This window comes from Saccopteryx leptura, chromosome 3 (genome assembly GCF_036850995.1).
Source record: "Saccopteryx leptura isolate mSacLep1 chromosome 3, mSacLep1_pri_phased_curated, whole genome shotgun sequence".
In the NCBI taxonomy this organism is placed as follows: Eukaryota; Metazoa; Chordata; class Mammalia; order Chiroptera; family Emballonuridae; genus Saccopteryx; species Saccopteryx leptura.
In genome coordinates, this window is record NC_089505.1 from 224,459,033 (window position 1) to 224,603,211 (window position 144,179).

At 43.2% G+C, this 144,179-nt stretch overlaps 1 protein-coding gene and 1 pseudogene across 2 annotated transcripts; one reads left to right on the forward strand and one right to left on the reverse strand.

Annotated features, from left to right (window-relative positions):
• Positions 1 to 8,601: 8,601 nt before the first annotated feature.
• BUB1 (BUB1 mitotic checkpoint serine/threonine kinase) lies at positions 8,602 to 78,876 on the forward strand. Of its 2 annotated transcripts, XM_066377704.1 has the most exons (26): positions 8,602 to 8,687; positions 12,404 to 12,463; positions 12,542 to 12,680; positions 13,435 to 13,631; positions 15,986 to 16,029; positions 17,288 to 17,388; positions 19,833 to 19,885; positions 19,970 to 20,154; positions 22,986 to 23,137; positions 41,459 to 41,721; positions 43,175 to 43,233; positions 44,004 to 44,132; positions 44,223 to 44,333; positions 45,349 to 45,442; positions 46,343 to 46,424; positions 54,826 to 55,000; positions 58,247 to 58,331; positions 65,887 to 66,125; positions 67,574 to 67,717; positions 74,083 to 74,198; positions 74,479 to 74,640; positions 74,820 to 74,977; positions 75,076 to 75,250; positions 76,116 to 76,222; positions 77,806 to 77,946; positions 78,335 to 78,456. In XM_066377704.1, the coding sequence occupies exons 1-25, from the start codon at positions 8,662 to 8,664 to the stop codon at positions 77,936 to 77,938; spliced, it is 3,189 nt and encodes a 1,062-aa protein (XP_066233801.1). In that variant the 5' UTR covers positions 8,602 to 8,661; the 3' UTR covers positions 77,939 to 77,946; positions 78,335 to 78,456. The 2 variants fall into 2 exon arrangements, with proteins under 2 accessions (XP_066233801.1, XP_066233800.1); XM_066377703.1 differs by lacking the exon at positions 77,806 to 77,946 and having other exon boundaries at positions 78,335 to 78,876.
• Positions 56,344 to 56,832, reverse strand: LOC136397376 (alpha-endosulfine pseudogene; annotated as a pseudogene).
• Positions 78,877 to 144,179: the final 65,303 nt, after the last annotated feature.

The window sequence follows — 144,179 nt, forward strand, 5'->3', positions numbered from 1 at the left end:
AAATGAGACTAAGAGACATGGACAAGATTGTGGTGGTTACCAGGGGTGGGGGGAGGGAGGACGCAGGAGGGAGGGAGGGAGAGGGTTAGGGGGAGGGGAGGGGCACAGAGAAAACTGGATGGAGGGTGATAGAGGACAGTCTGACTCTGGGTGAGGAGTATGAACATAATTTAATGACAAGATAACCTGGACATGTTTTCTTTGAATATATATGTACCCTGATTTATTAATGTCATCCCATTAACATTAATAAAAATTTATTAAAAAAAAAAAAAAAAAGAACTGACTGGTTTGCAAGGAAGGATGGAAGGGAACAAAGACTACAAAATCCTGGGCCTTTTAGAATTGCAAGAGGCAACTGCTTGCCTAGTCCTGTCAGTAAAAGAAAACTGAGAAGTGTTTGGAGCAACAAAGGCCAATTAAAACTTAAGAAACTCAAATTCTAGCTCTTTGCTCCCTCTGACCAGGATAGAATGAAGAGTCAGACTTGAGTTCCTGTTGAGACCCTCTCTGGTGGATCCTGGCTTGTCAGCCCAGTCGATTAAAGCATTATCCCAAAACACCAAGGTTGTAGGTTTGATACCCAATCAGGGCATATATGGAAAGATACAAATGAACACACAACAAAGTAGAACAAAAAATAAATGCTTCTGTCTGTCTGTCTCTCTCCCCTACCCCTCTCTGTCTCTCTAAAAATCAATAATAAAAAAGAAAACAAGAAAAAACCCTTCTGATGAATTTTGGGGATGCCCAGCAAGTTACCTCTTACTTCATCTGAAATATCACTAATGCAGCTTCAGAGGACAAGAGAAGAGTAGTATGTTGATGAAGTGACAAGCACCACTCCATTCACTTGCTACACCTACACCAAGGCACACAGAGTAACACAACCCTCCCAGGTGCCCAGAGTGGGAGGGAGGGAGGAGAAGAAATAAAATATGTCTTCCTTCAACTGTCCATATTAGCCAGAACTTCCTCAGTTATAAGTAATTAAAACCAATTTGAATTCTCTTCAGCAAAATGCAAATATATTGGTTCATAAAATTTAAGGAAGGCTTGGACATCCTAATTGGAAAAAGGCAGGAAATGGCTAGTGTCAGAAGTCTATCAGCACTCCCTGTACTCTCTTTTCCTCCCCCCTTCTTCTCCCCCCCCCCCCACCACAGCAGCCCACTTCTCAGGGCAGACCTAACTCTTCTACCAGTAGTAAAAAGCTGAGGTAAGATCCAGGGTGCCCATAACTGGACCTCAAAGGGAAGAGAGATCCCAGCAGTCACAGGCCTCTGAGAAGTCTTTTGCAATGGACCCAGGATGGCCTCTGGATTTCTGCCTGGAGGCCACCCTGCAGTCCCAGGCCCTCCATACAAGAATGAGGCCATGAGCAGCTGCTGGCTTTACTCTGCATTGTGTCTAGACCCTTGGCCCTGTGCAAGAGACAGGCCCTCAGCTAGAACATTTAGAGAGCAGTCCCACACACTCTGACTCTTTGCATATTGGTATGGCTGTGTGAATCAGGCAGGCAAAGTTCTTCAAGCTCTTTCTGCAAATGTAAAAACAAGTTGAACTAATTTTCCCAGGGGTGCAGGGCTCACTCAGGATAGCAGAGGACCCAGGGCTCACAGAGTTCTCAGTCCTACCTTATATCATGTAGCCCAGACAGGACTGGCCTGGTGGTTGGAAAACTTTATAGACTCTGTTTTTATGAAGACCTGAGGTGCGAACATCATAGTCTAGGGGTCCAGGTTCTGTGGCAAGGCACACACTGTTCACAGAGGACTTCAGAGTGTTTTGTAGAAATCACAGACCCATAAAGTGTCAGAGCCAGGAGTCTTCTGGAGCTTGTCCCATCAGTCCTTTATTTTCAGATGACATAACAGGGCATGGCCTCTAATTAAATAGTGTGGTCACTGGCTAGTGTTTCAGGAGGGAAATGAGTGATTTGGGTAGCTGCTTTATTGTGTCCCCATGTGTCCCACTACACCCCAGTCTGAATCCTTTGGCAGTTTTAGTATTGAAAGTTTCACCTCCCAGGAAGCTCCTCAGTTCTGGGCAAACCAAGATGCTGGTCTCCCTGCTCCTTTTCCTCAGTCGGTTCCATTACTTGGACGATGGTAGAAGAATGCTTTTGGTCTACTACTCAGAGTTTCTGCTGAGGCATTCTACTATGGTCATTTTCTTTTTCTGGTCATCTTTTGCCATTATTATCAAAACTGTTTTTCTATCCCTCCTTGTTTTCCTCTCTTTCTGTTGCCCCCATAATGTGTATGTTGGTGCACTAATGATGCTCTACATTTCTCTGAGGCTTTGTTCATTGTTCTTTGTTTTCTTTTTTAAATTTCTATTCCTCAGCTTCTGTAATCTCTATTGCTCTGTCTTTGAGTTTGCTGATTTCTTCTTCTGTCAATTTAACTGTTGAGCCTCTTTAATGAATCTTTCATTGCAGTTATTATACTTTTCAATTCCAGAATTTTTGTTTGGTCTTCCTTTACAATTTCTACCTCTTCGTTGATAGTATCTATTTGATGAGATCACAACCACACCTTCCTTTAATGGTTTCCTGTAGTTCTTTAAACATATTTGTAATCATTGCTTTGAAATCCTTGTCTGCTAAATCCAACAGCTGAACCCCCTTGAAGCACAATTTGCACAGCAATGGAAGGATTCAACCAATGTCCAGAGCAGAAACTGAAGGAAGACTCTACTGCTGACAAGAGGGGTGATGTCTGAGGAGGTGCACAGAGCTAAGGTAGGAAATTTGGAGAAAATATATTCAGCCATTAATGAGTGCTCAGTTTGCAGGACTAAGCTTATGAAGAACCAAGTTGCCTGCAATAAGGAAGAAGGAAGTAAGATCTCTGGTGTCTAGAACCATGTCCCACATGGAAACAACATCTAGGTATCACTTGGGTCCCTTATACAAATGCCAGGACAGCATGCACAACTGAACATTCTATCAAAGGTTCCTGACAAGGCTGTTGTGGGAAGGCTGTTGGGATTTCCCCACACCCCCATTCTTCTTCCCAGGCTGCAATGATACAGGAATGGAGGCTAGGTTTTGGCCACATTGGCATCTTCTGCAGTCACACCACATTCTCGGATGAACAAGGCGATATAACATGGGGCTTTATACATATTTCCCTTCCTACATATCGGCTTTACTGTTAACATTTTATAGTCCCTTAAATCACTCATCAGCTTTCTGTATTGATTCTGCTAATACATCTTCAATCTTATATGAGGTTTCAGTAACACATCTAATACTGTTATTCTAAATTGCTCTGAATTTCCCAGGGAAAGAAAGATATTAGTCCATCTGCGATTATCTGCTTGTGTCAAATAGGCAGAACCAAGGGAACATAATAATTTTTCTATTCTAAATACAACACTATCTTTGATATCATGTGACAACACAAGAAAGATCAGAAACTGAGTGTACAACCTTGTGAGTTTATAGGACAGTGGAAGTCAGAGAAGCACGATGAAGACAAGGAGAGATACTGCTGTTTTCATTTGAAAGATCAGGAAATTGACACCAAGAGTAAGAGTTAAAATTATTTGCCCAATTGCTGGTGCTTGGGAAAGTCAAGATTGGAGCTCATGTCCCCTGAAGTGGCCTGCTGTTCCTTGTTCAATAAGTTTATAAAATTATGAAGTTGGAATAACAAGTCACTGAAAGGCCAAATACCAATAAAAATATATACTTCACCTACTGGTCTTCCTAATAATTTATAGAATCTATTAATCATTTTAGATAGATAAAAACTTGAAATATTAAAATTAGCAGGTAAATAGAGTTTTAAAGAGAGAGTTGTCACTATACAGTACTTCATTTTTTAATTTTTATTTATTGATTTTAGAGAGGGGGGAAAGAGAGAGAGAGAGAGAAACACTGATTTGTTGTTGCATGCATTTCTTGACTCTTACATGTGCCCTGACCAGAGACCGAACCCTCAACGTTGATATATCAGATGACACTAACCAACTGTGCTACCCAGCCAGGGACACATTTCTTCTTCTGAAGCAGGAAAGGAAAACATCAGACACAGCTGAGTTGGCTGCAGGCACCCAGCTCAAAATAAAAGCCTCCCCTCCCACACTCTGAGGTGGGTTTGGGGAAATAAGGAAACAAAAATACTAAGGCAACAGCAATGTCCAGAACAAAAGGGCAGGATAGATCAACGAAGCAAGGATGAATATTTACCAGATTTTCAAATATTCCATGACAATTACCATGCTGTCAACACTAAGCCTGAGAAAAAAAGGCAGAAAGAGAAGATGAGACAACGTGGGGTTAGAACAAATGGAAGCTGAACTGCTGTAAGGGCACAAGTTTCCTATTAGCAACTTTTAAAAATCGAACAACACTTTTGTCAGCTTTTTGGTATTTTCTACTTATATTGATTTGTGAAAATTGCCAGCATTTTGGAGTCTTCAGATTTTCTTCATCAAAGTATTTGAAAATTCCTCATTTATCCCTGACATGAAGTGAAGCTCTTAGAAAAAACAAATAAACAAACACATGAAACTTCCTTCAATAAGCTCCTTCATCTAGCCTTTGAACCCACCTACCTATCTGTGTTCCTTCCATTATGCTTCGGCTTGCTTTGTACAAGGATAGATGCTTGGTAACCCTCCAACTCTGCACATCTATAAAATAAATAACAGCCTTCTCTGGCTTCAATGGCTTGTTTCTGTCAATTCTTCAATTCTCCAAGGTCTCCAAATTATCTTTCTTTTCTTTTCCCAACATATTGAAGATGTCATTGTGTCCTAAGAACTATGCCTCCATGAGATCTGATTCCTTACTATACCTTCCATTCCCCATCTCCAAATCTAGTTTAAAGTCTGCAAATTGCTGGTGTCTGTCTTTACTGCCCACTCCTCCTTCTCTTCCCAATAAACCCTGACCGCCACCAGGTTCATTAATCTAATAGGGACATTAAGATAAACACATTGTATAAACAGATCATATAATTCTTCCTCAGAACAAGAATAATGGCAGAGAGGGATTTCCATAAGTGATCACAAAGAGAAGTCATTGAGTAAAAGAGAAAATCATTCTTAGAAACATACCAGTTTTTATTCACTGTCGACAACCCTAATACTTATTTCTATGACACCTAGATATGCCCACAGTGATTGGCATCAGAGCTTTATAAGGGATCATTGTGCCTTTTTTAAGGGGCAGTGTGGGAGAGCTACCCAGAATACCTACTCCATAAACAAGCTTGGTGGGAGAGGAACCCTTAGTAGTAGAAGTGAAGGAGGGCTATTTTTTGTAGCTTTTAGAAAACAAGGTAGAACTGAGTGTAATTACCATGAAGTCCTATCACCACAACACTGCTCTAAAATGACCCATTTAAGATCAGGATCAAGTACAAACTCCTTAATCTAGCCTTTAAGATTTGAAATCAAAATATCAAACCAGTCATTCAAAAAAGAATCTCCATTACTCATTAACAAGAGTCAAGGGCAGTGACTATCTCAGTAACCCTGATATACACCAGAAATGCCCTCCCCCAGGCTCTCCCCAACCCACCCACATCCATCCCCCCTTCAGGGCCCTGTCCAACACCTCCCTTCCTCCTGAAACTTCATTTGATCAACAGGCCCCATTTCTCTTCCCTCCTCTGGACTCCTCTAGCAGAGAGTCTGAATACTCATTTAGCACTTAATACACATATATAACACCTTTAAACAATTTTTCTATGACTGTATTCTTATTTCCCAGACAAAACTACTAGTTTTATAAGAACAGGATCTGTTCGAGTTAGACAAGTGTAATGCTGGTGGTTGAGGCCAGGCATGTTCGCATTGAATTCGGGCAGACAGTAGAGGAACTGTGGAGCTGGAAAGCATGGGGCCATACCTGTTTATTGGAGGCTGGCAAAGACAAGTGAGCAAATAAAGGAAAACCTGCTTCTCACAGTGAAAGGCAAGGGATCAGGAAAACTGCACCTCACCGTGGCAGGAGAGCGATCTGGGAGAATTGCTCCCTAGAGAAAGCACCCACAGCCTTATATAGACTATAGACAAGAGGCGCTGCCACGTGCTCACGCACTAATCAGGTGAAGTGCTTGCAGCCAGTAAAACCATGAGCAAGCCTAACACAACCATTTTCCTCACAACAAAGTTGTAATTAGGTATAAATCCCAAAGCACTGACTGCGTGATAGATGTTCAATCAACATTTCCTAATTGATGACTGAACCACTATCAAGCACAAGCTGAAATTTTGAGTTGGTGGGACTAAAAATATGTTAACTCCTGTGATGGTTAGCAGAACCCAACACTTATCTAAACAGTAAGAATCTTCTGAGTAATAAGCCCCACAAATCAGATACTTGTGTAGATCGAATTGATCAACACCCTGGAAGAAATTGTGGACTTTGAGAACATCAGTATTTCTATAAGCTACTAATCATCATAATCATCATTTTTAGGTATTTAACCTAAGAGCCCTAAGAAAGTAAAACATATCCATAGCCTCTAGAAGGACTAATCACATGACTAGCCCTTTATATTTCACTTGCCTTGTCAAGTGGCTCATGAGACAATTTTGAGAGGTTGAATAGGAAAGTATGCGAGACCAAAGGCAAAGAGGGTTAGGCTGACTTTTCCTACTTATTCTTAGATAGGAAGTATCAGCAGATCACATACTTACTGAACATTTGGCCTCCTTTCCAAAGAGGTCTCTTTACTTTTTATTTTATACTTTCTAAGAACTTGTTCTCCAGAGCTACTAGTTTCACAAAAAAATTCTAAAGCTGGCATTCCAGGACACAGCCTTTCAGGTCAGTTCAATAAGATTGGTTAAATCACTTCTAGAAGTCTCCAATGGTACCTATTACCAACCCCAAAGTGCCCACCAACCTGCCCTCGCGCTGTAGTCACTAAGCCAAAAACCATGAGGATCTTTTTCTGAGCCTTTGCCAATGGTGGGATTCAAATAATTTAACCACTGGTTCTCTGCCCTAATGACCATTTTAGGTATAAAAAAAATGATATAATGAATGGTAGTTTATTATTTCATACATTTAATCCTTAAATAAGAACAATAAAAGAGGCACACAAAACTAGATTATAAGGAAGAGTTTTAAAATATTAATGAAAAAATATTAAATACCTGACAACAATAAAAGTATTATTTAAGATATTTCCAGTGACAGCTTGTCACCCCCTGGTTGTTTAGCACTTTTTCTCTTTACGTTATCTTTGTCTACTTAAGTAACAAACACGAGGGAATTAAAATGTAGTATTTCATTAAAGGTGTTTTATGAAATGAATAAATATTGTAAGCATAGTTCCATCAATTTTTTCACCTATGGACAGAATGAACATTACTACAGGTGTTTAGAATATGCTATTTCACAGATGAACACTAAAAAAGAGAAAGGAAAGGCCTGACCAGGGGGTGATGCAGTGGATAAGAGTGTTGGACTGGGATTTGGGGGACCCAGGTTCGCAAACGTGGAGGTCACCGGCTTGAGCGTGGGCTCACCCAGCTTGAGCATGGGGTCGCTGGCTTGAGTGTAGGATCATAGACATGACCCCATGGTCGCTGGCTTGAGCAAGTGGTTGCTTGCTCTGCTATAGTTCCCCAGTAAAGGCACATATGAGAAAGCAATCAATGAACAACTAAGGTACCTCAACGAAGAATTGATGCATCTCATCTTTATTCCTGTCTGTCCCTATCTGTCCCTCTCTCTGACTCTCTCTGTCAAAAAAAAAAAAAAAAAAAAAAAAAAAAGAAGGAAAAGAAAAAAGAATAAGGAACGTAAATTTGTGATTTCTACATTGGGTGGCTGGCTGCCCAGGCGCCCACCTTAGAGAGAACGCTGATCACAAGTGCCATTTTAACAGCCAGTTCGCCAAACTCAACTAAAGAGTAGGTATCAGTTTATCCAAACCCCCAGTGCCAACTGTCTGAATCCCACCACTGAATGAACCACACCCTAAGTCCTTGCCACTGCATTATAGTCTGTGAGACTAAACTTTCCTGGCATTACCATCTGGTTTCTTTTAAGAGCCAAGGACGCTGAACAGAAAGCTGTGGGAACTGAGGCGCATGCTCTTGCGGAGTGCTGGTTTTACCCTCCTCCCCATCTACCCCCCGGGTTCCGGCCTCAACAACGCCAGGGTCTGGACCCACATACGTATTATTTTTCTTTTTTTCCATGAACCAGGCATAGTGATTCTGGTTCATATACTATATTTGAGTGAAGGAATTGAAGAGGCATCACTTTCAGGATCAGAGTCCGAGACCCCATCTTTCCGCCTGGAGCGGGGTCCAGGATAGGTATTTATCTCTCGCAGTGCCTTCCTAGGGGAAGCCAGTTGCAACTTGGACGGCTAAGAAAAAGATCCATTCGCGAGCCTGAACCAGCCTAGAGATCCTCGCCGCAGCAGGAAAGCCAGCCCATCAGCCAGCAGAGAGCTTTGGGTTCAATTGGGGCTACAGGAAGTGGGAGGAGCTGCAGCCGGCGGGGGGCGGGACTTGGCCTCCCTGGCAACGGCTCCGGTGATTGGTCAGCCAGACTGTAGTTGAGGCCAATAGCCAGGTGCCTGGCAAACGCTCGCCGCAACGACTGCGGCTGCGCCGGAGATTCGAATTGGTGGCGGCTCCTCGCTTGCGGCACTTGTGGTGACACGTCCTCTAGCTATGGACGACCCGGAAAACGTTTTCCAGTGAGTGTGGGTCCGATGGGTGGGCGGGCAGGCGCTGGGGCACCTCGGGTTCCAGTTTGGGGTCTGCAGGTCCCAGCCCGCCTGGTCCTGTGTCTTCTGCCCCACCGGCCCGTTTTCTAGGCGTTGTCCCAGCCCACCGTTCCTCAGCCGGACTGTGGACCGCTGAGTCGTGGACCAACTCCCGCATGTGTCCAGCGCTCCCCGCCCAGGTCCCGGCAGGTCGGCGGACCGAGGCCGCAGTGGCAGTTTGGGGGAATTGGGGCAGCTGCGAGGCCTTCAGAGCCCCGCTTGTCCCCTGCGAGGGGCCCGCTCTGGGCATGCGCCGCTGGGGAACAAAAACCTTACCACTCAGAACCTAAACCTGTGTGTAGGCTTACTGAGACACTTCCGGCCACTCTTTAAAAAAGCAAACAAACCAAACTCTACACAGCTGGGAAAGAACATAAAATTGTCCTCACCAGTCATCCCACAGTCAACTTTTAAAAGTCTCTGAATGACTTGTACTTAAAAAAAAAACAAAAAACTACTCTTGTGATTGGTGGCAGCCTCCTAACAGTTTTTTAAATTCCCACGGCTTTGCTCTATCCCGATGGTTTCAGAAGCATTTAAAACAGTTAAACCTGTGTGATACGAAGTCAGGCTGGTGAGTTTTGTCAGCATCAGCGGATCATACTCTTTGGGATCAGAAGACTGAGATGGTTAAGTGCAGTCAAAAAAATCTATTTTCTCTAAGACTTTTTCTTTAGCCTTCACTCGAGCCAGCCAAGGAGTTCACTTTCAGAAGCTTGTTTTTCCTTTTAAGGAGAGATCAGGTATTTCTGACCTTATTTTGGCTTTCTGAAGGCTAATTTGCTCTAATGAACCAGACGTTTTAGAAGGGCGTGTCCTTGGCCCTGTTGCAGGGGAGGTGAGGTTGGTAGTAGCCCAACAGGAAATGTTTACCTTGGGCCTGACATTGTAGGGATTTAGCTGCTATGAAGCATGAGAGGGAGATTCAAAATTTAGAAACAATTTTTTAGGAATAACATATTTGAATAGTTACAAAAAAGATTTAGAAAAGTATTCACAGTCCTTGGTGGGTTGGCTCAGTGGATAGAGCGTTTAGGCAGGCATAGACGTCCCAGTCAGGGCACACAGGAGAAGCTGTTGTATCGGAACAGCAAGAAAGTTCTGCCATGCACACAGTTAAGTAGCCAAATTAAGGAGTCTTTAATTAACGCCATCTGCGCTACCACATTCTGCTGTTCCCGTACCAGAACTAGCAAATTTGCACTTCCTCCCACCCTGTTTGTCTATAGCTAATGTAAATCCTTTCAGAAGGTCTTTGCATCTTACTTCCCCTACTTGGTATATAAAAACATGTGCAAAACTCAAGGAGGAAGGACATGTTGTCTTGCCTACATAGTCAAGCTGCTGGTGGTAGTTTATAGACCACTTGCCTCAAAACCAGTCTTTCTTTTTACTAGCAAAGGCCTAATAAAAAGTCTGAATAAAAAGGCTTTTGGCCTTGGCCAAGTAGCTCAGTTGGTTAGAGAGTTGTTCCAACATGCTGAGGTTGCCAGTTCAATCCCCTATCAGGGCACAAACAAGAGTCAACCAGTGAATGCATGAATAAGTGAAACAACAAATTGATGTTTCTCTCTTTTTTTCTCCTTGTCTCCCTTCTCTCTCTAAAAAAATTAGAAATAAATAAAATAAAGACTTTTAGCCATGGAAGTTAAAATTGTTTAACAGAAATGTAGGTTTTTATTTGTATATAGTTGACTTTAGCTTTTCTTTTGTAGCTTTTGGATTTTGAGTCATAAGAAACATTGATTTATGCCTGACTGGTGGTGCAGTCCAATCAGCAAGTCACATTATTTCTTTTTCAAAAACACCCCAAGTTTCACACTTTCATTTTTCCACCCTGGTCCATTTCATACCCCTCAGAGAGGCAGGCCTTACCTGACCACTAATCTAAAAATAGGAAGTCTTGTCACACTCTAACCCAGGGGTCCCCAAACTTTTTACACAGGGGGCCAGTTCACTGTCCCTCAGACTGTTGGAGGGCCGGAGTATAAAAAAACTATAAACAAATCCCTATGCACACTGCACATATTTTAAAATAAAAAAAACAAAATGGAAACAAATGCAATATTTAAAATAAAGAACAAGTAAATTTAAATCAACAAACTGACCAGTATTTCAATGGGAACTATGGGCCTGCTTTTGGCTAATGAGATGGTTAGTGTCCAGTTCCATATTTGTCACTGCTAGCTGTAACAAGTGATATGATGCACTTCCGGAGCCGTGACGCGTGTGTCCTGCATCACTGGAAGTAGTACTGTACGTGAGCGACGCATAACAGTACTCCAGGAGCACAGGATGCATCTCACTAACCACCAGTGAAAGAGGTGCTCCTTCCAGAAGTGCGGCGGGGGCCAGATAAATGGCCTCAGGGGGCCGCATGCGGCCCGCGGGCCGTAGTTTGGGGACCCCTGCTCTAACCCATTCTCCTGGTTTTTTTCTAAGTACTGAATATCACCTGACATTATCTTACATGTTTCTTTTTGTTTATTTACCCTCATTAGCAGCTGAGCATCCGTGAGGTTCCTTAGTCTGGTTGGTTTTTTGAAGCTGTAGTTGGGTATGTGGAAGTAGGGGCAAACAGTGTTCTTTCTCTAGGTCCTAAAGTCACTGATTCATGACCATTGCCATCCTGTGTTCTTCAAGGACAGTATATTCCATTGAGGCCTGCAAAGCAAACATTCTGGAACCTTGAGCTCTCTTGTACCCACTCACAAGCCCTCTTTATTATTTTAATTTTTCAATTAAAGTTTACATTTAATATTATTTTGTATTAGTTTCAGGTATACAGTGTAATGGTTAGATAATCATGTACTTTCAAGTATCCATGTGGCACTGTACATAGTTATTAACAATATTATTGACTATATTCCCTATGCTGTACTTAAGATTCCTGGGACTGTTTTGTAGTTACCAATTTGTACTTCTTAATACCTTCCCATTTTTCACCTAGTCCCCCCCCAACCTCCTCCCTTCTGGTATCCTTCAGTCTTTTTTTTTGGTATTCATGCGTATTTCCATTTTGTTTGTTTGATATTTTGCTCTTTAGATTCCATATTTCAGTGAAATCATTTGATATTTGTCTTTCTCTGTTGACTTACTTCACTTAACATAATAGTTTCTAGGTCCATTAATACTGTTGGTAGATTTTATTCTTTTTTATGGCCAAGTAATATTCCATTATATATATGTATCAGAACTTTTTTTTCTACTCGACTGTTGATAGGAGAAGCCCTCTTTAAATCTTCATCTACCTGGTCTCAGCCACCCTCCTGAGCAGCAAGGAAGGGAGGGGACTGAGTGCAATGTCTGGCTCCCACCATTAGGAGGGGAAGCAGCAAACCTGTGAGCACTGTCTGAGGTTTGTGGTGGTGACAGTGGGGATTAGTGGAGGAGACTCTTGGTGCTAGAGCTAGGCACACTTTTTCAGTTGTGTCTTCCTAGAGCTAAGCTCAAGGGCCTTGGGTCTTCTGGAAAAAAAGCTGCTTCTAAACACTCTGACTGAATGCTCTTAACTTTTACATAGCATTTGAATTCATATTTAAGATTTCCATTTTAAGGTGTATAAATGATAAGTATAAAGTAAAATATATTTTTTACTTTTAGGAGTTATCTCTAATATCCAATGTGCATATTTTTCTCTTTTCTAGAATGTTTGAAGCCCATATGAAGAACTATAAAGGCAGTGACCCACTTAGTGAATGGGAAAGGTTAGTGTTTAGTTTATTTCTTTCCTTTAAACTCACTATATGTTGCCTTGAAAATTAATGTTATCTATATCTTTCTAGTTATATGCAGTGGGTGGAAGAGAATTTTGCTGAAAATAAAGAATACTTGACAACTCTATTAGAACGTTTAATGAAAGAATTTTTAGATAAGAAGAAATACCACAGTGACCCAAGATTCATCAATTATTGTTTAAAATTTGTGAGTATAATCAAATCCAAAATTATCTTGTACTTTTGCTTTTTTCCCCAGATTTTAAGATCATTTTAGACTATTTTTTAATTCCTTATATTTTCAGTCGTAAATTTTAAAAGTTTTATGGGCAAAAATGTGTAATTAGAACCTTCTGTATTATGATTTAATTTTAAAACCCTCTTTCTCTGTGTATCAGGTCTGTAAATGCTACAACATAAAGGAGAAACCATTCAATTAAAAGAAGGCCTGTTGGAAGTGTGGGGGAGGGGTTCCTGAGAATAAACCAAATTCATTGCAAATTATTAAGAAAATATGAGCTCTCAGGAACTAGTACTAAAAGGAGAAGGCTGCTTCAGGTTAGGCTTTAAAAGGTTGGATCTCTTCAATCTTGAAATAAAGGCTTGGGGGCATGATTCTAATAATAAAATCATTAATGCAGTGGCTAGAATAAACATGGATTGGTTCACTAAATTTCAAAATGCCGGGAGAGAGTCACCCTATGAAACTTAAGCAAGCTCAGATGAAGACAAAAGCAATACTTTATGTAGTGGATTATTATAGAACTCACTGTCTTGGGAAATTGTGTAATTATGGTCAACACTGAATGTTAGGGAAAAGAATGACCTTGACTTTTAGGTTTGTCATCAGAACCATAAGGGCTTTCCTCTATGCAGAACTGCCTGAGCCTCTGGTTGGTGTGGGCCAGACCTAGACCAGAGGTTCCTTTGTTCTCATGTTTCTTTGTTTTGGGTTTCTGCAGGCGGAGTGCAACAGTGACCGTCATCAGTTTTTTGAGTTTCTGTACAATCATGGGATTGGGACACTGTTTTCTCCTCTGTACATAGCCTGGGCTGGCCATCTGGAGGGCCAAGGACAGCTGCAGCATGCCAGCGCCGTCTTTCGGAGAGGAATTCAGAACCAGGCACAGCCTGACGTTCTGCTTCAGCAACAGTACAGGTAGTTTAAAGATGAAGCTCTACGTCTTGTTTTCTGCTTTGAAATGTAATATTTGCTCTGAAGACAATGTTACTATCATCTCTTTGTTGTGAAAACTGGATAATACATAAAGTAGAGTAGAAAGGAAAGAAACTGCCCAGAAATAATACTGTCAACATGCATTTCTTTCCAGTATCTTTCCCTCTTCCTTTGGGTGTGCCTTTGTGTTTGTTTATTTTAACAGTAAATCATTCTGTATGTCTGGTTGTATATACTGAGCTGTATACTGCTCTTAAGAAATTATGAATATTTATATACTTAGGAAGTGGTACATGACTCTCTCCCAATGTCATATAACAATTTAACTATTCTACAATTGAACATTGTGATTTTTTTTTTATAAAGAACAACATAATATCTTAATGAATAATTTTGGTTTGCAAATTTTTTCTTTTTTTAAATTTTTAAATTCATTTTAGAGAGGAGAGATAGAGAGAGAGAGAGAGAGAGAGAGAGAGAGAAAGGGGGGAGGAGCAGGAAGCATCACCTCCCATATGTGCCTTGACCAGGCAAGTGCAGAGTTTTAAACTGGTGACCTCAGCGTTTCAGGTCGACTTTTTATCCACTGCGCCACCACAGGTCAGGCCCTATTTTTTCTTTGATTAAATATACTCCATTTATGGAATTTGAATGATACAGAAAACTAAAGCAAAGGAAACTTTCTGGCATTTTAGTTGGCACTTTTTTCTGCTAGTTGTAGAATTACACAGCCATGCTTTGTGTACATATGCAGCTTTATGTCAAGATCTTTTTCCCTCACCATTAAAGTATTTTTTTAGTATATTTCTTATTTTTAGCTAGTTCCTTCTGATAGATCCTCAGACTTTGACTCAAAGGGTGTAGGAATAGTTCTAAGGCTTCTGATACATCTCACCAAATTACCTACTGGAAGTCACAGCAGAACTCCGCTGGCTCATTACCTACTGCGGGTCACAGCAGAACTCCGCTGGCTCATTGCCTACTGGAGGTCACAGCAGAGTTCTGCTGGCCCCTTACCTACTGTAAGTTACAGCAGGGTTCTGCTGGCCCCTCTGTAGCAGCATGTGAGAGCACTCATCTCACTGCAGCTCTTCCAGCATTTAATATACTCATTTTTTTTCAACTTTACTACAGTCCTCATGCTTTTTTAACTAACAATTTTGATAGTTGAAGCTGTTTTTTCTGTGCAGAATTTAAAGCAGATCTAAGCAGCAAACTATTTTACTCCAGATACTTCCTAAATATTTCTAAAAGTTGATTTCTTAAGGAACCTTACACTATTTTCATTAACAAAGTTTTCAAAAAATAATTCTTTGTTACATAATATTCAGTCATTCCCCATTGTAATTATTTTTTAATCATTGGTTTGTTTGAATTAAGAGTCAAATCAGCCTGACCAGGCGGTGGCACAGCGAATAGAGCGTAGGACTGGGATGTGGAGGGCCCGGGTTCGAAACTCCGAGGTTGCCAGCTTGAGCGTGGGCTCATCTGGCTTGAGAGTAGGGTGGCTGGCTTGAGCGTGGGATCATAGACATGACCTCATGGTTGCAAGCTTGAAGCCCCAGGTCACTGGCTTGAAGCTACAGGTTGCTGGTTTGAAGTCCAAGTTCGCTGGTTTGAGCAAGGGGTCACTCGCTCTCTGCTATAACCCCCCCTCCCCCTGCAAGGCACATATGAGAAAGCAATCAATGAACAACTAAGATGCCGCAATGAAGAATTGATGCTTCTTATCTCTCTCCCTTCCTGTCTATCTGACCCTCTCTCTGTCTCGGTCAAAAAAAAAAGTCAGATTTGGCATCTGGTTGCCTTTGGCTGTATATCTCTTAGTCTCTTCATACTGTACACTCTTGCTCCCATCATCCAAAAGTGTCAAGTATAGATGATGTTGCCTGTGACTTGACTGAGTTGATATACAAAGGTGCCACAAAATAACAGTTAAGTTCTTCTCACAGCATGAACAATTCTATATCTGCCTTTGTAAGTAGTAGTCTCTTCCAGACATTCTATTTATTATGTTCCAGGGGCATAGAACACATAAAGAGAGGGTTTAAACACCCATGTTGGAATATCGACATACTCAGTATACAGAGAAGACAAGCATGTTTGCTGGATGGTTTTGAGAAATACTGATGCATTTTAAAATATGAATATATTGGATATGAAGATAATACTAGATTTATTTTTAATTTTGAAGCAACTCTAAAGTTCAAATTTATGTTCTCTCTTGACCTCAGTCTTTACTAGCCTAGAATAAGCTATTTATTGTTTTGCAAGTATATATTAAACTGAAGTTTATAATCTGTATTGATTATTGATACCTCTCTACTGTCATTTAGGTTATTTCAGACACGTGTCACCAAAACCCATTTGCCAGCTCAAGGTAAAATAATGGTTTCTAAAATGTCTAAATTGTTGATAATTTAGTCTCTGATTTGCACTGCTTTTTTTCCCCCTTAAACAAATTTATCCAGGCCCTGGCCAGCTGGCTCAGCGATAGAGCGTTGGCCCAGCGTGAGGAAATCCTGGGTTTGATTCCTGGTGAAGGCACACAGGAGAAGCGCCCATCTGTTTATCCACTCCTCCTCCTTTTGCTTCTCTTTTTCTCTCTTCCTCTTCTCCTCCCCTTCTGCAGCAGTGGCTCGGTTGGGGCAAGTTGATTCCAGGCACTGAGGATGGCTCCATGGCCTCCTCTCCAAGACCTAAAAAATGACTCTGGTTGTAGCAGAGTAAGGGCCCCAGATGGGCAGAGCATCATCCCCTAGTGGGTTTGCCGGATGAATCCTGGTTGGGGTTCCTGCGGGAGTCTGTTTCTGCCTCCTCATCCTCTCACTAAAACAAAACAAAACAACAACAAAAAAACTATCCAGTTTTATTGATTGTATTGTCTGAGGCAAAGGGAAAAGTACTCTGCTCATAATAAGGCCCACTAAAGAGCTATGGAGATCAGAGCTCTATCTTAGCACTTTAAAAGACCAAGCCCACAAGGAAAACTTGGTGATTTTACTGTATTTTTAGCATTATAAATAGATAAATAAATAAATAAAATTGTCCCAAATTAAGGACAGACTTACTCTAGAGTCTGTTTAAATTTATTTTTATTTTTTTTAAATGTATTGATTTTAGAGAGAGAGGAAGGGCAAAAGGAACACTGATTTGTTCTTCCACTTATTTATACATTTATTGGTTTACTTTTTTCTGTGCCCTGACTGGAGATGAAACCTGCAACCTTGCCGTATCATTGAGCTACCTGGCCAGGGCTGAGAGTCTTGTCTGTTTTGACTTGAATCAAAATGTGTTTAATACAACTTTAAAATAAATATAGACATTTTCTTCCTTAGAAAGAAAGTTTACTTTTTAGCAGTAACTGTTGACTGTCCTATTCTGTTGTTTAAAATAACTAGTTAGAATTTATATTTCTTTTGCGTATTTCCCTTGGGCATTTTGAATTGATCAGAAAATTGTCTCTACAATAGTTCTCTTACCTAAAAAGTTTTTTAATTCCATTTTGTGAGTGTTGAATGAGCTGATTTATTTCATAATGCTACTTATTGAAAGACCGAGGAATGTTTTTGTAATAATTTTTAATATGGGTTTTACCCTTATTTCTCTTTATTTCATTCTATTTCCCTGCCCCATAGCTAGAAGCTCAGAACCTCTGCATAATGCTCAGATTTTAGACCAAGTGGTGACATCAAAATCAAATCTAAGAAATAAGTCATCCTGTGTTTCTAAGAATCAGGTAATAATAACATTTGTATAAACTGGAATGGTATTGAACAGTTATCCTCTGCCTTCCACATCCTGGGACTTCGACCTCCATGTCATCCACCTGCACCAGTGGACAGGCGACTCTCTGGCCTGTTGTCATCTACCACTGTTCACCTCTAGTATTAAATTTAACTTACTGCCACAATGTTCTACATTTATCTGACCGAGGCTCCTCCACTATACAACCTCCTGTATTGATACACTGAGAAGCTCCCCAGCAGCTTTTCTCTTTTTTCTGGTCTCTTCCTCAGAGACCCAGAACCCCGACTGTGGACCACACCCACCTGGAGGCTCCTGAGCCCTGCTTTAAAAATTCATCTTCCAACATTGATGTCTGGAACCTCAACCCAGGCTCTACTACTACTATTATAAAACAGGCAATTATATTTCCATTTTCTCAGCCACTATGTTGTGTGTATCCCTTGTTTCGTGTTTCACTTTTTAATGCCAAGTTTTATATATATGTGTGTGTGTGTGTGTGTATATATATAAAACTTATATATATGAACTGATTTTCACACTTTTCAAATTTGGGACTTGGGACGTGACTCTGAACTCTTCCTCAGGGACTGGCAAAAGCTATTTTAGTGAGAACAGCATAAGCCATCAGATGACATCAGTCAATTTTCTGCTACCAACCCATAGTACTGCAAACTTCCCTGCCATCTCAGGAGAAAGGCAGCTTCCCATCTGAGCTTATCTTTTAATCCTTCTCAGGATATTTGCCCTATGAATATCTCTTATGTCCTAATGGCTCATCAATGTGTAAAAATACTCATCTTCTCTTTGCTCAGCCTTGTGTCTCAGCATCCTCCTTGGTACACTTGCTTTTTCAAAGTTGCCTGGGACCTCCTTAACTAAATCCAGTGAAAATGTCTCTGCTCTTAGTCCACATGGGCAAGTTTTATTAATATAACATTCCTTGCCTGGCCTGTGGTGGCGTAGTGAATAAAGTGACGATCTGCAGTGTTGCCAGTTTGAAACCCTAGGCTTGCGCAGTCAAGACACATATGACAAACAATGAACAACTAAAGGCGAAGCAACTATAAGTTGATACTTCTCTTTCCTCCTCCCCATCACTCATAAAACTAATAAATAAAATATTTTTATTTTTTTGTATTTTTCCAAAGTGAGAAGCGGGGGTGGGAGGTTCAGGGGTCAGGCAGACAGACTCCCGCATGTGCCTGACCGGGATGCACCCAGCATCCCGGTGCTTGGCCTCTCTGGGGCATTGCTCCATTGCAATCAGAGCCATTCTATCATCTGAAGCGGAGGCCATGGAACCATCCTCAGTGCCTGGGCCAACTTTGCTCCAATAGAACCTTGGCTGCAGATGGGAAGAGAGAGGGAGAGAGGAGAAAGGAGAGGGGGAAGGGTGGAGAAGCAGATGGGCACTTCTCCTGTGGCTGGGAATCGAACCCGGCACTTCCACATGCCTGGCTGATGCTCTACCACTGAGCCAACTGGCCAGGGCTATTTTTATTTTTAATTTTTTTGGGAGAGAGGAAGAGAGATGAGAAGCATCAACTCATTGTTGCAGCACTTTTGTTGTTCATAGATTGCTTCTCATATGTGACCTGACCAGGTTGCTCTAGCTGAGCCAGTAGCCCCTTGTTCAAGCCAGTGACCATGGGATCATGATGATCCCATACTCAACTTGGTGAGCCTGCACTCAGGCTGGTGGCCTTGGGGTTTCAAACCTGGGACTTCAGCATCCCAGGTTTACACTCTATCCATTGTGCTGCTACCAGTCAGGCTCCATAAATAAAACCTTAAAAAATGTGTGTGTGTGTGTGTGTGTGTGTGTGTGTGTGTGTGTGTGTGTGTAACACATTCCTAGAATTAGAATATGAATTTTTAATTTTGCTAGATACTCAAACTATTCCAGTTACATTGTGCCAACCTCATTGCTTCCTATTGCCCTGGTTGAGTATCTGGATAGCAGTGGTGGATCTTAACAGTCACATTCCCAGGACATGTATGAGGTATTCAGTGAATATTTATGTAGTGAACAAATGCTGGCATAGGGAACTCTTAAGGAAAAAATACAGTAGTACCCAAAGAAAATCTAAATAATTATTTTTTAAATGTGATATTCTGCAGTGTTAACCCCATAACACTTAGCACTGTGGTTCAGCTCCTAAACTATGGATTGAAGGGAAATAAGTGCCTGTCCTTTTCTATTAACAAGTAGAAAATTTTAAAATCACTTTCTGTTGAACTTTTTGGATGCAAACATTATCATAAGATTAATAATGCAAACTAAAACTTCAGGTAGTAATTTTAATTTAAAAGAACATAAATCTGTTCAATGATAGAGAGGTCCTTTGAGCATTTTCATATTATTTTGTGAAGTAATTTTGTGATGGTTTCTTTTCAGATAAGTGACTGCTTATGTTTCTTGTTTTCTCTTAGGGTTCAGAAGCTTCTAAAGTAACATCTTCAGTTTATGATAAAGAGTTGAATATGCAAGTATATTAAACTATTCCTTAATTTCCATCAAGAACTGCTTTTGTACAGTGTTGTAAATATTGTATTTTTCCTCATTATAGGGAACAAAGGGTGGTCATGATTTCTAAGTCAGAATACTGTGCCCAATCCTCTCTGGCAGCCAGAGCTGATGTTCAGCAGGTGGTTATGTACTGCAAGGAGAAACTTATTCGTGAAGACTCCGAGTTCTCCTTTGAAGAGCTGAGAGCCCAGAAGTATAATCAGCGGAGAAAGCATGAGCAGTGGGGTACTGCATTGTTCAGTTATTCTTATGTCACTAAAATAATCCTCATTTCTAAGTAACATTTTTAAGCAGATAATTGACTGCTAAATGTGCAAAAGTGTCTCCAGCTTATCCTGTGAGAGCCTAGACCTCTTTGTTCAGTGCTTTGTGGCAGTGTTGTTGAAGCGCTTGGAGATGAAGCAGCACTAAAGTCAGTATCCACACCTGTGTTGCTTTAGCTTTCAGCAAAATAGGCATTTTAAAACTTATAAACATTACCTCTATGGATTTGAATTTTCATATATTGCAACTCTAAATTGTTGTGTCAGCTTTTCATACATGAAAGGATTAAGTTAGGAATTGGGGTTGAGAAGAGATTTTTCAAGATCTGCAATTACTACAAATAAGACATTTAGAAGGAGGCCTCTGATAAAGCACCATGATATTTATGGCTATGGGTGGACCAAGGTTTCCTCACCAGGAAAACTGTGAACGTTAACACAAACATTTGCACTTTTTATTTGTTTAAATAATGTGGACCTCACAGAAAAATGAGCCTGTGTTCCCCTTAGGACTTACGCCATCTCAGTTATTTTTACTTTAGTCACTCTGTCAGCCTGTCTTTTTGTACCTTATGTCTTACTCGGTTGCCACCTGTGGGAACAGTCAGCACTCAGAGAAGGCCCATTTTGTGCCATGCACAGGTGTATTTTTCGTACATATGCTATGACCTGAAGTCTTAGCCAGGTAATTTGATTTGTATATGAGGTTATGTGACCCATCATTGGAAGTTGGACTGAGTGGGGAGGATAGCTGTGTCGGGCTTGCCTGCTGGTTTACTGGCTGCGAGCTCTTTGCACAAGTAATGCATGAGCACGTGGCCACGCCACAGGTGTATAACTTGACGTGTATAGTCTATGTAAGGCTACGGGTGCTGGCCCTCAGGGCAGATTGAGGATTGCCTGCCCACCACTGTGAGGGGCCATTTTGCTGTTCATTTGTCTGAGAAGAGGTTTCCCCTGCCTGTGTGCTCCTCTTCCATTGGCAGACTATTAAACGGGAATGGCCCAATGCTTTCTGGCTTTGTAGTTTCTCTACCATCTGCCCGAATCCAGTGTGAACCTGCCTGGCCTTGGCCACCGGCATTGCAGCCTGCCTGCAACATGCTTGGCAGACTGACCCTTCAGAGAACTTTAGTTTTCTTCTTAGAAGCACCTAAAGATTTATTTAAAATTATTACATTTTAAAATGATTTCCACAGTAGTGTTTTGTTTTAGAAGTGTTTAGTGTCATACTGTGCTATTACCAAATATTGTTGACGAACATGTAAATTTTTTGTAATTTATACGCCCTGAACTTAAAAGTAACCATGCCAAGGGCGGATAAAAATTATAATTAAAAGGTGAATTCTACCAAACATTCACAGAACAATTAATACCTAATTTTCTCGAGCTCTTCCAAAAAATAGGAGAGGAGGGAACACTTCAACATTTTCAGACTCTTTATTATGAAGCCAGCATGACTCTGATGATAGAACCAGACAAGGCCATGTCAAGAAAAGAATCACAGGCCAATACTGATGAACATGGATAAAAAATTCTCAACAAAATATTAGCAAACTGAATTTAACAATACCTTAAAAGGTTTGGGATCAGGTGGGACTTATTCTAGCAATGCAGGATGGTCAGCATCTGCAAATCAGTCAACATGACATATCACTTAAAATGAAGGATAAAAATCACATGATCATCTCAGTAGATTTAGAAAAATCACTTGACAAAATTCAACATCCATTTATGATTAAAACTTTCAACAAAGTGGCTATAGAGGGAATGTACCTCACTGTAATAGAGCTCACAGCTAACATACTCAGTGGTAAAAAGCTGAAAGTTTTTCTTCTAAGATTAGGAATAAGAGTAGGATACCCACTCTCACTACTCTTATTTAACATAGTGTTGGAAGTCCTAGACAGATCTATTGAAGAGGAAAAACAAAAGACATACAAGTTGGAAAGGAAAAAGTAAAACTGTCACTATTGCAGATGACATATATTAATAAAATCAGTAGTTGCAGGTTACAAAATCAGTATACAAAACTGTGCAAAATGAATACACTAACTCAAAAAGATATATGCACCCCCATGTTTATTGCACCATTACTTTTAACACCCAATATACAGAAACATTCTAAGTGTCCATCAATATTTGAATGGATAAATTGTGATTGATACATCTAAATACATGTACACACACATATCCACACCCTAAAATATTCATCCAGGAAAAAGAAGGTAATCTTGCTATTTGTAAAAACATGGTTGGACCTTTAGGACATTATGCTAAGTGAAATAAGTCAGAGAAAAATGAAACTACGATATCACTTCTATGCGGAATTTAAAAAAAACCTCGTAAATACAACAGATTGGTGGTTGCCAGGGTTTAGGGTTGGGTGAAATGGGTAAGGAGAGGGAAGAGGTACAAACTTAGAGTTATAAAATAAGTCATGCAGATATAATGTACAGCATGTGACTGACTTGCATGTTTGCAAGTTGCTATGCGAGTAGAACCTTTTTTTTTTAAATTTTGTTTTTGAGAGATCTTAAAAGTCTTCATCACAAGGAAAAAAATTTTTTGTAACCATATATGGTAACAGTTGTTAACTACACTAGTGTTCATTTCATAATATATATAAATATAGAATCATATTGAACACCTGAAACTAAGTTACATGTCAATTATATGTTAATTTAAATAACTAACAAAATAAAGGTAATACATATTCAGCATATTCAGTTCTGATAAACTAATACATATGAAAACAAACTAGTAAAAAAATGTTCTTTGTTTTTCCTGAAGTAAATGAAGACAGGTATTATGTGAAAATGAAACAAGCAAATGCTTTTAAAGAACAAGTATTGAAAGAAAAAATGGATGAACTTTTTAAGAAGTTGCATCAGGTGGTGGAGACGTCCCAGAGGAGCCTGCCCACTCTTCCAGGAAGTGCTGAGGTTTGTGTGCTCTTCACTGACACTTCACTTCCCATGCCATTGATTTCTTTTTTATTTGTTCTTTTCTAGGCCCTATTTTTAGTTAATGCTGATGTTAAATGTGTATGTGCATATTTATATATTTAGGTACAGAGTGGGGCTAAAGTAGGTTCCTATGGAAAATAATGCAATAATTAATAAATAAATAATATAAGAATAAATTTTTTTGTGTACTCACAGCTGTAAACCTGCTTTTGCCATACCCTGCATTTATTTATATTTTTTAGGTTTTGTTTTATCTTATTTATTTGGATTTTTTGCATTATTTGTTTTTCCTGGATAGTGCCAAGAAATTGTTTAAAAAGTTGTCTCGTTTTCTTTTGGTATATTTTCTTGGTCCTTAACAAGTTATGTTTTACCACACTCTGAAGAAACTGTTCAGTTAATGCTCTTACGTTCATTATGTTCAAATGCATCAGTTACAGTCTTAGTTTCACTTTTCCTGGCCACATTCCCCCAGAGCCTTCTGTCTTTTCCTTCAGGCTGGCACAGCTGTTTACTTCTATGATAGATCCTTGTTTGTTTTTTGGTTCCTCAACATCTCGATTTTGGTGGCACACAGTCTCCAAGAGCTTTTTGTAGAAAAGCATACCTGAAGGTTAATTTTTTGAGATCTCTTGTATACATGGAAGCATCTTTATAATGCCCTCACAGTTGGGTGATAATCTGGCTGAGCATGGTGCACTGGAAGGTGAGTCAGCATGTTCTCACAGATTCCTTGAAGGCACTACTCCCCTGCCTTTGGACTCCTTGTCAGTGTTGAGAAGCTTGGAGTCATTCTGTGTGTGTTTGTGCGCGCTGATCTTTTTTCTTAATTGAATTTATTGTGGGTGACACTAATTATACAGCTAGTGGTCAACTTACGACCACGATTGGTTCCAACAGACCGATCATAACACGATTTGGTCGTAAGTTGAGTAGGCTATATGTACAGTACTGTGAAATGATGTTATAAAAATCTTGAAGTCATTTTATCATAATTTTCCTTCATTATTGTTATATATCATAATTTTCTTTGTTCATTTTATGCTGTTTGTATCATCTCTACACTATTTTGTTTCTTATTTTTACATTCGTCAGGTTTAAGTAAAAACTGCATTACCAGTATAACTGGTTTAATATTTGCAAAGACAATTTCTTCTTGGTATACATCTTGGGAGGGGTTTGATGAAAAATATCCAAGACACAAAACACAGATTGCTGTACCGAGTCTGGGATAACAGTTGAAATGGTGCACGCGGAGATGGTAGTGCTGCCGGAAGCTGGTCTGCACTGTCGTACGCTCAGCTGGGCAATGCTTGCGGTGCCAGATGCAGAGCAGTCGTGGCTAGCGATTGTGGTCATCAAGTCGAATGATCGTAAGTTGTATAGGTCGTAAGTCGATCAATATTTGTATAGGTTTCAGGCACCCAATTCTACAGTACATCTGTTCACCATATTGTGTGTTCACTACCCCAGTTCAAGTCTTTGCCTATCACCATTTATCCCCACATATACCCTCTACCACCTCCTCTCCCACACCACCCACCCTAAGAGCCTTTCTGATTCCTGTTTCTGGGACAGTGGCTGGGTTGTCTTTCCACAGTGTTGTGACGTGATGGTGGTGTGCCTTCCATCCATTACACTTTTCATCCATTACCTTCAAAGCTTGAATGTTTTGTTCCTGTACTTCTGCAGAATTTTCTTCTTCCTTTTTTAATACTTCTTCCCCATACATATTCACTGTTTTAGTTTTCTATAATCATATTTGACAGAATGCTTACAAACAACATACATTTACTTTGCATAGTTTGGGAGGCTGGCAGATTGGGGTGCCAGTATGGTTCTGGGGAAAGCCGTCTTCTGAGTTAAAGGCTGTCATTTTTTTTTTTTTTTTTTTTTTTTTTTTTGCTATGTTGTCGTGTGGGAGAAGGGAGGAGAGGACTCTCTGGGGTCTCTCCTATAAGGGCACTGTTGGGCAAAAAAGTGTGTTTAGGTTTGCTCACTTATATTTTGCATTGGCTCAGGTCATCACCATGTGTGTGTGATTTGTGGAAGGCTGTGGGTGCTTGTTTTCAGGGCAGCAGATTACAAATTGTGGATTGCCTGCCTCCATGGGGAGGGGCGATTGTTTGCTATTGTTTTCCAGAGAAGGGGTATTTCCTCCCTGCCTGCTTGCTCTTCAGCTGTGAGTCACCTGATGGGATCAAGGGTAGGGGCTTGGGAGCCCTAAGTGAGAGGAAGGCAGTCTTCCCTGCCTGTTTGCTCGTCCACTGTTACGAGGCTTTAATAAATGGAATGACCCAGCATTTTCTGGCTCCACAGTTTCTTTACCGTCTGCCTGAATCCAGTGTGAACCTACATGGCCATGACGGCAGCCACTGGCCCTACATGCCCCTAGCTCATTTATAGACTAGCTCTGTCTTTCCCCATTGATTTAAGATATCTTAATGCCTGACCTGTAGTGGCACAGTGGATAAAGCATTGACCTGGAACCTGAGGTCAACCTGTGACTCTTTTGTATCTCCAATTTGTACTTCTTAATCCCTTTACCTTTTTCACTTAGCCACCCAAATCCCCTCTATCTGGCAACTATCAGTTTGTTCTCTGTATCTAAGTCTTTTTCTATTGTATTTGCTTGCTTTGTGTTTTAGATTCTGCATATAAGTGAAATCATAGGGTATTTGTCTTTCTCTGACTTATTTCACTTAGCTTAGTACCCTATAGGTCCATCTGTGTTATTGCAGATGGTAAGATTTTATTTTATTTATTTTTTACTAATACCCTGTTGTATGTGAGTACTCTTTCTTATTTATCCATTCCTGTTTTGACTGGAGCTTTAATCTGTTTATATTTAAAGTGATTATTGATAGGTATGTAGTTATTCCCATTTTATTGTTTTCTGATTGTTTTTATAGTTCTGTTTCTTATTCTCTTGCTTTCTTTTCTTGTATGTTGATGACTTTCTGTAGTGTTTGATAGAATCAATCGGAGTCCAAAAGACCAGTGTAACAGGCTTTAATAAAAGGAAACCTGCCGGGCTGTCACGTAAAGAAGAGCAGCAGCGGCTACAGTCTTTAGGCCACTTTTTAAGGGTAAGGATAGGGAAGTAAGAAGGGTAGCGGGGCATTTGCTGATTGGCTGTCGCTATCGCTGGGTAGGGTTGCTTTTCACCAGTTATGGATGTTGGTACATTTTCTTTCTTTTTTTTTTTTTTTTATAATAAATTTTTATTAATGGTAATGGGATGACATTAATAAATCAGGGTACATATATTCAAAGAAAACATGTCTAGGTTATTTTGTCATTAAATTATGTTGCAAACCCCTCGCCCAAAGTCAGACTGTCCTCCGCCACCCTCTATCTAGTTCTCTGTGCCCCTCCCCCTCCCCCTAACTCTCTCCCTCCCTCCCTCCCATGTCCTCCCTCCCCCCACCCTTGGTAACCACCACACTCTTGTCCATGTCTCTTAGTCTCATTTTTATGTTCCACCAATGTATGGAATCATGTAGTTCTTGTTTTTTTCTGATTTACTTATTTCATTCCTTATAATGTTATCAAGATCCCACCATTTTGCTGTAAATGATCTGATGTCATCATTTCTTATGGCTGAGTAGTATTCCATAGTGTATATGTGCCACATCTTCTTTATCCAGTCTTCTATTGAAGGGCTTTTTGGTTGTTTCCATGTCTTGGCCACTGTGAACAGTGCTGCAATGAACATGGGGCTACATGTGTCTTCACGTATCAATGTTTCTGAGGTTTTGGGGTATATACCCAGTAGAGGGATTGCTGGGTCATAAGGTAGTTCTATTTGCAGTTTATTGAGGAACCACCATACTTTCCTCCATAATGGTTGTACTACTTTACAGTCCCACCAACAGTGAATGAGGGTTCCTTTTTCTCCACAGCCTCTCCAACATTTGCTATTACCCGTCTTGTTGATAATAGCTAATCTAACAGGAGTGAGGTGGTATCTCATTGTAGTTTTGATTTGCATTTCTCTAATAACTAATGAAGCTGAGCATCTTTTCATATATCTGTTGGCCATTTGTATCTCTTCCTGGGAGAAGTGTCTATTCATGTCCTCTTCCCATTTTTTTATTGGATTGTTTGTTTGTTTGTTGTTGAGTTTTATGAGTTCTTTGTAAATTTTGGATATTAGGCCCTTATCTGAGCTGTTGTTTGAAAATATCATTTCCCATTTAGTTGGCTGTCTGTTTATTTTTATATCAGTTTCTCTTGCTGAGCAAAAACTTTTTATTCTGATGTAGTCCCATTCATTTATCTTTGCCTTCACTTCTCTTGCCATTGGAGTCAAGTTCATAAAATGTTCTTTAAAACCCAGGTCCATGATTTTAGTACCTATGTCTTCTTCTATGTACTTTATTGTTTCAGGTCTTATATTTAGGTCTTTGATCCATTTTGAATTAATTTTAGTACACGGGGACAGGCTGTAGTCGAGTTTCATTCTTTTGCATGTGGCTTTCCAGTTTTCCCAACACCATTTGTTGAAGAGGCTTTCTTTTCTCCATTGTGTGTTGTTGGCCCCTTTATCAAAGATTATTTGACCATATATATGTGGTTTTATTTCTGGGCTTTCTATTCTGTTCCATTGGTCTGAGTGTCTATTTTTCTGCCAATACCATGCTGTTTTGATTATCGTGGCCCTATAATATAGTTTAAAGTCAGGTATTGTAATGCCCCCAGCTTCATTCTTTTTCCTTAGGATTGTTTTGGCTATTCGGGGTTTTTTATAGTTCCATATAAATCTGATGATTTTTTGTTCCATTTCTTTAAAAAATCTCATAGGGATTTTGATGGGAATTGCATTAAATTTGTATATTGCTTTGGGTAATATGGCCATTTTGATTATATTTATTCTTCCTATCCAAGAACAAGGAATATTTTTCCATCTCATTGTATCTTTTTCGATTTCTCTTAACAATGCTTTGTAATTTTCATTATATAGGTCCTTTACGTTCTTTGTTATGTTTATTCCTAGGTATTTTATTTTTTTTGTTGCAATCGTGAAGGGGATTATTTTTTTGAGTTCGTTTTCTAATATTTCATTGTTGGCATATAGAAAGGCTATGGACTTCTGTATGTTAATTTTGTATCCTGCGACCTTACTGTATTGGCTTATTGTTTCTAATAATCTTTTTGTGGAGTCCTTCGGGTTTTCGATGTATAGGATCATATCATCAGCAAAAAGTGATACCTTTACTTCTTCTTTTCCGATATGGATGCCTTTTATTTCTTTGTCTTGTCTGATTGCTCTGGCCAGAACTTCTAGCACCACGTTAAATAAGAGTGGAGAGAGTGGACAACCCTGTCTTGTTCCTGATTTAAGGTAGAAAGTCCTCAGTTTTATGCCGTTTAATAGGATGTTGGCTGATGGTTTATCATATATGGCCTTTATCATGTTGAGATATTTTCCTTCTATACCCATTTTGTTGAGAGTCTTAAACATAAAATTGTGTTGTTTTGTTTGTTGATCAAAAGCCTTTTCTGCATCTATTGATAAGATCATGTGGTTTTTGTTCTTTGTTTTGTTGATATGGTGTATTACGTTAACCGTTTTGCGTATGTTGAACCATCCTTGAGATTCTGGGATGAATCCCACTTGATCATGATGTATTATTTTTTTAATATGTTCTTGTATTCGGTTTGCCAGTATTTTGTTTAGAATTTTAGCATCTGTATTCATTAGAGATATTGGTCTGTAGTTTTCTTTCTTTGTGCCATCCTTGCCAGGTTTTGGTATGAGGGTTATGTTGGCCTCATAAAATGTGTTTGGAAGTATTGCTTCTTCTTCAATTTTTTGGAAGACTTTGAGTAGAATAGGAACCAAGTCTTCTTTGAATGTTTGATAGAATTCACTAGTATAACCGTCTGGGCCTGGACTTTTATTTTTGGGGAGGTTTTTAATAGTTTTTTCTATTTCCTCCCTGCTGATTGGTCTGTTTGGGCTTTCTGCTTCTTCATGACTCAGTCTAGGAAGGTTGTATTGTTCTAGGAATTTATCCATTTCTTCTAGATTGTTGTATTTGGTGGCATATAGTTTTTCATAGTATTCTACAATAATTCTTTGTATATCTATGATGTCTGTGGTGATCTCTCCTCTTTCATTTTGGATTTTATTTATTTGAGTCTTGTGCCTTTTTTCCTTGGTGAGTCTTGCCAAGGGTTTGTCAATTTTGTTGATCTTTTCAAAGAACCAGCTCCTTGTTTTATTGATTTTTTCTATAGTTTTTCTGTTCTCGATTTCATTTATTTCTGCTCTGATTTTTATTATCTCCTTTCTTTGGCTGGTTTTGGGTTGTCTTTGTTCTTCTTTTTCTAGTTCCTTAAGGTGTGAAGTTAAGTGGTTTACTTCGGCTCTCTCTTGTTTGTTCATATAGGCCTGAAGTGATATGAACTTTCCTTTTATTACTGCTTTTGCTGCATCCCAGAGATTCTGATATGTCGTATTTTCATTTTCATTTGTCTGTATATATCTTTTGATCTCTGCGCTTATTTCTTCTTTGACCCATTCATTTTTTAGAAGTATGTTGTTTAGTTTCCACATTTTTGTGGGTTTTTCCCCCTCTTTTTTGCAGTTGAATTGTAGTTTCAAGGCTTTATGATCAGAAAATATGCTTGGTACAATTTCAATTTTTCTAAATTTGCTGATATTGTCTTTGTGGCCCAACATATGGTCAATTCTTGAGAATGTTCCATGTACACTAGAGAAAAATGTATACTCTGTTGCTTTGGGATGAAGTGTCCTGTAGATGTCTATCATATCCAGGTGTTCTAGTATTTCGTTTAAGGCCACTATGTCTTTGTTGATTCTTTGTTTGGATGACCGATCTAGAGCCGTCAGCGGTGTATTGAGGTCTCCAAGTATGATTGTATTTTTGTTAGTTTTTTTTTAAGGTCAATAAGTAGCTGTCTTATATATTTTGGTGCTCCTTGATTTGGTGCATATATATTAAGGATTGTTATGTCTTCTTGATTCAGTGTCCCCTTAATCATTATGAAATGACCATTTTTGTCTCTGAGTACTTTTTCTGTCTTGTAGTCAGCATTATTAGATATGAGTATTGCTACACCTGCTTTTTTTTGGGTATTGTTTGCTTGGAGTATTGTTTTCCAGCCTTTCACTTTGAATTTGTTTTTATCCTTGTTCCTTAAATGTGTTTCTTGTAGGCAGCATATAGTTGGATTTTCTTTTTTAATCCATTCTGCTACTCTGTGTCTTTTTATTGGTAAGTTTAATCCATTTACATTTAGTGTAATTATTGACACTTGTGGGTTCCCTACTGCCATTTTATAAATTGCTTTCTGTTAGTTTTGTATCTAGTTTGATTCTTCTCTTTTGTTTTTCTATCATTTGTTTTTGTTTGTTTGTGTTCCATACTTCTTTCCTCTGTTGCTACCTTTTTTAAGTCAAGTGTTTTTGTGGTGGTTTTTTCAAGGGTGGTTACCATTAAGTAATGAAAAGGGTACCTACCATATTCATTGTAGTACCCTATCTTATAAGTATTTCTGCACTTCATCGTCCTTTGCTACTGTTAATCTCCATCCTCTCCCCCCTTTTTTTCCTTTGTTGTCACAGTTTAAGTTTGGTTTTATTGTGTTCTTGGTGGAGCTGTTACTTGTGGTGTTGTTTTCTTTTGTTCTTTGAATCTGGTTGGAAAACCCCCTTTAGTATTTCCCGGAGTGGGGGCTTTCTGTTGATAAATTCTCTCATCTTTTCTGTATTTGTGAATGTTTTTATATCTCCTTCATACTTGAAGGATAGCTTTGATGGGTATAGTATTCTTGGCTGAAAGTTCCTCTCTTTCAGGGCTTTAAATATTGGGGTCCACTCTCTTCTAGCTTGTAGAGTTTCTGCTGAGAAATCTGATGATAATCTAATAGGCCTTCCTTTATATGATTGTACTCTTCTTTTCCCTGGCTGCCTTGAGAATTTTTTCTTTGTCATTGGTTTGTGTCATCTTTATTATGATGTGCCTTGGAGTGGGTTTGTTGGGGTTAAGAAAACTTGGTGTTCTGTTTGCTTCTTGAATTTGAGGCTTTAGTTCTTTCCACAGGCTTGGGAAGTTCTCGTCTATTATTTGTTTGAGTATATTCTCCATTCCATTTTCTTTCTCTTCTCCCTCTGATATACCTATTATTCTTATGTTATTCTTTCTGATGGAGTCAGACAATTCCTGTAGGGCTTTCTCGTTTTTTATTATTTTTGAGTCTCTTTCTTCTTCTCTCTGTTGTGCCTCAAGTTGTTTGTCTTCTATTTCACTAATCCTATCTTCAATCTGGGCTGTTCTGTTAGCTAAGCTTGTTACCTCGTTTTTCAGCTCGTGAATTTAGTTTTTCATTTCTGTTTGATTTGTTTTTATAGTTTCAATTTCCTTGGTAATATATTCTTTGTGTTCATTGAGTTGTTTTCTGATCTCCCTATATTGCCTTTCTGTGTTTTCTTGTATATCTCTGAGTATTTTTAAGATTTCTATTCTAAATTCTCTGTCATTTAGCTCCAAGGCTTCCAATATGTTAAGTCTTTTCTCCATAGATTTTTCCACATCTATTTGTGTTACCCCTCTTTCTTTTGTATCCATAATATTCGATTTCCTCTTTCTTATCGGCATCTGAGGGTGGTCCTGTTGATAGCACTAATTAGAATTAATAAAGAGTAAAAAGTAAAAAAAAAAAAAAAAAAGGTAAAACACCCCACAAAAAAAAACAGTAATAATTTATTATTTCCCCCTTTTTTCTTTCTTCTCTTTTCCTCCTCTCCCCTCCTCAGGGAAATATCGTGCCTATAATGGAGGGCCTGATTTGGGGTGAAGAGTTCAAGGGGCAAAAAAAGGGAGTAGGGACCTACTAAATGCAAAAAAAAAAAAAAAAAGAAAGAAAATCTTAGACAAGCATAAGATGATTTGCTTGTAAGTGATGGTCAACTAAGAGATATAATGAGAGGGATAAGAGGGAACCAGAAAAAAGGACCAAAAAAGAATAATAAAGAAGAAAAAAAAATAAAAATAATAAGTAAAAATCTGTTGTATTAAGTGGAGCGAAGACTAAATACAATGGAGACCTTGGGTTGGGAGGACCCAAAATGCCACAAAAATAAACAAACAAGAAAAAAAATAAAAACAAAAGCAAAAAAGAAAAATAAAGCCCAAAAAAAGCCTTGAGTCCCAAATTAACTAATTTGTTCGTGATTGAGGATTAAATGGGAGGAAAGTAAAATGAGAAAAGAAAAAACGAATAGAAAGGAAAAAATAAGAAAAAGAGAAAAACGAAGGAAGAAATAAAATAGGAAGAGAAAAAAGACAAAATAAAGCAAGACAAAAAAAAAAAACAAAAGAGGAGAGAGTGAGAGTTAAGTGTTTTGGAGTATAACCTTAAAGGAGGGTGAGGATGAAGAAGAGAAATGAAATGTAACACTCATGGGTAGTGTAGTTCAAGAAAAGGGAAGCATAAGATGGGCAGAGAATAGAAGGACCGAGGTGGAGGAAATAAAGGCAATAAGATAGAAGAAACAAACAACAACAAAAAAAAAATTAGTGGAACAAGTTGTGAAGTCTGTGGATTTTTCTTGATTTTGAGAGGTTAACTTCTTCCTTTTTCTTTTCTCTCCCTCTTCCTGGTCGGTGACTCTGTACCCCAGGCTCTGCCCCTGTGTCACACTTAGGTAGGGATTTGCAGTTGATGGGATTCTATGGCAATGTCATATAATTGGCTTTAGTCTTGCTGGTAGTCAAAGCTTGTTGGCGTTTGCAGGGTCCAACGATGAGAGAGTTTGCTTTCCTGGATTCTCTCTCCTAGTCCCCCCTTTCTGAATTAGCAGCCTGGTGATCCAGCTATTAGGCTGCAACTGCTTCTGCCTGGGGAGTAAGAGGCTCAAAGAGCTGGGAAATCCCCACTCTATCCCCACTCAGTGCAAGGCTTTGGGAAAGGCTCTGGCTGTCAGGGCCTCCAGTGTAATCAGGCGGGGGTGGGAGTCAATTGTTGTCAAGGTGACTGTTCAGCGCCTATCATTCAGTTGGACCTCTCAGCCCAGGCTTTCCACACTTTGTAGCCTGTTTTTGCTGGGAAGAAGAGGCACTAGTCTCTGCTTGCGACTAGTGTAGTATAGATCTTATTATCTGCCAAGTCCTTCTTGTTAGCGTTTATCCCTGAATATGGAGGCTCTATCAATCAGAAGTTGCCCCCGCCCCTTTAGCGAGAGGCACTAAAAAATATCACGCCTCTTGTCTTGGATCGCTGAACTGAGAGAGATCTTATCAATTAGAACCGAGGGTGCGCAGATTTCATGGGTTAAGCTAATTTCAGTGATTGGGTCGCAGCTGTGCTCCCCAAGGTATTTTAGGCTGCCTGTGCGCGCCCCTCCCCCAACGCTTGATTGTTAGCTTGAATGGCTGGGTGAGGTGCCCCGCCCACGGAGAGAATCTCCCAAGCCTCTCCCGCTTGCCCTGCCGCTGGCGGCTGGATCGCACCAGGCGCAGGATAATGGGGCACCCTGGGTGTGCGGGCCAGTAGGGCGCTCTGGACGCGTGGAATGCCCAGGGCACGTGCGCGAATGGGGTGCTCCGGGCACCGGTGGCTGGCAACTCTCACTCGCAGTGTGCGGGCTGCTGGGAACGTAAGCGGTGCTCGCTCTGCAACCGGACCGGGCGCGCGCCTGCGGCTGCTCGCGGCTGCTCGCGGCTCCCGAGTTTGGGCTGACTCACCACAGGCGCACTTCCTCGCGGCTTGAATGAACGTCCCTGCGGTAGCTTCCTCCACACCCTCGTCTCTCAGATTCAAGTGATAACAGTCCTTTCGCTATCAGTTTGTGTGGAATTCCGGAATGCTCCGAGGATAAATTTTTCTGTTTCTAGTTGATAAATTTGTTGTGATTTAGGGGAGAGCTGTCGGACGCACTGCTCACTGCGCCATTTCCGTGACGTCACTATGTTGGTACATTTTCAATCGTCAGCAGTTTCAACCGTCCATGACTCCATCGGACATTCCTTTGTGGTTGGTCACCTGCCGCAAGCCCTGAAACGAAACTCGTGCCGGCAGGTTAAAGAAATGCAGCCTAAGATTCCCGACTATTTGATATATTTATATAAAAAGGAAAGAGAATGATTCCTAGAGAGGCTCAAGGGAAAGGGGACGGAGGTCATCATCTTCTGTAACTTCTTCCTGCTGAGGGGCGGGGAAGGGTTATGGCCTCTCTAGGGATCACTCTCAGTGGGGAGTAGAGAGGTGCAGTGATGGCTTCCTGTATTTACAGGGGTCCAGATTTTTCTGTTTCGCGAGGGCAGGTTTCAGGGTTGGTGTGTAGGGCTAGGTAGATTTCTCCAATTTTCTGATTGGCGAAGGCCTGCATGCAGTTCTGTAAGAAACTAATGAACAGACAGACGTAAGAGGCAGGGTCCAAAAGCTAGAATAATAAATAGGAGAGTGAGTGGACCAATGAAAGGCAATAGTCAAGATACCCAGTTTGTGCGAAACCACTGGTTCCATGACTCGGTTTGTTTTTCATGGATTCACTGGGCTCGTTCCTTTTATTTGATTGCCACGTCTCTAACTAGTCCTGACTGATTAAGGTAAAAGCAACACTCTTCTTCTAGAAAGACACAAATACTTCCTTTTTCTGCTGTTAAGAGATCAAGTCCTCGGCGGTTTTGTAGCACGACGGCCGTTAAGGAATCAATTTGATCCTGAAGTTTTACTGGGGTGGAGGCAGTTTCTTTTAGGGAGCTTTGGAGGTCTTCAGAGAGAGTGTGGTAATAGGACATGGCAGTGGCCAGTTCCCCTGCCCCTAGACCTACTCCTGTAGAGATTCCTAAAGCAACAAGCAGAGGGATTACCTGTACAGCTCGTTTAGTCCTTATATTGACGGTTAGTATGCTAGGAATTGAAAGAGGCTCATGGGGTAGGATTAGGTTGATATTTGGGGTGAGATAGACTAGGGTACAGGTTCCTGTCCAATTAGTAGGGAGACACATATAGGTGTTGGTCCCACACAAGTAGAAAGCCCCTGATTGGGTGAGGCAGGCTGAGAGGTGAATAGAGAATAGATGGACAAAGGGTCGGTTTCGTCCGTCCGGCTCTGAACTCCAGACAGTCAAGGTGGAGGAAAGTGCAGCCCCAACTAGAGGGGAGACATGGTCAGAGGCCTGCGTTGAGCATTGCAACCGTGTGGTAGGGGTAGTGAGCCAGGGATATAGCCGTGTGGTGGGACAGGAGCATTTATGTTGTGAAGCTGTAAGAGTAGGGGATCCTGTGAATTGAACGGAATTAGAAAATAATCCGTTTACATTTGGAGAAACTTGATAGTTAACTCGATGATTCTGATGGTCTTTGGGAAATTGGATAGTTAACTGTGCTGTTGCAGAGGTTAGAAGGGAGGTGACTCACTGGGACAGTACCTTGAGCAGTAAAGCATAAAGGGGCAGGTGAAAGCAGGGGGGTGTTCAGGGTGACTGGTCCCCGAGCAGGGGGAATTTGGGGCTTTAATTTTTCGAGCTGGGAATAATAGGTCTGATATAGCTTATTTGCTCGGTTGGCAGCTGATGTGGGATAATTCCCTATAAGGGTGTCGGCTCTCTCAAAGAAGGAAGCCCCTTTTGGGGTTTGGTATATGAGAACTGTCCGTAGAAGGTAGATGTTGTTGTTTGGGATGGGGGGGCAGAGTAAGCTGAGGAGGACATAGACATACACATCCAGCAATTAACTGCATAGGAAGAATTAGCTTCAATTAAAAGTCTTTGAGTGAGGTTAAGGGAGCGTTCTATATATGTGGCCTCTAGGAGAGAGGAGATGGGGGTGGCATATGTGGCGCCCAGTAAGAGAGAAAGTAGAACTGGTGTTAGGAGGTCAAGAACTGGGGGCATGGTGGTTGGGCTTAGGAGTGATTAAGAGGAAGAGAAGAAGAAATTGAAAAGCCACTGTTTCTTTTGGAGAAACTTCAAGTAGAGAACCTTGCCAGGCCTAGTCCTGCATCCAATTGAGGAGTCTGTCAATTTCACTGGAGTGAGGCCTTAACCAGGAGAGGTCCTTGGAGGCCTGAAGAAGGAAGTAGAAGAATCTGGCAAGGTGGTCATTGGTAGTTGCCTGTTGTGAGTGCCTGCTGGACTGGGCGGTATGGCGGGATATGGCCTCTTGGAGGAGCATTATGAGATGGACTGGTCTGGTTCTTGTATAGGGGAACATGTGGAGATCAGAGCGTTGGAGGAGGACAGGGGAGAAGAGGTTTTTGCTAAAAGTATTTGATAGGTCGAGAAAGAGGAATAGACGGAGAGTCGAGATTGGAGAAAGAAGAAAGCCTGTCCGTAGGGAATTTCTGAGGCCTTCCCTGTCCGGTGGCAAAATTTTCTAGGTCCCAAAGAATGTTTATGTCAAATATGCTGTTTTGGGGCCAGTGGGAATCATTATCGAGTTTATATTGGGCCAGGCTGTATTGCAGAAGAAGAGGTCCAAGAGACCGAGTTTAACGAGATTTTTAAGAGACAGCCTGGGGGTGTAGCCTCAGAGGGTCTTGATTGGGAGGAGCCCATACTGGGCGAGCAACAAGGGAGGGAACAGGCGTCCCTGTCCTGATCCCTTATTGTGAGAGAGAATGAGAGACAAGAGACTGTTGATCGTCACCGAAGGTCTTGAGTCCAGAAGGTCCAAAGTCCGAGAGTGACCTGACTAGGTGCCTAGATTTCTGAGAAAATGAGAAATGGGACAGGCCACTTAAATGAGAGTCCTCCCAAAGCACAACCCTGGGCCAGAGATGGATGGGAGGCACAAGGACCTACCGGGGATAGGAAGACCTCAAAGAAATCACCTACCTCTGGTCCTGCAGGGGTTTGGGACAGGGTCAGACCGCCGGCCAATCAACCTACAATTACACGTCCAAACAGAATCAGGGAGTAAGCCTTGGACGAGATGCCTCTGCCCACTGCTTCCCTGGTGGTAAGTTTGGACGGCAAAGAGGGATTGTCCAGGCAGTTAGTACCCTGTCCTGGGTTTCGGCACCAAATGATAGAATTAGTTGGAGTCCGAAAGACCAAGTGTAACAGGCTTTAATGAAAGGAAATCTGCCAGGCTGTCTCAGAAGGAAGAGCAGCAGCGGCTACAGTCTTGAGGCCACTTTTAAGGGTATGGATAGGGAAGTAAGAAGGGTAGCGGGGCATTTGCTGATTGGCTGTCGCTATTGCTGGGTACAGGGGTGCTTTTCACCAATTATGGATGTTTGTGCATTTTCAATCGTCAGCAGTTTCAACCGTCCATGACTTCATTGGACTCCTTTGTGGTTGGTCACCTGCCGCAAGCCCTGAAATGAAACTCATGCTGGCAGGGTTAAAGAAATGAAACCTAAGAGTGTTGTATTTAAATTCTTTTGTCCTTATTTCTTAATGTATCTCGTGTAGATTTTTGGTTTGTGGTTATGATGTGCTTCATATGTACCAAGCTATATTTATAGCAGTCTATTTTAAGTTGATGATCACTTAAGTTAGAACACATTCTAGAATCACTATCATTCTTACACACCTCCTCCATATTTATGTTTTTGTAAGTATATTTTACTTTTGCTGATGTGTGTTTATGTGTATTCCTTATTTTACTATTGTAATTACACACAATCTTCCTACTTTTAATCTTTGTTCTAGCTTTAGTGTTGCTTGGCTTATCCACTGACTTTATTATATATTTGCCTTTGTTAGTGAGAATTTTTTTCTTTGTGATATTTTCTTATTCACAGTTTTTTTTCTTTCTTAAGGAAGTCTCCTTAACATTTTTTATAATACTGGTTTGGTGGTAATAAACTCTTGTCAGTTCATTCTCATCTGAGAAACACTTTATATGTCTTTTGATTCTAAATGATAGCTTTGCTGGGTAGAGTAGTCTTGATTGTAGGTCCTTTTTTTTTTTTTTTTTTTTTTTTTTTGGTATTTTTCCAAAGTTAGAGGTGGGGAGGCAGTCAGACAGACTCCTGCATGTGCCACCTGGATCCATCTGGCATGGCCATCAGGGGGCGATGCTCTACCCATCTGGGGTGTTGCTCCATTGTGGCTAGAGCCATTCTAGTGGCCAACGAACCGTCCTCAGCACCTGGGCCAACCCTGCTCCAATGAAGCCTTGGCTGTGGGAGGGGAAGAGAGAGACAGAGAGAAAGGAGAGGCAGAAGGGTGGAGAAGCAGATGGGCACTTCTCTCGTGTGCCCTGACTGGGAATCAAACCCGAGACTTCCACGTGGCAGGCCAACACTGTACCGCTGAGCCAACTGGCCAGGGCTGTAGGTCCTTGCTTTTTTATCACTTTGAATATTTTGTGCCACTCTCTCTGGGCTGCAAAGTTTCTATTGAGAAATCAGCTGACAGTCATATCAGAGTTCCCTTGTAGGTAACTAATTGCTTTTCTCTAGTTGCTTTTAAGATTCTCTCCTTTGTCTTTAACCATTTGCATTTTGACTATGTTGTGTCTTGGTGTGGGCCTCTTTGGGCCCACCTTGTTTGGGACTCTGCATTTCCTGGACTTGTATGTCTATTTCCTTCATAAGTTTTCAATCTTTTGCTCTGTCTCTTACTTCTCTTCTCCTTCTGTATCCCTATGATGTGAATATTGGTACATTTGGTATTGTCTCAGGGGACCCTTAAACTATCATTTAAAAAACTTTTTTGGGGGCCCTGACCAGTTGGCTCAGCTGTAGAGTGTCAACCCAACGTTCGGAAGTCCTGGATTCAATTTCTGGTCAGGGCACACAGGAGGGGCAACCATCTTCTTCTCCCTTCCCCACTTTCTCTCTCTCTTTCTTTCTCTCTCTTCCCCTCCTACAGCCAGGGCTCAATTGGTTTAAGCATGTCAGCCCCAGGTGCTGAGGATGGCTGTGTGGAACCTCCACCTCAGGTGCTAAAAAATAGCTTAGTTGTGAGCATCAGCCCAAGATGGGTGTTGCTGAGTAGATCCCAGTTGGGGCACATGTGGGAGTCTTTGTCTTCCTCCTCTCACTTAAAAAAAGAGAGCAACTTTTTTTTTTTTTTTGCTTTTCCAATTGTGTGTTTTATGCTACCTTTTCTTCCAAATTGCTCATTTGATCCCTTGCTTCATCTAATTTTATGTTGATTCTATCTGATGTATGCTTCATTTTAGTTATTCTTCACTTCTGACTGGTTCATTTTTATGTTTTCTATCTCTATTTTTATGTTTCCAGTCTCTTTGTTGAGCTTCTCACTGAGCTCATCTATTCTGCCCCTATATTCATTGAGAGTTATTATAACCAGTATTTTGACCTTTGAATATGGTAGATTGCTTGTCTTCATTTTGTTTAGTTCTTTTTCTGGAGTTTTTCCTCTTCATTCATTTGGGACATGTTTTTTTGTCTCTTCATTTGGGCTGCATCCCTGTGCTTATTTCTGTGTATTTGGTATATCTGTTATGTCTCTCTGTCTTGGCATGGTGGCCTTGTGTGTAGGGGTTCTGTGGGGCCCAGTGATGCAATCTCCCTATTCATCTGTCCCTTGTGTGAGATTTGTATCCCCTTCTGTTGTAGCTGAGCCTTGATTGCCTTGGCAGGGCAGTGGGTAAGACTGACCCTCAGGCTGCCTGGCTGTGAGGATTGGCCATGACATTACAGTGGACAGCTATTATGCAGAGGCTGACCCCACAGAGCAGTATTTGCTTTACCATATCTCTGATGCCTGCCACTCCACACTTTGGGCGTGTCATTTGTGGTGCTAATTTGGTGGTGCTCTGGTATGATCTGAAGCTGGTCACTAGGGGTGTTTATTCTTGAACTTCTTGGGATCATCTCCAGCTTAGGCCAAGTTCAGCTGCAGCCTGTGTCTGGCCTGGGGCCACCTGGTAGGAGCTACAAAGTGATCTTCAATTGGTAGCTGTCTGTGCTAGGCTATGAGGCTCCTGGGAATTGTTATACTGTGAACCCAGGCTGCTGGTTCCCAGCTAGGGGCTGGTTAGCAAGAGGAACAGGGCAAGAGGAGGCCACTGAAAGGGTTTTGGTTAGTGTGCAAGTCTGGTGGGGCAAGGTCTTAGAGAATCAGCAGGATGGGGTGAGATTATATTAACTAGGTTACTGAGAGCTAAGATTTGGACCAGATCTGTGCCTGTAGACCATGTTGGAGGAGGAACAATGGGTCCTTCTAGCACTCTTTCTAGGATATAGCTGCCCTTCCATCCTTTGCTCTAAGCCTGACAATTCATTTCCTTCCAGTATGTCCCTGGCACTTTTTGAGCTACTATCCCTTCTCTGGATTTTAGGGCGAGTATTTGTGAGTGAATGAGTTTGTGCTCAGGCCCTTTGAGAAAACACCTGGGACTCTAGCAGCCCTTTGTCTCACCTAGACAGAATCTCTTCTGATTTTTCACTTCCTGGCATGGTGATTTGGGGCAGAGAGCCTTGTGTGGGGCTCCCTCACTCCTCAGGGAGGACTTCTACAGCTGAGATATTTCTTCCAATTCTTAACTGCCACATGTGCCAGTGGGACCAGCCTGCTTTGTATCTCAGTCCTTCCTACCACTCTCAACATGGTTTTTCTTTGTATCCCTGGTTATAAGACTTCTTTCTGTTCAGCTAGTCTTCAGGTGGTTCTGAAGGGTAGTGGTTCTATAATTTAATTGTAATTTTGATTACACAGCATGTACTAACTCCACCATCTTGATTGGAAGCTGTGAGTATGAACTTTCTATATTTGTCCATTTGTCTGTGAAATAACTATTATTGTCCTAGATAGCTGGTGTTTTTCTTAACAATTTGTAAGAATACATTTATATGGTGAAGGGTTCACTCTTCTCTCTTTTAACTTGGTAACATACGAGTGTACAACTGCACCCTACATTGAGTAGAAAAGCAAAGATCTTAAGTGAAAAGCTTGTTATCTGTCTCATATGAGCTGTGCTTGTATGACAGTTATAATTATAGCTTATACTCATGTTTCCTAGTCATTAAAAGAAAATAGCTACCAAGAGTATTTTAATAGAAGGAACATAATTATGAGCATTTGGTAACACTGACTTGGTCTTTTCCCAAAACTAAGTGAAGAGAAATAAGGCAGTTTTTAAGAACTAATAAAACTATAGCGGGTATTATTTCAGTGGTTTAAAGTTTGAGCTGCCAGTTGTGGCTGTGATTGAACTACAAAAGCATCCCTTGTGTAAAATGGTCCTTTGTGATATTATAGACTATTTATTTAAGAATGCTATGCTTAATAGGGAAGGAATCTCCTGAAGACAGATGCCAGTGTTTGAAAAGCTGTAGTATCTAATTACCAAGATTCTTGATTTCATGGCTTTCCTTTTGTTTGCTTAACATGAAAGGTTAATCCAGCAAACACGGGGCCAAGCATAGGCTCCCAGCCGGAGCTTCTGAGCACCCCATCTCTGCCAGCCGAAACTCAGCCGACCTCAGAGCACGTCGGTGAGAAACCCAGACAGGCACCTCCTGCTGTTCCTCCTGAGGCCAATGCTGCCACTGTTGATTTAGTTTCCCCAGCCATCAGCCAAAGTGTAGCTCTTCCTGTTCCTTTGGCACCCCATCCAGTGACAGACTCCATGTTTTCGGTGACCGGAAAAGATACCAGGTAAGCTAAAGCTGGTCCTGGAGATGACAGTAGTGTGAATGGCATCTTTCAGCTCTTACATAATTTGCAAAATCAGGAGCAAGATATATATAAAAGCTGATGATTTCCTTTTTAAACAACTTCCCAGCATGCCAGGGTTTGGGGTTCAATTCCTGGTCAGGGCATATGTGAGAAGCAACCAATGAGTGCAACTAAATGGATCAACTAAGTGGAACAATGAGTTGATACATCTCTCTCTCTCCTTTTCCCTCTCCCACACCTCCCCTCACTCTCAAATCAATGGAAAAATTTGAAAAAAAAAAAGAAAAAGATAATTCAGAACTGGGCCCTGAATTCTGCCATGTATGTAAGAAGAGGACTGTTGTTTGGTAGCCATGGTTCCATTAGTTATTCATAGTTAATTGATGCAGCTATAAAATGGTTAATGCAGGAGCAGTGACAGGTCCCCTAGAAGTGAGTCATGTCCAGCTGCCCTTACTGAGATGGAGTAGTGAGGTCGTGAGAGCCAGAGACAGCTGCCCTTTATAATATTGTGAAACTATTTAACCTAATGAACATTTGAGTCTCTGTCAGAAGCACTTGAGATTGACCTGTAATAGAACCCACGGCATTCTCAGCAGCCTGGACAGCTTGCGGTGGCAGAGAAAGGGCACCTTTCTCTGGAATCTCATATATAACTTATGTTTTTATGACTTTTTAATGGGATTATACAATTAAAAGTACTGTATTTTTTACTTTACATCTTCTGTTTGTTATTTTGGGTTTTTTAAATATTTTTTTCATTGATTCGAGAGAGAAGCATCAACTCATTATTCCACTTAATTGTGCACTCATTGGTTGCTTCTTGTATGTGCCCCAATAGGGGCTTGAAACCTGTGACCTTGGTGTGCCAGGATGACGCTATCCACTGAGCAAACTGACCAGGGCCTTATTTTACACCTAACGGTCCATTTAGAGAATTCTACAATATGAAATAGATGAAGTCCACTATCATAGCAATACTTAAACTGACAAAAATGTCTTCTGTACCATGTTTTTCTTTCTTGATAACTGTTGAAGTCTGAAGAACAGTGCACTGCGTCTCCTGCTCATGAGGAATGGTGGCCATGCAGCTAAAGCATGGCAGTATTTTCCCTTACCAGGACTGGAAAACTGCATGTTAGCCCTTTAGCCTGTGTGATAATTGGGACCTTTTGAGTTAGGGAGCCATTGTCCTGCCCTACCACATGAAGGAATGATTAGTGTGGTGTTAAAATGCATAATCACTGTGTCAAGCAAATTTTAGTACTGGGCCTGTATCTGTAAGAATTCTTTTTCTCAGAAGAAAATGAAAAAACATATACTACAGACCTAAGCAGTTCCATCTGTATTTCAACAATAGGCTTGTAATTATTGACAGTTTTTTGCTGTTCTTTCTTGAGAGTTAGTGTGTCTTAACAGTTTTCTCTTTCAGATCTGTGACTAGAGATACTCAGGAGTTCCAGCCACAGAGCAGACCAGAGATAAAAGAAGGTAATGTGTAGTTATAATACATTTGTTTCTGACCTGTTTGCTCAGACTCCTCCAGGTTGCTCGGATGTCTGTGTGGTGGCATGATTTATGAAGGCTTCAGACCTTAATGAACTGGGTGGTAGCTTTCCTATTAGAATGTAGAGATTAGATGAGCCTTGGACCATTTCAAATAAAGGTAGAAGATACCCAAAAGAAAGTAATATTTGGGCCATGGCCTACAAGAGGGGGCTGCTCATTTGGCCAGCTTGGAAAACCTGCTGAAGGACCATGCAGAACCCTCTAGTGGGAATGTTCCTAATGTATCTAAGCACAGCAGAGAGGCCAAGGGGGCTGGAGTGAGCAGAGGAGGAAGAGGAGGGGGAGAGCTGGGTCAGCAGGGCTCAGGTGTGCAGGGCCTGGACTCCAGCTAAGTGAGACAGAAAGCCAACCTAATCATTTAGAATGGGACTATCATTAACATGTATTTCTTGGGATATAGTGGGGCTAAGGGTTTTTTAGGACAAGGCTGCCAATTAGATATGATTTTAAACCAAACCACTGTGCTCTTTAAGCTTTTATTTCCTTTGCTGTAAAAGGATAATTCTTGCCTTACCTGCCTCATGATATTATTTTAAAAATAAAAATGAAAGTACTATAATAATGGAAGTCCTAAGTGACGATTATCAACAATAATAAATGTTTTAATCATAATGTTTCTTAATTGTGTGTACCTTTTTAATTATTTTGATATTCATACTGATAATTGCATTTTGTCCCTACTTCTTTAATAGGGTATGAAACACATAAAGTTGTTAACACAAGTTCTTTTCACACAACTCCAAACACATCACTGGGAATGGTTCAGGCAACACCATCCAAAGTGCAGCCATCACCCACTGTGCATACAAAAGAAGCATTAGGTAAAGCCTTTGGAATATGCAACCTCTGACAACAGATTAATGAAAAATCTTTGCAGCTCTGTTTACAGTTATTCTTTCTGCCCCTTTAAGGTCTCATCATGAATATGTTCCAGGCTCCTACACTTCCTGATATTTCTGATGACAAAGATGAATGGCCATCACTAGATCAAAATGAAGATGCATTTGAAGCCCAGTTTCAAAGTAATAGCAATTTGTTTAAAAACTTATAAGTGCCTAGCATTGTGGATGGTTGTCACAGGAAATATCAAGGATTGTACAAGAAGGGGCCCTACCCTTGATTAGCTTGCCACATAAGGGCAGGGAATGCATGAAATAAAAAAATCAGAGAATGGGCCGGACCTGTGGTGGCGCAGTGGATAAAGCGTCGACCTGGAAATGCTGAGGTCACCGGTTCGAAACCCTGAGCTTGCCTGGTCAAGGCACATATGGGAGTTGATACTTCCAGCTCCTCCCTACCTTCTCTCTCTCTCTCCCTCTCTCTCTCTCTCTCCCTTTCTCTCTCCTCTCTAAAATGAATAAATAAAATTTAAAAAAAAATTAAAAATTATATAAAAAATTCAGAGAATGTTTGACAAGGTACTTGATGTGGGCCATAGACCTGGTTGGTTTCTTAAAAAATAATAGTGCCAAAAAAGGACAAGCTATCCCCATGGGTAGAAACAGCTAGGAAGGGCTGAGTACTTAAAGTCTTACTTGAGGCTTGCCTGGTAGAATGGTAGGGGCAAAGTGCTGGAGGCCAGCAACTAACTGTCCTACTTTTGTCAGGAGTCGGGATTCCTGCTGTAAGCCAGCGAGAAATCATGATAAAACTAAACAAGATTTAGTTAGCCTCGGAGAATCTGAAATATAAAGCTACAGGGTTAATTATTCCTTATACAAAATGGAAAATAAAGCCACTGAGCTTTGTTCAGTGACTCAGGTGATGATAACAGTGTTTTAGGAGAATGATAACTACCATGTTTTATATGGGGCAGGTACTCAAGACCTGGAGGCTTGAGTGTGAACCCCTTTGACCTAGTTCATTCATCTCAGTACAGTGACTTACCATATTACCCAGTATTTGAAAAGCTGCTATCACTTCTCTTTTGTAAGCTGTTATTTTATTTTTTTACTTGTAGTTGATTGAAATTTAGCATATGGGATAATGTTTTTTTCCCCAATGCAATAATTAAATGCTGTTTTTTCTCTGTTGCAGAAAATGCGAGGTCTTCTGGAGCTTGGGGGGTCAATGAGATTATCTCGTCATCTGCTTTTTCTGTGTTTGAAGATAGAAACAAAGAAAATTATGGGTACAGAAAGACCTAGTTAAAATCACATTATAGGTGCTACCTTTTGTCACAGTGACATGGAATGCCACACAGGTTCCTGAGTCTCAAGGCAGTGAGGTGGTGATAGAGTGGCCCCTCAGTCAGATGGTTTGCATTAGTCCCACCTCCGCCACTGATGAGCCTTTTGACCACGTAACCAGGAGGTTGTTGCTAAAGGTTTCCAGATCCTCAGTGCTATGCAGTTAAAGCATGTGGTAATGAATTATCAGGACTGAGGGATTCTGTGGATTTGAAGTTGCATTAGATGTGAATGAATTCACCTGCCCAGATATTCATATGGCTCTGTTTATATTTGCAAGATTGATCAAGTAGGAAAGAGGTGGCTTACCTGGGGTCATGCTACATAGAGAATATGTATTAAGCTGAGAGAAATTAATTAGAGTGGGAAGCTCCAGGAATTTTTCACTATTAACAATTTAAACTGTGGAAAGAGAAGTATTGGTGTGAATTAAAGGTATCTCAATATGGAAGAGATTTATACTGAGACAGAAAGGAGAAAGGACCTGACAACCTCTCAGAGAGAAATCCCACAGCTAGACCAAGCACTGGAAATAAATCAAATGCATGGCATCCCTGACCTTCTGTGGCCACAGCCCTAACCCTTTCCTAAAATTTATAACTCAGTGTAATAGAAGCTTTTGTATTTTCTACCCTCTGAAGTAACTCCACTCTTATACATAGTCACATTAATTGATTCCGCAGTCTGTTTTGCTACAACTATTGTAAAAGTAAGGAATACATATGTAAATACTATATAATTAAATAGAACAACTGGAGGATGCTTCTAGCACTCTACATAAGTGATAGCATTTATTTCCTTGGCATATTTTACTATTTATAATTTTACAAATCTTTTCTTAGATTGCCACAGCCTAAAAATAAACCCACAGGAGCCAGGGCCTTTGGAGAACGCTCTATAAGCATATTTTCTACACAACCAAAGGTAAGTAATCTGCTTTATCTGTGAAATGGGGCTTACAACCCTTTCTCTTTTATTACCAAATAGATATGCCAGGTAAATTAGATGATGTATGTAAAACTGTATTGGAAAATACAATGTCCTATGAAGAGTGTGGTTTTAGGGAACATTATTCTACAATTACTTGTGTTTCTAGTATCTGCCAGGCACTGTGATAGGTATAGAAAATAAAAAAGGAATTTGATGTGATCCTTGCCCTCCAGGAGCTTGGCCTGTAGACAGGAGGACCTACAGGGGGGAACAGGGAGAAGTACGCATTTCCTAGACCTAGGAAATGAGACCTGCAGTGGACTGTTAGTGAGAATTATACTGAAATGGTCCATCATCAGTCACTGCAGCAGATGAGTGTCACCGGTTTGGTGACCCACGATGTTCCTTTTTACAGCAGCTGTTGTGTCTAGCCCACACATAGCTTCCCCAACCCTGAGTGTCACCAAGCTGCACTTCTCTCCACTTAACCCCAGGCTGCCCTCTTCTGTGGTGCATCAGAGTGGCACTGAGAAGCTCTGCTGAAACCTGGCTTGTGGTTCTCACCCCACATTGGATTCTTTTGAATAAATTATCATCCAGCTCTCTAATGCTTCTGGCGAACTTTTTGACTTTTAAAAATTTTCCAAGTAATAGGCTGAATTTTAAAAATAGCAGCATCACTTCCTAGTTGCATTTTATTGAACTATTCAAGTATATGTGCTTTGACTAAAAAACCTGCAATGAATTATCCATATACCCTGGCCCTAAGCATAAGCTCTATGCTGTGTTCACCTGAAGATGCAATCAGCTAGCTTTTCCTGCAGTATTAGAAGAGATTTGGTGGAATTTATGAAGACTGCAGTATATATGAAAACCAGGGGTTGCTTTTTTTTTTTTTTTAATAATTTTATTTTTTTAATGGGGTGACATCAATAAATCAGGATACATATATTCAAAGATAACAAGTCCAGGTTATCTTGTCGTTCAATTATGTTGCATACCCACCACCCAAAGTCAGATTGTCCTCTGTCACCTTCTATCTTGTTTTCTTTGTGCCCCTCCCCACCCCCTTTCCCTCTCCCATTCCCTCCTCCCCACCCCTAACCACCACACTCTTATCAATGTCTCTTAGTTTCACTATTATGTCCCACCTACGTATGGAATAATACAGTTCCTGGTTTTTTCTGATTTACTTATTTCACTTCGTATCATGTTATCAAGATAGGGGTTGCATTTTAATGAGCAACGGAAGAGCTTTGGTCAAGTTTCTGTCTTTGTTATAGATTCTAAAACTTAACCTTTGCATTCTTGAAGAAATAGCTGATTCTTGGGCTGCAGCTAGAAAAATACAAATGAGCCTGGAGCATCTCACAGTGCCAGAAAGTAAGGAGTGCTTTTAGGAAAACGGTGGAGCACAGGAAAATGCAGGAGCCAACCCAAGCAGCCACTACCAAACCTGGGACAATGTGAATGAGAAAATAAGTAGAATAGGGTAGTATTAGATTTTAATCCAAGAAATAAATACTCATAGTGCTGTAAATAAAATGGGAGAGAAAGGACAAAGTATCCTTAAGAAGAACTCCCAAGTAAGGTAGAGGGAATGAGTGGCAATAGAAAATAGACATTGGAACCACAATAATAATTGCTGCACCAAGCACTGGTGAATATTAAAATTAGCTAGCAAAACTTGTCTCACCCAAATGATTGATTGTTGTGATTTTAACATTTGTTCACAAATTCTTTGATAATCCTGTATCGAGATGGTGGATCTTAGTTTACCTTCCTTTGACTGTAGGCTGGTCTTAGTGACTTGCTTCTAAAAAGTAGAATAGAGAAAGGGAAAAACTGTACCTGCAAGTGGTAAAGCTGGCAGACACCACCTTGCCACCTTGACCTAGTGATCAGTAAACCTCACCGGTGATAAGTTGTGTTGATGCCATGTATCCTCTAGCAGTGATCGGCAAACTCATTAGTCAACAGAGCCAAATATCAACAGTACAACGATTGGAATTTCTTTTGAGAGCCAAAATTTTTTTAACTTAAACTATAGAAGTAGGTACATTTCTTATCGAGGTAGCGCCCGCACGTGGTATTTTCTGGAAGAGCCATATTCAAGGGGCCAAAGAGCCGCATGTGGCTTGCAAGCCGTGGTTTGCCGACTACTGCTCTAATGTGATATAATAAGAAATGATGATTCACCCTGATATTCTTCCCAAAAATCTATAACCCCAGTCTAATTTATAGAGAAACATCAACTAGACCTAAATTGAAGGGACATTCTACACTGTACCTGATCAGTATTTAAAAGTATCAGTGTTTACTCAGAGATATACAAGAAAACACAGAAAGGCAATATAGGGAGATCAGAAAACAACTCAATGAACACAAAGAATATATTACCAAGGAAATTGAAACTATAAAAACAAATCAAACAGAAATGAAAAACTCAATTCACGAGCTGAAAAATGAGGTAACAAGCTTAGCTAGCAGAACAGCCCAGATTGAAGATAGGATTAGTGAAATAGAAGACAAACAACTTGAGGCACAACAGAGAGAAGAAGAAAGAGACTCAAAAATAATAAAAAATGAGAAAGCCCTACAGGAATTGTCTGACTCCATCAGAAAGAATAACATAAGAATAATAGGTATATCAGAGGGAGAAGAGAAAGAAAATGGAATGGAGAATATACTCAAACAAATAATAGACGAGAACTTCCCAAGCCTGTGGAAAGAACTAAAGCCTTAAATTCAAGAAGCAAACAGAACACCGAGTTTTCTTAACCCCAACAAACCCACTCCAAGGCACATCATAATAAAGATGACACAAACCAATGACAAAGAAAAAATTCTCAAGGCAGCCAGGGAAAAGAAGAGTACAACATATAAAGGAAGGCCTATTAGATTATCATCAGATTTCTCAGCAGAAACTCTACAAGCTAGAAGAGAGTGGACCCCAATATTTAAAGCCCTGAAAGAGAGGAACTTTCAGCCAAGAATACTATACCCATCAAAGCTATCCTTCAAGTATGAAGGAGATATAAAAACATTCACAAATACAGAAAAGATGAGAGAATTTATCAACAGAAAGCCCCCACTCCAGGAAATACTAAAGGGGATTTTCCAACCAGATTCAAAGAACAAAAGAAAACAACACCACAAGTAACAGCTCCACCAAGAACACAATAAAACCAAACTTAAACTGTGACAACAAAGGAAAAAAAGGGGGGAGAGAATGGAGATTAACAGTAGCAAAGGACGATGAAGTGCAGAAATACTTATAAGATAGGGTACTACAATGAATATGGTAGGTACCCTTTTCATTACTTAATGGTAACCACCCTAGAAAAAACCACCACAAAAACACTTGACTTAAAAAAGGTAGCAACAGAGGAAAGAAGTATGGAACACAAACAAACAGAAACAAATGATAGAAAAACAAAAGAGAAGAATCAAACTAGATACAAAACTAACAGAAAGCAATTTATAAAATGGCAGTAGGGAACCCACAAGTGTCAATAATTACACTAAATGTAAATGGATTAAACTTACCAATAAAAAGACACAGGGTAGCAGAATGGATTAAAAAAGAAAATCCAACTATATGCTGCCTACAAGAAACACATCTAAGCAACAAGGATAAAAACAAATTCAAAGTGAAAGGCTGGAAAGCAATACTCCAAGCAAACAACACCCAAAAAAAAGCAGGTGTAGCAATACTCATATCTAATAATGCTGACTACAAGACAGAAAAAGTACTCAGAGACAAAAATGGTCATTTCATAATGATTAAGGGGACACTGTATCAAGAAGACATAACAATCCTTAATATATATGCACCAAACCAAGGAGCACCAAAATATATAAGACAGCTACTTATTGACCTAAAAACAAAAACGGACAAAAATACAATCATACTTGGAGACCTCAATACTCCGCTGACGGCTCTAGATCGGTCACCCAAACAGAGAATCAATAAAGATATAGTGGCCTTAAACGAAATATTAGAACACCTGGATATGATAGACATCTACAGGACACTTCATCCCAAAGCAACAGAGTATACATTTTTCTCTAGTGTACATGGAACATTCTCAAGAATTGACCATATGTTGGGCCACAAAGACAATATCAGCAAATTTAGAAAAATTGAAATTGTACCAAGCATATTTTCTGATCATAAAGCCTTGAAACTACAATTCAACTGCAAAAAAGAGGGGGAAAAACCCACAAAAATGTGGAAACTAAACAACATACTTCTAAAAAATGAATGGGTCAAAGAAGAAATAAGCGCAGAGATCAAAAGATATATACAGACAAATGAAAATGAAAATACGACATATCAGAATCTCTGGGATGCAGCAAAAGCAGTAATAAGAGGAAAGTTCATATCACTTCAGGCCTATATGAACAAACAAGAGAGAGCCGAAGTAAACCACTTAACTTCACACCTTAAGGAACTAGAAAAAGAAGAACAAAGACAACCCAAAACCAGCCGAAGAAAGGAGATAATAAAAATCAGAGCAGAAATAAATGAAATCGAGAACAGAAAAACTATAGAAAAAATCAATAAAACAAGGAGCTGGTTCTTTGAAAAGATCAACAAAATTGACAAACCCTTGGCAAGACTCACCAAGGAAAAAAGGCACAGGACTCAAATAAATAAAATCCAAAATGAAAGAGGCGAGATCACCACAGACATCATAGATATACAAAGAATTATTGTAGAATACTATGAAAAACTATATGCCACCAAATACAACAATCTAGAAGAAATGGATAAATTCCTAGAACAATACAACCTTCCTAGACTGAGTCATGAAGAAGCAGAAAGCCTAAACAGACCAATCAGCAGGGAGGAAATAGAAAAAACTATTAAAAACCTACCCAAAAATAAAAGTCCAGGCCCAGACGGTTATACTAGTGAATTCTATCAAACATTCAAAGAAGACTTGGTTCCTATTCTACTCAAAGTCTTCCAAAAAATTGAAGAAGAAGCAATACTTCCAAACACATTTTATGAGGCCAACATAACCCTCATACCAAAACCTGGCAAGGATGGCACAAAGAAAGAAAACTACAGACCAATATCTCTAATGAATACAGATGCTAAAATTCTAAACAAAATACTGGCAAACCGAATACAAGAACATATTAAAAAAATAATACATCATGATCAAGTGGGATTCATCCCAGAATCTCAAGGATGGTTCAACATACGCAAAACGGTTAACGTAATACACCATATCAACAAAACAAAGAACAAAAACCACATGATCTTATCAATAGATGCAGAAAAGGCTTTTGATCAACAAACAAAACAACACAATTTTATGTTTAAGACTCTCAACAAAATGGGTATAGAAGGAAAATATCTCAACATGATAAAGGCCATATATGATAAACCATCAGCCAACATCCTATTAAACGGCATAAAACTGAGGACTTTCTACCTTAAATCAGGAACAAGACAGGGTTGTCCACTCTCTCTACTCTTATTTAACGTGGTGCTAGAAGTTCTGGCCAGAGCAATCAGACAAGACAAAGAAATAAAAGGCATCCATATCGGAAAAGAAGAAGTAAAGGTATCACTTTTTGCTGATGATATGATCCTATACATCGAAAACCCGAAGGACTCCACAAAAAGATTATTAGAAACAATAAACCAATACAGTAAGGTCGCAGGATACAAAATTAACATACAGAAGTCCATAGCCTTTCTCTATGCCAACAATGAAATATTAGAAAACGAACTCAAAAAAATAATCCCCTTCACGATTGCAACAAAAAAAATAAAATACCTAGGAATAAACATAACAAAGAATGTAAAGGACCTATATAATGAAAATTACAAAGCATTGTTAAGGGAAATCTAAAAAGATACAATGAGATGGAAAAATATTCCTTGTTCTTGGATAGGAAGAATAAATATAATCAAAATGGCCATATTACCCAAAGCAATATACAAATTTAATGCAATTCCCATCAAAATCCCTATGAGATTTTTTAAAGAAATGGAACAAAAAATCATCAGATTTATATGGAACTATAAAAAACCCCGAATAGCCAAAACAATCCTAAGGAAAAAGAATGAAGCTGGGGGCATTACAATACCTGACTTTAAACTATATTATAGGGCCACGATAATCAAAACAGCATGGTATTGGCAGAAAAATAGACACTCAGACCAATGGAACAGAATAGAAAGCCCAGAAATAAAACCACATATATATGGTCAAATAATCTTTGATAAAGGGGCCAACAACACACAATGGAGAAAAGAAAGCCTCTTCAACAAATGGTGTTGGGAAAACTGGAAAGCCACATGCAAAAGAATGAAACTCGACTACAGCCTGTCCCCGTGTACTAAAATTAATTCAAAATGGATCAAAGACCTAAATATAAGACCTGAAACAATAAAGTACATAGAAGAAGACATAGGTACTAAAATCATGGACCTGGGTTTTAAAGAACATTTTATGAACTTGACTCCAATGGCAAGAGAAGTGAAGGCAAAGATAAATGAATGGGACTACATCAGAATAAAAAGTTTTTGCTCAGCAAGAGAAACTGATATAAAAATAAACAGACAGCCAACTAAATGGGAAATGATATTTTCAAACAACAGCTCAGATAAGGGCCTAATATCCAAAATTTACAAAGAACTCATAAAACTCAACAACAAACAAACAAACAATCCAATAAAAAAATGGGAAGAGGACATGAATAGACACTTCTCCCAGGAAGAGATACAAATGGCCAACAGATATATGAAAAGATGCTCAGCTTCATTAGTTATTAGAGAAATGCAAATCAAAACTACAATGAGATACCACCTCACTCCTGTTAGATTAGCTATTATCAACAAGACGGGTAATAGCAAATGTTGGAGAGGCTGTGGAGAAAAAGGAACCCTCATTCACTGTTAGTGGGACTGTAAAGTAGTACAACCATTATGGAGGAAGTATGGTGGTTCCTCAAAAAACTGCAAATAGAACTACCTTATGACCCAGCAATCCCTCTACTGGGTATATACCCCAAAACCTCAGAAACATTGATACGTGAAGACACATGTAGCCCCATGTTCATTGCAGCACTGTTCACAGTGGCCAAGACATGGAAACAACCAAAAAGCCCTTCAATAGAAGACTGGATAAAGAAGATGTGGCACATATACACTATGGAATACTACTCAGCCATAAGAAATGATGACATCAGATCATTTACAGCAAAATGGTGGGATCTTGATAACATTATAAGGAGTGAAATAAGTAAATCAGAAAAAAACAAGAACTACTTGATTCCATACATTGGTGGAACATAAAAATGAGACTAAGAGACATGGACAAGAGTGTGGTGGTTACCAGGGGTGGGGGGAGGGAGGACAGGGGGAGAGTTAGGGGGAGGGGGAGGGGCACAGAGAACTAGATAGAGGGTGGCGAAGGACAATCTGACTTTGGGCGAGGGGTATGCAACATAATTTAATGACAAAATAACCTAGACATGTTTTCTTTGAATATATGTACCCTGATTTATTAATGTCATCCCATTACCATTAATAAAAATTTATTTAAAAAAAAAAAAAGTATCAGTGTGAGAAAAACTAAGAAAGGCCAGTAAACTGACACAGATTAGAGGGGGCTAAGGAGACATGACCACTAAACATAGCATGGCATCCTGGATTGGATCTGGAAGAAGAAAAAGGACGTGAGTAGGAAAATGAGGGAATCCAAATATACTGCTCACAAAAATTAGGAGATACAGTATTTCAAAATGAATGTGAAGTGATAAAATATCCCCTAATTTTTGTGAGTAGTATAATTTCTGTAGTCAATAGTATTGTTTAGTTTTCACAAATATACCAGGATTTTGTTTGTTTGTTTTTGTTTTTAATGTTTATTGATATTAGAGAGAGGAAGGTAGGGAGTGAAAGAGAGACAGGAACATTGATCTGTTCCTGTATGTACCCTGACTGGAGACCGAACCCGCAACCTCTGTGCTTTGATATGATGCTCTAACCAACTGAGCTACCCGGCCAGGGGACAAATATACCAGGGTTTTATGTTAATATTAGGAGTTTGATGATAGGTGTGTGAAAACTGTACTATATCTTTGAAATTCTTCTGTAAATCTAGACTTTTCAAATAAAATAAAAGTAAACATTGAAAAACAAAAATGTGACCCTTGTATGTAGAGTGACCCTACAGGGGTATGATAGGAAAGTCTAGTCCTGGGGAAAAGAACAGAACCACATCATCCTTGCCATGTGTCAACCAGTGTTACACCTGTTTCCTTTTTAATTCCTCATTTCTCTGAATCTTAAAAAATGTTAATGTGTTAAGTTTCTTGGATGACACAGGGAGATGGCTGCTTTTATTCAGTTCATCTTCTGTTGCAGGAAGTACCTCACGCTGAAGTGTTTTCAGATGACTCAACTGTATGGGGTGCCCGCTGCACCAAGACGCTGGCGCCCAGTCCTAAGAGCTCCGGAGACTTCACGTCTGCTGCCCAGCTCACGTCTGCTCCCTTCTGCACTCTTCCAGGGGACTTAGTGCATACTCTGGAAGATAAAGGTGTGGGTTTGTTTTATGTTTTATAACAGTCAAAAAGGCCACTACTGACAGGTTAAATTATTTGAATGCTGAAAATAATGAACATTTATATTTTCTAATTTGCTAAGAGTAGCGAATAGCAAGTTTTAGTTCTTGGTATTATTCTACAGATCTCATTACTTTATTTATTTATTTATTTATTTATTTATTTTTTTAGCTGTGTTCCAATCAATATTTTAATTTTTATTTATTTATTTATTTTTTTGGTGACAGAGACAGAGGGGCAGATAGGGACAGACAGACAGGAAGGGAGAGAGATGAGAAACATCAATTCTTTATTGCGGCTCCTTAGTTGTTCATTGATTGCTTTCTCATATGTGCCTTGACTGTGGGGCTACAGCAGACCGAGTGACCCCTTGCTCAAGCCAGTGACCTTGTGCTCAAGCTGGTGAGCTTTGCTCAAACCAGACGAGCCCACGCTCAAGCCGGCGACCTTGGGGTCTCGAACCTGGATCCTTCACATCCCAGTCCGACGCTTTATCCACTGCGCCACCGCCTAGTCAGGCCTAGTCAATATTTTTACAATGAAATTTTAGTTTCACATAATTTTAACCTATCTCAAAATATTAATTTTTCAGCTATTTAAATATGCAAAACCTTTCTTAGCTTTCGGGCTAGACAAAGATGAATGATAGGGCCAATTTGGCAGGCAGGTACTATACTGACCTCTGGGGGTTTTTCCATCTGGCTGAACTGCTCTCCCCAGCCACAGAAAGTCTTGTGTCCTCTCTGGGTTCCAAAATCACTGAGTAAACCCTTAAGGAATATTTCCTGAAATTCCTTACGTTTGTGTAGTGCTTTAAGGTAAAATACTTGTATCTATTATCTTTAAATCTTTGTAATAATAAGACTAGCCTGACCTGTGGTGGCCTCGACCTGAAATGCTGATGTTAGGGTTTGAAGTTCCAGGCTTGCCTGGTCAAGGCACACAGAAGAAGCAAGTTGATGTTTCCTGCAACCCCCTCCCCTTTCTCTAAAATCAATCAATACTTTTTTTTTTTTTTTTACAGAGACAGAGAGTGAGTCAGAGAGAGGGATAGACAGGGACAGACAGACAGGAACGGAGAGAGATGAGAAGCATCAATCATTAGTTTTTCATTGCACATTGCGACACCTTGGTTGTTCATTGATTGCTTTCTCATATGTGCCTTGACCGCGGGCCTTCAGCAGACCGAGTAGCCCCTTGCTGGAACCAGCGACATTGGGTCCAAGCTGGTGAGCTTTGCTCAAACCAAATGAGCCCGCGCTCAAGCTGGTGACCTCGGGGTCTCGAACCTGGGTCCTCTGCATCCCAGTCCGATGCTCTATCCACTGCGCCACCGCCCCGCAAGCTTGGTGGTGACGAGCGAGGACTTTCTCTGGGGCAGATCCTCTGGGGTGGGGATGTGGTCACCAGTCACCAGGTTCTTGTCTGGTCCTGCACTTGGCAGCTGCTTATTCTTCATCTTGGCTTTGGCCATGTTGTAGTCTCCTGAATCAAAGTATTTTTGCCCTTTCTGCAGTCTCTTCATGAGGAAGTCGGAGCCTCCAGGCTTTTGTCCTAGGCTTGGATATTTGTCCTTTAGCTTTGCCTCCCCAGCTCTCTCCGGGAGAATACCTTCTTTCTCCTGCGTGTCCTGCTTCTCCTTGCCGGTCTCCTCCGCAGGGTTCTCCTCTTCTTGTTTCTGGGACATGGTGGGACCGGGACTGTGGAGTGTAGGGGGACCAGGAAGTCAACCGGAGAAGGGAAGGGGGAGGGGAAATGGGGACAACCTGCTCTGCTTCTTCGGCTCCTGTCACTAGGGTTGCTCAGTCAAAATGGCCGATCTCATTACTTTAGAGACATAGCCAAGGACTAACTCAGAAAATTTTCTTAATTTTGAGTAATGTGACTCCAAGGGAGTAATGAGAAAACTCAAAAATGGTCTTATTACTCCCAAATGTAACACCTGTATATCTAAGATCTTTATATATCTGAATTGCACCTTAATGTATAACATTCTGACTGAGCATAGATAGGTTTTAAATACCAGCCCGCACTGTGAGATCTGGAACCACCCACATTTTTAATGACCGATGATCCACCAGCTGAACTCTTGTCAGGGCTGGCACTTTTTAAAGAGTAGCAGTTGTTTCCCAAAGCATGCGGTGAAAGACCTGCCATGGGACTTCACTCCCCTGGATGGAAGCATATTTGAGCCATAGACTTAAAAATGTTTAACTAAGAAGTTAATTTTTTTTCTTACAATATTAACAAATACAGTCTATTTCTTTTCTGAATTTTAAAGGAGAGTTCAGTTGAAACTTGGAAAATTCCCAAGTTTTATCACAAGTTTGCCACTTTAATAAAAAGTTTTTTCCACAAAAAAAAAAAGTTTTTTCTCTCAAAAAAACTAGTTTAGTCAAGAGCCTTTCAAAATAGTCAAAATTGGCTACACTTAGAGTATTTGCCACTTTGATTCTATAAATGGAAGCTAATGTTTAATATTAAAACCTATTAGCACCTATTTGGTGAGGCAATATTTGATAAAATTTAATCCATTATGATACTTGGTCATATATAGTATTAATGTCATTTGGTAAGTTTATTCTATATTTCTTCCCTATCTAGTCTGTTGATCAATAGTTTTTATGTTAAAGGAAGTAGTAACTATTACCAGGGAGTGAGCTTTCTTTCTTTTTCAATTTTTTTCAAATATTTTATTTATTGATTTGAGAGAGAGAGAGCAAGCAGCATCAACTTGTACTTGCTTCACTTTAGTTGTTCATTGATTGCTTCTCGTATGTGCCTTAACCAGGCAAGCCTGAGGTTTTGAACTGGCGACCTCGGCATTGCTGGTTGAAGCTCTATCCACTGTGCCTCCACAGGTCAGGCCTGAGCTTTCTGATACAAACTTAATACTGACTGAGGGAAGGACACCAAAAGCTCTGCTCTCCAGAAGCCTTGCTGCTTTTTATACTCCATGTCTGTGGTCAGGCTCTCCCAAAGCAGGATGTGGCCTGCCACCCATACCAGTAACCTCCCGTTGTTCAGTCTCCTGCCCACAGTGAATGTGCCCTCTCCTGGCCCTAATCTTTGAAAGGAGTGAAGTGATTTTCTCCCTATTTGAAAAATCTTACAGCACATTTTGCCATAGAACATTATTTAAAAATTGTAATGAAAGTCACTATAAAACTTGTGTACATACATGCACACATAATGTCTGCCTCTAATTTTATATGTTTTAGAAAATGTGGTAGCAGCACAGTGTATCCCTGGGACTTTGAATTCATGTGAAGAAAACGTGGAACCCTCAAAAGACAGAAAGTTCAGGTATTGTGAGCATGAGGTCCTGTCACTCCATTTTCATTCTGGCTTTGCTTTAGTTATAATAGAATTCCAATTCTTAACGGCTAATAGAGTTTTTATGGACTTGCAGCTTTAAGTAGGAAGGTCCTCTCTGTAGATAAATACAATGATCATTTTAAACATGGGGTGCATCAGGGCCTTGAGAGAAGCAGTGAGGTAGCAGAGAATTCCTGTGGTAGCAGTTTCTGTGCCTGACTTTCACTCATTTTGGGAGCAGAACTGCAAATACTAGCCAAAGATTCTGACATAGAAAGGCTTGCAGAACTGAGCAAACAGAAATCTTTCTCTAGACCCATTGGTATTGAGAAAAATCAATAACTTATTTTTTTCTGAAGTGAGAAGCGGGGAGGCAGAGAGACAGACTCCCGCATGCACCTGACCGGGATCCACCCAGCAAGCCCACCAGGGGCGATGCTCCGCCCATCTGGGGTGTTGCTCCATTGTAACTGAAGCCATTCCAGCACCTGAGGTGGAAGCAATATAGCCATCCTCAGTGCCCGGGCCAACTTTGCTCCATTGGAGCCTTGAGTGCAGGAGAGGAAGAGAGAGAGAGAGAAAGAAGAAGGAGAAGGGTGGAAAAGCAGATGGGCACTTCTTTTGTGTGCCCTGGCTGGGAAACAAACCCAATAACTTTCTTTTATGAGGAAGAAGATTCAGTTGTTTAAGCCTCTTAGGCATTTGTATAAAATGCAGACTTACTATGCATTAATGTTTTGCAGAATTAAAATTCCTACTTTTTTTTTTTTGACAGAGAAAGAGTCAGAGAGAGGGGCGTATAGGGACAGATAGGAAGGGAGAGAGATGAGAAGCATCAATTCTTCGTTGCAGCACCTTAGTTGTTCATTGATTGCTTTCTCATATGTGCCTTGACCAGGGGGTCTACAGCAGATCAAGTGACCCCTTGCTCAAGCCAGTGACTTCTCGGCTCAAGCCAGCGACTATGGGATCATGTTTATGATCCCACGCTCAAGCCATTGACCCTGTGCTCAAGCCTGATGAGCCCATGCACAAGCCAGGGACCTTGGGGTTTTGAACTTGGGTCCTCTGCATCGCAGTCCCATGCTCTATCTACTGCACACCACCTGGTCAGGCAAAATTCCAACATACTTGAATAGTCTTATAAATGTCATGGACACTGAAAGTAGCTACAGTCTTTGAGTATTTATTATATTCCAGAACAGTAGCTATGTTTTTCATGTACTATATTGTTTAATCTTTTTTAAGTGAAAGGAGGGGAGATAGTGAGACATACTATCTGGGGCATGTGCCCCAACCGGGATCCACCTGATAACCCCCATCTGAGGCTGAAGCTCGAATCAACCAACCTAATTTTAGCGCCTGATGCTGACACGCTCAGACTAACTGAGCCATCCTTAGTGCCCGGGGCCCATGCTCAAACCAATCAAGCCACTGGCTGTGGGAAAGGAGGGAGAGAAGGGGGAGAAGGTGGGAGAGGGAAGCAGATGATTACTTGTCTGGTGTGCCCTGCCCGACATTGAACCTAGGACATTCATACACCGGGCTAATGCTCTATCCACTGAGTCAACTGGCCAGGGCCTTAATTAATCTTACAGTAACTTTAGTTGTAGGAACTTCTACCATTATAGATGAGGAAACCAGGTCTAGAAGGCTAAATAAGTTACCTAAAGCCATACAGCTTCTAATTGGCAGTGTTGGAAATTATCTCTTATTTTAGAACCCTTGCTTTCACAACTAGGCTATACTGATTCTTGATATCTTTTTAAACTAAGACCCTAGTGAATAGTGGGGGGATAAAGGACATGAGCAGAATTTATAAAAGAACAATTAGTAAATAAACATGTGGGAAATAGTTAACTTATGAATAATACAATTAAGGCAAATTAAATAAATTTTGCCTTAATTTAAAATTCTCAGAATATTACCACAAGCCACCCTTGGCATAAGATTAACTTAGAAGTACATAGGACAGAGCCCTGGCTGATTGCTCAGTTAGTGGTTAGAGGGAGTGTTGTCCTAAAATGACAGGTTGCGGGTTTGATCGCTGGTCTGGGCAGATATGGGAAACAACCAATGAATACACAACTAAGTGGAAAAGAGCAAATATTTCCTTTCCCCCTCCCCTCTCTCTCTTCTACTCTCGGTCTCTGTAAAAAACCAATCAAAAAAAAAAAAAGAACTACGCCCTGGCCAGATAGTTTGGTTGAAGCGTCATCCTGGAGTGCAGGCATTGCCAGTTGGCTCCCCTGTCAGGGCACAAAGAGGAACAGCTCTATGTTCCTATCTCGCTGTCTTTCTTTGCCTCTCTCTAAGAAAAAATTACATAGGACAGATTCAAGCCTGACGCTACGGATTCCCAGGGCATATTTCTAATTCTCCCAATCTAGATACAATTACAAATGATTATTTTTTTTACTGTAATCAGTGGTGACAGAGATACAGTACTGTTACCTTTTCAGTGTTCATGGGGAAAGAGCTTAGAAAGGTAACCAAATATTTATGGAGTGGTAAAAAAAAGTTTTGTTAATCACGTATGTACACAAACTAATTTGGGCACTCATGTTGCTGGTAGCAATGTACATGGTTTGGAGACAACATTTTTCTGTGTTTGGCTACCCCTGTTATATGTTTTGTTGTAATATAAATTACTGGAAATACTTTCAATATCTCAGAACCATGGCATTTTTATATTCCATCATACATCCAGTGACTCAAATGGTGTACAGTCATTAAAATCCATGCTGGAACTGTGGAGAAACCAGCAGACACAACCTTTACCAAATGCATGGTGATATCATATAATGACAAGGGCACTTCACCTCTGATATTATACCCCAAAACCAATACTCACAGTCCAGTCATGACAAAACATCAGAGAAAGCCACATTGAAAGGCATTCTATAAAATGCCTGGCCAGTGCTTCTCAAAACTGACAGGCTTTGGAAAGTAGGAAAAACTCAGAAACTGTGACAGATGAGGAGAGAGAGTAAGGAAACATGACAGCTAAACGCAACATGGTGCCCAAGGTCAGGTCCTGGAGCATTGAAGGGCAGTGTGAAAAAGTGCAAATCTATGTGAAGTCTGGATAGTAGTTAATAGTTATAACAAATTTTGGTTTGTTGGTTTTGACAAAGGTATCACTATAATTTGAGATAATTAGAGAAATTGGGTGAGGAGTATAATTTATTGGAATAACATGGTTCACCAAACCTTACAGGTTTCAAGTGTACAGCTCAGTATTATACTGCACTGTGCACCCTTTTGCCCCAGGCAAAGTCTCTTTCCACCCCCATTTCCCTTTCCTCCCTCCACTTATCTACCCCCACCTCCACTCTGGCTGTTGCCACCCTGTTGTCTGTATCTGTGTATTGTCTATATGTTCTCCTTTTACCTTCTTTCATTCAGTCCCCTCACAACTTTCTCCTTTGACAACTGTCCATCTGTTCCATGTAGCTGTACCTTTGTTTCTATTTTGTTCATCAGTTTATTGTGTTCTTTAGATTACACATATAAGTGAAGGTCATCTGGTATTTATCTCTGACTAGCTTATTTCACTTAGCATAATAATCTCCTGGTCCATTTATGTATATTCAAAGGGTAAGATTTCCTTCCTTTTTATGGTTGTATAGTATTCCATTGTATCACAGTTTTTTAATCCACTCATTCACTGACGAACACTTGGACTGCTTTCAGATCTTGGTTATTGTAAATAGTGCTGCAATGAACATAGGGATTACATACATTCTTTCGAATTAATGTTTTGGGTTTCTTCAGATATATTCCCAGAAGTGGGATAGGTGGGTCAAAAGCAAATCCATTTTTAATTTTTTGAGAAAACTCCATACTGTTTTCCACAGTGGCTGAACAGGTATGCATTCCTGCCAGCAGTGCAGGAGGGTTCCCTTTTCTCCATACCCTCACCAGTACTTGTTTGTTGATGAGAACCATTCTGACAGGTGTGAGGTGATACCTCCTTGTGGTTTAATTTGTATTTCTCTGATGATAGTGACATTCAGCATTTTTTCATAAGCCTGTTGGCCATCCATATTTCTCTTTGGAGAAGTGTCTATTCAGGTCCTTTGCCCATTTTTAAATTGACTTGATTATCTTCCTGGTGTTGAATTTTATAAGCTCTTTATAAATTTTTGTTATTTATTAACCCCTTGTCAGATGTATCAGTGATTATGTTCTCCCATACAGTGGGTTGGCTTTTCATTTTCTTGATGGTGTCTTTTGCTCTGCAAAAGCTTTTAGTTTGATGTATGTAGTTCCATTTGTTTATTTTTTCTTTTGTTTCACTTTCCTGAGGACATATATCAGCAAAACTATTGCTGTTAGAAATCTGAGATTCTATGTTTTTCTAGTATTTTTATGGTTTTGTGATTTACATTTAAGTCTTTTATCCATTTTGAGTTTATTCTTGCATATGGTACAAGTTGGTGGTCTAGTTTCATTTCTTTGTAGGTACTTGTCCAATTTTTCCAATACCATTTATTGAAGAGACTCTCTACTCCATTGTATGCTCTTGCCTCCTTTGTCAAATATTGATTGACCATAAAAGCATGGGTTTATTTCTGGCTTTGCTGTTCTGTTCTTTGATCTATATGCCTGTTCTTATGCCTGTAGCAGGCGTTTTGATTACAGTGGCCTTGTACTATAACTTGGTATCAGGAAGTGTGATACCTCCCACTTTGTCCTTCATTACCAAGATGCTGAGGCTATTCTGGTTCTCTTGTGGTTCTATATTAAGTTTTGGAATATTTGTTCTAGATCTATTAAGTATGCCATTGGTATTTTACTAGGAATTTCATTGAATCTATAGATTGCTTTTGGAAGTATGGACATTTTAATGATGTTAATTCTTTCTATCCATGAACATGGTATATGCTTCCACATGTTTGTATCTTCCTCAATTTTCTTTTTTTTTCCCCCAAGATTTTATTTATTGATATTTAGAGAGAGGAGAGAGAGAGGGAGAGAGAGAGAGAGACAGAGACAGAGATAGAGACAGAGAGAGAAGGGCAGGGGATATGGAGGAGTGGGGAGCATCAGTTTGTAGTTGCTTCTCATATGTGCCTTGACCGGGCAAGCCCAGTGTCTTGACAGGCAACTTCAGCATTCCAGGTTGATGCCTATCCATTGCGCTACCACAAGTCAGGCCTCAATTTCTTTTTTCAATGTCATATAATTTTCCAAGTACAAGTCTTTTACCTTCTTGTTTAAATTTATTCCTGGGTACTTTTTTTTTTTCTTGCAATAATAAATGGAATTGTTTCTTTAATTTCTCTTTCTGACAGTTCATTATTGGTGTATAAAAATACCACTAATTTCTGAATATTAATTTTGTATCCTGCCTTGTCGAAATCATTTATTAGATCTAGTAGTTTTTGGTGGAGATTTTAGGCTTTTCTATGTATAATATCACATCATCAGCAAATAATTTTACTTTTTTCTTTCCAATTTGGATACCTTTTATTTCTTCTTGTCTGATTACTGTGGCTAGGACTTCTAGTACTATGTTGGATGAGAGTGGTGAAAGTGGACATCCCTGTCTTGTTTCTGATCTTAAGGAAAATGCTTATAACCTGACCTGTGGTGGTGAAATGGCTAACACATCAAACTGGAATGCTACTGTTGCCAGTTCAAAACCCTGAGCTTGTTTAGTCAAGGCACAGAAGAGAAGCAACTTCTATAAGTTGATGCCTCCTGCTGCCCCCCCCCCTCTAAAATCAATAATAAAATCTAAAAAAGAAAAGAAAGAAATGCTTATAGATTTTTTTTTAAGAGGAGGAAGTGGGAGACAGAGAAACAGGAACATTGAGCTATTCCTGTATGTGCCCTGACTTGGAATTGAACCAGGAACTTTTGTGCTTCCAGATGGTGCTCCAACCAACCGAGCTATCTACCCAGGGCTTACAGTGCTTGTAGATTTTGCCCATTGTGCCCCTGTATAAATTCATCTGCGCCATATGTAGCCTTTGTTACGTTGAGATATGGTCCATCTATTCCCACTTCGCTGAGAATTTTTATCATAAATGGGTGCTGGATTTTATCAGATGCTTGCTGGGTTTCATCAGATGCTTTTTCTGCATCTATTGATTTGATCATGTGATTTTTATCCTTCATTCTATGTGATGAATCACATTTATTGATTTGGAATATTGTACCAGCCTTGCATCCCGAATAAATCCCACTTGATCATGATGTATGATCTTCTTAATGTATTGCTGGATCTGGTTTGCTAATAATTTTTTGAGATTTTTAGCATCTAATGTTCATCAGGTATATTGGCCTATAGTTTTTTTTTTTGTTTATTTGGTTTTTGGGTTTTTTTGGTGGATTTTTTTACAGAGAGAGAGAGTCAGAGAGAAGGATAGGCAGACAGGAATAGAAAGAGATGAAAAGCATCAATCATCAGTTTTTCATTGTGGCACTTTAGTTGTTCATTGATTGCTTTCTCATATGTACCTTGACTGGGGGACTATAGCGGACTGAATAATCCCTTGCGTAAGCCAGCGACCTTGGGTCCAAGCTGGTGAGCTTTTTCTTTTTTGCTCAAACCAGATGAGCCTGCGCTCAAGCTGGCAACCTCAGGGTCTCAAACCTGGGTCCTCCGCATCCCAGTCTATCCACTGCACCACAGCCTGGTCTGGCGGCCTATAGTTTTATTTCTTTTGAGTGTCTGTTTCTTGGAATTTATCCATTTCCTCAGATTGTCCAATTTGTTGGCGTATAGTTCTTTGTAGTATTATTTTTTCCTTATACTTCCTCTGGGCTTTTTTGTTCTTTTTCTAGTTCTTTCATGTGTAGGGTTGTTTATTTGACATTTTTCTTCTTGAGGTATGCCTGTAATGCTATGAACTTCCCTCTCAGGACTGCTTTTCACTGTGTCTTTTGGATTTTTGGTTGTTGTATGTTCATTTTCATTTGTTTCAGGGAAATATTTTATTTGTTCCTTGATCTCATTGTTAACCCATTTGTTTTTTAATAACATGCTATTCAGCCCCCATGAGTTTGAATGTTTTTTAGTTTTTTTATTGTAGTTGATTTCTAGTTTCATATCATTGTGGTCAGACAAGATACTTGTTATGATTTCAATCTTCTTAAATTTATTGAGACTTGTTTTGTATCCCAACATGTGATCTATCCTAGAAAATGTACCACATGCACTTAAAAAGAATGTATATTCTGCTGCTTTGGGGTGTTGAGGATAGCTTAGTCGATTTGAGCATTGGGCCCTGATGGGGGTTGCTGGCTAGATCCTGGTTGGGGCACATGTGGGAGTCTGTCTGTCTCCCTTCCCCTCACTTAAAAAAAATGCCTGTATTGAGGTAAAAATGCAACCTGAAATTGATGTATAAATTCATCTGTATAAAAATATATTCTTACCCATGTATTTATGTATATTGGAAATAAAGGTGGAGTAAGGTTATTAGAGCTGAACTTTACTTCTAAGAGAAATACAGAGTGTGGTTCCTGTGAGCCTCTGGTCACACATAGTGTTTTGTTTCCTCCTCTGTTATTCCTTTTACACTTCCAGTCCAATTCTAGAGGAAGGCCCAGAACCAGCAGTGACTGCTGATGCACCTTCAGCGTCCTTGCTGCATCTGAGCCAGCCAGCTGTGAGGGGCGTGCTGACCAGCGAGGCAGAGCAGAGCCTGAAGGCTTGTACTCTCACGGACACTGACCTTGCCCTTGTGGGGGAGCCATCAGATGCCAGCACTGGGTTCCAGGAAGACTGGATGCAGCCTCCTTCATTTGGGAATGTCGATACCTCAAGTATGAACTGATTTACAGTGTTCATTGTGCCCCTGAATAAGGACAGGTGCCTGGTAAAAGCTGTTTTATGACACGCTCAAAGAGTAGGAGCTTGAATGTCATTGAGTAGAACACAAGTTCAGACAGAACTTGCATACCATGTCACAACTTAGTACAACAGTAGCATGCTTGAGGGCAAGTTCATCTATTTAATTTTAGAAAGTGTCTAAATAAGTACCTATTAGAAGAGGGAATTGGAGGACCTACTATGTGCCAAGCATATAATACTATTGACTTCATTTTACAGAAAAATAACCTGGCTCAGGGTTAAGGGACCTCAACCCCAGGCTATATAGAAACATCTTACATAGTGGTGAGAAACACAGCCTATGGAGATAGACTGACTAGGTTCTAATTCTGGCTTCCCCTCTTATGAGGTTATGTGATCTTGGCTGAGGTTATTTCAGTCCTTCGTAGCCCTCTTTCTGTGAAGTAGCGGTCATTCATGGCTGTACCTACTTTGGAAGGACCAAGTGAGTTAGTTACAAACTAAATGTGAAGTCCTCAGGACTGATTCTAGATAGGCTTAGCACTAAGTACATGTTAGTTATGCTGGATTAGTCTTTGATAATTGCCACTAACTTTTTTCTTCCCTTTAGAAATGATTTCTCTTTTGTGAACCCAAAGTATTTCATACATGCAGATTGCACATAGGTAGTGTAAATGTTAAAAAGTAACGTATTTTGTAGACAGAAGTGGAAAAGCAATTTTAGAGAATATATATCTGAGCTTGTTAGAAATAATTTATTAATTATTCCAAGTCTGCTTTTAAGACGTGCACCTGAAATTATGCTAACGGCAGTATCTAGCAGTTCCAGATGAGGTGAAACAGTTACCCTTGGCATTTATTGGTCTAAATTTGTAGATCTAAAATGACAAATAATGAGCTGTGTGTAGAACTACCCATTTTGACTTTTTTTTTTTTCGTATTTTTCTGAAGTTAGAAGCAGAGAGGCAGACCCCTGCATGCACCCAACCTGGATCCACCCGGCATGCCCACCAGGGGGTGATGCTCTGCTCCTCTGGGGCGTTGCTCCATTGCAACCAGAGCCATTCTAGTGCCTCAGTGCCTGGGCCAACTTTGCTCCAGTGGAGCCTTGGCTGCAGGAGGGGAAGAGAGAGACAGAGAGGAAGGAGAGGGGGAAGGTTGAGAAGCAGATGGGCACTTCTCCTGTGTGCCCTGACTGGGAATCAAACCCAGGACTTCCACACGCTGGGCCAACACTCTACCGCTGAGCCAACCAGCCAGGGCCCATTTTGACTTTTGAAAATGTTTCTTTATTATTTGAATCAATGCTCTTTACAGATAAGTTCTTTTGAAAGCTGATTTAATGCATGTCTCCACTTGCTTTATTTGTAGTGTCTTAGGAGCTGAATTTATTTTCTGTTTTTGTTTTTATTCCTTTAAGACTTCACTGTTGAGAATCCATGGGATGATGAATTGATTTTCAAACTTCTATCTGGACTTTCTCAACCAGTGCTCTCCCATCCAAATGCTTTTAAATGGCAGTGTCAGCTTCCTGCCATCAAGCTCAAGACTGAGTTTCAACTGGGTAAGAAAACTTTAAACTCTTGTTTCTCTGTGGGAAGTTGGTGGTAACTTGTGTGTGTGTGATTCTGCTCTTGGAACCACCACCACTTCTGCATGGACAGGTAAAGAGTTTTATCCATAGGACTAAGCACAGAACATTTTGCTAAGGTACAACAGTAGTGAGCATTTTGATTGCTTTGAGCCTGTAACTTATAGAAGGCCAGTTGGCAATAGCTATCAAAATTAAAAATGCACAGAGCATCGCCCTGTAGGGGGCTTACTGGGTGGATCTCTGTTGGGGCACATGTAGGAGTCTGTCTCTCTGCCTCCCCTCCTCTCATTTAATAAAAAAAAAAAATTTTTTTAAATGCACATACTTTTAGACGCAAACATCACTTCCGAGAATTTTATGCACATATACTGCATGTTTTCCAAATGACATGTGCATGTAAAAGCAGCAGGTTGGAAGCTACATGAAGTGTTGACGGGGACTGCTTCAGTAAGTGACTGCCACCTGTGCAGTGAAATGCAGCTCTCTGTTCTATAGGGGATGACTGCCAAAACATGCTATAAGTGAAAGGACAGGCAATTACTATGTGCTGCTTTTTATTTCTAAAGAAGGCTAAGATCATATTTATAATATGTATTCATACTTGATAGTATTTCCAGAGAACTCTTGAAAGATACTCAAAAACGAATAAAAATGGCCAACTTTTAGTGGGAGAGGGGAAGTGGGTGTGAATAACAATGGGAACAACACTTCTCACAGGGTGCTTTCTAACATTGTTACATTACTAACTGAAGTTTATCTTAGGGTTCCCTCTCTTGGTATTTTAAGTTCTGTGTTGAGAAATGTGAAGTGACATGGTATCTATCCATCATTACAGTCTCAGAACAGTTTCACTGCCCTAAAAATACTCTGCTCCAGCAGTTCATGCCTCCCTCCCTCCACCAGAAACTCTGACAAGCACTAATCCTTTCACTAACTGTCTCCATAGTTTTGCCTCTTCTAGGACATCATATATACTGCTCACAAAAATTAGGGGATATTTTATAGCTTCATACTCATTTTAAAATATCCCCTAATTTTTGTGAGCAGTATAGTTGTAATCATACAATATATAGACTTTTCAGGTTGGCTTACTTCACTTAGCAGTATGCATTTAAGTTTCTTCCATGTCTTGTAATGGCTTAATAGCTCTTTTTAATTGCTGAGTAACATTTCACTGTACAAATGAACTATCATTTATTTATCCATTCACCTAGTTTTGGCAATTATGAATAAATGTGCTGTACACATTCCAGTGCAGTTTTTGTTTGGATATAAGTTTTCAATTCATTTGGGTCAATAGCAAGGACTTTGATTGCTGAATCATATGGTAAGAATATGTTTACTTTTTTAAGAAACTGCCAAACTGTCTTCCAGAAGGGTTCATGCCATTTTGCATTCCCACCAGCAAGAATGAGAGTTCTGGCTGCTCCACATTTTCACAGCATTTGGTGTTGTCAGCATTTTCAATTTAACCGTTCTAATATGTGTGCAGTGGTATTTCATTATTGTTTTAATTTGCAGTTGCTTAATGAAATGACATCGACGTTTCTTATATGTTTATTGCCATCTGTATGTTCTCTGTTCAGTTCTATGTTCAGATCTTTTGCCTCCTTTTTAATCAGGTTGTTCGTTTTCTTAGTGTTGAGTTTTAAGAGTTCACTGTATATTTTGGATAACAGTTTTCTATCAGATAGGTGTTTTGCAAAGACTTTCTCATTTCTCAGTCTCTGGCTTTTCTTTTTATTCTATTAACTGTGTCTTTTTTGTTTTTCCTTGTATTTTTCCGAAGTGAGAAGTGGGGGGGTGGCAGACAGATTCTCACATGCGCCTGACAAGGATCCATCCAGCATGCCCACTAGGGAGCGATGCTTGGCCCATCTGGGGCATTGCTCCGCTGTAACTGGAACCATTCTGGTGCCTGAGGTGGAGGCCATGGAGCTGTCCTCGGTGCCCAGGCATCTTTGCTCCAATGGAGACTTGGCTGCGGGAGGGGAAGAGAGAGACAGAGAGGAAGGAGAGAGGGGGGGTGGAAAAGCAGATTGGCGCTTCTTCTGTGTGCCCTGGCCAGGAATGGAACCCAGGACTTCCACACACCAGGCTGATGCTCTACTGCTAAGCCAGCTGGCCAAGGCCTGTGTCTTATTGACACAGATTTTTAATTTTAATGAAGTCCAGTTTATCAGTTTTTTTTTTCTTTTGCAGATTATGCTTTTGGTGTATCTAAGAGGTCATCAGCAAATCCAAGGTCACCTAGGTTTTCTTCTGTGTTATCTTCTAGGACTTTCATAGTTTTGTGTTTTACATTTAGGTGTATGGTCCATTTTGACTTGTGAAAGTTTCTGTATCTAGCTTTAGTTTTGCATGTTGATGTCCAATTATTCTATCACAATTTGTTGAAAAGGTTCTTAATTGAATTGCCTTTGCTTTCTTGTCAGTGAACAGCTGACTGTATTTGTTTGCATCTATTTATGGGTCTGTTTCTCTGTTCCATTGATCTGTTTGTTTTTCACCAGTACCACAGTGTCCTGAGTATGGTAGCTTTTACAGTAAGTTTTGAGGTTGGGTAGTATCAGTCCTTTGCTGTGTTAGTCTTCAATATTGCAAGGGCTATTTTGGGTCTTTTCCCTCTCCATATAAACTTTAGAATCACTTTGTCAATATCCGTGAAATAACTTACTGGGGTTTTGATTGGGATTACATTGAATCTATAAATTAAGTTGGGAAGAATAACATCTTGACAATATTGTGTTATCTTATCATGTACATGGGATATCTATTTAAATCTTTGATTTCATCAGTTTCCTCATATAGATCTTATACTTACTCTGTTCGAGTTATACCTAAGCGTTTTAATAATGCTTGCATACCTGGGGTGCTAATGTTAATGGTATTGTGTGGGGTCTTTTTGTTTTTTTGTTTTGTATTTTTCCGAAGTTAGAAGTAGGAAGGCAGTCAGACAGACTCCTGCATGTGCCCAGCCGGGATCCATCCGGCATGCCCACCAGGGAGCAATGCTTTGCCCATCTGGGGCGTTGCTCCATTGCGGCTGGAGCCATTCTAGCTCCTGAGGCAGAGGCCATGGAGTCATCCTCAGCGCCTGGGCCAACTTTGCTCCAGTGGAGCCTTGGCTGTGGGAGGGGAAGAGAGAGACAGAGGGGAAGGAGAGGGGGAGGGGTGGAGAAACAGATGGGCTATTCTCCTGTGTGCCCTGGCTGGGAATCGAACCTGGGACTTCTACACGCTGGGCCGACGCTCCACTGCTGAGCCAACCGGCCAGGGCTGGTATTGGGTTTTTAATTTCTTATTCTACTTATTCATTTCTGGTAAGTAGGAAAGCAGTTGACTTGTATATTAACCTTGTTTCCTTCAACCTTGCTATTATTGCTTATTAGCTACAGACTTTTTTTGATTCTTTGGGATTTTCTGGATAGACAATGCTGTCATCTATGTACAAAGGCTATTTTATTTCTTCTTTCCCAATCTATATGCCTCTTATTTCCTTTTCTTGCCCTTTTGCATTAGCTCGGACTTCCAGTTCAATGTTGAATAGGAGCAATGAGAACAGATATCCTCACTTTGTTCCTGATCTTAATGGGAAAACAAATATCTAGTTTTTCATAGTTAAGTATGATATTAACTGTAGGTTTTTTGTAGATGTTCTTTATCAAGTTAAGAAACTTCTCTTTTATTCCTAGTTTGCAGAGAATCATCATGAATGGGTGTTGAATTTTTTTAAAATACTTTTTCTGCAGGTATTGAGACAGTCATGTGATTTTTATTTTTAGTCTGTTGATATGATGGATTATATTAAGTGATTTTTGAATGTTCAGCCAGCTTAGCATACCTAGATTAAATTCCATATAGTTGTAGTATATAATTTTTTTATACTTTTTTAAAATTTAATTTGCTAATATTTTGAGAATTTTTACATCTGTGTTTATGAGAGATACTGGTTTATAGTTTTCTTTCTTGTCATTTGTTTGCCTGGTTTAGTATTAGGGGGATACTGACCTCATAGAACGGGATAGGAAGTTTTTCCTCTGCTTCTGTCCTTTGAAAGATATTGTAGAGCAGGGGTAGTCAACCTTTTTATACCTACTGCCCACTTTTGTATGTCTGTTAGTAGTAAAATTTACTAGCCGCCCACCAGTTCCACAGTAATGGTGATTTATAAAGTAGGAAAGTAACTTTACTTTATAAAATTTATAAAGCAGAGTTACGGCAAGTTAAAGCATTTAATAATAATTACTTACCAAGTACTTTATGTCAGATTTTTGCTAAGTTTGGCAGAATAAATCTTTATAAAACAACTTACTATAGTTAAATATTTTATTTATACTTTGGTTGCTCCACTACGGCCCACCATGAAAGCTGGAATGCCCACTAGTGGGTGGTAGGGACCAGATTGACTACCACTGTTGTACAGAATTGGTATAATTTCCTTAAATGTTTGGTAGAATTAACCATTGAATCTATCTGAGCTGGTGCTTTATGTTTGGGAAAGCTCTTAATTATTGATTCTGTTTCTTTATTAAATATGAGCCTATTCAGATTATCTATTCGTGTGTGAATTGTGATAAATTATTGGTCCATTTCATCAAGGTTATCAGATTTGTGGGTATAGAATTCCTCATAGTGTTCCTTGATTATCCTTTTAATGTGCATAGAATCTGTGGTGATGCCCCTGTTTTATTTCTGATAATAATAATATGTGTCTCCTCTTTTTTTCTTAGGAAACCTGACTTTGGGCTTATTGGCTTTATTGATCATTTTAAAGAATCAGCTTTTGATTTTTTAAATGTTCTCTATTTTCTATTTCATTGATTTTTGCTTTTGTATTTCTACTTACTTTGGATTTAATTTGCTCTGTTTCTAGTTTTGTAAGGTGGAAACAGATTAATGATTTTTAGATTTTTCTTCTTTTTTAGTATATGCATTTTTGCTGCATCCCACAATTTCAGTAAATTGTGCTTTCATTTTTGTTTAGTTCAACTTAATTTTCAATTTCTCTTGAGATTTCTTTCTGGACTTGTGTGTTGTTTGATCTCCAAATGGTTGGGGGCTTTCCAGTTATCTTTCTGTTATTACTGGTTTAATTCCATTGTGGTCTGAGTGCACATTTTATGTGGTTTATTTATTTTCTTAATTTGTAAAGGTTTTATGGCCTAGATTCTAGGCCCTAGAATATGGTCTTCTTTGGTGAATGTTCCATGTGAACTTCTGCTGTTGTTGGATGAAGTAGTATATAAATGTCGATTAGATCAGTTAATTGGTGATTCTGTTCAGTTCAACCTTGCCTTACCAATTTTCTGCCTGATAAAGGGATGAGAAATCTGCAACTATAATAGTGAGTCCATCTATTCTCACAATTCTATCAATTTTTTGTCTCACTATTTTAATGCTTTTGTTAGATACATCCACATTAAGGACTGTTAAGTTTTCTTGGAGTCTTGATTCTGGCATCATCATTTAATACTTCTTTTTTTCCTGATAACTTTCCTTGCTCTGAGGTCTGCGCTGTCTGAAATTAACACAGCTACTTCAGCTTCTTGTTGACTAATGTGACCAGTATGCCCAGGTTATGTCAAACTTAATAGAGGCAACTAAATGCAGCGCATACAGACATTCTCCTGTCTGTGCAACTTTCTGTGCATCAAAAACTATTCTAAAACAATAGGTTTACTTTAATAAAGTTTATATATTAGAAACAATTATATTTTGCCCTTTTTATTCTGATGTAGAAGTCTTGCATTTTTTAAAGGCATGTTAGAGCTTGGTTTAGCACTTTACAGAGGTTTTTTTTTTTATTGCTTGCTTTTTAGAGAGATAGAGAGGAAGAAGTGAGAGAGAAAGAAGCACTCATTTGTTGTTCCTCTGAGTTGTGCATTCACTGGTTGTTTCCCATGACTGGGGATCAAACTTAACATTTGAGCGTTTTGGGATGATGCTCTAACCGACTGAGCTAACCTGCCGGGGCCTTTACAGAGGATTTTACATTTTTTTTCTAGCATCACAACAGTCTTGTCAAGTAGGCAGCACAGTACAACCCCTTTGAATGTGAGCATGTTGGTGAAGAGGCCACTGAGTGACAGGGCTGGCCGGCCGTGCTGCCACTCCTGCATCACAGCCTTAGTGAGGGGCTGTCCTGTGGCAGGCATTTAACTGTCGTGCGTGACGGGGAGAGCATCTCTGAAGGGGCTGCATCTAAATTTATTAAGGCAATTCACGCACCAAGAAAATTTTAAAAATACTTCATTTTGATAAAGTCTTTAATGTTTTGAGTCTTTTTCTTTTCTTTTTTTTTTTTTTCACTTTGACATTATCTGTCTTCTAAGGTTCTTTGTTGGTCTACATTGATCGCCTTCTTGGAGAAGGGGCTTTCGCCAAGGTCTATGAAGTTACCCATGGAGATTTGAAGGATACCAAAAATAAACAAAAGTTTGTTTTGAAGGTAAATGATCTGAGCAGCTTTTTGTTCAGTATAGAAGTGCAGTTTAGAACTTAACTTTGCCAGCCTCTTTCACTCTTTCTTTCTTTTTTTTTCTTTATAATCACAGTGGTGGTTTTATTTAGGTCTATAGCCAGTACTTAAGGACCAAAATTATCCTACCAGGACCTCGAATCACCTTACCACTAGATTTAGGTTGCAGCAGGTCCCCTATTGCAGCAACAGTACCTAGCTTGTCATCACTCCTCCCTCCCCTATGCCAATGTCTCTACCTCGTTTGCAGGTTCAGAAGCCTGCCAACCCCTGGGAATTCTACATTGGGACCCAGCTGATGGAGAGACTAAAGCCCAGTGAGCAACACATGTTTATCAAGTTCTATTTCGCCCACTTCTTCCAGGATGGCAGTGTATTAGTGGGAGATCTCTACAGCTATGGAACATTACTAGTAAGTGTGTTCACTTTGATGGTGCAGACATGACTGTGAAGTTCATTGTTGACTTGCCTCTTGTACAAACCTTGTGTAGTTGGAACTTTTATTGGAGTGGTAGGCAGGGACAAAGCTCTTGACCTGAAATTTCATTGATCCTGTGGCCAACTTGGGATTCTACTTTCCATTATTTCCAGAATGCCATTAATCTCTACAAGAACACCCCTGAGAAAGTGATGCCTCAAGCTCTAGTGATTTCCTTTGCTATCAGAATGCTGCACATGATTGAGCAAGTCCACGGCTGCGAGATCATCCATGGAGACATTAAGCCAGACAACTTCATCCTTGGGAGCAGGCGAGTGGTACACTTTTGCAGGCCTCTCCTACCGCGTGCCCAGCAGATTTTTATTACTCCTGCTTATGCAGCCTGGCCCTTGTTTGTGTTTAATACAGATTTTTGGAACAAGACAGAGAAGATGATGATTTATCTGCTGGTTTAACACTGATTGACCTGGGTCAGAGTATAGATATGAAACTTTTTCCAAAAGGAACTACGTTTACAGGAAAGTGTGAAACATCCGGGTTTCAGTGTACTGAAATGCTCAGTAACAAACCATGGAACTACCAGGTATGAAACTAACATGAGAGATTTGGAAACATTTTTCTTTATTACACTTAGCTTATTTTCTAAATGAATTTGGTTATCTAGTTAGCTTGAGCTACTCTAGTCTCCTTTCCCGGGATTTAGGCCATGGTTGGGTGTTACGTTCAGTTACGAGTACATCCCACAGCAGGAGGCGTTGGACTGCTGGGAGGGCAGAGGTCCCGCGCCCGGGGAGAGGGCTGGGGGCCCTTCAGGCTGTCCTGGAGGGAGGCCATTAGAGCTGTGTTTGCCCCTGGGTAACAAAAGGAGGTGCTTGGAAGGACATAGCTCAAGGAGAGCAGAGCTTTCCAAGTGGCTACATCAGGGCAGTAGGTCATCTCTCCATGGAAGCTTCTGGCAACGCCTAGACAGGCAATCATTCGGGCACATCAGTGAGATGATTGAACAAGTGGCATTCCCATTCTTTAAAAGTAACATCTGTGATTATGTAGCTTGCTGCATGAGTTAAACATCGTAACCCTTTGAGTAGTACGAACATTCATGTACGTCCTCATGCCTTCTGACCATCCAGAGGATGATTGTATGAAAGTTTTTATCTTAAAACTGAAAGGCTCTCTCTCTCTCTCTGTCTCTCCCTCTCCACTCTAAAATGAATAAATAAAACTGAAAGGCAACATTAAAAAAAGGCAAATGTATATTCTTATTTCCATAAATTGGTTATCAAACAAACATGATTTTAAGTTGATAAAACTGGAACTGGAACTAATTTCATTTTTTGAAAAAAAAACTCACTCCTGGGGGTCAGTGAGCATGAAAAAAACTCACTACTCAAAAGGTTAATATAATGATGTGTGAATCAGTATTTTGCACAGAAAACTGTTTTTTGCAGGTTGATTACTTTGGAGTTGCTGCGACCGTGTACTGCATGCTGTTTGGCTCTTACATGAAAATGAAAAACGAAGGAGGAGTCTGGAAGCCTGAAGGCCTTTTCAGAAGGTGGGTATTTGATTGGCGTTGGCGCTGCAGTGAGGAGAAAATAACTGGAATGTTGATGTCCACCTGGATCTCTGCCTCTGTGTGCAAGACCCATGCTTTGGAAAGTGTGGTGACGTGGCGCAGTCCTGGGCGCTGGGTACAGAGAGCAAGTTCGATAGCGTCAGTACTCTGTTCCCACCTGTGACAGCAGGGCAGCCAGTGCCCCACAGAAGCAGTGGAAACTCCTGGTCAAGTGTCGACGTCCTGTCCACACCAGTCACCTGGTGCTACCCAGCCTCTGGGTTTGCTTGTCCTCTTGCCTGTGTGAATGGAAACAGTGGTCCTGGTAACCCCAGATGTTTATTATATGAAGCAAGGGCAGTAATGAATGTGAAATTGCTTCATAAATAATAAAGTAATATGATGAGGCAGCTGTCCATCACAGAATAGCATTTTAAGTTCCACCCCTATATGACTGTCATGTTTCTAAGACTGTGTTTTCATCTATAAAAGTCACAGTGGAATTAATGTCTAGACTCGTCCTCTTTCAACATAGATGGCTCTCTTAACATACTGTGTGAACATACTGGTGGTCATGTTTAAGCTGAGCATTTGTGTATGTTCATCAGATCATTTGTGCCTATTCTTAAATGTTTTAGAGGTATAAAACCATGTTGAAAAGTCGACTCATCTTAACTTACAGCCTAATGGAATTTTACATTCCCTGACAAGAAGACCAGTCAGCAGTAATTTTATAAAATGTAGTGTCTGTATGTAAATAAGTTAGAGGCCCTGGAGGAAAACTTACAACTGTGCTTTCTTCTGCATGAATCACCAACCTTAGCAACTACTTTATTCTTCCTCTTGCTCAAAGTGGAAGGAACAGTGTGTTATTCATGTCTGACCAGAGAAGTCCTATGTTAACTAACCCTCAGCAGGCCTGGTAATAATGGGCTGGATTTTTGGCCTGAAACAGATTTTTCTGCAGAATACTATCTCTTTGTTCTGGAGTTTTGCAGTTACCTTTAGCCATGAAGTGGCTGGGACTCTAAATCTGAGCCCTATTCTGGGCAGTCCCGCCTGTTCAGCTGGTCCTGGCACATATGCAGTAGGCTCAGCAGAGCCACTGACCAGGTATCCAGACTCTGGCAGTATAATAAAGACAGCTAGTGAAAAACAGATATATATATATATATATATATATATATATATATATATATATATATATATATATGGGGAGGTTGTTTATTTTTTTAATTTTCCAATTGATTTGAGAGAGAGGGAGAAAGAAGGGGGAAGGGAGAGAGGAAGGGAAGCACCAGCTCATTCCATTTAGTTCCATTTCATTGGTTGCTTCTCATATGTGCCCTGACTGGGGATAGAACCTGCAACCTCAGTGTGCCAGGATGATGCTTTATCCATTGAGCAACCCGGCCAGGGCCAAGATCAATATTCTTTTTAAAAAAGTAAAGGAGAAAGTTTTTCCACTGAAGAGCTTACTATTATTACTAAGTCTACTTTTCTTAAGTTACTTTGGGAATAAGGTGTATATAGGTATTTATTTGGATCTCTTATTTTTTTATTTTTATTTATTTTTTATTAAGTGAGAGGTGGGGAGGCAAAGAAACAGATTCCCGCATGAGCACTGACCAGGAACCACCCCTCAAGCCCCCTACCTGGCAATGCTCTGCCCATTTGGGACCATTACTCCATTGCTCAGCAACCGAGCTCTATTAGCGCCTGAGGTGAGGCCATGGAGCCATTATCAGCACCTGGGGACAACTTGTTAGAACCAGTTGAGCCATGGCTGCAGGAGAGGGGGAGAGAGAGAGACAGAAGGAAAAAGGGAAGAGGTGGAGAAGCAGATGGTCACTTTTTCTGTGTGCCCTGACCGGGAATCAAACCTGAGACAGCCACACACCAGGCTGACGCTTTACCACTGAGACAACCAGCTAGGGTTAGATCTCTTATTTATAGGTAGATTCACAATTCCTGCTCTTGATACATTGAGTTGCATTAAGGTAAAAGTTGTTTTATTCAGCTGTCCAAGCCTGTGGGAGTCAGAGGCAAGAGTGGGGTTGCCTGTATGTTGAGTGCTACATTTTATCCTCTATTTATGTTTGGTTTCTGCAGGCTTCCTCATTTGGATATGTGGACTGAATTTTTTCACACCATGTTGAATATCCCAGATTGTCATCATCTTCCGTCTTTGGATTTGTTAACACTAAAGCTGAAGAAAATATTTCAACAGCACTATACAAACAAAATTAAGACCCTCCGTAACAGGCTGATCATGCTGCTCTTAGAATATAAGCGTTCTCGAAAATAAGATATGGACACTTCTGAAAAACCGCTTTGTAAATGCTGCTTATTTTGGGCCTTAATGTCTCTACATCTGTTGTTCGTGTAAAGGGTTTTTGCTTTTTTTTTTAATCTCCAGACTATTTTCATGTGATGGTTCGGTTGTTGTCAATGTTTCAGCAAAATATCCAACCTAACAAGGTCTCTGGAGCAGGGCTGCTCTTGGGTATGAACATTCGTGAGAAGAATTGGGATGTAAACATTCTTTAAAATCACTTTAAGCCAAAAAACAGCCAAAACATCTCCCCCCCCTGAAATTGAGGGTTTATATTTGTGTAAAATAAAAATTCCCCAAACATATCTAGGGGACTCGAGTTATTATGAATAGTTTGCCTGTTCTTCATTGCTATCTAAAGGAAACATTAAAGGGATAAATCTTACACTTCTTTATTATTTAAAAGGATCATTGAAAGGAAAAGCTTTTGTCTTGAAAATAGTCTTATGACCTATATCAGTCATTAAATTAGCCCTGAAATTATATCAACCAACAGCATCTATTGATGTTAAAGCTGGAAGGATCCTGGAACTGGAACTGGCCTTCCTCCCTCCAGTCCCTTCCTTGTTAACAGTGGGAGGAAGGGCCAGCTTGAGCAGCCTCCAGGCCAGCAATCCAGGAGAGCAGACTGAACTTCCCCTTGCACCGGCTCCATCCACGTTCCCCGTCCCCAAGGCCACCACACTTGCTTTTGAGGAATCTTTGCAAAAATGATAATATTAATTATTTCTATGTGTTTTTGATACAACTAGCAGAATTCTTTTTATTATTATTAATTTTAATGGGGTGACATTGATAAATCAGGGGACATATGTTCAGTGACAACATCTCCAGGTTATTTTGACATTTGATTATGTTGCATACCCATCACCCAAAGTCAAATTGTCTTCCGTCACCTTCTATTTGGTTTTCTTTGTGCCCCTCCCCTCCCCCACCCCGCCCCAGTATTTTTTTTTTCATGTATAGTAGAGAGTACCTGTAGCATGCTCTCATTCTTGTACATGGTTGTGTAATACTTAGTCGTATATTTAACATATTGTGTCAGTATTTTCCAGTTGTCCAGAAAGAGGCTGTGCCAACCTGCCTGGAAGTCTGTTCCCACACCACCACTGGCTTCACAGCTTTGTGACCTTTGCAGCAGGAGCAGCTGTGAAATGGGCCCCGAGAGTCTCCTCCTGGCCTCGGCTTTTCCACTGGAGCCTCCTGGGCAGTGTCTGCTCCCCTTCTTGGCTTCTAGGCCCTGGGCTGGGCCAGGTTCTGTCCTCAGCTCGGCACGCCTGCCTTCCCCTGGAGGAGGCTTGGCTGACCCTGACAACCACCCCACCCAGTGAGTCCCATCTCTCTCCAGGAGTTCCCGGGGGCCAGAGAAGTTCTGGTCTCAAACCATGAAAAGGTCCCCACAGATCTGTGGTCTGTCCCAGAGCCTCATGTGGGCAATGCAAGGCCCGGGCAGGAGGGGACGTTTGCAAGGCCTTCAATAGGATTACTCATTCATTTACCCCTTGCATGTTATGGAGTGCTTCCAACCTTTGGCCAGGTGCTAGTCCCTGCCATCGGGTACTTCCAAACACTGTAAGAAGAATGTTTGAACTGACATAACATGTAGGCACAGCACTTGTTACATGCCAGACATTCCCATCATTTTTTAAACATGAATTTTTTAATAGTCCCATAACCTCAGAGAGGGGATGTATATTATTATTGTCTAGTGTCATATGGGGAAACTGAGACACAAACAGTACTGCTCTCAAACCTTGCACCTGTAAAGGACAACAATGAACACTTCACAACTTTGGTAGCCTGGGCATCTGGGCAGTTTGGTGGGGTTCCTCTGCCTCGAGGTCTCTGAAGCAGGAGCTGTGTTTCAACTGAGGCTTGACCGGGGACAGATTCACTCCCAAAGTCACTCGCCTGGTTTTCATCAGGATGCAGGGTGGACGGAGAGCCCAATCTCCTGCCTAATGGCCTGGGCACTCCCTCTCCTATGGGGCTTCGCCCTCTGCCTCAACAGAAAGAGGAAGAGGAAGGAGAGAAAGCACAGAGCCCAGGAGGGAAAAAGTGTAAAGAGAGGGTCTACGGGGCATCGCAGGGTTGTTTCCCCTTATGCTCAACGGAGGTTGAGGGGAAAAGATGGCAACTTCTGAGGATGTTTGGTGCTATTGACAACACAGGGAAGCTCAGGTCTAATTGTCTAAGAATGCAAGTCACTGTCTACCCCCAAGTCCTCTGTTCTTGGCCAATCTTTCTGGCACCCATGCCCAGTCAAGTTGCTTACGGCAGCAGGTAAGCGTGGACTTCTCATCTGCCTGATGCTAACAAAGGGCAGTTTCACCTCCTCTTCCTTCCCTGTTAGTGAATGGAGGGGCAGTTGTAGCAGGTACTTGGACTGACCGATAAATGATGGGCCGGGAGCCATATGTGATGGCCTCCGAGTGCTGCAGAAATTGTCACCTAGACCAAAAAGAAGGTCAAGAATACTGGTCAGGGTCTGTAAATAAGTGGGCATGCCATCTGATTATCCTGGGGGGTACTCGGGGGGGGGGGATGCCTGATTGGTGCCCCCCAAAAGGAAAATTCCAAGACTAGGATGGTACTAAGGCAGGACACTGACAGTCCTGTAGGCTGGACCCGTTTCTGGGGAGGCTGTGGCATTCTTGCTATGCTATTTGGGTTAAGAGTAATGGGAAGGGAACTGACTTGGAATTGGCAACTGAAAGGATCATGACTTCACTTTTTAGAAAAGCCATCAGACAAGAAGTAGAGGGGACCTCCTAACCCAGATAGGAAACAGGCTCTTAAAGGAAAAATAAGTGTGTCTGACTCATGGGGAAATGCAAAACATATTGTGCCCAAGGCTAACAGAAAAATATCAATAGAAAAATTATAAGTCTGAAAAATGTAATGCCATTTCAGGGTCTGTTAACTCTGAAGAGGGCAGAGATGAAAAATAGAACAGCATGAGGACATTGTCTTCAGCAGGAAATGAATATTCCATCTATGTAAGAAACACTGGATTCTCCATAGAGCATTGGGGGACACCTACTAGCTCTGTGGAAGTTCCCCTCCACGCACCCCAGCGGACCTGGTAGGAAGGAGAACAAACTGACAAACATTCTCTTGTTGACCAAACTGCACAGGCTTGCTGAATTCTTCTCAACGAAGCCATGACTTTTAGCTTCTATTTTCATCTCTACATCTCTAAGTTAGCAAGAGTCCTGCTGAATCAGTTCAGCAAGAGTCATTTGTCCTCCATATCTGCTCACCCTCGATATCTGATGGGGTCCTCATCCTCCACCATCCCACAGGTGATGTCTGATCCCCTGGCTGCCTTCAGCAGAAATCTTGTTAGATTGTTTTAAGCTGGATCTTCCCTTCAGCCTTCTGATATTTCCTCTTGATAATTTTTCATCCACCAACCCCTCACCCTGCTCCTTGGCTATAAATTCTCTCTTGCCCAAGGTTGTTTCCAGAATCGAGCTCAGTTCTATACTGAGTTCTCTTTTCCCCTTTGCAGTAGTCCTAAACAAAATCTGTCTTTACTACTTAACTGTTGACTAGCTCTGGTTTTTCTTTAACAAACTAACATGGAGATGGGAGGAGAATCTGTGAAACTTGTAGGCAACTGTCAGAGGCGCCCTCTGGTGGAAGTAAGGGTTCCCACAGTGATGGTGAGGAATCAGTTGCACCCCAGTATTCCTCCATTGTAATAGTCCTCGTATCCTCGTCGGGTGTATAAGTCCACACACAGACAGACAAGGGAAAGCAACTCTGGGGTCCCCAGGCCAAAACTGGAGACATCCCCGTGAGCCTTTCCTGCTCCCATGCCATTGAGCAACAGAAACCTGCCCAGAATCAGTCATTCAGACTTTACCTCAGAAAGGAAGGCAGGCACATTCTTGATGTAACAGAGATTCAAGAGATTTGCTACAACAGGCCGAGAGAGTTATCATAAAGTGCTATGTCAGTTTTTCAAGTACAAAGTTGCAGCTATGAAAACATACTCCTGGATAAGAAGCATGCTCATAAAATACAAAACTTATTCGGGAAGAATGAATAACCTGGAAATAAAAAGAAATATATTCTCACAAGCATGTGTGAAATACTTAATAAAACTATAAAACTTAGCTCCATAAACTAAGACACCCCCCCCCAAACTTGAGATGCAATTATAGAATTGGGTGAAAAGGGAGATTTCAGAGTTGAGGAAGCAAATCGAGAACTAAACCAGTGTAATTAAGGGATGATTTCTTTCATCCACCCACTTCATACGCAAGAAGAAGCCACGAAGTGGGCCACAGGCTGTTTGCACTTCTCCCCAGGACCAGTCCTTGCCGGCCAGCAGGCAGGAACTACTCAGGTCACAGCAACCACTTGCAGGCTCAGATGAACTTTCTGTATCCTACTGCTTGGGGTGTGACCTGAGGAAAGAGCACAGAAGATTCCCCATTGGCCCCCTTTCTGCAACATTTTCAACCTTGCCTTCACTGACCTTGCTCCTAAGCTAATAAATGTGCTCAAATACCAGCCCCTTTCCTTTGAATTGTGATTCCCTAGGTTAAGATCAGTGCTTTGAAAGAGTTGTCTACCCTTCCTGCCTCTGCTACCTTGCCATCTCCACCCCTTAGCCCACTGTAGTCTCCCTGCCCTTCCCTACTCCACTGAGACTACAAAATTGCCATAGCCAAATTCTCAACAGCCAGGGGACCGCCAACTCCAACATCTTAACCTGCTCTCACATCTCCTGCAAGGTAGGCACTGAGTTCACTCCATTCTTCAAACTCCCTGCTTTAGGGTTGGTGAGTCTGCTCTCTCTTAACTCTCCCCCAACCTCTCTGAACACTCTTTCTCTATGTATTTTACAAAATACATTTTTTTCCTGCCCTCCCTTTGAATGTGGCATGCCTGCATTCCTTCTTCAGCTCCCTTCTCATTCTTTGTCCCAGTGAACTCAGCTGTGTGAAAACTTTGCTGGTTGGAGGGTGTGCTGTGATCAGGCACAAGACCTATCAGGAGCTCTGTGCAGGAACCCGAGTTCCTGATCCCCCCAAATTCACTTCAGCCTGGTTGTTCCAGGGAAAAGTCTCTCATCACAATTTATTAGTGTCAGTAAAATCATCTTTGTTAAGAATGAGATCACTGAGGCAGGGCTCTGGTCCATAGTGATGCTCTTTTACCAGAAGTTACACGCACGTTTCAGAGTTGAAAGGTCTGAGAAATAAATGCGTGCCACATTCAGTGCGACTGCTGCTGAGAAGTCCCTCTGCAGCCAGGATGAACAGGGGTCCTCAGGAGCTGGGGGCGGTGGGCGATACTCGGGGTCATTCTCCGGGAGAAGGACCACAAACTCTGCGGCCACATTAGTTTTCCAGTTGTGAGTGTGATAGTCCCAAGTAAAATATGAGAAGAGCCGAGTCAGGAAAAGTGCATGATGCACATTCGGGGTCACAATTTAGTTATTTGATGCTTAGATTGTAGGTGAGGAAGGACTCCTAATACCCACCCTCCTTGCTCTACACACACATGCACACACACACACAGACATACACACACATGCTCACACGTACCAGCTCCAAGGAGGTCAGTGAGAGGAAAGCAAGACAGCTGCAGCATCTGCCACAGGGCCCACCCAGTAGGGAGCAGCCACCAGGTCACCGGGAACCAGAGCTCTGTTCTTTTTTTTCTTAAGCGAGAAGTGGGGAGGCAGAGAGACAGACTCTCGCATGCACTCCAGAAAGCCCACAAGGGGGCAATGCTCTGACCACCTGGAGCCGGGTTGCTTGGCATCTGAGCTATTTTAGTCCCTGAGGTGAGGCCATAGAGCCATCCTCAGCACCAGGGGCCAACTTGCTCCAACTGAGCCATGACTGTGGGAGGGGAAGAGAGAGAAAGAGGTGAGGCAGGATGGAGAAGCAGATGGGCACATCTCCTGTGCGCCCTGACTGGGAATCGAACCTGAGACATCCACAGGTTAGACTGACACTCTACCACTGAGCTAACAGTCCAGGGCCCAGAGCTCTGTTCTATTCTCAGTTCACATGTCTGTATGGTCTTGGTCAAGTCACTTTCCTCTTGTGAACCTTGCTTCACTCCTTTGTAAATGGGGAAATAGAACCTTCCAGTTCTTCATCTCAGGAATCTCTAAATAGAAATCAAGCAACATTAGCTCTTGTGATTGGAAAAACTGCATTTATCCATTTGGCCACAAGAGGGAGACATGTGATTGTTAAGGGCTGGGGTTTTATTTTCTTATTTTTGATTTGGTAGCCAGAGGTATTCGTGCCCTGTACTTAAAGCTGTCTAAGGCAAGGCAAAGGAATTCTTTGATTTCTCCATTCTCTTCATCATCTGTGATCATCAGAACAACTCAGGTAAAGTCACCTTTTCCAATTTAACAACAGTTTATCAGCAAAACCTCCTATAGAACACATTTAAAAAGAAATGTTCAGAATAAAAATAATCTCTTGTACTGGCTAATTATGATTACAACATTAAGTGTTTCTCATACGATAGTCATTTGAAAATAGTTAGAAAGCTATGTACTTATACCAGGGAAAAAATAAATACTAGCCAAGAATACAAAAATAGATTGGTGGGAGAAAACATGATTCTTTGAAATAACTACAGTCACTAAACTTAAAACAGTCACTAAATTTATAATAGTAATTAAAAATAATGACATAAGAGACACATATTGTTGAGTAAAAAGATCAAGAAAGGTTTTAAGTTATTGTATTTCAATCTTAACTATACACGTATAAAGAAAGAGAAGAAAAAAACCCAAATTATAGAGTTTATCCTTGATATGATTATCAGTTGTAGTTATCTTTCTCTTTTTTATGTAATATGCTTTTCAAGTTCTCCAGTAGGGACTGGTATTACTTTTGTATTTTTAAAAGAAAAATGGGGGGGGGGGGATCTTTCATGCACTTTACAAGGAGTTCTAGAACAATCATATCTGTGTTTCTGGCACCGGCAAACACTGAACTCACCGTTGGCATCATTCATTTTTTGTCTCTACCTTAAAAACACCTATGATGAAGGACTTCTTCCTCCCTATGTAACCTATGACGTGTTTGGTCAGTTCTGATGAGAGCGACATTCTTAATGCAGAGCCCAAACTTGCCTTGTCTGACCCCATCCAGAAGTCAGTTCTGCCTCTGACACAACGCCCACGCAGGGCCGCCCCAGTGCGGGGACAGCTCCCAGGGCTCCCCTGCGTCCTCCACGCTTTCTCTTCTCCAAGCCCCACGGCCCCCACCAACTCGTTCATTCTGCTAGTATTTGGGTGTCAACAACTGTACAAGGCCCTGAGATGCAGCAATGAGTGAACCCCAACTCTGTTGAAGAGCAAACCAGCCAGGTTGCCATCCTTGCCACATGCTTCCGTGGAGTAAACAGTGCTGGGAAGCTCAGCAAGGGGCATCTCCCCGCCTGGGCGCATGTTTGCTTAGGCAGCTCCGAAGACACAGCTCTGAGCTGAAAGCTGAGGATGGGGGGGGGGGGGGAGCGCTCTGGTCGGGGGACGGGAGGAGCACACTCAGGGCCCGTGGAGAGGAGTGGCACTTCGGGAGACTGTGATCCCCGTCCCTCCACTCTTCACCATGGGGGGGGGGGGCGCTCTGGTCGGGGGACAGGAGGAGCACACTCAGGGCCCCGTGGAGAGGAGTGGCACTTCGGGAGACTGTGATCCCCGTCCCTCCACTCTTCACCTGGGCTCCCCTTTGTCAGGGTTGCTCCATCCTGTGAGCTGTTTGGGGACACAGACTGTTTCATTAAGAATTTTACTTTCTCCCTTTGTCTGCCCTAAACACATAGCCCAGTAAACCACACTAAGTTCTTGTTGGATGAGTGAATAAATAAACAAAAGAGCACTCCTGTAGTCTGATGAGTGGGGAGCAGCCCAATGTTCTCTGGTTCAGTTGAAAGATGGCTCTTTGATTTCTCTTCCCTTTTTAGGGAAGAAGTCAGTGATCTCTGAGGCCTTCGAGAGATGCTTTAAAAGGGGCATCATCTCATGTTTGACTTGGACACTGTTTTTATCCACTATATCATTACTGATCTTGATTGGCCCATTATGTAATTCGCTGTCTTGTTTTATTTCCTTCCATCTCAATTAATTCATTTCTGTGTATAAGGGAAAGGAGCATAGACCCATAAGCAGAGAGGAAATAGAAACAACTTATCAAAAACCTCCCCAAAAATAAAAGTCCAGGACCAAATGGCTACACAAGTGAATTCTACCAAACATTCAAAGGAGATTTGGTCCTATCCTTCTCAAAGTCTTCCAAAAAGTAGAAGAAGAAGCAGTACTTCCTAACACATTTTATGAGGCCAACATAACCCGGATACCAAAACCGGGCAAAGACAACACACACACAAAAAAAACTACAGACTAATACTTCTAATGAATACAGATGCAAAAATTCCAAACAAAATACTACAAATTGAATACAACACATTAAAAAAATAATACATCATGATCAAGAGGGACTCATCCAGGAGCACAAGGATGGTTCAACATACATAAATTGATTAACGTTATACACCACATCAACAAAACAAAGAACAAAAATTATATGATCTTATCAATAGATGCAGAATGGCATTTGATAAGATACGACATTCATTTATGTTTAAAATACACAATAAAATGGGTGTAGAAGGAAAGTACCTCAATATAATAAAGGACATATATAACAAAGCATCAGCTAATATCATACTAAATAGTGAAAAAAATGAAGGCTTTTCCCCTATAATCAGGAACAAGACAAGGCTGCCTACTCTCTCCACTCCTGGTCAACATAGTTCTGGAAGTTCTAGCCAGAGCACTCAAGCAAGAGAAAGAAATAAATGCATCCATATCGGGAAAGAAGAAGTAAGGGTATTACTTTTTTGCAAATTACATGATCCATAGTATATAGAAAATGCTAAAGACTCCAAAAAACTATTAGAAACAATAAACCAATACAGTAAAGTTTCAGGGTACAAAATCAATATACAAAAGTCTATTGCTTTCCTATATGCCAATGGTGAAACTTCAGAAAATGAACTAAAAAAACCCTCCCAAAACAGTTTTTTTACAATTGCAACAACAACAAAAAATATCTAGGAATAAACTTAACAAAGGATATGAAGGACCTATATACTAAAAACTACAAAGCATTATTAAAAGAAATTAAAAAGATACAATGAAATGGAAAAATTCCATGTTCATTTATTGGAAGAATCAACACAGTTAAAATGGTCCTATTATCCAAAGCAATATACAAATGTAATGCAATCCCTATCAAAATCTCAATGTTATTTTTCTAAGAAATAGAACAAGAATTACCAAGTTTGTATGGAACCATGAAAAACCCTGAATAACCAAAAAATTCTAAGAAAAAAGAATGAAGCCAGAAGTATCACACTATCCAACTTCAAATTATACTGCAGCCACGATAATCAAACAGCATGATATTGGCAGAAAAACAGACACACAGACCAATGGAACAGAATTGAGAACCCAGAAATAAACACACACACACACACACACACACACAAATAATCTTCAACAAAGGAGCCAAAAACACATAATGGAGAAAAGAAAGCCTCTTCAATAAATGGTGCTGGGAAAACTGGAAAGGCACATACATGCAAAAGAATTAAACTTGACTACAGTTTGTCTCCATGAATAAAAATTAATTCAAAATGAATCAAAGAGCTAAATATAAGATCTGAAACAATAAATTACATAGAAAAAAACATAGGTACTAAACTTATGGACCTTGGCCGCAGAGAACAATTTATAAATTTGACTGTAAAGGCAAGGGAAGTAAAGGCAACAATAAATGAATGGGACTACATCAGACTAAGAAGCTTCTGCACAGCAAAAGAAACCAACAACGCAACAAAAAGGCAGCAAACCAAATGGGAGATGATATTTATAAACAACAGCTCCGATAAGGAATTAATATCTAAAATATATAAAGGACTCACAAAGCTCAGCAACAAACAAGCAAACAATCCAATTAAAAAATGGGAAGACATGAACAGACACTTCTTCCAAGAAGACATACAAGTGGCCAACAGATATATAAAATGATGCTCATCTTCACTAGCTATTAGGGAAATGCAAATCAAAACTACAATAAGATACTACCTCGCACCTGTTAGATTGGCTATTACCAACACAACACATGATAACCAAGTGTTGAGGAAGATGTGGAGGAAAAGGAACCCTCATTCACTGCTGGTAAGAATGTAAACTGGTACATTGTGGAAAAAAGTATGGTGATTCCTCAAAAAATTAAGAATAAAACTACCATATGACCCAGCAATCCCTCTACTAGGTATCTTCCCCCCAAAACTTGAAAATCCTGGTATGTAAAGACACATGCAGCCCCATGTTCATTGCAGCACTGTTCACAGTGGCTGAGACATGGAAACAACCAAAGTATCCTTCAATAGAAGACTGGATAAAGAAGATGTGGTACATATATACTATGGAATACTACTCAGCCGTAAGAAATGATGACATCGGATCATTTACAACAACATGGATGGACCTTGATAACATTATACTGAGTGAAATAAGTAAACAGAAAAAGCTAAGAACTGTATGATTTCACACATAGGTGGGATATAAAACTGAGACTCATGGACAGAGATAAAAGTGAAATGGTTACCGTGGGGAAAGGGGCTGATGGGGGAGGGGGAGGAAGAAAGGGAGTAAAGAGGGACAAATACATGGTGATGGAAAATGATTTGACTTTGGTGATGGGCACACATCACAATCAACAGTTCAAATGCTATAGAAATTGTTATCTGAAACCTATGTACTCTTATTAATCAATGTCACCTGGTCAAATTTAATTTTCTAAATAATTTTTTTTTTTTTTTAAAGAGAAAGGAGCACATGATGTAAAAGTCACAATATGCAGACCCTAGCTTTTCTCCCTACAGCCGGCCCCTGCCTTAGCTTCGTGAGGGTCCTTCTGCAGAGAGGCTAGGTGTGTGAGCTGTGTGTACTGCAGTTTCTGTCTGCAGGTAGCCCAGCACAGGAGGCCTGTGTGCCACGCGTGAGTTCAAATAAGTCAGGCGCAACCAGGCGAGGTGTGAGCTCCAAGGGTACAGGGAATTCCCACACAGATGGGTCCAGCAAAGGTCGTGGGGGTCGGCGATGGGAGGACACAGTGCAGTCAGCCCAGGAAGGAAGGGTGATGTGGACAATGTTACCATTGTGGAACAAAGGGCTTGCCCCCTTGAAGAATAATAACGGTACTGTCCAGGTTCTGTGTCCCCGTCAGGGTGAGGCAGTACTCCACCTTGGACCAATGTGTCCAGCTGCCCAGGTGTTTTTCACCAACCAGACACAAGAGGGTGAGGTATAAGCAATGAATGCAGCAATTTCTTTTTCTTTTCTTTTTTTAAATGTTTTTTTAATTGATTTTAGAGAGAGGAAGGGAGAGAGGGAGAGACATGAACAGCAATTTGTTCCTGTATGTGCCCTGACCAAGGATCGAACTGTCAACCTATGTGTTTCAGGACAATGCTCTAACTAACCAAATTATCCAGCCAGGGCAGCAATTTCTTTTTCAAATCATTTTTAGGATGACCAAAGTTCTGGTTCTAGAAAGGACAGAAAATACAGACTTTCCGAAAGCTTACACACTAGTTAACTAAAGCGACATCAGTGGAAATATGCTGTATATAATTTAAATTTTTAAATTACTAATACAGGTCTGGGGAAATAGGATGAATATTTTAATTAACCATAAATGTGACACAAACCAACAGTGTGGTGTGGTTGTAGATTGAAGCCATAAACATTTCATTTAAAAAAGACATCACTCGATACTATAATTCCAAGTGGCATTTTTAAATCAGGGATTTCCAAATAAAGCATCTTTTGGAGAATAAAAAGTTCATTTTCCTTGTCATGTAAACATCAGTATTAGTAGCTACAAGTGTTTAATAAAGAGAACGCAGGCTTAAAAAAGGACATGGTATTAGGCTTTGGCTAGTTGAAAGGTCATTTGAGAAAATTTATAGACATTTATGACATTATTGCAGAGAACCAGTTCTGAGGATGACCAATTTTCATTCAGCACATAGACAAAACTCCTTAGAATGGAACTGCCCCTTTAACGGTGGGCTGTCACTGAGGAGAGGCCCCATGAAACTGTGACCACCCTACCTGAACAGCAGCCTGTGACAAATGGGCACACGCTATGACTGGAATAAACCAAAACTTACTAATTAGATCCTAAGGCACTTCTTTTGTTACAATTTCTCCTGTAGTCCCATCCGTCCCGTTCCCCCCCCACACACACACACACACATAGGTGCATTCAATCAGGCGTCTGACCCTTTGGTATCTGAAGGAGGTGATGAGGGTTGTGGCAGAAAGAAGTGACTTTCATTTCCAAACGCACGAACTGAAAGAACTTGCAAGGTTTGCAGAAAAGTTAACAGAGAAAGCAGTGTTTTATGTTCTTTAATTAAGGAAGTGAAGTGAGAGTGACCAGATAGACACTTCCAGTACTAGAAAGCAGCAGCATCGTAGGATTTTCTTCCCTTAGTACTAACAAAATTACAAAGACCAATAAAAATTGATCAACAGTAATCAAACAAGGAAGGGGACATAACACAATAAGTAAAGCTGGTGACTCAAGAGAGGGAATAAAAAGAAGATTCTGGAGAAAAGCAGAGCGGGTCAGCTGTACCCAGCTCTAATTTGGTTTCCAGCCCCACCCCCCACCCCCACCTCCACACCCTGAGAATTCTCACTGATGCACTCCAGGGCATTGATGTCCCTCTCAGAGGTGGATTAAGGTCAGTTGAGGCCCCGGCGCAGAAGAAAATATTGGGCCCCTTACATTAGAAAAAAGTGTAAAGTTGGGGTTTTGCGGAGCCCTTCAGAAGTCGGGGCCCAGGGCGCGCACCAGGTGCATCCCCCATTAAATCCGCCTCTGGTCCCTCTCCTGGGCGATGACTTGGGGGATAGACGGGAGGAACCGGCAGAGCAGATGCAGGACTGGACTCCCTTTAGCGGAACTCAAGGCTCCTGCACTGAATTGACACAGGGGGAAGAATCTCAGAACAACCAGCACCTCAGCATTCTCACTGACACTCAGACTCCTCAGGGGGGCTCTCCCCTGCTCCCACTCCATTCCCCTGAGTTACCAGGGAAGGCTAGTGGTGTTAATGCCATTCAGTCAAAGGCACCAAGAGCACACCTGTAATTGAATGGATTGGGTTTATTACTTGTTGAATGGGAAAGACTGCACTGCAGGGAGCCAGGACCCTGGGTGTCTCACTGAAAGTGTATTAGAAAGAACTGACAGGATTCAGGCTGGTAGGTGGTTTGGGGAAGGCTTTAAGGAAACAAAGCTTTGTTGTGGCTTAGATCAGTGGTCCCCAACCCCCGGGCCGCGGACCTGTACCGGTTTGTGGGCCTGCAGAGAAAGAATAAATAACTTATATTATTTCCGTTTTATTTATATTTAAGTCTGAACAACGATGTTTTATTTTTTTAAAATGACCAGATTCCCTCTGTTACATCCGTCTAAGACTCACTCTTGACACTTGTCTCGGTCACGTGATACATTTATCTGTCCCATGCTAAAGGCCAGTCCGTGAAAATATTTTCTGACATTAAACCGGTCCGTGGCCCAAAAAGAAAGCAGTGCCCATGTATTCTACAATCACAGTCTGCACGGTACAGTGAGATTTTTATAATGTTTCCTTTTTGTTCTTATATCTGACCAAAGAACAACATGGAGCCATTCTGCCTACTCTTGGGAGGAGGACTCGCTGTCCATCAGCAGGTCAGTAAACTGGCCAGTTGTGTTTCAGGAGTCAGAGGGACTAAGCCCTGTGTGGCGGGTCCCAGGCGCTGATGGCCAGATGGGTGAGCACCCTTGAAGACGAGGAGCTGCCCCATGGAAGGCCTAGGGACCTCAGGGTCCTGGTTGGGTGTGATTTACGTGAGGCAGGGAAGTGCACCATCCAGTTGCTAGGCTCTCAGAGAGTGGGAACAGGGCCAATGACCAGGGCCCCAAGGGGTCGGGCTGAGGTCAACATGGGCACAGCCTTGGGAAATGAGAGGCAGTGTATGTCTTCCTTATTTGGGGAAGACTGGACAAGTGTCAGAGAGGACCTCAGGGGACCGAGGCCTCAGGACTCCGGGGAGCAGCACAGATGGAAAGCAGCAAGGTGGGAATGCAGTCACCACAGCCCCCCGCAGTGCTGCCAGCAGACAGGTAGGGACAGAGGGGGTGGCCGCAGCCGCAGCAGTGACCCCTCAGGCACTGGTCTCGCCTGCTCCTGGGACCTCCTGGCTTGGACAGCATAAGTCTTCCTTATGACCCAAGTGCTAGACTTTCTGACAGTTTAAATTCTCAACAGTTTAATTTAATTTGCATGGTAGTTCATAGCAGTTACAGTTACATGAACTGATATATAACATTGCAGAAAAATATAATCTTTCTATGGCGATAACTGCCTTTTTCAATGATGGTAACTGCTTTTTAAAACAAGTTAATATTCTCATAATATTCCTTTTCTTTTTTGTTGGTTGGTCAAGCCAGACTATTTTAGTCACACTTTTAAATAAAGAAATGTTGGTTTCTACTCCGGGGTTAATTTTACTTCCAGTTTCAATTTTTTTTTTCTGATTTTTTTTCACTATTACAATTAGTATTTTTGCAAGGGATGACTGATTTGTTGATTTTCTAACTATTTTAATTACTTGGTTAGGTGTCCCATGGAGAATTTTCTTTTTCTTTTTAAAGCCTGGATTAATGCTGCTTGTTGCCCACTCACTCCTGCTTTCCCTGCGTCCTGACTGGTCCCTGTTCTGTCTCTGGTGTATCTGTCACCTCCGAGGGATGTTCAGTGTCTCACTCTCCTATTTGTGACCATGGAGTTACTGAGTATGCGTGTTCTTTGTCTGTCTATTTTGGGACTGTAATTTATGTCTATGACCAAGTCCGAGACAAACCAACAAGCAAACCGACACAAACTCCTGTCTGCAAGAATCCTCAGTGGGGACCCTCTGAGGGTCAGAGACTGTCCTTCGGCCCACCAGGATGAGACCCCATTGGGGTGGAATACAGGCAAGGGCCTCTTCACCCATCTTGCTCAGACAAAGCCCTCAGAAACCTTCACCGAAGTCCCTGAAGTTCAGCAACAATGAATTAAAAGGACTTGACCTCCTCTGTGGGCCTGACACCTCCTCTGCCCTCAGCGCACTATAAGATCTTGTTGGAGCACCTTTGAAAACATCAGCACCCAGATCCACTCGAGACCACGTGGGTCAGGTCTTGGCTGTGGGGCCTGCTGCCAAGGTTGCTGTCACTTGCAGCCAGCAAGGCTGGGGAGCCAGACTATCCAAAGTTGACTTAGGAGCAACGACAGCTGGGGCGGTGGGGCAGGCAGAGCTGGCAGCAGGGGAGGAATAAGCAGTGGGAAGGGCAGCCCTGAAGGAGCCACTGGAAGGACAGGAAGAGTGAGCGGGGCGAGGAGGGGTTGGAGCCGAGTGTGACCATCTAGTGGTCCAGTTCTGTGGCTCTGCGTTGCTGGACTTCTCTTCCTGCGTGTGACAAATTGGCCAGGACAATGCTTCTGCACAGTTGATTATTTTGAAAAAGACACTGAGTTTTTATTTTTTCAAAAACAAAAATATTTTATTGTCCTTCCCGTTTTTTTCTTCTTTAGAAATTCTTACCGCTCGGGGTTTATTTCTCCTTGACAAATTTTCAAGGCTGTCAATATGGTTGTTAACTTGCACTGCCATCTGAATTATGAAAATTAAGTTATCTGCTTTCCGCTTGGTCTCTTGCCCTAATTTTGTAATCTGCTCCGTTTTACCTTTATTTAGCTGTTAAGGACTTGCCGTTTGTGTTCGAGGTTCTGATTGTATCATGTCCTCCCCTTACTGAAGCTAATTCTTTTCAGTACAAGAGGCGAGAGCATGATGGCCCTGAGCAGCCGTGTGGCCTCAGACAGAACCCCCCACTGCCTGGCCTCTGCTCTTCCCCAGGCAGGCGGGTGAGTGGGGAGCTCCCCTAGCCAGTGTGGGGCGGTGAGGTGTGGGGGAGCCCTCGGAGCCTCCTCCTTCCACCTTCAGTTTTAAATCACACACCCTCTGCCTCTGGGAAACCCACCCTGACAAACTCTCTTCCTTTCCTGCTTTCCAGCTTCCTTAATTTCCTGCCCCTTCATTTCATTCTTTCTTCTTCTCTTTCCCTCATTTTCTCCCTTTCCTCTCTGCCTCCCTCCCTTCTTTCTGGTCTTTCTCTTTTTTCCTTTCTCTGCCTTTTATATTTAGCTTGAAGACCGGGACTGAAGACTCCAGCTGCTGGTTTGGGCCACTGCAAAGCCCAAATTGATATCTCTCAATGTTAATTTTTTTCTTGATCCCTGATTCACAGTTCTGGGTTCATAGATATCAGCAGGAAAAATTTACTTATTTTCTTTTGCCATTTGAGCACTTCAGAGGAATTCTTTTTTTTTTTTTTTTAATTTTATTTATTTATTTTTTACAGAGACAGAGAGTGAGTCAGAGAGAGGGATAGACAGGGACAGACAGACAGGAACGGAGAGAGATGAGAAGCATCAATCATTAGTTTTTCATTGCGCGTTGCAATACCTTAGTTGTTCATTGATTGCTTTCTCACATGTGCCTTGACCATGGGCCTTCAGCAGACTGAGTAACCCCTTGCTGGAGCCAGCGACCTTGGGTCCAAGCTGGTGAGCTTTGCTAAAACCAGATGAGCCCACGCTCAAGCTGGCGACCTCGGGGTCTCGAACCTGGGTCCTCAGCCTCCCAGTCCAATGCTCTACCCTCTGCGCCACCACCAGGTCAGGCTAGAGGAATTCTTATAATAAGAAACTCACCAGTATTGGCAGCTGGAACACTCAGTGCTCGACACCCCTCCCCCCAGTGCTCTTCCTGCCTTAACTCAGCGCCTGCCCAGTGGGGCCCAGCACCCCCCCATCAGCTGTTCCTTGCTCATAACCTTGAACATGCTCTTTTAACCTGATGATTCTAGTTCCTGATATTGAAATGAACCTTGCTTCCCCTCATAAACTCTGCCTAACACCCCAATATTATCCAATCCTGTCCCTGGGCTCTTGGTTTGGAGTTAGGACCCATGTCTGCGTCATATCCCCATACCAATTACCGGGCTCTAGTTCAACTTACATGACAAGTGCCTAGTCACTATGTATGGGAATGTCTCTCCCCCGGAATTACTCTATTTGGCATGAAGCTGGGAAGGGGGAAACAAACAACGGCCAGTCCTTCTCCAGGATTCCTCTGGTGTCTTACTGGAGGACAGTCAGACCACCTGTTATGTCCAATGGCAAGTATCACTTACCATCCCTCAACCAACTTGAAGTTACATCCTCAGCACTTTGCAAAATCCTCATGGCCAGGCCACAGTTCCAAACAAATCAACGAGAAAAGGCAGTGATGAACTCCACATTCTTCTGCCTTTTTATGGGACCACTGGGGAGACGTGGCTGGTCTGACCACACAGGCATCTACTGCCCCTAATTTTGGAATTAGAGCACTCAGTGGTCTTCTTCTAGTGAACTGTTCTCTCACGACTCTTGGGCCTTTTCTTCTGGCAACCATACTGGCTCCATCTCCCGCTCCAGGATGGGACGTGACTCACATCGACGAAACTTCACCTTCCATTCCCTTGACCACAGTGATTGGTAGGAGATCGAGCCGTCTTCAAAGTCACACTGCTGAACCCTCTGCACATAGACATTCCTGCTTCGCTCCAGCAGCCCTGGGGTGGGTGCACTGTCACAGTGCACTGGCAGTTGGTCCTTCGGGGCCCAGGACCTGCGAGGCTGTGCCATGTCAGCCAGTGGCCAGGAATGCAGAGGCCTGGCTCCTGACCTCAAGTCTGTGAGCAGCTGCTGTGACTGGCGACTTCTGGGGACAGAAGAACCTCTAGGAGGCTGGGTGGGCGGGAATCATGAAGTAGGAAGAGTCCCTGCGTGGCCACCAAGGTGTGCCTCTAAGCCTGCTCAGGGCGCCAGTCCCCAGGCCTTCGCTCAGACTCCTTTCCACTCGGGGCCTTTCTTTGTGCCTCTTTGTCCTTTGTTGTTATAAGTTCAGTCATGTATCACACGTGTAAATTTCACGTCCAGCAGACACACCCTGTCTCTTTCTCATGGACACCCAGGCTCAGCGAACTTCTCCCCTCCTCTCCCAGCTGGTGAGAATGATGGCCAGTCGCACACCCACTCTGAGTATTTGTGGATTTATTGCCTGTCTCCTCCCCTAGCACAGTGCACACCCAAGAATATAGCCATGCTCATCACTGCACACTTACTAAGTGGGTGCCTTATTCCCAGAGGGTGGCACAGATGGAAGACCGAAAGCCTTCAAATTCCACCAGGCGGTGGCAGCATGCGCCCAGCCAACCAAAAGTCTCCTTTACCCACAGAGATGCGAGAGCCTGGGAGCGTTGGTCCTCAGGCACTGCAGGCATCCTCGCCTTTCCTATCTAAGGAGCCCACGTGCAATGAAGACCAGCTATCAGACTGCTGAAAAGGGACTTAGAACTTCACACTGTCCCAACCTGGCTTCAATTGTACTGTCTTTATAATGAGCACATTGATATTTTTCGAAAATATTTTGTATCATTTAAAAACTGGCTGCAAAATAATTTAAAAAGAAAGATTGCAAATGCCAGAAATAAAGTGCTCAAAAGACTGTTAGTGGCAACAGGAGAGACCAGTGTTTTTGAGAGGAAGTGAGCAAAGGCTGGAGCGTTAGGACCTCCTCATTTGCTGGTATTCATTGGTCAACTCTGGTGTGGCTAACCGTGTGGCTAAGCATCATTGAGGATATGAACAAACTAGCATACTCTTTGCCACAAATAAGCTTCAATAAATAATAGTATAAACTGTAATCGTAAGGCCCCTTATTTTTTTAAAATTTAATTTTATTTTGTTTTATTTGTTTTATTTTATTTTAAAGTGAGAGGCAGGAGGTAGAGAGACAGACTCCTACATGTGCCCAGACAGCAAGCCCCCTACCAGCAGATGCTCTGCCCATCTGGAGCCGCTGCTCCATTGCTTGGCAACCGAGCTATTTTACCACCTGAGGTGAGGCCTTGGAGCCAATCTCAGAGCCTGGGGCCAACTTTCTCAAAGAACCATTTGAGCCATGGCTGCAGGAGGGTAAGAGAGAGAGAGAGAGAGAGAGAGAAAGAGAAGGGGAGGGGGAGGGGGAGGGGGAGGGGTGGAGAAGCAGATGGTTCCTTCTCCATGTGCCCAGACCAGGACTTGAACTCGGGACATCCACTGATCAACTGCTGAGCCAACCAGCCAGACCCAGTCCCTTATTTTTAAAATAAAAATTTCCCATATATTTAGGAAGACAAAATTAATACTCAAAACAGGTAAAAATTAAGTGCTAAAATCTGGTAGTTCACAGGGCTAAAAAGTAAGATATTGTTATGGAAAATGGAAAAGAGGAAATGGCTTGGAGAAAGATATGAGTTCTAATCCTGCATGGGTCTGTCAGTCCCTTAATCACATGACTGGTGTTCTGTGAATGTTTGGGTACATTTGTAAAGTGGGAAGATTAAATAAGATCTTGAATTTAAACAGGCTTTGTAGTTCATAAAATGCTGTGATAGATTGTTTATTGTTGTGAAAGGCTAACTGTGCGACGAAAGAACGAGAAAGCCTTGAGTGGGAATGGAGGGTTACTGTGCACCAGAGACCCCGGGGGAGGCTCCTCAGAGATGAAGAGGGAGACAGAGCCTGCCATTCCTCTCCGTCACTCCCAACAAGGCCCCACCCAGGAGGTGCCCACCCAGGAACACGAACATATTTTAACCAGGGGAAAGATGTGTTGTTACTGGGGAGCCAGCCGAAACACTCCCTTCACAGCTCAGTCCTCTCCAAGTAGCTGAGTCGTTTGCCACTAAACTAGAACTGATCATATTTCTGGGAGGACCCCTCACCCCACCTACACATATTAACACCCTCAGAATAAGGGCTCTTTATCCATCCACGGTCTTATTATTGCCTATGTAATTACTATAGCTATAGCTATGACAGTCATTATAAGAAGAATCAGCCATGTGCAGTAAAGGAAGGAAGGATGGGGCTGGCTCTGGGCAGAATTACGAGGCAGCAGATGGAGAGAAGTGCCCGTGCCTGCACTCCCCAGGCCTCCCAGCCCATGGGGAGGCTGGGCTTGAGCAGCAGGGGAGAGGAGCTACAGGAAGTCAGAGAGAGCCCTCCCCTCGGCCTCTCCCTCTCCCAACCCCTGTAGTGCAACCCCAAATAGCTGGTCTTGTGTCACTCTCCCATTTAAAGTCAGCAGGAGCTTCTCACTGCTTAGAGAATACATGCTGAAATCTTCCTCATGGCTTGAAAACTTTCATAGACTGGTTGCCACTTTAATATATGTAGCCCCCAGACAGAGAGAGGCTCGTTGTGCCTGCATACACACATTCTTCATGACTTGTGGCCAACTTCTGTCTGGACTCAAGTTATTCTCTCTTAACATCCTCCTTTCCAACTGTCTTCAAAAGGCCTTCACAGCCCGGCTCAGGCCACCTGCTCCAAATATTTCCAGTGCTGGAATTCTCTTCTCTTCCACCTCTACCCAGGATATCCTGCCTTGAGGTTGAGCTGCTAAGTTCATACTCTTCGGCCCTTAAAATCTATAATCCCTGGAGGTCAGACCCGTACATCAGTCACCATTCATGCTTGTGTGTAGCACCAAGAAATAATTAAAGCTCAACAAATGACTGGTGAGATGAAAGTGTGTTTCATCCCCTTCCTTTCACTTATTCTTGAAAGGCCTCATGAGATGTGTGCATCAATGTAAGAGCCATTGGTGTTGCCCATGGGCAAACAGAAGCCAAACACCAAGTGATGGAACCAGGCCCAGGGCTGAGCTCAGTATGTGAGTGTCAGGGACAGGCCTTCACAGGTGGCACGCTTTGTGGTGGGGCAACGCCTGGCCGGCGTCAGTGGTCATGACAATATAACAGGGAACAAGAGTACAGACCCTGCATCTGGATTCTAGTTTCATCACTCTGTCTGTGCAATCATGGGAAGTTTCTTGACCTTTCTGAATCCATTCCCTCATAGAACTGGTGAGGATAAATCAGATCACATTAAATATCTCGTGTTGATTCACGCACATATTAACACAGAGTTTTGTTGTTACCAAGTAAGCACTAAGAACATTGAAAACAATGAACTCAGATTCCTCCCTCCCTCCCTCCCTCCCTCCCTCCCTCCCTCCCTCCCTCCCTTTCTTCCTCCCTCCCTCCTTCCCTCCCTTCCTCTTCTTTCTTTCTTTCTTTCTTTCTTTCTTTCTTTCTTTCTTTCTTTCTTTCTTTCTTTCTTTCTTTCTTTCTTTCTTTCTCTTTTTTTCTTTCTTTCTTTCTTTCTTTTCTCTCTCTCTCTCTCTCTCTCTCTCTCTCTCTTTCTCTATCTATCTGTCTGTCTTTCTTTTTTCCCTGCCTGGGAATAGTAACATCCCAGGAATAGAGAGGAGACAGAGAGGCTAGAAAAATATCCTCTGGTCATCTGAGCACATTCTCAAGATGCTAGGCCACCCACCCAGCATTTCTTGAGTGACAAGTCACTGTCACTCCCCACCCTGCCCTGGAAAAGTGCACTCACTGAGCTCATCCCACGAGCTCTGTCTCCTGATCTCAGGCCCAGTCCTGACCCTCACTAGCTATTTGACACCCAGGAGCCAGGTGCCAAGCATGTTGATGTGGCCGAGAGGAAGGCAGTTTGCTCGGGAGAGTTAGAGTTGGTGCATGGAAGAGATGCTTCCCTGCTCCTCTGAAGGCAGACAAGCATTGACTAAAGGTGAGTCCAGCCATCCAAGCGAGAGGCAGAAGACAGTGAGACATAAAGAGAATGTTCACAGGTGACTGGGAATCAGGAGAGACCTGCTTCCTAGGGAACAGCTGCAGATACTTACAGCCCAGACCCTAAAGTCAGTATGCCTAGGTTCCAATTTCTGCCCCATCACTTCCCAAAGCAGGGCTTTGGGCAAGTCACTTAAGCATTTTGCCATTCATTTCCTCTCCTATAAAGAAAATGTTCTGATAGTGTCTACACCATGACCTTGTGAGGGTTAAGTGAGGTAATACAATAAAGAACTTACGTAGCGTGTTGCAAATAGTAAGTGCTCCCTTGGTTAAGGGGGTTGATGGTGATGATACCTTGAGCCTAACACAGATTGGGTGAATACTTTTATTCCCATTTCACATTTGAATAAACTCAGGCTTAAAAAGTTAAGTGTCTTGGCCCTGGCCAGGTGGCTCAGTGGATAAAATGTCAACCCAGTTGGCAAGAGGTCACAGTTTTGACCCTGGTCAGGGCACATATGACAAACAATCAATGAGCACACAACTAAATGGAACAACTAAGTGAAACAACAATTGAGGTTTCTCTCTCTTTCTCCCCCTTCCCCTCCATATCTCTCTCTCTCTCTCTTTCTCTCTCTCTCCAATCAATAGAAAAAATTAAAAAACCAACAAACATTAAGTGTCTTGCTCAAGGTCACATGGTCAGCACATTGTGGATCTTCTAACTCAGTTCTACTCTGTTTCTGCCCAGGACCCAGGATGTGATCTAGATGCCCGAGAAGGAGGAGTGGGGACCAGAACAGATAGTCTAGGAACAGAGGACAAGAAAGATCAAAACCAAGAAGGAGCTAAGCCCAGCCACTGCGTAGAACATCCAAACACTCCAAACCATCATGTAGCCCGAGGAAAGAGCATGTCTGCTGGGAAAGTCTTTCCTCTACTGCCCTGAAATTGCCAATGGGTGCAAGATTGAAACTGCCCTCCATCCCCCCCCCAAATTCGTACGGCTGAGGTCATGTAAGTCATGGGAAGTCTTATTACAAAGGCTTCTTCAAGGAGGCGGCCGAAGTCTGTGGGTTCCAGCAGCCCAGTCAGAGAGGCTTCAGTCCTGCCCCAGCGCAGTGTCAGGTGGGCCTGAGCTGCAGAAAAGACCACCTCTCTACGTTCCCCTTCCCCAGGCCATTTCCCCCAGGTAAAACCTGCCTAATAGGAGCATCAAGGCAGTGTTATTGACCAGCTTGCTCAAGGGCCAAAGTCAGGAGCTGTGGTTGGTGTATGTCAGAGCTAAGAGGAGGGGTGACCCCAAGAGGGAAAATGATCTGTGGGAATCATGAACTGTGTTGTAATGTCATGGGGAACTCACTTTGACTTTGGCCCCAGGATCTAGGATAGCATGACAGGTGCACCATAGGTACCTGTCAAATGAGCAAATAGAAGTTATCATCATTGTAACTGAGTTTAGTGACCCTCTGGCAGCTGCTCTCTGCTTGGTCCTCACGGCAGCCTGAAAGTTCCCCTGGGCGCATGCTCCTATCACAGACATGCACGGGGCTCATGGGTCATCCAGCCAACAAGGTGGGCTCTGAGCACAAATCCTGGGTGCTCTCCACCCGCTAGGCCTGTGAGGAAGGTGGCACAGGAGCACAGGGACATGTGCTAACTCTTTGCTTTCTTCTTGTTCTCCTGCTCAAGCTTCAGAGGGAACAAAAGGTTTGGGCCTGTGTGGCACTGTGCCCTAGTTGTTCTAGCTGTTGTTCTCATTGGCTTTTCTGAGCAGGAGAATCAGGCGAGACATTGTCAGAAAAGCTGTGGTTTACCAGTCAGTGGGGCCCTGGGGACGGGACCCGCTCAGCTTTCTGCTCGCTATGGGTCTCAGGCGAACCACCAAATATTTGTGTTCCTTGGTTTCCACATCTGTCTCCTGAGACATGGGGAAGTAAACTAACTGATAGTGGGAACGTGGAAGGACCTTGAGAGTCCCTGACATATTACAGGTGCCAGAAGTGCTGTGAGGGATAAATGAGAAAATCATGTGGGGTGCTCATCCCAGGGTCAGGTTCAAAGAACATGGCGACCACAGTCATTGTCTCTGACCAGCATTAATCCCTAGCATTACATCTGTCCAGCAGTCTCACACCAGAGCTCCCTTCCCCGGCCACCATTCCTTCTTCCTCCCTTGCGCTGTGACCAGCACCCACTCTGTCCTTACCATGCACTCCGGCTGCTCTGGGCCCCCACTGCCCAGTCCTCTGGGCTTGAGTCTTGGCCAGCCTAGCACTCAAGGTCAGGCCCCACTGTCGCTCTCACTGACCTGTCAGAGCGGCTGCCTCTCAGAGATCTGTCAGACCTATCTGGCAGAACCTCGGTCATGCTGCAGGGCCCCATGTGCCTGTGGCGCAGCTCTCTTCAGAGAAGTTTCCATCATCTCATATCCATGCTGAGTGGTTCAAACCCTCCTGGAGCCTCCCGAGCGTGGAGTCCACCCTGGCCTTCCTATCAGCAGGTGACTTTGCTCCCAGGTTCTGACAAGTCAGGAAGCTGCTTTCCACACCTATCAGGTGAACTCATGGACCACGTGGCACAGCTGTGGGGTGACAGAGAGAGAGAGACAAGAAACATAGGACAATGCATAGGCAGAGGTGGCCTGTGGCTCACTGACCAGGACCTTGAGGGGGTGGCGAGGCCTAATGTCCAGCCTACACATTGTAGCTACTCAGTAAATAACCACCTTGCTCATGGCCTGTGTTAACCTGTAATAAATATGTTTAATGGTTTTCAAACCACTCTAGGAATGCTGCTGTCCGGGATCAAGTACCCCCACCTCTGCCAGCTTTTGGACTCCATGTTTGGGCAGGAATTTAAAATGGGGAGACCTACCCAGCTCCTATAACCCAAGATAACATGTGAGCCATAACCTAGAGCCCTGGGGAGGAGTGAGGGGGGACTGTGTACCAGATCAGTCATACAGATTTGTCCTGAAGAGAAAAGATCAACGGAGGAGTGGAGCAGGTGGGAGGTATATTCTGATTGTCAGAGTCAGGTGTCCTCAGAGGTTGCAATTTGCAAAGTCTGTGCCATCCAGGACAACTGGGCTGCAGCCCACGAGCCCAGCTGGACGCAGTGGGTCTGCTGTTCTGGAGGACAGCAGCCCAGCCCATCGCCTGTGCTCTCAGATGTAGAGTGGGACTCACGCTGGCGGCACTGCTCTGTGGAAGAGAAGCCCTGAGGTAGGCAGAGCGAGTGAGGGCGGGAGAAGGTGTGCAGGACGGGGTCTGGAGACTGGCTTCGCACTGAGGCTCACGGCCCACTGCATCTGAAGCGCGGGGTGAATGCCTCAGTTTGAAATTTGGAAGTTGGCCCAGATCAATGGTCTCAAACTTAAGTGGGTTTCAGAATCCTCAGCCAAAGGGCTTATGAAACTACAGATGGCTCCCCACCGACCCCCACCCCCCACCCCACACACATACAGCATCTTGGACCCAGCAGGTCAAGGTGGTTCCTGAGGCTGTGTCTCTATTAAGTTCCCTGACAGGCTGACGCTGCCGACCCAGGGAACCACTTTGAACACCACTGGTCTAAGTGCTGACTACTAGAGCTCTCTCTAGCTCTGCGTTTTCAGATTTGGTTTCCAAAAAATATGTAAATAGGAGAAGAAATGACAATGTAAAGGAGAATTTTAGAATAAGCAAGAGAAACTTCCAAACACATAACTGAGATGTGGCCACAGGCAGGTGCCGCCTTGCTGTGGCCCAGGCCTCCCGGGGTGGGGCAGCTGGGCTAACAGAGCGGCTTGCCCCTCCCTTCTGTTCTGGGGTTTCTTCTCATGTGCTTTTCACTGCATTCAACATCTGAGACCATATTTCATGGTGCCAGCTGCTTAAGACTGGAATGAAATACTTTATGTGAAAGCATTTTGCAAATATGAAGTATAAGGCAGAGGGGTATTTTAAAGTATGTTTATATTTGCTGCTTTATCTCCTTCAAAACAGCAACTATGACTGTGAGACAGACAGAGATGTAGTTGATGGGGAAGAGTTGAATGAGATGGAGTTGATCTGAATTAAATAAGAGTTGCATTATCCCTACTCATAGTACCCAAGCACTGAAGGAATGTGGAGGGAAGCCAGGGGCCCCGGACCCTGGGAAGTGGCGGGCAGCGTCAGAGCAGAGTGCCTGTGCAATCGCCGTGCACCCAGATCACGTGTTCCCAAAGACCTGAAGCGTGTGGCACGTGGTTGTCCATGCCAGGGACCCAGACCTCTGCCCCAAATGCCTGGGGCCTGTGGTCGGAGCATCTGGTGGTGAGGTCCAGATGGGAGCTCAGGCTTCCTGACCCCTGGCCAGCATCTCCCCCACCACCTCAACATCTCTCCATGATCCTGGAGCTTCTGCTCTACTAGTACAGTAGGGCACTTAGATGTGGGCCCAGCCCTTTCTCTCCAGTTTTCGGCCTATGCTGTGCAGCTGCTCTTTCCAGACATCTGCCCCAGCACTGCCTCCACACACACAAGTGCAGAGACCTATGGACTGGAAGGTGGGCTGAGTGTAGCATACCAGAGACCAATATCACCTAGACCCTGGGACAACCAAAGCCCCTGCCCTATGCCCTGTGACCCGGGGGCCTTACGCTGGCCTCCTAAACCATGACTCTCCCCATGAGAGGAGAAGTCTGAGGGGCCACGTGGACAAGCCCCTCCTGGACAACGCCCAGGCTCCAGTACACATGGACAGTGGCTGAGGGGCAGCTGTTGTGGGGACAGATGGAATGGAACCAGTCTGGCCATACACCTGTGCACAGAGTCCCTCTGGCCTCAGGTCAGAGCTGGGGTCGGGAGGGCCGGGTGGGTCTTAGACTTGCCTATACAACTGGGTTGTTCCAGTGTCACAGGAAGTTCCAGTCTATCTGATTAGGGAAGAGGATGAGGTGAGGTAAACCAAGCCTCCAGGCCTGCCTCTGGGTCTGGCCCCAGGAGGCCCTCACCTTCTGCTGGAATTGTCCCACGTCATTCAAGAGCCCTTCTCAGAGGGGTCAGCTGCGCTCTCCACCAGAGTTGTTTCAAGCTAAGATCCTGGGCACTTCTGAGGACACTGGTAAGTGCTCTGCCCGCCAGGGTGGCGCCAGGCGCCTCAGGTCTCAACAACCAAGTCTCAACTTCTCCTGACCTCTGCCAGGGGTGCGGTGGCGGAAGCCTCCGGTGAGCCCCTGGACAATGTGCTGTGGAAGCTCACCCGAGGCCTAAGGCCTGTTTGCTGTGGGCATCGCTGGAAACGAGTGATTACCCCAACAGCTGGGACAACGAATTATTACCAATCAGATGTAAGTGGTGGGTTTGGGCTCAGAAAGTCAGCTGAACAAGTATCAAATTGGAGAGACCCCAGTGAACCAGACCACTGAGACCCCAGTGTGTCAGCGTGCACCGTGTCCTCAATATCAAGACCCTTAAACATCCTCATATTCTCTGGCCCCGACTTCTATTTCTAGGAATTTACCTCAGAGAACCAATCAGAACTTGACAAAGATTTTCCTACGATGTGGGTTTTTTGTGTATTTTTTTAACTGCTGTTTTATTTATAACATCAAAAATTTAGAAACAACCTAAGTGTCTAATAGTTAGGAAATGGTTACATACATTGTGATACGTCCTGACAGAAAATTTGGTACACATTTATCACTGTTCTCAAAAATCAATTAGTACTATGAGAAATGTTCACAGTACCAGTGAAAAGAAGGAGCTGGATACAAACTTAGAGTCAATGTGACTCTAAGCTCCCACACCCACAAGCAGGAATAAATGCACCACAATACTGAGAACGCTCATCACTGCATGCTGTGTGTCAGGGACTCTGCTTTTTTCTTTTCTTTTTTTTTTAAGTGAATGGAGGGGAGATAGAGACACAGACTACCGCATGCGTCCAACCAGGATCCACATGGCAACCCCCGTCTGGGGCTGACGCTCTGCTCATCTGGGGCCATGCTCGCAACTGAGCTTTTTTTAGGGCCTAAGGCAGAGCCTTTCTAGCTCAATCCAATTGAGCCATGGCTGTGGGAGGGGAAGAGAGAGAGAGAGAGAGAGAGAGAACATGGAGAGGGAGGGATGCAGAAGCAGATGGTTGCTTCTCCTGTGTACCCTGACCAGGAATAGAACCCAGGACATCCACAGGCCAGGCCAGTGCTCACCACTGAGCCACTGGCCAGGGCCTGTAATTTCTTACAGAGACTTTTTTTTTTACAGATCTGTGGAACCTTAGTATGGACACCACTCTGAGGTCATAGTTGCTCAGGAGTGGCTAGAACACAGCTGGATTTTCAGATGCCAGTGTTCTCATCACCAAGCAGATGCCATTCATTATGTGGCCCAAAACTCCAGCAGATAGACTCCCTTTCTAAGTCTGCAGAGCAGAGTCTCTTTCCATCCCTGAGACATGAAGCTGTCCTCAGGGCAAATCAACCACCCTGCCCCTTCTCTCTGTTACTCATCTGCAGCCATTTTGCTAAGCTGTCAAAGAACACATTACCCAGCTCCCATTCACGGAGGTCAATACTGCAGGCACCAAACCTGGGACAGTAACACATCTTTCTCCCACCAAGACTTTGGACTTGTAGAAAGTTACTTGAGTGAGTGACTTTTTATTTCTCTCAGGGATCTTCAGTGGGTCCCAGAAAAAAAAATAAAACAAGACACAAATGCAATAGTTCTTAGACCTTCCTGAGCACTGATGCACTCCTGAGTTATCAACTGCTGCTCCTTTCCCTGACCCCCTCCACAGCTACACACACACACACACACACACACACACACACACACACACACACACACGTGCACACATGCGTGCACACACACATCTTTCCCATAAGGGCTCTGAGTGTCAACTAATTTGAGCAGTTCCTGGCTTTAGCCAACAGAGCATAGAAAGCAAGGATTGTTTTCAAGAAAGTCTTGCCCAAATATGAGTGATGAATGTTCTCAGGGAACAGGCCCCAACAAGGGACCCTTGTGAACCCCGGGAAGACATTTGTTCAGCCTCAATTTGCAGACACTAGTTTATCAAGAAATTCACTCTGAGGGTCAGTGTCACTTGCATAATCTCCCATCTCAGAGCTAGGGTAGGGGTGGGGGTGGGGGAGGGTAGAAGGGACAGTACATTTCACTTTCTGATTTCCAGAAATTGAAAAAGAGTCTTTAGTTTTCTTAAAGAAAGCTATATTTCCAAATCCTCTTATGCCTGAAACATTTTCTAAAAAAAGCAGTATTTTCCTTCAATATATATTTATGAGAGGCAGAAATGACAACTTGGACCACTTCATCTGCGCGAGAGCCTTCAATCCCAACCTCTGTAACATCATCCCAGAGGATAAGTATTCCCTCTGCTACGGGTCTACTTCGGTGTAATCTTGGGAGCTCATTTGACCTCCCTGATGTCACTTTCTTGCTTTACAAAATGAGGTGTAATCACCAAGATCTCTCTCAGTGTTAGAGTGTATGGTTCAACATGACTATGAACTGATGGCAAGTTAAAATGTGTTGGTTAAATTCTACTCCCTGCCTATTTTTGTAAATACATTTTTATTAGAACACAGATTGCCCATTTGTTTGTATTATCTATGGCTGATTTTGAACTACAGTGGCAAAGTGGCAAAGTTGGCTGTCCATATCTGCGGGTTCTGCATCCACGATCAACCAGTTGTGCACCAGAACACTCAGAATAACAGTTACGTAGCTGTTGACGCGTACTATATAGTCAGACCCATGGTGGTAGAGGGTTGCATCTGTACTGAACATGTACAGACATTTTCTTGTCATTATTCCCTAAACAATAGAGTATAATAACTATTCACACAGCATCTAATTGTGTTAAGTATTATAGGAATCGAGAAATGATTTAAAGTATACAGGAGGATGCGCGTAGGCTATATGCAAAGACTATGTGATTTTATATAAGAGACTTGAGCATCTTTGGATTTTAGTATCCACGGGGATCCTGGAATCAGTCCCCTGAGGGTACCAGGGGATGACTGCAATTGCAATAGAACTATCCACAAAACAAAAAATATTCACTGTCTGTTTTTTTACAGAAAAACTTTTCCAACTCCTGATCTATATACCATTAGACATGGAGGTGGGCTGAGCTGGACAATAAGAAACCAGGTGTTGGCCCTGGCCAGTTGGCTCAGTGGTAGAGCATCGGCCTGGCGTACGGAAGTCCTGGGTTCGATTCCTGGCCAGGGCACACAAGAGAGGCGCCCATCTGCTTCTCCACCCCTCCCCCTCTCCTTCCTCTCTGACTCTCTCTTCCCCTCCCGCAGCCCAGGCTCCATTGGAGCAAAAGATGGCCCGGGCGCTGGGGATGGCTCCTTGGCCTCTGCCCCAGGCGCTAGAGTGGCTCTGGTCACAACAGAGCGACGCCCCGGATGGGTAGAGCATCGCCCCCTGGTGGGCGTGCCAGGTGGATCCCGGTCGGGCGCATGCGGGAGTCTGTCTGACTGCCTCCCCGTTTCCAGCTTCAGAAAAATACAAAAAAAAAAAAAAAAAGAAACCAGGTGTTCTATGGGAAGCTTATAGCAATACAACCATAGGCCAGGCATCTATATTTTCAGCCTCTGCTACCTCTTGGGATCACACAGCAGGCAGCAAACTTATGGAACGTGTTAAACAAAACTTTCTTGTTGTTGTTCTAAAATTGCTGCTTCTAAGCTTCAGTGAGTGTCCCTTTGGCAGGCACATTTGGCTCCTCCCCCTCTGTTCCCTCCACTATCCTGTAGATTTCACCATATCCCTGCTTGCCCTTTCTCTCCCAAACTTTATTGTGTGTGTTTTTATAAGTCTGTCCTCAAACAGAAGCCTCTCCTTCCCCTTGAGTGTTTTAATTGCTTTTCTCTGGACCATGTCCAGGTTCTTTATGTCTCACAGGAGACTGTGGCCAGAACTACACACTTTCAGGAGCAAACTGTGGTTTTAAGGAAGGAAGGAAGTTTTGGTGGTGGGGCTTGGGGTTGAGGCCAGGTTTTGTGGATGACCTGGGTTAGAATCCTGACTCTTGAACCTTCTAGTTACATGGCCTTAGTCCATCACAGCCTGGCCACCTCCATAAGCTCTAAGGTGGCTGTGTATAGTGGTGAGCAGGTGAGACATGAAGCACAGCTTAAAACCCACACAAACACACACTCCAGATGTATAGTCGACTGATGATTCTCTATGTCTGGGCTCCTGCCTTCAGGGAAGTCTTCTGTGATGTCAGCTGCATATTCGTGTGGGTGGGCAGATAGATAGATAGATAGATGATAGATAGATAGATAGATAGATACATAGATAGATAGATACATAGATACATAGATAGAAATATACATCTGAAATCACAACTGACTTCTCTGAAGATAAGTAAATGTGTGCCTCTCTCTATATATGTATATACCTATGTATGTATTTTTATAGATTTGTGTTAGGTGTGCATATATTCACAGTTGCATAGTGTGTATATAGTATACACACTGCCTCATATTTATTTATATATAGAGAGGTTTATAGTTGTAAATATGTGTATTCTTGTATTATTATTTATTCTTGTATTATTATTTATTAATTAATGTATTATTTTCTTATGGACAACGCAAACCTACTTTTGCCTCACCCAGTATTCATAATATATTTAAAACTAATGAAATTAATCTGTTCCCCACTGAGCACAGGGCTCTCATGGGGCTCAGCCTCACCCATCCTTCTGCACATTCAGGGGCCAACATGGCCTGTGACATAGGGGAAGGGACACTGAATGCAAGCCAGAAAATTAATTTCAGTAGAATTTAAAGCTTTAAGTGAGGAACTAAAATTGTTTAATAAATACTTGTGAGTTCATGATTTAAGTTGAATGACTCTCAGAACCCTGTTTAAATACATATTTAGCAAACATTTATTGAATACCTAAAATGAGCCCTTTAAATAGGACCTGTCCTTTGCACCCATCAGTTTATAGCTCTTAGCTGTTTGACAAGCCAGCAGGGAGGACAGGGTTTGAAGAGAAAGGTACTGGGCCATTGTCACTGGAGATGATGTGTCTCGTCTCTGTGATGTTCAGGGAAGCCCATGAGAACACATCTGCACTCACAGCACCTAATGTACACCCAGCGTGTAGGAAACGGAACATCCCCTGTTCTCGGCTCTGACCTTGGCACTGGCATCCCGTGGGGACAGTGGACTCATTTCCCTCTGAAGCAGTCACCTGAGGGGGCACTGCAAAGTCCTTCATCTGCCCCTTAGCGGCTAGAGCCACAGCAAAAATTGGCTGTAAGAAGCTCTCGCCCCTAATCTCGAACACAGACAGCCCAAGGAACAGGGGCGCTGACAGGAGCCCCAGAGTGTCTCTTCCTCAGCCAGGATTTGCCCTGGAAGTCTGAGAGTTTAAAAAGCGAAAGAGTTTCCAAAGGCCTCTGCTTGCGCCACCACTGGCCTGAGCAGACCCCTATCTCTAATAGGGATCATGCATTAATGACAGAGACTAGTCCTCAGGAAGATTAAAGGCCTGTATAATTAAAAAGATAAGAGCAGGCCTGGGAGAAGGAAATTGGGATTCAATTAACATGGGCACTCTCCCCCACTGCCCACTCCCCCGCTATCAAATGTTCCTCTGAGAAGTGCCCTCTCTCCTTGGAGAGTGAAAGGCTGAGGGCTCTTATTTATGGCCGAGTGGAGTGGGCCCGGGCCTCAGGGCTGGGGTGGTGTTTACTTAGAGCCCAGGAGGGGAGGGAAGCAACACAAATCCTGCAGAAGGAGCAACAAGGTGCTTTTCACTCCTTTTCTCTCCTCATCTCAGCTCCTCTGATCTTCTTGACAGGGGAAGAAAAATACTCAATGGAAGGTCTATTTCCTTCCTCCTTCAGCCCGAGGCTGACACACAGGCTAAGGGTCACCGCTGAGAAGGCTCTGTGGGGTTATTTGTGTTGGGAAACTGGGCCACTTCCCCCTTTCCGTCTTTCTCAGGTTTCAGTGGAGGCAGAGGGGAGATAAGGCCGAGACGCAGCTGCTTGCTCCCAGGGCTGGTGGGACTGGACCTGTGGTTGCCGGCCCAGGGAACCTCGCTCTGCTGTCTCCCGAAGGCCTCCACAGCAGGGACAGCCGGCTTACTGGTGTCCAGGTGCTGCTGGCGTCGGGGCTTCGGCAAAGGGCGGCAGGTGTGGGAGTCATCCTGACGTGCCTTTACTCGCAACTCTCTTACTTCACAGCTAACTAGTGGTTAAGGCAGTCCCGGGCCCCATGGCCTTACAGAAATGGAGGACCATTTAGGTAAATGGGCTGTTTTGAAATACTCTTCTTCTGCTGAACGTTGGAGAAGCCCATCCTGGGGCTGCCCCCTGACCCTCTTTGCACAGGGCTCGTGGGGCTTGGTCAGAGCCCTCCCCACCCAGAAGTAGCTTCTGGTCAGCTGGTGAGGCCTTGGCCAACAGGCTCCGTGGGCCCAAGGAGGATGGCCTTGAGGAAACCAACCCAGGATATCTGGGACTAAGAAGACAGAAAATGGTACAACAGCCAGAGAATGAGAAATCTGCAAATAAAGCATCATACTCAGGATGTCAGACCTTGTTTCATGCCCCGTTAATCACCTGGAAGCTCTACTTAAGGCTGCACATTAGCCTCACTGAAAATGCCACAGAGAACTCAATGAGCTCAAGACGTTTGAAATCAAACTCCACGTTCTAATCATTTGATATCTTTTCCTCCCACGTTCCCTGTTCCAGCAAACACCCATGTAGGACTTTCTGAGCCTTAGTTGTTCAATTCACAGGACAGAAGAGATAATGCAGCCCCATATCCCTCAGAGTTGACAGAATCCGATAGGCCACCCAGAAAAAGCACATTTCAGAAAACAAAATATGAGGCAGATCATCAAAGCTGGAGACCTTGACTCTCCTCTCCCTCACCGCCCACATCAGTCACCTCCTTACAGACTCTCCAAACAGAGCCCTGTCACGCATGAACTGAAGATGCAGTCACACCAAGTGCACTGGAATGGGCTGCACTTGCGAGAGGGAGACAACAAGTGCACCCAGTAGGACACGGCCCCCAGACCTCCCTCAGGTGCAATGCACAGCCATTTCCTCAGGAGCGCGGAGACTGAGATGGGATGTTTAGTACGGAATGAGGGGTTGACGATAGCAGGAATTTTAAGTTACATGGTAGTGGAGAGTAGCTGCATAGCAGACTGCTCGAGAGCTATTTGCAGCAAGCAGAGATGTGCTACAGAATGTAGACTTAGATATAATCAACTGTTTCTTGTTTCCCAGAGCAACCATTGGAAACGAGAGAGAGTGTAGATATCAGCTGCCAAGATGATTACCTGGAATTCAAGTCCTGTGTAGCCCCTACCCCATTGATTTGGGCTGACCTCTGTGACCAGGGGGATATTAATGAAAGCATAATTGTGACTTACTGAGTCTAGATTTTAAAACATATTGAGACTTTGGCCTTGGACACTCACTGCGGGAAGCCAGCTAGCTGCCACATAATGAGGGCACTCAAGCAGTCCTATGGAGAAGCCTGCATGGTGAGAAATGGCAGCCACTTGCCAGCAATGTGTGAGCAAGTCATCTGGAAGGGGCTGGAAGGGCCCAGCCCCAGTGAAGCCTTCAGGTGATGCAGCCTCAGCCAATGTCTTGAGAGGTTGAGTCAGAGCCTCCCGGTTATACCGCATCTAGATCTCTGCCCCACAAAAACTGAAATAATAAATGTTTGTTCTTTGAATGCACTGAGTTTGAATAGATAACTAGTATAGAGGTAGTATGTTACCAAATTATATTTGGTATTTTCACAGTGTATCCACAATCATTGTCTCATTTTATTCTGATCCTTGTTCTGTCTGGCCCAAAGACAGAGAAACTGCAGCTTGGAGGGTTTGCACCATGCCCAGTGGCAGAAGCAGGAGAAGAAGCCAAGCATTCTACCTCTAGTCTTTTCTCTTTGCACACTATCCAGCCACTGCTGTCATGTGATGTGAATATCCACATCCTGATCCATTCTCTAAGGCTTCCTCTGCTTTGCAAGAGCTAGCTGGGTGCTCTGGGGCACACATGGCAGAGCATCACAGGTGGATTAGGGAGTTACCTCAACTTCAGCACAAGCTGCTTATTCCCAGCCATCATTCGACAAGCCTCAATTGAGTGTCTGCTATATGACAAGTGTCGAAGAAGCCACATCTACAGGATACATTTCCTAGAGGCACAGCTCAATAGAGAACCAGGGGGTGGGAAAAAAAAGAGAGAGAAAAGAAAAAATGAGAAAGCTCTAACATTTGAGCTTGAAATGTCACAGGGAGCCAAGGAAGTTATCTGATGGATTGCCCTGTCATCTCCAAGCCAAAGAAAAATAATTCAGATCCATCAATTTGTTCCTGCCCTTTTAATCCAAACAATATCTTGCAACATCAAAACCAAAAAAAATTATTTTCTTAGACACTCAACAGTGTGTGTGCGGATTGCTGAGTGGTTCACCAGAAAGCAGCAAGTAAGAACTGCAGGTGGTTCAAATGTCTGCATATATTATTCTTCCAGATTATATGTGAAAATAGACTATATACATGAGAGTTATGTGGTGCCATATGTTCATTTATTCATTCAGTCAGTTACTGATGTCTGTCTGCATGGCTTAATGTCTACATGGGAGCCCAATGTCCACGTGGCTGCCTTAGACCATGAACACGAAGGGACATGTGTATATAAACTTCAGCTACCCAGGTCAAGAACCCCTACTGCCTGCTCTGGACTTGCTCCTCCCTCTGACTGGCTTCCTGGTCAGTCGACATGTTCTCTAATATCTTCTTGTAGGGCCACACTCTAGGCCTCCACCATCTGTCCCTTGGATCAAAGGTTTGGCTCTTAGGCTCAGATCCTGTTTCAATACAGCTTTATGTACAGAGTTGGCTGAACAGCTCCTTCCTGTGACATGGAAAGTGTGAGGTACATGCTGCAGAAGTTTTTAGAAGGACAAGCACTTGTTTATCTTTATTACAGCAGCTCCAAGGGAAGTACAATTTGATGGGAGGGCTGCTGGCTCTCAAACGAGTCCTGCCTTCCCTCACGCCCAGGTCTTCGCTCACACTGCTTCCTTCCTGGCCCTTAGTCGGTGTGAGTGTTCCCTTCCCCATTGTATTTGGTTCCTCTCTCCCTGCGATCTGCTATCTGAATTACCCACGGGTACACCTAGCTCTTCTTCTTCACTGTGTGTCATCTTTAGACACGATTGTGTCTATTTCTCAAGCAATGTGTAACACAAGGAATAACAAATCTTTATCATGTGACCATTGTTACCTACCCTCACTTTACAAAAGATGACACAAAGGCAAAGAGAAATGAAGCAGCTGCTCAGGGTCAGACAGCTAATTGGCAGGACTGGGATTAGAACCCACGTCGTCTGACTGCAGAGCTTGTGCTCATCACGCCTTCACAAGACTGGAGCGTATTGCTTGCTAGTGATTCCATATATGTCTGTTTGTAATTTCTGTCTAACTCTATTTTCTGTAGGGATTCAAGTCAGTAAAGAAAAACTCTTTTTTAAAATTCTTTCAAATGTTTTACAACAACAAAAAGTATGTTTCCTCTAATTTTTTCTTCTGTAGATTAAATATACCCGTTTTCTCAAGTGTTCTATAGGACGGGCTGCTTCTCGCTCCCTCGGTACCCTTTATTGACACCTGCATGTGCCCTGACCAGGGAGCGGACACTTAGTGCTTTGTGACCTGGTACCACCTTGGCATGTGAACAGATATATAAGTAGTTTCACCATTGTCCTCAAATCTTTATACTTCTGGAGGACAATGGCTCTACCTGTAATTTGACTGCAGATGCATGAGGGGAAACCCTTTAGAAACTACTCCCATCTGTGTAAAAGCAGTATTTTAGGAGCTGCTTGTGTTTTTCTTGTTAGCTGAGAGAGTTTGGCAGTTGCCTGAAAGAATGCCCAGTGCCCTCCCCCCCGTTCTGTTAGCTATCTGAACTCAGAGACAATATCTTCTGAACCCCAAATTGAAATGTGTGACCTGATCTACAAGTGTGCATATAAAGATGACGGATCAACATATTTGAAGCTGGCCCCGCGCATAGAGGTAGAGTCCCTACGTGTGTGGTAGTAAGAGAGTTCGGGTTGGCCAGCCTGACTCTGATCCTGGCAACCTCGCTCCCATGCTCTGTGAACTTGAGGGTGTCTCAGATTCTCAGAGCCAACTTCCATCCTCAGACCATCTCATGGTGTTACAGGAGTAAAACAGACCAATCTACTAAAATGAACCAAATAATACAGAAGTGCTGTTTGTTACTATGATGATACTGCCCATAAATGATAAGAAAACCATTCTTTAAGTGAGACTCCAGAGCTCGGGAGTTTAAGCATCTGACGTTGACTTGCCTGTGGACATTTTCCCTCATGTGCTGTTCTCACCTCAGTGATACACAGCACATCTCCCCTTGCCTGCTCCCCTCAATCATTTTTAGCAGAGAAACTTCACAGCCCCATACCCTCTGAAATTAGTTTGCAACTAAGTCAATAGGTTTGGGAAAGAGAGTTTGGTGAACTGAAACTAATAATTCGTTTGGAGGCCTGCTTTCATTTTCTCGTGGGGTAATTCCAAGACTTGACACACTTTGCTAGTGGCTTTAGAAACACCATGGCCTGCTTTGGGGCTGTTGCAAGATACATCCTTCTGGTTGATTCTAAGGCCGGCATTTTCACATCCTTTAAATACAAAACATAACCTGACCTTTAACACAGCATATGGGGGCTGAAATTTTTATTCTTATGTAATAGATGAGGAAACTGAGGCTCAGAAAGAGTTTAAAATGTGCCTAAAGTCACACTAACAATTGTCAGAGCTGGGAATTTAGCCCTTTCTTATGTCCAGCATTCTTTCCACTATTCTCCCTATATAAAGAAAAGGCTCTGTGAATCAGTTGGATTATTTTGGGCCCCTTCACCCTGTATTTTGAGTCAAGAGCTTTATTGAATCCCCTAGTTCATCAACAGGGGTGAGACTGACAAATTATCCAATGAGAGGACTACAGAAGCCAGACACCCTGTGTATGGCCACCATTGAATGTCAAACACACTGCAAATCAGATAGAGAAAATAATAAACTGCCCAACACATTGTGCTGGGACACTGCTGACCATAAAGAAATACTAGATTGGAATCCTCATTTACAGCATGTCCAAAATCAATTTAAGGGGATAATAACTTAAATGTGAAAAGTAAAGCTTGACACTGGGAAAATGTGGGGGAATATTTTTATGACCTAGGATAGAAAATACTTTATTGTCCATATAAAAAGTAAAGCTCATAAAGAAAAAATTGTTAATGGTGATTATTTTGAAATTAAGAAGGCGGATTCGTCAAAATATACTATAAAGAAAATGAAAAAACAAGGCACAAACTTGGAGAAAATATTTACAACACAAAATCAACAGAAGAGAATTTCTGAAAACCAGTAAGAGAAAGACAAACAATTTAACAAAAATAGTCAAAAAGAGTCGTGAATAGTCATTTCACAGACTACAAGGAAACACAAGTTATTAATAAACATATACAAATTCATTCAGTCTCATGAATCAAGAATGTTAAAAATAAGACCACAATGAGAAACAATTTCACACCCCCAAATGTAAAGTCTGGTAACACCAAGTGTTGGTGAAGACAGGGTAGAGCGATTGCTCTTGCTGGCAGGAGAGTAAGCTGACTCAGCCCCACTGGACAGCTCAGTGTGGGCTAGGACATCAGAGATGTGCATGCGCCCCAGCTTGAAGCGACTGTCCTGGGCGCACACTATGAAGAAAAGCCCAGCCTGTGCAGTGGGAGAATGAAAAGAATGTCCATGCCAGCATTGCTGAGACAGAAACAAATGGTCATTAACAGGAAAATGGGTAAATACCTTGAGACCTCATCTTCCACCAGAAGAGCATAGAGCCTTGGAAAGAAAGTACAGATGGCAACATCAATACACTGGAACTCCCAAACATACTGCTGAGCAAAATAGGAAAGCTAGATGGCACAGCACATACCTTTCATGACACTACATATGTAATTCAAAAATATGAGATGATACACAATCTATTGTTTGGAACACAGAAAGTTGAGGTCAACTACAAAGAAAGGTAAAAGGAATAATAAACCTGGAATCCAGGATTGTGGGCACCCTGCTGGGAAGGAGGGCCAGAGGCCTCCAGTGGTTCTGCAGGTGATGTTCCATCTCTCAGATTTTGCTGTGTTTACACTGGTGTTTATATCAGTCTTTATACCTAGATGCTGTAGAGCAGTGGTAGCCAACCTGGTCCCTACCACCCCCTAGTAGGCGTTGCAGCTTTCATGGTGGGCAGTAGTGGAGCAACCAAAGTATAAATAAAAAGATAGATTTAACTATAGTAAGTTGTTTTATAAAGATTTATTCTGCCAAACTTAGCGAAAATCTGACATAAAGTACTTGGTAAGTAATTATTATTATATGCTTTAACTTGCTGTAACTCTGCTTTATAAATTTCATAAAGTAAAGTTACTTCCCTACTTTATAAATCACCATTACTATGAAACCAGTGGGCGGTTAGAAAATTTTATTACTAGCAGAGATACAAAAGGGGTGGTAGGTATAAAAAGGTTGACTACCCCTGCTGTAAAGGCTGTTTTGTGAGCACGAGTTTAGAAGAGGGCCTAGATGAGGAAAACTAATATCTACAATGCAGAGTGAACAGTTCTCCAGCACTGCGGGCACAGCTTGCCCCATGCTAACTCTCAGCTCCTGAAGTCTGTCTGCAGGGCCAGCGCCTGGCACTGCAGCCGAATGTCACAGATGCACCATAATCGCTTGATAAGGTAATGACTGGTGGAGGATTGATTGGATGGATGGGTGGACAGATGAATGGCTGAATAGGTGTCCAGCTCAAAGCCTACATAATAAGAAGGTATTTAATAGAAGCTCAGGGCAAATGAGGGAAGGACGCAGAAAGCCAGGACTCGAGGTCTGAGACCGGAACTTCTTTTTTCCTACTTTCTAAAGGCAGTCAATCAGATAAAATTAGGATCATCTCATTTAACATAAGCCTAATTGAATCCCTCTTTATTAAATGGAAAGAAGACTATGAGTATATTAATTCTGTGTAGCCCTTCCCCCACTACCTGCGCTCCCCAGGCGGCTGACCCTTTATGCCTTGCTCTGAGCCCTGCTTCCCAACTCTTGATGATTCGGTCTTTGAATGTACTTTGTCTATGGCCACTCTTTACTGATTGCAAGTTTCATGCCCTTCTGGGCCTCGCCAGGCTGTAAGCTGATGAAGGGAAATGTGTCTTATCAACTGTTAGTCCTGCACCTTACAGCACTTGGAAGATCTCATGGGCTGGGCACATGCTTCTTTTCAAGCTAACAGAAACTGAAATGGTTTCTATTAAAAGCAGTGACTATAAAGTTAACAACTCCAAAACTCAAGTATTGAGAGATTAGTGGAGGAGGACTCTCAAAATTAGAAGAATGGCAAAAATACAAAGTGGACTCCAGGCTGTTAATGGCTAAGACGTAAAAAAAGCAATGTAAACCAGGCTCTGAAGCCTTGCTGATCCCTCTGCTAAGCCAAGCAAGTCTGAGGCGCACAGTTCACCTCACAAGCCACCCACAGCCCAGGGGACAGAATGGCTCTACAAAGCTTGGGCTGGGAGATCGTTAAAAGATCAAATAGAAGTCAGCTTTTTGAAAATAGAGCATTCAAGACAAACATGCTTTTTAATATCCATCCCTGGAAAACCCTTACATCAGGGTGCCCAGGAAAGGGTGGCAGGAGACAGGGCCAGGAAAAGGTACAGAAACAGAAAGGTGAGCGAAGAGGCTGGTGACGTCACACACAGAGAAGTGCGGCCCCTGGATAGAATAAATCACACCGCTAATATCTGCTCTGCATGGATCCTGTACTCGTTCTAGTGCGGCAACCAAGACATAGTTGAAATTCTTCTAGCAGATACTGCCGGAAGCTCCTCTTCTAAAAATTTATCCAAGTTGCTTTATTTTGGTTATATACTAAATGCTTCTTCACATCCAAATATAAAAGAACTCAAAGAAGAAACCAAGTTATAACTCATCATTAGTTTTTGTTTGTTTGTTTTGTTTTGTTTTTGTCTCCTTCCGAAGCTGGAAACGGGGAAAGACAGTCAGACAGACTCCCGCATGCGCCCGACCGGGATCCACCCGGCACGCCCACCAGGGGCGACGCTCTGCCCACCAGGGGGCGATGCTCTGCCCCTCCAGGGCGTCGCTCTGCCGTGGCCAGAGCCACTCTAGCACTTGGGGCAGAGGCCAAGGAGCCATCCCCAGCGCCTGGGCCATCCTTGCTCCAATGGAGCCTTGGCTGCAGGAGGGGAAGAGAGAGACAGAGAGGAAGGAGGGGGGGGGCGGGGGTGGAGAAGCAAATGGGCGCTTCTCCTATGTGCCCTGGCCGGGAATCGAACCCGGGTCCCCCCCACGCCAGGCCGACGCTCTGCCGCTGAGCCAACCGGCCAGGGCTCATCATTGGTTTTGATAATTTTTTTTCCTCCTAAGTTTTTGGAATATTCTCAAATCTTGGTTAGTTTGGCCTGATTAGTGAAAACTATTGTTTGGCCCCTGGACGAAGCCCCTCATGGCACCACAACAACGACACAGTCACACCTGGTCGACCACTCACTGTATGTTGGCACTATCTTAAACCACGATGGTGTGTTATTCTTGTCTCAATCATGGCAGTGCCCTCAGATCTGGATCATTGCCCCATTTTTCACAGGAGAAAACTGAGTCTTGAGAGGTAAAGTAGCCATTACGAAATGGTAAAGAAGAGGTTACTCTCCATGGCCATGGCCATCTAATTCAAACTTTTCCTAGTCAGCATTTCTAACAAGACCTCTTTAAGGAGCTGTCAGATATGGTCAGCTAGCTCTATCTACTTTGAGAACAAAGACTGGACAAGGAACACATGTAGGGAAGAATTAGCACAGACCGGGCAGATGCAGCACAGAATGCCAGCTGACTGAACTCTGTTTGGAGATCACACAGAATGTCAGGGCTTTGAGAACATCTATCTACCAGTGAAGACTCTCCACTGCTGGTGCTCTTTCCTTTTCCTCCTCTTTCCCTTCCCCTTTCCCTTTCTTTCCTGCCTGCCTCCCATTAAATAAACATTTACCAACGCTCACTTTGTGTTAGGAGCTGGGGTACAGAGATAAAGTGGACGTGGACCCACACTCAGGAACCTTGGTCCAGACATGGAAACACATGTCGCACAAGCTACTCGAGCCCCAGGGAGGAGTGACCAGACAGAGTCACATCCATACCTTCGCTCGTGTTTCCCATCAGACTTCAGGGTCATGTTTCTAAATGGGAGAGAACTCTCAGGTGCATTTGTCTGGCATGTTTGAGCAGGTCTGCAAATGAACTAGACCATACGTCACATAGAAGGAGGACAGTTGCAACCGCATGAAGGAAGCACTATCAAGCCAGGGATGGAGACAGAGAAGCATAGTCTCTCTGAGCTCCGAGAAGAGGGGAAGGAGTTAGAGGCCTGGAAATAACTTAACAGTCAGAAAACTTCCTGACCAGTCTTGCCCCCACTCACACTCAGCCCCAGTACCTCCCAAGGAGGACTGTGACTTCTGTCCTTAATCTCATAAGTAAGAATGGAAAACGTGAATTGAGTCAGTGCTGGAGAATGGACCGAGCTGGAAGTACCTGTCAGGTGAAAGCAAAAATCCATCTCAATACTTATATATTTATTATTATTATTATTTTAAGGAGAGCAAAAAGAACAAAAACAAAAGCTAAACAAACAAACAAACAAACAAAATCCCAGGAATATTTCCAAAATGTCAACACTATTAAGGAAATATGAATACCTTAATTCATTTAAATGTCAGCTTGAACCAGGCGCTGGTTTTCGGGAGGGGAGAATGAGGAAGAAAGGAGGGGCAGAGGGAATTAATGCCAGATTCCACATAATCTATCAAAGTTTCTTTCTTTTGTTAATATATTAAATATTAAATGCTTCTTTGCATCTGAGTGAGAGAGGAGAGAGAGAGGGACCAGGGTGGAACTCATAAATGCCTAGATAATTGGTTTTGAGGTTTTTTTTTCTTCTTTCTTTCTTTCTTTCTTCTTGGTGGATTCTCAATTTCCCTATAAAAGAGAAAATTCATTTCCAGCCGCTAATGTAATGTCAGCGTGCTGTTTACTAAGCATGGATGATGTATAGGGGGACACTACTTTCAGAGGACTACTTAATGATGCATAGAATTAAATCCTGAGCTCCTCAGCTGAGCCTCCTCCCTCCCTCCTGGTTCCCAGGCTCCCAATGCATCCTGGGAGGAGTGCGGTTGGCATAACCTGTCTCCCCGTTGCTAGAATTCTGGGGTGTCTACCTGGGAAGCTTGAAAGTCTCCCCTTAGCCTCTGTAGACAACGTTTGCCCCTGGCGTAGCCTGGGGTGAGCTCCTGGGCAGTGAGGAGCTGATGGACAAAGAGAAAGATGGATGCTCAGTGCTGAGGGGGCTCGAGTGGGGTTTTGGTGGGAGGCAGGGGTGGGTGAAGTTGGAGAGCCCTAGTAGGAAAAGGGCTGACACTGACGGAGAAGAGGTGGAGGTGGAGTTTCTCTGAGCTTGCCCTCTGCCCTCTGAAAACCACAGCATTCAGATGTCAAAGAAAATGGATGTGGGTGGTTCAGCTGCGTCCCAGGGCATGTGGGGCTGTCATCGCCAGGGCAGCACCTAGACCCAGCGGTTGTGTCGCTCAGGCTGTCTCACAGGGCTGGGCAGCCCGAGGTGGCTTGGTCTCCCCGAGGGGCTCCACCGGAAGTGAGCCACCTCCGTCCTCCCCTGGGGAAGTTACTCAGCCATGCCACCTGAGGAGACCACTGACTCTGGGTAGTTAGCTGGGCCACTGGGAAGCCAGGAGTGAAGGCAGGAAAGTAAACATTCGGACAGGCGGGCTGAGGTGAGGGGGTAAGCACTCAGGTAGGGTGTGGGGAGGGGTGTTAGTGCCTCAGAATCTGTTCTAGGGCTGCTTGGCCTCCATCTTCCTACTGAAACCGATCTCCTTCTTCCCCTGGGTAAGGCAGGTGTCCTCTGTCCTCTCAGCATGTGGTCATTGGCCAGTACCTTTCCGGGGTCTCCAAACTGCTTTGGTGCCTCAACACTGCCCTGTGTCATGGCGTCTTTTGCCCCTCAGTCTGCTTGCTCAGCTGTTGTCCAGGCACCTTCTTGATGGATTGCTCCTCCTCTGTTATTGTCACTCCCTGATAGGGTCCCTGTATGGCATGACGCCCAGCGGACCTCGCTGACATCCCGGGCTCCTGGACACATTCGCAAACACCTTCAGGGCACCTTGGCTGATGTGCTCTGCTCCTGTGGCAAGTGCAGTATCACCCCCGCTTCTGCCCGTACAACGCCCCTTTAACATCCCTGGTTTCATTACTCATCCCTTGAAACAGCTCTTGTGTCTGAACTCCTGCTGAGGGCCCCAGCTCTTACCTGCCCTGCCCCCACCCTCATCTCAGTCATCCTGAGCTCTTAGGTCTGACTCATTCACAAACCACCATTTCAGAGGCTAGTCACCACCTACTCAACTGTGTCCAGACTGTACCACATCGAGTGGACCCCAATTCAAAGGAGAATCAAAGCCAGGGGGGGGGGGGTTACCATCAGGCATCAGCCATAATTGTGACCCAGGTCACAGTTTCCTTGTGGAATAAGAGTTGGATAAATTGAGTTTTCAACTTGGAAGAAGGGAGACCAAAAATATGAGCTTCTTTTATTAACCAGTGTCACTCAAATAACCAATTTAAAAAATAAAGTAGCCCGGGCCGGTTGCTCAGTGGTAGAGCGTTGGCCCAGTGTGTGGAAGTCCCAGGTTTGATTCCTGGCCAGGACACACAGGAGAAGCGCCCATCTGCTTCTCCACCCTTCCCCCTCTCCTTCCTCTCTGTCTCTCTCTTCCCCTCCCGCAGCCACTGCTCCATTGGAGCAAAGTTGGCCTGGGTGCTGAGAATGACTCCATGCCTTCTGCCTCAGGCTCTAGAATGGCTCTTGCCATAACGGAGCAATGCCCCAGAAGGGCAGAGCATTGCCCCCTGGTGGGCATGCTGGGTGGATCCTGGCCGGTTGGGCTCATGCTGGAGTCTATCTGTCTGCCTCCCCCTGCCCTGCCCCCCGCTTCTCAGTTCGGAAAAATACAAAAAAAAAAAATTAGTTTTTAGACCTGTCTGGGTAGCTCAATTGGTTATAGAGTGTCGTCCCAACATGCCAAGGTTGTGGGTTTGATCTCTGGTCAGGGCACACACATGAAACCACCAATAAGTGCACAAATAAGTGGAACAAAAGATCAATCTCTCTCTCTCTAAATCAATCAATTTTAAAAATTTAAAAATTTGAGCTTAATTTGAAAATCTGAAGAATTTCTCTGCAGCAAAAGGGGAGATGCTGATACACACAAAGAGTTATGTCTGTATCTGGAACCAGTGAACACTACAAATAATAAGATTTTAGCAGAACTTTCCAACAGTCAGAGATATCCAAAGACAAAATTATCTGCTCCTCTCGCTATGTGTGTTTGAACAAAGATCTCTGGTCACATGTACAGATGTTACAGAAGAAACCGTGTGGGGTTGGTGAGGCAGGAAGAACTTCCCTAGCAGGACCTAGGTGTCCTCTCCCACTAAGGTCTTGTGCTGTTCTATCAGACTTCAAGTCCTTCCTACATGTGGGCTCACCTCTGCACCCATTTACTTTTCCAGCACTCCCCGCATGTGTCCAGGCAGACCAGATTCTTTACTGTCCACACGTGCTCAATGAAAGTCTTTGCCCATGTGACTTCTCTAATGAAGAATAGCCTCTCACTTGTCCTTCAAACCCACTTTCTACAGGAAGCCCACTGGGCTTCTCTGTACTCTCCCATGTTTGACTAACAGCCATTCAACCACAGGATCTTGTATTGTACTCCCTCTCCCCATCTCCAAATTTTTCTAAGTGATAGTCACTCTTACTTCCTATAATAGAAGAATTGTACTGCTTCTTTTGCAACCTCACAGTATCTAACACACACCCTAGCCCATCCTGGCCATTAATCAATATTTGATCAATTAATCAAGTAAACATTATAACATAATATTTTCACTGCCCACCTTTTTTTTTTTTTTTTTGTATTTTTCTATAGCTGGAAACGGGGAGAGACAGACAGACTCCCGCATGCGCCCGACCGGGATCCACCTGGCACGCCCACCAGGGGGCGACGCTCTGCCCCTCCGGGGCGTCACTCTGTCGCGACCAGAGCCACTCTAGCACCTGGGGCAGAGGCCAAGGAGCCATCCCCAGCGCCTGTTTTTTTTTGTTGTTGTTTTGTTTTTTGTTTTTTTTATCACTGCCCACCTTAAGTCTTGCTCTGTTAGCCTTGCCAGCCAAGAAATGTCATTCAAAGAAAAATTCTGTGCATGAAAAAGTCTTGCTCTCCATCATGCGCAGAATAAAATGTCAGTTCCTAAGAATGACACTCAGAGCCCATCACATCCTGATCACGGGCTACCTCTTCAGAATGCTCCTATAGCTCTCACAGCTAATCCTCACTCCGTGCTCTGGCCGTATCAGACTCCCACTGTCCCCCTCCCTGGAACGCCCTCTTCATCTTCATTCATTTGAAATAATTTTTATTCACCCTTCAAAAAGCAACTCAGAAATCACCTTCTTGGGAGGCTTTTCCTGATGACCTCTAAGGCAGTGCCTTCATTCCTCCTGTGCCCTCACAACACTTGGGGCAGGTCTCCATTATATCGCTCGCCATATTTTATTATAGGTAATTGTGTACACATATGCCTTCCCCACTGTTCGATGTGCTTGCCGTTCAAGGGCAAAGACAATGTCTTACCCATCTCTCATCCCTCTGGTACCCAGGCAAGTGTGATGCATGTAGCATTTAATTAATAGGGAAGAAGAGAGTAAAGGGATAGAAATAAAGGGGGATGAAAAGGGGGATGGAGGGAGGGAAAGAAAGAAGGAACAGAGGGGAGATCATGAACAGTGGGTGCTATAACAAGGATCTGAAGGATCATATTCACCTGTCCCACAGGAAATAAATGGCAGGAAGTAGGCATTTTGTGATACTTTGTGGGTCTGAATAAAAGGTCTTTGCTTTCATTCAGAAGCATCCACTCTGGTGCGTGATTACAGCTTCCTGCATTATAGTCCATGCTAATTAAAGCAAATTACTCTACCCTTTCTGGGACCCTGAAGTCCCCTGTGCAGAAGACAGAAGAGAGTATTTCCATGAAGGCTGAGCTTTTAGCGATGGGAGAACATGGTAAGAGACTCAGGAGCAAGGGCTGCCTGGAGCTGTGCTTTCCTCAGCCCATGGAGTACGATGGTGGGGTCCTGGGCCTCACAGTGTTGTCACAGAAACTCAGAGTAACTCTCCTTGCTGCCAGTCCTCTGCAGAGTGGGTCTCAGGGAAGCTCTTGCCCTGGGCTCCCTGTCTAGTCAATGTTGCAGATTTGAGTAACAGTTTCCCAGTTGGGTCAGAGCACAGACTCGGGTATAATCTGTTAGGGGGATTTGAGAAACACCTCTCTCCCAGCAATCACTCTAGATCCTTTCTCACAGCAGAACTGATCTGCCCCCAGAGGACTCTTGAACCGAATCTGTAGGAATCTGTGCACAGAGAGACATACCTGCTGAGTTCCTTGTGGAAGACCTTTGTAGGGAGGAAAGATGGAACCTCATGAGGTAACTCACTGTCAGGAAAAAAGTCTTTGAAGGTGAGCCGATTTAGCAGCAGGACCAAAGTTTAGAGGGACATGGTGGTATTGTGTGTGGCACTTGAGCTATTTTAGGGACTTGAACCAACTCAGCTATCCTGAAGACACAAGGAGAAAAAATGTCTGTGTGTTCGTACATTGAAAGAAGTGTTTCAGTAAATTCTAATTTTGGGGGATGCAGGCAACCTTCCTCGGAGATCTCTCCCAGTTAAGCATAGAGGACCAATGTTCTCTCTTCTTAAGAGTGTGAGTGATTGAGCTAGTCATCAGCGGCTTCACACGGCACAGCCCCTCGTCATGGCATTTGTGGGAAGAGCAAAGACTTGTTCACCAGTGGAGAAGACGGCTCAAAATAAAAGGAGCCAGCACTGTAGCAGGCAAGGCTAAAATGCCTGCAAAAACCACCCTTTGGTTTGGGAGGAGGAGGAGACGGCATGAGCAGGTGGGAGCTCAGAGGCGGCAGGCTGAGGATGGCAAGGTGTCACCACCTGAACCACTGCTGGTGAGACTCAGACATCGAGAAGATGTGGTTTAGGTGTTGTTGGTGATGTTAGTTTAAATACAGAAGGTGGTCATTCAGACCAGGAGAACAGAAATAAAATCACCCTCCTCGCACATCCTCATCTCTTGGGTCAAGTCATGACATCTTGTCTTGTTGTCTATGCTCAGGTTCTGCGTGAGGGCAGGTACCCCTAAAGATGAGAGTTCCCACGCGGGACTCCGGCTTTAGCCCTGAAAGTCAAGTCGAGTATACTGGAGATGAAGTGGTGAGAGTGGGAAGCAGAGCACACACAGTCCATCTCAAGGGTGCCAGAACAGTTGCTCCTCCCTCAGAGATCCCCTGTCATTAACAGGAAGACGTTTCAAAGGATCTCTGAGAAGGCAGATACCGTGTCATCACTGGTCCAGCCGAGAGCGCTGCTCAGCACCAGTTTTGTCAGCCTGAGCACCTACCTGTTCCAGAAGCTCAGGCAAAGCCAGCATCTCTTGTTTTAGCACTATTTTCTAGAACACTTTATTTTTCCACGTTAATACAAATTTCTTCAGATTATGTCTTCTAGATTTACCCTTTAACATACTGCCATTATATAAATCCTGATTTCTCATCTCTTTCATAATCCAACCCACTTTTATTTCATCATCCACAATGTAATCACGTCCATTTCTAGGGCCTTTGTCTTTAAAAAAAGTTGGACTGGCCCAGGAGAAAGAGAAGACTGTACAAAACCTGCCCATCCTCTTGTCTGCGTTCCCATCTGTCCAGCATTCCTCTCCCCGAGTCATGGGCTGTCGGTGCTTCCTGGTTTGTGAGGCTCAGGCCCACCTCCTTCCTGAGCCTCACCACTTCCTGCCCATCTCAGACTCCAGCGTCTGGGACACTGTAAGCTCTCTGGCCTAAGTGTTAGTGGCTAATGTGAGTGACTGGTTTACATTCCCCTGGGACCTTTTGAAGTCACCATGGCAGGATATTTCCACTCAAATTCCTCATGTTAAGAGGTTGCTGACATGCCCACATTTTGGTTTTTTGGAAAGTACTACTAAGGTCAGGGTCTTGTGATCCTGAGTGACACCACCCACCTGCCCATACCTCCCATATTTGGTGTTGGTCACTCTCAGGTCCGGGTCTGTCTCCCAGTTTCACTGCTCCTGGGTTGGGGGGGTCTCCACATTGGGACCAGTCACCAGCCAATCCCACATGAGGCTAACCCAAACCCCAACTGTTTGATTGTTCCAATTATCGGCCAGCAAAGAAACTTACATGCTTCAGTAAGCATGTAAGCATTCTCGGTCTCTTCTTCTCTCTCATTCACTCATTCATGTTCACTTGCTTCTAAAATAGTATTTTTTTAAAGTTAAAAATAAAAAGACTTGAAAAGATCCTACCTTGAAGCTGTGATGAATAAGGAAAATTTCACCCCTGCGGATGACTTTTGAGACAGTTATAAATGACTGAAATTGGAAATTTGGTATGGAGAGATGCCCATCTGTTACTCTCATTGCCAAAAGTGGAAACAAACCTTTCACAAAGAGTGAGGGGCACTGAGAACAGGGAAAGGTTGTGTAAACCTTGCCAGACTGAGAAATAAGACCTGGGGATGGGAAACACTACTCCGACCCCGCTTGTGGCCCTAACGACTGGCTCACAGGCCTCCCACAGTGGCACCTCCCACACGACATGTGTCAACAGCAGAAGGGGCTCCAGGCAGCTGGGTGATGAGCCAGGGAGCAGGGAGAGGGATCAGTCTGAACTTTGAGCTCAGGGAAAAGTCTGTTGAGGTGTCCCCCAACTGTGTCCGGGTTTGGCAAAAGTGGCCCTCATTTGTAAATCATAATAACCAATGTTAAAAGCCACCGAACCTTTGCTATGTGACAGACACTGCAGAGTTCTCTACCTGCATTCACTTATTTCTCCTCACAACAATCCTATGAGCCGGATCTTACCAGAGACATTATTGTACAGATGAAGAAACAATGGCTTAGAAAGATAGAGGCAAGAGCCAGGGGGTTACACGTGCACCTACAATTCAGAACCCAGTCTGCCTGTTTCCATTCTGTTTGTCTGGAGGTGTGCACAGCAGTCCTTGCCTCTTATCATTCCTGGGGAGGCCCCATTCTGGTCCTCCTCTCTCCGTGGTTATTTTGTCAGCAGGCTGGGCGGGGGGAGGGGAGTGGGTTTCCTGGGTACTGGGTTGGTCAGTGAGAAAGTTAGCCAGGAATAACCACCTGTGAACAGGTACAATGCCTCCTGGTTTATAATGTTTTCTTATATGTGCTGGCTCTTCATTTTCACAACAGACTTCACATATAAACAGGGCAAGGTTTTCTCTTCTATAAAGTGAATATATAATTGCTCACCTTGTAAGGTTGGTCTGAAGATGAAACGACCCCAAGAAAGCTCCTGGAACAATGTCAGGAACAGAGTTTACTCTTTCAGCACCCTGAGGTTCCTTCCCCACTCCCTAGAAAGTGATGGCGCCAGTACTGCAGCCCTCCAGCTGCACTTCCCCACCGGGCTTCCTCTCGACAAGGGCAAGGGGCCGGTCCTATGTCCTGTGCCTCCTCTGGGCTATCATCCTCCCTTCCCATTTCTCCTCCTCCTGCCCCATCTCAGTGCCCCGGAGCCGCAAGTCCTAAGTGGACTTACAACACAGTGCTCTGTTTTAGGGCACAGATCTAAGAGAAGACTGCAGGCTTGGATGGGTACAGGAGGCCTTTAAGTGACAGGATGCAGAAGTGGTTAGGGAGGGAGAAGTTCAGGTCACTGAAGGAGGTAAGGGACAGGAAGGTGAGTGCACACGCATATGCAGCACATATGCACATGCATGTACACACACACATCTGGCAGCAGTGGTCTCAACAATGAGGCCCGGTCATGCTGGAGAGAGCTGTTCGATCAACATGTTCTCCAGTAAACACTCATTTTTTCCAGGAGATATTTAATATATCCAAAATCATATATAATATATAGAAACCTAAATGGCCTGGCTGAAATGTGGCCAAGTGTCCTAAGGACCAGCCTCTAGCCTGCCCTGTAGCCCCTTCACTTGCTCCTGAGGTGTCAATGCAGTTTTATAAGAATCTACAGATAGACTTGAAAAAATCCAGCCCAAAACCAGAGAAGAAATGCATGCAGAGTTTGGGGCTGGGAGATAGCGGACCACAGTTGACTCTGGTCACAGAGTGTGGGTAGTTGACAATGCAGCTGTGGAGGGGTGGTGGCCTGGGTCTCTGGTGACTTGCTGAAGTCCCTGCACCAACATTGGGCTGTCACACCCACACTCTGCTCTATGAGAGACTAACCCCTTTCTTTATTTAGGCCACTGTTATTTGTATTTCCTATTTCATGCAGGTCAGCTCAGGCCCTAACTGACCCACCGTGTTGGCCATCCTTCTCCTGGCATTCTGCCTCTGGCTGACCTCTCGGTCTGATGTATGCTTCCCCTGCGTCCCACTCATGACTTGACATCTCTTATTCTCTTCCTGCCCACAAATCATTCAAGATGCCTTTCCTGTCTGGTTATCATAGTACCCCCATATCTCAGGTCCATACCCAACACACAGCAGGCACTCACTGGGTGTTTCTTTCTTTCTTTCTTTTTTTTTTTTTTTTTTTTTTTGTATTTTTCTGAAGTAGAAACAGGGAGGCAGAGACAGACTCCTGCACGTGCCCAAACGGGATCCACCCGGCAAGCCCCCTAAGGGGCGATGTTCTGCCCATCTGGGGCATTGCTCCATTGCAACCGGAGCCATTCCAGACCATAAGGTGGAGGCCATGAAGCCATCCTTAGTGCCTGGGCCAACTTTGCTCCAATGGAGCCTTGGCTGCAGGAGGAGAAGAGAGAGAGATAGAGAGGAAGGAGAGGGGGAAGAGTAGAGAAGCAGATGGGCGCTTCTCCTGTGTGCCCTGGCTGGGAATTGAACCTGGGACATCCACATGCCGGGCCGACGCTCTACCACTGAGCAAACCTGCCAGGGATCGCAGGATATTTCTTTCTTTTTTTCTTTTTTCAGAGACAGAGAGAGAGAATCAGAGAGAGGGATAGATAGGGACAGACAGACAGGAAGGGAGAGAGATGAGAAGCATCAATCATCAGTTTTTTGTTGCAACACCTTAGTTGTTCATTGATTGCTTTCTCTGTGCCTTGACTGTGGGCCTTCAGCAGACTGAGTGACCCCTTGCTCAAGCCAGTGACCTTGGGTCCAACTGGTGAGCTTTGCTCAAACTAGATGAGCCCACGTTCAAGCTGGCGACCTCAGGGTCTTGAACCTGGGTCCTTCCGCATCCCAGTCCAATGCTCTATCCACTGCGCCACTGCCTGGTTAGGCAGGATATTTCTTAAGCAAACAAATGAATGATGTCATCAGCCCTGTCTTATTCCCATTACCCTGTGGCTGCTCAACCTACATCTCAAGCCCTGACCCTGTGGCCCTTTCCTATCTCACATTCCTTATTGTCTGTGGAAGATCTCGTGGGGTTGCCCTTCAACCCTGCAACAAAACCTGTCTGAAGTAGAGCTTATTATCCTTCCTTCCAACCCAGAGCCCCTCCCACTTCTCTACTATTGCTAGCAGTTCAATTAGCCTTGGGACCCGCAGACATCCCCCTTCATCTTCCTTTTCTTGATATTTACTTCCTCTTTGCATCTTGCCTGTTCTTTCTCAGCAAGATCTCACAGATGCCAAGGCCTCTGTTGTCCCTGCCCACTGGGGGCCCAGGCGCACTCTGGGAAGACCATGGTCAGGCCCAGCTGCTGCCAATGCCTGATGCAGATATGAGAGTGAGTGCTGGGGGCTGCAGCATCACCAAATATACTCAGCGTGTGTGATGAGAGAATGAGGAAGCAAATGAAGAACTCACTCTGGCTTCTCCTCCAGGAAGGAGAAGGGTCATCTGTGTCCTGTCTTCCCAAGGTGAACTCAGTAGACTGACTGACTGAGGGCGAGTCCTAATTCTTCAAGCTTGCTTCATTCACAGAGGCCATCTGGAAACACGTCCCTCTTCCCTAACTCCACACCACCCACTCTCTCCTGTTTTCCTGATTCTGGACCTCTGTCCTTCACTGAGCACACCCACGTGACAGCTGAGGAAGAGGGACCATGTCAGGGACTCACTGATGATCCCCCAACCCCCGTCTGGGCCTCTCCTGCTTCTGTGCACCCAGCTGCTTACCCCTCTCAGAAAACATGTTCCTCCCCTTTCAGTTTTACCCTGTGATTCCATCTTTCAAACAAACACATAAATAACAAAAGAAAGATTAAAGAAAGAGTGACTTCTTCACAAGGCAAGGCCAGATCCCCTGACCCGCACTGCAAATTCTAGCTCTAACCCCTGCCCTGGAAGTACTCTTCCCATGGAGAGGGGCAGGGTTTTCCCCCTTCGCTGTTCTCAGGGTGTAATTGTACAGCTGGGATGAGCCTTTGGGTTCCCTGCACCCTCGACACATCTTTTGACTGATTTATGCAGGGCTATGCAGCTTCCTGAGACAACAACTGGGGTTTGAACATGCACAGACATGTCTGGTAATATTGAGGGGTCTTCATGGAAGCCACATGGCAGTGAGGAAATTCAGGGCACAGGAGCTGAGCAGTAGGTGGAAGTGGCTCCTCACAGAGGCGGCCAACACACCTGAGCTCACGCGGCCCAGCCTGCCCAGAGCCCCAGAGCTCTTCTGCAGAGTCAAGGCCACGTATAGGTGCAGTGGCTGGCACGGTGACACCTTGGGGTTCAAGCTGCTCCAGCTCCCTGTAATGGAGCCACACAGGAAGGGAGAGCCTTTTCTCTTCTCCTTTGCTGATGCACAGCTAATGGCTATCCAGAGTGAGTCGTGACAGCCACCTTTCAAGAGGCAGCCTGAGCAGAGTGACAAAGACCAAGAAGCAAGAAGCATCAGCAGATAAGGCAGCAGAGGTCCCTGAGAGCTTTGTGATACCAAGACAGGCTAGGATGACGGGAGGAGCCATGGGGGTGGGGTATGGCCTTGAGTTCCCCCAGCGCCGTCTCTAACTCCAGGAGCCAGGCACACAGATCACACTGACCTCCTTGCACTCACAGGCGGTGACATGATGGGGCATACAGGTTATATCAAGATCCTCCAGCTCAAAGTACATCAGGCAAGTCCAAAGAATGAAGCAGGAAGAAAAGACAAACAAGATGGCTGGCGTCCAGAGCACGGAGCACAGTTGAGAAACGGAGGGCTTGTGAACGGTTGTGGACAAAGGCTTGGCCTGGCCGGGCTGGAGGGAGGAGAGGACATGGCAGGGAGCCAATCACTGGTGTTCACCCCCACCCTGACCAGCACTGTCCTGAGGGGTGGGGATTAAGGTAGGACAGAAACAGTGGATGCCTTGGGGACCGAGACTCCAATTTCTCCTTTTCATGGGCAGGCAACGGGGCTTCTCACGAAGAAGAATAATTTAAGTGGAGTTTGGCTGGCACATCACACAAGGCCCCCATGTGCACTGTATAGCCCACATAATTCCCACAACAGACTATGAGATATGGCTATCTTACGTTAAAGGCATGGAAATAAAGGTTCAGCAACATTACATGACCCAAGGAGCCCATGCTATCCTGCACACCTCACTCTGCTAAAGGAAGGGAGCTCCAGGACAGCTTGGGGACACAGTGTGGCCAGCCATTACAGAAGTACAGTGCCTATGATACAAAAAATATTGTCAAATACAAATTGAGCAAACTTTTAAGTACTGGGAGGTCCCATAAAATAGTGAGAAAATATGAGATTCAGGAAAATTCAGGAAGCATATGAGCCAATGTTGGATGTGCTTCAGTGTTTGTTAGGAATACAGGTGTATGGATCCTGCTGTGCACTGTGATTCGGGACTTCTGAGGCCTCTCCATACTCAACAAGCCACCCAAGTTCTTCCGCTTTACCTGAAGACTTGATAATTAATGTTTCTAGATGGCAGTTGACCTTAATTTAGTTATGAAGACAAATAATCAACCAGTTTCTAAAACCTTTGTAGATCGCCATCTGATAATAATATCAAATCTTTAATTGTTCTTTTAAAATTTTTATTTATATATTTTACATATAAATATATTTTAAAATATGTTTATATTTATATAAACATAAATATACATATCTATATATAAAGTTATGTAAATACATAGAGAAAAATATAGAATATATTAAAATGTATATACAGCAAGAGGGAGAAAGAGAAACATTGACTTGTTCCATTTATTTATGCATTCATTAATTGATTCTTGTATGTGCTCTGACCAAGGATCGAACCCACAACCTTGATGTATCAAGATGATGCTCTAACCAACTGAGCTATTCGGCCCAGGCCTAATAGCAAGTCTTTGTGAGCCATATTTGTATATTCTTTTTTTTTTTTAAGTGAGAGAAGGGGAGATAGAGAGACAGACTTCCACATGCGCCCCAACTGGCATCACCTGGCAACCCTTGTCTGCTGAGGCCGATGCTCAAATAGGCCAAGCTATCCTCAGGGTTTAAAACAATTGTGCCACTGGCTGCTAGAGGGGAAGAGAGAGAGAGAAAGAGGCGAGGAAGAGGGAGAGAAGTAGATGGTTGCTTTTCATGTGTGCCCTGACCGGGAATGGAACCCAAGACATCTGTATGCTGAGCACTCTATCCACTGAGGCAACCAGCCAGGGCCCATATATGTATATTCTGATTTAATTTGTATAAGAACTCTGCCAGGTTAGTACAATATCCTTACATTATAAATGTAGGATGAGTGATTTGGGTGCTGATCTGGGCCCAATCCGTCTGCCCCAGTGCGAGCTCCTGCCCTAGACCCACAGCATCTCTCCTTGGCCCTGGAGGAGAGCCCAGGCCGCCGGCCCTCAGCACAGGTGCAGTCACTGGTCACTGCAGCGACCAGTAGAGACTTTGAGAAGCTGTGAGCTAGGATGAGGAGCACGTTCCACCTCGATGCATGCCAGAAGAGACTGGGAGCTTGTCTGACGAAGAATTATGAGGGACTAGCAAGGGAGTCTGAGGTGAAAAAGATAAGAACGGATGGAGAGAGGGAGGCCAGCTGGAGGAATGCAAGTGGTTGGGATCCGGACTCTGGAGAGTGAGGGTGTGAGGTGATGTGGTTGAAGGTGCTGTGAGAGGGGAGCCTGCGGAGGGAGAGAAAGGAGCTTCCTGCTGGAGGAGGTGGGGGAGGCTGCCGTGAACAGGGGTCCCAGAGAGCTGCAGGAGGGGAGAGGGGGAACTGAGGAATGGGGCGAAGGGTGGGCCCATTATTTCTATGCCAAACTTGAACTTATAATCTTTTAGGACAACACTCAGGTTCCACAGTTCTCAAAATTTTGACCTCAAGATCCTTTTATATTTTAAAAAATTATCAAGCAGCCCAAGAGCATTTGTTTATAGTTGTCAATATTTATTGTGTTATAAATAAAAACTGAGACATTTAAAAAACATATATTTATTAATTCATTTAAAAGTAATGATAAATTCATTCATATATGTATGTATATAATATACCTATATTAATGTAGATCATGTATTTTTATGGAAAATAACTGCATTTTAAAAAACAGCGAGCCAGGTGTCATTATTGTACATGTTTGCATGTCTCTTTAATGTCTGCCTAATAGACAACAGCTGGGTTCTCATGCCTGTTTTGCCATTCAGGATGTTGGGATACATTGTTTGGAACAAACTTGGCTTCACAAAATATACAGTTGGAAAACAGAAGAATATGTGAATCACCTTTCAGGTCATTGTGGACATTCTTCCTAATACTTCCTCAGAATTCAACAAATGGTAGTTTTAAAGTTAATTGCATTGTGGAATGAGGTTTTGTACCCTCTTACTGTAAAAGGCATCAATTCCTGCCTTGAGTGGACGTTTCACCCAAGCAAGAGTCGCAACCTCATGCCCCAGTCATTTGGAGCAAATGTGAAAGGCTGAGACAGGTGATTCTGAAATTGTGCTGACCTCACAGAGCCCTTAGAGGGTCTCAGAGTCCAGGGCCCTGACCACACCTGGGAATCCCTGCTGTGTTGTAATGACACCTGGGCACATCCTTGAGTGTCTCTGAGACCCCTCAGCCAAGCTGAATGATTCACTCTTTCATGAAAATTCCCCATGAATCCTCCCACCAAGCCTTTCTTTGCTGTCTGAAATGTGTTCTTCTCCACTCAATTCTCCACCTGTCAGTTGCCTCCCTTCTTGGAGGCCCAGTTGCTGAGCCACCCTTTCATGACATATTCCTGACTTCCCCTCAGGCCCTTTGTTCAGACCTCTCCTGGGGACCTTATCTCACTCAGCCCCAAGTGAAAAGGATCACCCCCTGTACTTCTGCCCCCACCAGCCCTTCCCAGTGGCACCTTGAGTCCCTGGAGAGCAGAGACCACCTGTCTTGTCCAAGCCCTGTCTCCTTCAGCCACCCCAGCCAATGCCTGGAGAGGAATAGGCACTCTGTGCAAGTAAAACTAATTGCTTAGCACGTTTCAGAAAGATCTGTCTGTAAGGCTGAATGGATATTTATGGGAGAAGGGGCTGGGAAGAGGTGACTGGGAGGTGAAGGAAGAGGAATGATGGTAAATGGAAATAATGAGAAAAGTGATAGGAGGAGATGGAGAGGAGAGGTCAAAGGATGTGCCAACAGGCCAGAGAGAGGGACAAAGAGATAGGGTAGGATCGAGGCATAGCAAGGCGTAAGAAGGGCATTTTCGGGTGGATTGAGAGGTTGGGGGAGCTGCTTGGGAAACAGTATTCCACTTTATTAGGAAACTAAAGGGTGAAAACCCTGAGATGCCAGTCAGCAGAGAAGGCTGAGTCCTGGGCAGCACTGGGGCGGCTGCCTGTGCGTCAGGGGTGTGAGCAGGGTGAGAGGAAGCTGTCTGTGTAGCCTGTCCCCAGTTCTCTCACCCTACAATTCAAGAATGCTATCGGCTCTCGGGCACCCAGAACAGCCTGCCAGCTTGCACACATTGGTGAGGAATGAGCTGCGTGAAACAGAAGTAAAAAAGAGCAAGACATTCAAAACCTTTTTTTCTCTTCCAATATTTGCAGAGCGATGTGTGGCACGGGCATGGAGAACACAGTGCTTATTGCTCACACTACATTAAAATTCAGATTGGCTTTGCAATATCCCAGCATAACCACCCTGTGCTGATATTTTTATAACTCTTAATATCAAACAAATTGCCTCTTCACTGAGACAATTTAATGTGACGGGGGCCATGCCTGCCAGCTTCCTCACACCGGCCCCATAAAGATCACTGTTCTGTTACTGAGGACGAAGAGCCCTAAATTTCTTATCAAAAATACGGCTGGATTATGCAGAGTAAATCTCAGATTGTATCAAAGGCACCATGGTGTTTTACTTTCTTTTCTTTCTCCCTATGCTCATCCCTGCATCTTTTCCTCCTAATAAAAGGAAGTGAGAGGGGGGCTCCAGACTGAATCGGTAGCTGTGAGTTGGTCCATGTTCATGTTTTTCCAGACTTCTTCCCAGTCGTCAGTGGATGCCCCTGGTCCACCCCAGCCTCGATAGATGTCACCTCTCTCCTTCATGATTCGATGGAGAAATAGATTTGGATGGATTTTCCTAGAAAATCCCTACCATGATGTCAACTTCAGGGTCCTCCTATTTAGGCAGGTTTTGGCCTACTGGCCACTGGGCAGCAGAGAGAGGGCAGCAGAGGACACTGTCTACTGCTACTTTCCAAGCTTGGTTTGTCTAAGACCCCTTTACTATCGAGCCATGAACTCCTGGGTAATTAGAAAACACAGACTCTATTAAAAAGTTGAATCTCCTTGTCATTTATGAATCAAAGACTTAGAAAAATGTCAATCAGAGCAATCCATTTGAGATAGTAATTTCTGTTGAGTTGGCATAAATCAACCCAAAGCAAAGAAAATTGACATTTTATTAATCCAAGATACTTTCCTTAGGTAATCCAAATATTTTTCAAATACTGAAATAGTTCACTGACTATTTCCCCCACCCCGACCATGGCTCCAGACAACCATTTGGAGCACTGAAGTTTATAATAAGTAGCGTCTCCAAAGGGACGAAGGAAAGATTGACTGAAAGGGACCTACCTCCCAAATCGGAGATCTCCGTGTAATGCATGCACAGTTATAATAAAAATGCCTATGAGAGCATGAAGCCAAAAAACAAATTATCAAATAGTTTTGTGTCATTTTCCAGCCTTCCAGAGACCCAGACACTCCAGACGGACAGACATACAGATGGATACCTCCAAAGTGTCGGTCACTTGGGGTGCCTGTGGGTAGTCACTGAATCTTGAATTTCTTCTCCATTTTTATACCTTGAATCCTTTTCTTCTTATCCACTCCTGTGCTACTAGACACTTCTCAGGCCAGACTCTTAGAATGACCCCAACACTTTCAAATTTTACATTTTAACACACTTTAAAATGACAACACATTGACCACCAATTAGAGGTAACTTGTCCCATTATTATAATTGGGCTCATATTTTATTTGGAAATGTGCTACCATGACTCAAGTAAAATAAGCCTTTTCTTTAAATATATCTTTTTTGGTTGCTATAGCTGCTGAAGACTTATTTACCTCTCTTGCTTCCAGAACACCCTCAGAAGGCCCTTGATTACAGATTCAGGTGGTCATTGAACATGTACAAATCTCTGGAAGAACTGATGCAGGCTGGCCCCTCAGGCCAGCCCACTGGGGTAGTTGAGCTTTACAACACATCTCCACAGGTTCTCATGAAGCAGGAAGGAGTGGAAACCGCTGCTCGTATTGCTGACTACAGTAAGGATGGGTGACTTGGATAATTCAAAGGTGAGCATATCTTCATAATAGCAAAAATTTAGAAATGATCAAAATGAACAATGGGTGCCTTGCTAAAAACAATGATACAAAGAACATGTAAACATAAAATAAAACAGTGTATCTATTTAAAATATCTAGAAAACTATTTCATATCAGTAGAAAGGTAGGCACAATATAAAGTTGAGTGGATAGAACAGGTCAAAATGTGTACAATATGGCCTTGTTTGTTGAATATAAATATATATATATTTATATTTAAACTATGATAAATACCAAACTATAGAATAACAGGTGATTTTTATTTTCTTATTTATTGTATCTCTATTTTCCTAATGTTTATCAGAAAATAAGTGTATGGTTTTTAAAATAAGAAAAAATAGTTTGAATAACTGGTTCCAGTGCACATCCCTTTGGGGTTAAAAATAGAGCCATGAGCTTGCAAGACATTCTTGTATTCCTGTCAGGGAGGAGCTGGCAGGGGCGAGCCAGTAGGCTTGTGGTGACCCCCCCCCCCCGGGGCAGCTGCCTTATGGGGGCTCTCAGTCTGCTACCCAGATGGGCAGAAGCTAAACCCCTAGAGATGAGGGGGTGAGGTGGGGCACTTGCCTGTGCAAGGGCTTCCCTTCCTCCTGTCCCCTGGGTGGTACCTGTGCCCAGGACCTGAACCTTGCTGAGCACCCAAGAGATCAGGTATAGCTGGTGCAGCCTGGGTCTCAGACAAGCCTGGGCTGCTGCCCTGTGCTCCCACCCTGCCGCCCTTCCCCCTGCCCTCTGTCACCACCTGCTCTGCTGCCTGTTCCCTGTCCCCTGCCCTTTCTCAGTTCTCTTTCTTCCACCTCAAGGACCTGCTGCTCCACCCCAAACTGTTGCTAGTGCTCCAGAGGTGGCTGCCCTTCTCAGGCCACGTCCCGGGGAAAGTAGAAATGCGCCCAAGGCTGCAAGTTCTTCTGGGGGTGGGCGTCCCGCGAGCCTGAGCAGATGGGGAGCCTCCGCGGGGCGCACGTGGGTGCATTTCTGGGAGGAAACCAGGCACCACCCACTCTCACTCGCTGCCATCCAGCGTCTTCTTCCCCCAGCGAGTCTCTTAATTTTGCTCATTTATCTTAAAGAGCTCTGTGAGTGAGCGCCGGGGGCTCTGGTGGGGGCCGCACCGGGGCTCCGCCACCGACCCCCGTGCTGCCTCCCAGAGGAGCCATCCAGCATGGACCAAATCTCATTTTCCTACAAATAGTTTGTCAGAAGCAGCAGGGCAAGTAATAAATCACCAAGCGAGAGCTGAGAGGGCGGGGGAGGGGGAGAGCGAGAAGGAGGCTGGGGGCGCAGATGGAGGAGCGGCCGGGGATGGGGGGCGAAAGGGGTAGGGAGGGATAAAAGCAAACAGAAAAGGAGGGAAGGAGATAAAAGTGACAAAGGGAAGAGGAGTGTGGGTTAAGTAAGGAAGTCCAGAGAGAGCGGGAGAGGCAGAGAGGGAGGGAGGAAAGAGAGAGGAGAGGGACCTAGTGAAAAGAGGAAAAGAAAACACTGAGGAAGACAGCAGGGCAGAACCAAGCAGCAGGAGAGGTGGAGGAAGAGGAGGAGAGAATGGATCCAAAGGTGTTCAGAGAAAGGAGGAGAGAGGCAGGCATCTGTAAAGAGTCAGACCAGGAAAACCAGGGGTGGGCAGAAGCACCACACCCTCCACCTCCTCTGCGCCCTGAGCTGCAGGAACCTGTGGGGGGACTCCTCGTCCACCTCCCGACCTGGTCCTTGCTGCCTGCTCCAGGTGGACAGGTGCAGGACAGAGGTCCATTGGGGTCATCTTAGTTTACTACATTAGCCAGACTAGAGAGAAGGTCTGCAGTCATTCACGTGTGCATGTGTGTGCATGTGTATGTGTGTGTGATGGAGACAGAGAAGGAACTCACATTACAACGGTGATGCTGATCTGTGTGGCCTTAAGCCAGCCACTTTACTCCTCTGTGCCTCAGTTTTCTAATCTAGAAAATGGGAATGATATTTGTTTCCAGACCTGGGAAGTTTGGAAAAGGTAACCCATGAAGAAAAGCAGTGAGCACACAGCACAGGCTGTTGATTAGGAAGGGAGCCTCCCTTGAATGTCTGTGGCCAGTGAACTGGGCCTGGGGGTCCAGGGCAGGGCCTTGAATCCGTGCACTGCCTGGCCACCCCCGCAGCCTGTGATCCCTGGCCAGGCTCTCCGATCTGCAGCTGTCAACGCAATCACACTCCAGTGCTTTCTGCTTTGCCTTTGGTCTCCCGGGGAAGCTTTGAACACGATGAGATCATCATAGTCAAGTTCTCTGGGCTTCTGAAGTGAAGGCAGCCTGATAGGACCATGGAGGCGCCCACCCTCCACTTCATCCCAGCCCCCAGCTCCAGATCTCTGGCTCCCACCTGGGTCAGGTACTGTGGGCCCAGAGCAAGGCTGATTTTCTGCATCTCCTTCCCTTGACCCCCTCTGCACTCTAGGGTACCTTATAGGTAAGAGGAGAGAAGGGGTATGTACTTATAGCGCCTGTGTTGTGAAAGATGAGTCTTGTCTGGGTGGGTCACAGAACTGTCCCAGCACCCAGCTCAGCACTGGCACACACTGGGCTCATGAAACGAATGCAATTTATTTAGTATCATGAATATGTATTGACTTGTTCACATTTTAAGAAAGCCATTGTTATTCCATTTTACAGATAGGGCAACCAAGACACAAAGTCACCAAACTAGGAAGTTGCAAAGCCGGGCTTCAACCCAGAGCAATCTGTTTCTAAAACACCTGTTTCCTCCATTGCAGCCCAGGACCCAGCCCCGGCCTGTCAGCATTACTCTCTTATCAGTTCCTGCCCGAGGGCCTCCTGATGCCTGAGGCATGGGATGGGTTAGACAGGGCAGACCTGCGGTGCCTGCCCTGCCTTCTGTTCACCCTTTGGGTTCTGGAGTGGGGACCCCAGAGGGCAGCTCCTCTGGGGAGGCTCTGTGCTGCTGGCATTGTCTTCTAGCTCTGGCTTCAGGTTATGCCACTCTCAGGCAGACCCTCAACACCCAGTCCTCTCCCCTGCTTGGGGCTTTGAGGAAGAGACCTCATGCCTCTCACCTTAGCTCTTGAGATCTGGCCCCACCTGCTCTGCTGTTTTGCCCTCTGATCCCAGGAGGTAGGCATCATCTGGGAACACCATGTCCAGCCCTGAGAAGGAGCAGAGCCCAGGGTAAGGGAACTAGAATCCACTCTCCTGCCTTTTATTGGCTGGTTGACCCCGGGCAATTCCTTCCCTTCCCCAGGCCTCAAGTTCCTCAACTGGAGAGCAGGGATTGAAGAATTCCTAGCCGGACTCCCAAGGCTGTCATGAGAGTCAATTAAGGCAAAAGCTGGAAAGCACTTCATAAATGAGAGGCCTCTTGTTCTTCACTTTGGTCTGGTGGCAGCTTCCCCAGCCCTCCTCCCTCCAGACCCTACTCTCTAGCCTGCTGTGCACATGGTCACTGATCCCAGGTCTGCATCTGAGGACTGCAGATACCTCTCAGCCGGCCCCTGGTGGAGAAGCCACAAGCTACCACTGAGGACCCAGGTGATCCCACCTAAGGGAGGTGGTGGGACGCAGGGCTGTGAGCTCTGCTGTGAGTAAGAAGAATACCAGCTTCTCAAATTCCAGCTCTATCACCTACGAAGTGTTAACCTGGAACAGTCATGTTACCTCTTCAAGTCTCAGCTCCTTACCTACAAAATGGGATAATAATAATAACAGTGCCCACCTTATGAGCTAGATAATGTGTATATAGCAGTAGGCACATATTGAGCTTGACTACTATTATTTCCCTTCTTTTATTTTGTCTTGATTCCCAAACAATAAATCAGTTGCCAAACTTTGTCGTTTCTCACATCCTTCTCAGTTGTCCTGGTGCTAGTGTCTAGTTCCTATCCTTGTCCTCTTGTCCTGGCCTCCACACTGCCCACCACACTCTGCTCGGGCCTCATCGCCTTGGGTTTCCGGGACACCAGGCAAGAGGAGGCGCCTTCTATAGTGGCAGAATGGTGAGCAAGGTGGGGCAGGTGAGGTGACCTGCCCAAAGTCACAGGGTGCTGCCAGAGCCACTCCTAGACTTCATGTTCCTCTGGACTAGCCCTACCCACAGCCCTCATGGGTCTTCAGTGAGACAGCCTAGGAACAGCTTCCCTTCATACAGGGCCTGCCACCTGAGCACCCTTGGGGAGGTGCCCACAGGCCCTGTGCCATCTCAGCCCGCCTTCTCAGCCCCTTCAGTCATCCCTCACCTCAGCCTCCTCCACTGTCCCCACACACTTATACACGGTTCATTCACACATGACCTGAATCTCACACTGCTGTCAGGAAGCTGAGCCTCTGCCGCACACGTCTCTCCCCTCCACAAGCCCGGGAGTGGTAAACTCCGTGTACCCCACCAACCTCCCACCCCAGCCACCAACCCAAGCTGGCCCCTTTAGTCCCTGAAACCTGCCTTCCTCCATGAAGCCCTCCCAGACTGAATGACTAGTGGAACACTACTTGCCCATGCTCCCAAATGGCACTGTTCCTCTCTGGAAACTGTGCATGAGCTCTTTTCATCTCCATCTTTAAACTGTATTTCTTTCTGTTGATATAAAATGGCTACTATTTTAAAGTCCATTTTAAAATATATAAGATCTTGTCTATGTTTCCTAAGCGTAGAAGTCCACATCACTGTCTGATTGCACTTTAAACCCTTGAGGCAGACCTCAGTTCCCTGTGACTCGTAAACGATCAAGGCACGGAAGGCTGCTTGCCTGGAGAAAGAGGCACCACAGAGCTTCGCAGACACCATCAGAGAGCAGGTGAAGCCCTGTGAACCTCAGAGAAGGAAAGACCACAGATGGATGTGAGAACCCAGGGAGAAAGCACCTTCAGTCTGCTCACCTCCGACACAAACACTTCGAGGACCAGTTGAAATGCTCCATATGATGGCATCTCTGATCCCTACCTGTGTTTGAACTGTGTCTTCTAAGGAAACACCCCACTCTTTGTGAACCTGCCCATGACACTCTTCTGGGGGGTTCGGACGGTTACATCTGTGGGCAGCTTTGCTTTCTCTCTGCAATTCAGTTGTGCAGATTCTTCTGGAAGAGAAGCCAGAGTCTGTCAGCCTTTGTATCCCTTCCCTCCACACATCCCTTGACTTAACGCCTCATACTTAGTAGGTGCTCAGTAAATGTTTGTTAAGGGAAAGAAAAGAGGAAGGAAAAGAGAGAAAAAGAAGAAGTGAGAAAGGAGAGAGGGAGGAAGAGAGAAGGAAGGGATGGAGGGCAGAAGAGGAGGATGTGGAAAGGAGTGACAGGAAGGAGGAATTCAGAAATGCTCTTGGGTGGAAACACTATAAACAGAGCACAGAGGCTCTTCCCGGACCCTTCCAGCATGTCTCCTCTCCCAGCCAGGGGCAGGGGGCAGATCGAATTTTCTGGAGATAGAGCCCCTGTCTTCAGCATCTTGTGTGGAAACCAACACTTTGTGAATGGCACTGAATTTGTATTTCTGATGAGAAGTAATAGCTTCAAACTCATTTGGATGATTAAGATTGCTGAGATCAACAACCTTAAGCAGGGCCCAGTAAGACATAGGAAACACATCAGTACCACCATTCCCTTTAGGGACAGGAAACTGCCAATTAGAGGAAAGAGCTGGCAGCCAGGGTCTCTGGCCGGATGTGGTAGAGTCCAGGTGTGAACACCCTTACATCCT

Coding starts and splice junctions, on each gene's coding strand:
- BUB1 (XM_066377703.1), top strand. CDS start 8,662: ATGGACGACCCGGAAAACGTTTTCCA. Junction 16,030..17,287: donor AACCCATTTGCCAGCTCAAG/GTAAAATAATGG, acceptor CCTGCCCCATAG/CTAGAAGCTCAGAACCTCTG. Junction 19,886..19,969: donor TATGATAAAGAGTTGAATAT/GCAAGTATATTA, acceptor TCCTCATTATAG/GGAACAAAGGGTGGTCATGA.